The sequence below is a fragment of the Eutrigla gurnardus genome (assembly GCF_963514095.1).
Source record: "Eutrigla gurnardus genome assembly, chromosome: 19".
NCBI classification, from domain to species: domain Eukaryota; kingdom Metazoa; phylum Chordata; class Actinopteri; order Perciformes; family Triglidae; genus Eutrigla; species Eutrigla gurnardus.
Window position 1 is genome coordinate 3,551,201 of NC_139930.1, and position 116,079 is coordinate 3,667,279.

At 44.8% G+C, this 116,079-nt stretch overlaps 6 protein-coding genes across 15 annotated transcripts in view; 2 read left to right on the forward strand and 4 right to left on the reverse strand.

Annotated features, from left to right (window-relative positions):
- dync2i2 (dynein 2 intermediate chain 2) overlaps window positions 1-3,706 on the forward strand; it is an 8,439-nt gene extending 4,733 nt beyond the window's left edge. The window contains exons 5-9 of the mRNA XM_084035990.1: window positions 1-28; window positions 927-1,088; window positions 2,140-2,372; window positions 2,528-2,685; window positions 3,429-3,706. The exon at window positions 1-28 is cut by the window's left edge and continues 82 nt beyond it. Coding sequence (XP_083892116.1) covers window positions 1-28; window positions 927-1,088; window positions 2,140-2,372; window positions 2,528-2,685; window positions 3,429-3,667 — 820 coding nt within the window. The 3' untranslated portion in view covers window positions 3,668-3,706. The remainder of the gene's footprint in view (window positions 29-926; window positions 1,089-2,139; window positions 2,373-2,527; window positions 2,686-3,428) is intronic.
- Window positions 3,707-3,728: 22 nt separating this feature from the next.
- sptan1 (spectrin alpha, non-erythrocytic 1) lies at window positions 3,729-39,547 on the reverse strand. Of its 10 annotated transcripts, XM_084035946.1 has the most exons (57): window positions 39,415-39,547; window positions 29,642-29,881; window positions 28,818-28,943; window positions 28,305-28,445; window positions 27,136-27,416; window positions 26,897-27,041; window positions 26,647-26,801; window positions 25,837-25,972; window positions 25,613-25,714; window positions 25,396-25,533; window positions 25,012-25,122; window positions 24,811-24,888; window positions 24,545-24,700; window positions 24,249-24,453; window positions 22,684-22,865; window positions 22,353-22,596; window positions 22,000-22,122; window positions 21,670-21,887; window positions 21,398-21,490; window positions 21,120-21,254; window positions 20,824-20,972; window positions 20,159-20,215; window positions 18,678-18,876; window positions 18,005-18,109; window positions 17,878-17,913; window positions 17,727-17,762; window positions 17,169-17,216; window positions 16,444-16,535; window positions 15,324-15,468; window positions 15,051-15,232; window positions 14,867-14,966; window positions 14,572-14,769; window positions 14,351-14,497; window positions 14,162-14,265; window positions 13,873-14,035; window positions 13,527-13,541; window positions 11,694-11,825; window positions 11,155-11,292; window positions 10,971-11,075; window positions 10,663-10,871; window positions 10,321-10,441; window positions 9,601-9,722; window positions 9,386-9,518; window positions 9,191-9,289; window positions 8,888-9,047; window positions 8,271-8,347; window positions 7,984-8,193; window positions 7,431-7,727; window positions 7,160-7,272; window positions 6,390-6,407; window positions 6,152-6,214; window positions 5,540-5,594; window positions 5,256-5,452; window positions 5,024-5,077; window positions 4,792-4,938; window positions 4,251-4,398; window positions 3,729-4,166 (listed from the first exon to the last, which is right to left on the reverse strand). In XM_084035946.1, the coding sequence occupies exons 2-57, from the start codon at window positions 29,876-29,878 to the stop codon at window positions 4,041-4,043; spliced, it is 7,506 nt and encodes a 2,501-aa protein (XP_083892072.1). In that variant the 5' UTR covers window positions 29,879-29,881; window positions 39,415-39,547; the 3' UTR covers window positions 3,729-4,040. The 10 variants fall into 10 exon arrangements, with proteins under 10 accessions (XP_083892072.1, XP_083892075.1, XP_083892074.1 ...); XM_084035949.1 differs by lacking the exon at window positions 17,169-17,216; XM_084035948.1 differs by lacking the exon at window positions 13,527-13,541.
- Window positions 39,548-41,085: 1,538 nt separating this feature from the next.
- odf2a (outer dense fiber of sperm tails 2a) lies at window positions 41,086-49,484 on the reverse strand. The gene is made up of 19 exons (XM_084035769.1): window positions 49,343-49,484; window positions 48,690-48,806; window positions 48,372-48,485; window positions 48,040-48,237; window positions 47,653-47,945; window positions 46,916-47,054; window positions 46,616-46,741; window positions 46,432-46,506; window positions 46,274-46,345; window positions 46,070-46,186; window positions 45,482-45,667; window positions 44,498-44,607; window positions 44,232-44,367; window positions 43,973-44,083; window positions 43,182-43,445; window positions 42,567-42,667; window positions 42,262-42,424; window positions 42,001-42,126; window positions 41,086-41,872 (listed from the first exon to the last, which is right to left on the reverse strand). The coding sequence occupies exons 1-19, from the start codon at window positions 49,343-49,345 to the stop codon at window positions 41,702-41,704; spliced, it is 2,622 nt and encodes an 873-aa protein (XP_083891895.1). The 5' UTR covers window positions 49,346-49,484; the 3' UTR covers window positions 41,086-41,701.
- A 4,928-nt stretch (window positions 49,485-54,412) lies between these two features.
- scai (suppressor of cancer cell invasion) lies at window positions 54,413-82,500 on the reverse strand. The gene is made up of 17 exons (XM_084035974.1): window positions 82,113-82,500; window positions 78,974-79,098; window positions 78,046-78,141; window positions 77,654-77,740; window positions 76,536-76,634; window positions 75,886-75,982; window positions 75,086-75,184; window positions 71,952-72,104; window positions 70,340-70,441; window positions 69,621-69,722; window positions 69,137-69,215; window positions 68,136-68,235; window positions 67,829-67,910; window positions 66,801-66,873; window positions 65,119-65,292; window positions 63,086-63,186; window positions 54,413-60,931 (listed from the first exon to the last, which is right to left on the reverse strand). The coding sequence occupies exons 2-17, from the start codon at window positions 79,078-79,080 to the stop codon at window positions 60,785-60,787; spliced, it is 1,698 nt and encodes a 565-aa protein (XP_083892100.1). The 5' UTR covers window positions 79,081-79,098; window positions 82,113-82,500; the 3' UTR covers window positions 54,413-60,784.
- A 1,002-nt stretch (window positions 82,501-83,502) lies between these two features.
- ppp6c (protein phosphatase 6, catalytic subunit) lies at window positions 83,503-89,065 on the reverse strand. Its single transcript, XM_084034783.1, has 7 exons — window positions 88,876-89,065; window positions 87,516-87,611; window positions 87,142-87,207; window positions 85,772-85,913; window positions 85,613-85,692; window positions 84,231-84,440; window positions 83,503-84,135 (listed from the first exon to the last, which is right to left on the reverse strand). The coding sequence occupies exons 1-7, from the start codon at window positions 88,948-88,950 to the stop codon at window positions 83,887-83,889; spliced, it is 918 nt and encodes a 305-aa protein (XP_083890909.1). The 5' UTR covers window positions 88,951-89,065; the 3' UTR covers window positions 83,503-83,886.
- Window positions 89,066-96,180: 7,115 nt separating this feature from the next.
- On the forward strand, window positions 96,181-115,586 carry LOC311030320 (stromelysin-3-like). The gene is made up of 8 exons (XM_084035991.1): window positions 96,181-96,308; window positions 103,540-103,814; window positions 110,663-110,806; window positions 111,529-111,662; window positions 111,785-111,999; window positions 112,822-113,026; window positions 115,061-115,318; window positions 115,431-115,586. Exons 1-8 carry the CDS (start codon window positions 96,195-96,197, stop codon window positions 115,544-115,546), a joined length of 1,461 nt encoding a protein of 486 aa, XP_083892117.1. The 5' UTR covers window positions 96,181-96,194; the 3' UTR covers window positions 115,547-115,586.
- The last annotated feature ends 493 nt before the right edge of the window (window positions 115,587-116,079 follow it).

Below are 116,079 nucleotides of genomic sequence, written 5' to 3' on the forward strand. Positions count from 1 at the left end.
AGACAGCCACCGAGAGCCAGTTTACCAGGTGAGTTCTGTTGGAACGCCGCTATCCTCCAATCAGTTCGGTCCACTGCTGACAGGACTCTGGTAGCCCAGACCTGTTTGATGCCAGGAGACCGGTAGCCCAGACCCGTTTGATGCCAGGAGACCTGTAGCCCAGACCCGTTTGATGCCAGGAGACCGGTAGCCCAGACCCGTTTGATGCCAGGAGACCTGTAGCCCAGACCTGTTTGATGCCAGGAGACCGGTAGCCCAGACCCGTTTGATGCCAGGAGACCTGTAGTCCAGACCCGTTTGATGCCAGGAGACCGGTAGCCCAGACCTGTTTGATGCCAGGAGACCTGTAGCCCAGACCCGTTTGATGCCAGGAGACCGGTAGCCCAGACCCGTTTGTTGCCAGGAGACCGGTAGCCCAGACCTGTTTGATGCCAGGAGACCTGTAGCCCAGACCCGTTTGATGCCAGGAGACCTGTAGCCCAGACCCGTTTGATGCCAGGAGACCTGTAGCCCAGACCCGTTTGATGCCAGGAGACCGGTAGCCCAGACCCGTTTGATGCCAGGAGACCGGTAGCCCAGACCTGTTTGATGCCAGGAGACCTGTAGCCCAGACCCGTTTGATGCCAGGAGACCGGTTTGGTGTTCTGCTCTTTGTTCTCAGAGGCTTGAGAGTTTAGACAGAATAAAACTACTGGCATTGCTATGAACCTTCATGAGTCTCATGTTGTTGCTGGTGTGTGTGTGTGTGTGTGTGTGTGTGTGTGTGTGTGTGTGTGTGTGTGTGTGTGTGTGTGTGTGTGTGTCGTGTGTGTGTGTGTGTGTGTGTGTGTGTGTGTGTGTGTGTGTGTGTGTGTGTGTGTGTGTGTCTGTGTGTGTGTGTGTGTGTGTGTGTGTGTGTGTGTGTGTGTGTGTGTGTGTGTGTGTAGGTTGCCTGGGTGCCCCTGCAGAAGAAAGGAGAGTTGGGGGTGCTGAGTGCTGGTTCAGGAGGGCGGGTGCTGCTGTGGACGGTGGACCCGGACCAGGCCTACTTGGTCCTGACTGCTGCCTACGCTTTAGTCCCCCAGCAGGTTCCTCATGGCAGCTTCAAGGTGAGATTCAGGAAGAGGAAGAACACTGAATCCAAACTGAGCTCTTCATCCTGTTCCTCCCTCCTCTCCCTCCCAGGCAGCAACCTCCGGTTCTAAACAGTGAAGCTAAACCTGAAGGTCCTTAAACTGTCATTCTCTCTGCTGGCCACCAGGGGGCGACTCCTCTCTGGTTGTATAGAAGTCTATGAGAAAATGGTCCTACTTTTCTCTTGATGTATTATCTCAGTAAACATTGTAAACATGAGTTTATGGTCTCAATCTCTAGTTTCAAGTCTTCTTCAATCCAGCATGACGTTCATTTAGTACATTATGGTCCATTTAGAGTCCACCAGACCAGAAAGCAGGGGATGCTTTAGGGGGCGGGGCTTACCTGCTGATTGACAGGTCGCTATCAATGCAGTCAGACTAGACTTGCAGTCAGATACTAGATCTTATTCTAATAAGATGACACTTAGCTGTAAAGTTGAATTATGAAGCTAACTTTGTTAGCAGCTTCACACCAGAACCCACATGGATCCAGATCCAACCGTCGCTCCTCCACAGTCCAAATATGGTCACTTCCTTCACCGTTTCCAGAAATCCAAGATGGCGACGGTCAAAAAGCTGAACTCAAGGTTTCAAAACTGTAGTCCACAAGCAAACGGTGACGTCACCATGACGACGTCCACTTCTTTAGTCTGTGCTCCCTCCCTCTCTCTAAAAGGCAAAGGATTAAACTAAATAATAATAAGTGATTTATTCATATCTATAAATCTGCAGGGAGCATTCAGGATCCGTCACTTAGCAGAAACACCAGTCTGCGGTGCGACACGCGGTCAGAAACAACACCGGACAGATTGGTTCCTAGTTACAGTCCGGTGAGGTACTTACAGTGCATTTTGGATCCTCCATACTTAATTGCGACAGAATCACGTCATGCTTGATGTTTTCCTGCCAGCTGTATCGAAAGCTCACACAAGTCCTGAGAAAATAACCAAACATTTTCTATCATTTTCTAATGGCGTCTGGTGTGCTGCAGGGTGATGACCATGGAGTTTTGTGTTGCCCATAGGCCCGAGGCAGCAGCTCTGTGGGGGTCACCTCCCTGGCTGTGTCTCCCTGGGACTCCGACACCTTCTTGGTGGGCTCTGAGGGCGGCCTGCTGCTCAGATGCTCCTTCTCCTCCCAGACGCTGGCTGCAGCGCCCTCCGAAGGCCAGAATGTGCAACTGAGAGCCCCAGTGGTCTTCCTGTTTCGGCAATGCAGCGGCCCCGTCCACTCCATACACTGCTCCCCTTTCCACAGGTCTCTCTCTCTCTCTCTCTCTCTCACACACACACACACACACACACACACACACACACACACACACACACACACACACACACACACACACACACACACACACACACACACACAATCAGCAGCTTCTTACAGGTGCTTCGTGTTGTCGTCTGCAGGAACCTGTTTGTGAGTGCCGGGACCGAGGGTCTGGTCCACCTCCACTCTCTGCTGCAGGCCGAGCCTCTGCTCTCCCTCAGGGTTTCAGACTCCTACGTGTTTCAGGTGCAGTGGTCTCCAACCAGACCGCTGGTGTTTGCAGCAGCTACTGGACAAGGTACAGCACGAAAACGGTGTGAGTCTGTGGGTTTGAAGCTGGGTTAGAGGTCAGACTGGTTCTTTGTGATAAAATAGATTGGAGCCATGAACCAGCCTCACACACACTCTGAACTAGTGGTGTAACAACCAGCCAAAGTATCTGGATTCTAAAACGATACCAAGGCCAAAATCTAAAATGTCAGGAAAAGTGATGGATAATGACAGAACATGGAAAGTTATTTTCTGTGATTTAAAAATTAAATTGTATTCATTTAAAAATGTCCATGTATTCAGTACTCTGATGTCTCTATACTTGAGTTTGTGATTTCTCCGATAGTAAATATCACATTAAACAGTGTTTAGACTTTTCTTGTAGAACAGCACCCCCACCGGTCATCACTAACTGTTCAGGCGGAGAGTGGTACTGCAGCAGGGAGACAGGCGTCCAGAACTAAAATTAAATAATAAATCCAGATGAAATGAGTCATTTTATCAGAACATCTGGTTGCTAATTAGAACCTGTTGTTTTCCTGGTTTTATGAATGGAGTTTTGCTTATCCAGAACCAGTTCAGAGCGATTCCTGTCCTGCTTTAATCTTCTAGCTTCATGTGTTGACTCTGTCCTTCTTGTTAACTATGCTAGCTAAATCCACGACCTGGACTTAATGTTCAAACCGTCCTGTGGTGGATCTGTTCAGTCCTCTAGCAACAGTACTTGAAGGTATCGGACAGATGTGTCCTTAATGAGTGTTTCCCTCTCAGGTGAGGTCCAGATCTTCGACCTGGGCCGCCGATCCCTGAGGCCAGCAGCCACCATCGAGCAGGGAGGTGAAGATCAGGCTGCAACTTGTCTGGCCTTCAACCAGCAGAACCCCCACCTGTTGGCGGTGGGGAGGACGGATGGGACGGTGAGCATCTGGCAGCTGAGCCACGATTTGACGGAGCAGAGCCCCAGAGAGAGCAGCCAGCTGGAGCAGATAGCCAATCAGGAGGCAGAATGAGACGGATGGACACTGCTGCATGGGACTCATTCATGTCAAGTGTGAAATAAAACAGTAGACGTTTCCAGTTCCAACCAGTAGCGTTTATTAAAGCACACTGCAGATGTTAAGGTGTCATTAACAACATTATTGTCACTATTAGGTTCTTTAATTCATTGAAAGCACAAGCTAAAACGATCACAGTCAAATGTCGACAGAGCCACTCTGCTATCACGAGAAGCACAAAGAGTTAAAGGTAGAGCGAGATAAATAGATAGCACATGAAGTGGTGATTAGTGAGTATTCCTAGTGCCACAATCATGCAGTTTCAGCTGCGTGTTCGTGTGGAAGTGTGTGGGAAACGCATCCCGATTGGTCCCTGGGGGGCGAGGGATCAGTTGACGAAGAGCGAGCGGGTGAATTCAACGAAGTCGAAGGCTGTCGGCAGCTCGCGGCCCTTGCTGTCCAGATAGGGCTTCATGTGCGAGAGGCAGTAGTCCGCCTGCTCCCTGGTCAGGTTCTGAAAGGGAGAAGGGGACCGTTAGACCTGCGTGAGACTGGGACCTCAGACCCGAGTCCAGAGTGAAACCTGAAGCCATCTGACCTGGTAGAGCTCTTCTTTAGTCACGTAGGGTTTGTTCTCCGTGCTGAGAGCTCGGAAGGCGCTCTCTATCTCCTCGCTGGACTTGACGTTCTCCGTCTCACGGCTGATCATGAACGCCATGTACTCCTGCAGGGACACGTTGCCGTCTCTGCACACACACACACCTCATTGTTAGACAGCAAACAAGTGTGGTGAAGAGTGACCTCCAAACCATATTGTTAGAAACATCCATGTCCTCCCTCTACGGGTTGAAACCAGGCTGCTGATATTGGATCTGGCGTCTGTGCTAACAGCTTCATGAGCAACATCCCTTAGTGACATCACTGACCAACGGTGCAACTACATCACTGACTTACTCAGCCACGGAGCCACTTATACGGCCTCTGGTCCAGACAAAAACAATGGAGTCCAGCTCCACGTTCATACTTTCTTTTTACGTTTTAGAGGCATTTTTGGGACGTCAGACAAAACTCCTACATTAAGTTTCACATTATACGCCATACAACCCATGTCACGTTCATTTCCTGGACATGTGACAGACCTGTTGGGATCCACCGTGTCCAGTATGGCCTCAAACTCAGGATCAGGTTCTCCTTCTTCCACCATGGGCAGGTCGTAGCCGAGCGAGCGAAGACACGACTTGAACTCTTGGTGGTTCAGACGGCCAGACTTCTCCTTGTCGAAATGCCTGCAAATAAACATGTGGAGATGAGGATGAACTTCAGAGCGGACGCAGAAACCGGTCATGACGACGTCAAGTCGAAGCCACTCACTTGAACATCATGCTGAACTCCTTCAGAGCCTCCTCTGTCACTCCAGTGGTGTTCCTGCAAGAGGAAGGAACATGAGCTCACAGCAGCAGCAGCTGGTTTTTACTTTTGAAACATTGTGACCGGAAGTGTTTACATGTCAGACTCGGTGACATTTGGATTTCTGAAGGCATCGTCTGTTTTCCTGCCTCAACTACAGTGCTGTGAATGTGAATGTGTGTGTGCTGCTGGGTACCTGGCCTGGATCTGCTGCTCCAGGTTGTGCTGCATCCTCATTCCCAGCTGGTCCAGCTGGTCCCACTGCTGGGCCAGGCCCACTGTGCTGTGCTCTGTGTATTTGTTGTCCAAGATGAGTGCTTCCTCCATCGCTGCACCCAGGTCTTCAATCTTCTTCAGCTGGCTGCGCATGGCCCGGATCTCCTGGTGCTTCCGCTACAATACACCATCAACATGTCATCAACATGTCATCCACACCTCAGCTAACGGCTCACGCTCTGAGTGACACCGAGTGATATTTACCTTGGTGGCCTCCAGCTGGGACTCCAGGGTTCCAGATTCCTCCACCATGCACGACCTGATGCCAACACAGACGGATGTTAGAAAGGAAGCAGCACGGTCTGAACCACACTGCTCTCCCTCTGACACACGGTTGGTATGACCCGGTGCTCCCAGAGGAAACTACAACTGTCTTTAAGCCAGTGGAGCTGCGTTCATGCCCAAACATCTAGTGGTGACCCAAACCATGCGAGTCCTACTGCACTCAGGACTGGAAACTGCAGCACACTTCTGTTGGTGCACCCTGAAACCTGGTTGTGGTCCACCATGAGGTTTTGATCCACAGCAGTAGTGAGTATCCCTATGGAACATCTTCCAACGATGCCAGCCCATAATGTGTAATACCACTAAAGCTTACACGGTGTGTTTATGAACACTGGAAGCCAATTCTTTGCAGTTTCCATCCCTGAAGTACACAACGTAACCAAGGTGACAACTAGCCAGTCTCTGGTTGGTGTGGTGCGTTTGAGGGTCTCTGTTAGTACAGCAGGAAGGTAGAGGAGGTCACACAGCCCTGAAGGCACCGCGTGGGTCAGACAAAGCAACAGGAAACAGCAAGGCTGCAAAGAGGTTGACCTTCCACAGAGGTCATCAGAGACTTGGTACTGATAGACACAGATAACCCGTCGATACGCTATGCTAGTCAGAGAGAGGACGGAGGAGCAGGGATTAAACGTCAGACAAGAAGCAGGAAATAATACATGTACATGGAGGAGGTTTAAGACTGAGCCCCGAAGCCACTTCTGCCATCAAAGATTTACTTTCCACACTCAGCACTCATGACACAAACAAATAAGAGAAAAGTGATATTAACCCGTCCAGAAGATAAGTTCTGATCAGGAGCCGGCGAGGAAGCATCGAGGAGGAGAGAAACAAAAACACGTTAGCATGTGACAGACAACAGTGGAAACACAGCAAGCTGCTAGAAAGCATCATTTATATATAATATATGTATATATTTAACAGTCACATCTCCTACAACTCCTTAGCTGCTGGATCCAAAGAAAACTCCCATGATTCTCATGACCTAATCCAGTAGGAGTGATCATCTCGGTCGGCCTGCCATGCTTCCATGATGAACTCAATGAGTTTTACTGAGACGACTTCTCATGCCTGGACCCTGCAGCCAAACCACAGACTGGATTTACCAGACTGCAGAGGCTCCATCTGTAGACCCGTGGTGGTCCCAGACCAGCTCCAAGACCGTGGTTTTTTTTAAATGTATTTTTATAAAATCGGCAAATAATATAAAATGTTCAGTGAATGTGACCTCTGATCTATACAAGCAGTGAGTTTGTCTATACATTTTTTATTTTAACCTAGCCTCTCTAGCTTCAGCTTCAAAAGCGCCTCAAGTTACTTTAAAAACATTTAGGGTGAACATTCCTGTATTTTGCAGGTTATATATTGCAGAAATAAAAATACATAAAATATATATAATAAATAAAAATGTTGCAATGTGAGTTTTGTTCCCATATGGTGCAGCCCTACTGAGTGCTGCTGTGATTGGCTGGGGGTCCAGCAGTGTGAAGGCATCGTCATGCTGAATGCTGACTGTGAATGTGTGGAGCAGCACGTCTCTACCTGGTCTCCTGCAGCCATTGGTGGAAAGCATTTGCGTGCTGTGCAAACTCTTGACGCAGCTTGTCGTTCTCCTCCTGCCTCCTCTGCTCCTTCTGCAGCTCCAGCTCTCGCTCCTACGCTCACATTTACAGGAGGGAAGAGAACGCAGAAACCAGGAAGTTAACGCCTCTGGAAATATAAATAGCACAAATAAAGGTGGAGGAGAAACTGAAAGGAATATGAGCAGGTTCTCTCCATCTGTGGAAGCATGTGTAATCTTTAATGTGGAGACCTTGATGATCTTCTGCAGGTTCCCCCAGGTCTCCTCCAGGGCCTCCATGGTGAACCAGGTGTAGGGGTTGGACACCACCTGGTAGCTCTTGATCTGCTGGTCCAGCTCGGCCAGCTGGTTGAAGTCGGTCTGAGCTGAGCTCAGTGAGGAGCGGAAGGCCTCGTGGGCTTCACGCAGCGCCCGGATCTCCTCCAGAGAGTTGCACCGGACCGGGTCCGTCAGATCCTCCTCTGCATTCTCAAACCAGCTGTTGAAGGCCGACGCCTTCTTGGCAAACGTCAGGAACAAGTCCTCAACCTGTGGAAACGCCATGATGCTTAAACCAAGTTGTGTTGACGCGATACCAAAACTGTGACTTTGATGCCACATCCTGCCTAAATATCTGGGTTATCATTGCCCCGCTGGCACACACCAACTTTCCTTAGCAACGCCACTTTCAGTGTATCAGGCGCTGTTTAACGGCTGGATGTCACGTTACTTTCTTGTATCGCTAGTAACACTAATATGAGCTTAGTTGTGCTTTGTCTAGAAAAATCTCGTCTGGCCTCCTGACCTTTCTGAAGTGCTCTTGAGCTTCCAGCAGCTTCTTCTTGCGAGCGGCTGAGTTGTACAGCAGCTGGTTCCAGCGCTTTATCAAGGCAGCGTGCCGAGCTTCGATGGCTTTTGATTGGACGTGCTTGGCGGCCAGCAGCTGGTCCTTCAGAGCTGTGATGTTGGTGATGCCCTCCTGCTGGAAGGCCTGGAGACCAGCATCAAACGTCTCCTGCAGACAGAAGCGGTGGCGTGAATGGAAAGAGGTGTGGAGGAACATGTAGAATGCCGTTTGGATGGATGGAGTACCTGCTTGGTGAGCAGAGTTTGGACCGAGGACAGGTCTCTGCCATAGTCATCCGTCTTCAGGCTGTTCTCTTTCTCACCTGAACACAAACATCACAGTCGGACATGATGGACATCAAACCAGACCTTTAGGTCAGGCTACCCACACAATTAGTTAGGTTGAGACCACTAAACTACATAGTTAGGTTGAGACCACTAAACTACATAGTTAGGTTGAGACCACTAAACCACTTGGTTCTCGTGGATCACTACCATCAGTGTCCGGGTTAAAGTCCTGTGTTTTCTGACCCGACCACCAGACCTCCCTACGTGGAGTTCTAGGACTCTTTGAAACTAATTTGTGATAGGTCAAGCGAAAGGTAACACAGAATGTAGTTTAGTTGTGAGGGAGGGTCATGTTTAGGAGACCAGGTGGATGCTATTTACTGTATACCATTAAATTAGCTTCTTCCAGCACAAAACAATCTAAATCCACAAAGTGACAGTTTGCTAGTGGCCGTTTTCAATTAACTTTTTTTTACTGCTGGACGAGACTCATCCCAATGTTCTGCGATTCATGTGACCACTGAAGACCACAAGGACCTTTCCTTTTTAAGAAGGAAGACTCCATCAAGTCTTACCGATCCAGGACTCCACCACATCGGCCTTCCAGTTGAACTGCAGGAAGGCAGAGTTTTCATCCAGCTTGGCCTTCCTCTGAGCTGCTGCCCTCTCCAGGTCAGACACTTTGGCTCGCAGAGCCGAAATCTTGGCACTGATGTTGTCTATGTGATGGTTGTTCTGTTGGAAACACACAACATATGTAAAAAAAAAAAAAAAAAAAAACATCCATCTGAACATCCAGCTACATTGACTTCAATACGAATGTCCCTTCTACTCCTTTGTATTTCTATGGTATTTCCTCTTGATGCTTCAGTCAGTACCTTCTTGATGAGCTCCTCCCCGTTGGTGCACACATCGTTGACTCTGTCCCTGTGAACAGTGAAGTCAGTCTCAAATGCTTCATGCTTCTTCAGCAGGCCCTGTGAAAAAGAAAGGTTTCATTGGCATTGAGTCAACTCATCATTTAATACAGTTAAAAAACACATTTAATGTTAAATAACAAAAGAGGAAAGCACCTGCACAGCAGCCAGTGTATCTCCATAGTCCTCGCTGCCCACAAGATTCAACTTCTCATTAATCCAGGCTTCTTCCTCTTCCACGTTCGCCACAAACTGCTGGTACTCCAGCGACTCCTCCAGCCTCTGTCCCCTTGGAGCCAAAACACACATTACACACCGTTTCTATCTGCATGGACGCGGTGGGTCCTCCAGAACAGGGACAGCAGACTTACCTTGCTCCAGATAAGTCTTTGAGTTCCTTCCAGTGGTCTACAAACTGAGCCAGCCTCTGCTGGATCTCCTCCTGACCGATGGTGTTGTCATCAGACAGCTTCTTCCCAGTGTCCAGCACCGACTGGGAACACACACAAAGATATATTCAACACACACACACCCACACACACCGGTGTTTGGGTTCAACCGGTGACCGTGTTACCTGGTGACCGTGTTACCTGGTGACTCTCAGCTCCTGGAACACCAACAGAACATGTAGGAGTCCTCGTAGAAGCCTTCAGTTAGCTTAAATAGTAGTTCTAGTTCTAGTTTAAATCCATATGTGTTTATCATCTACACCAACCGTTTACTGAAGTTACTACCAGCTGAAAGTCACCAGGTAACACGGTCACTGGTTCCACTGGAACACCATCCTGGTCTGAATGCTGGAGAACTTGAGTCTGTCTGAATATGGATGGTGAGGTACGAACACGTAACAAGCAGACCGTTGATGAAGGATGAAGAGGTGGGAAGTACAAATATACTATATTCTACTCCTCACATTTTGAAAACAGGCTTGGTACTTCAGAAATATTACTATTTTATTATTAATATGACGTGAGATTCAGGTTGCCTTAGTCGAAATGTCCGTCATAGGGATACTTTGAGCACATTTTTGTCCTTCAAAGTGATACTTTTGACTAAATAGCAGAATCTCACCACGTGGATGAGCCTCTTACCTGAATGGCCGGCTCGTGTGCTCCCAGCTCCGCCTCCAGCCTCTTATGTTTCTTCCTCAGATTCTGTACTCCCGTTAAATCACGTCCATAGTCCTCCGAACTCACAAGCAACTTCTTTTCCCTGTGTGGTGATGAGATGCGTGCACGTTTTATTTTGGTCGGCATACAGACTTCCTGTGTTTAGAAGTGTCATCTTTCCGTTTCCTCTGCCTGCTAGCTGTTAGCAAACCAGCAGGCTAACTGTGCTTATGCAGTCACATTCATCAAAGACGCATCATTTTATCTGCCTAGACATCAGAGGCATGGATCCCTGATAACATGCTCCCAGCGGGAGTCTCTTACTTGATCCAAGACTCTTCATCATCCAGGTCCCTGAAGAACTGATGCAGGCGGTGGGACTCGTTGAGTTTGGCGCGGCGGCCAGCAGCCATGCTCTTGATCTTAGCGAAGCGGCCGTTGACAGCGTCGCGCTTGTCCTTCACCTGCGAGGTGTCGAAGGCGTTGCTGGACATCAGGCTGTCAGCCTGGCCGTTCAGATCCTTCAGACGATCCTGCAGGGGGGAGGGAGGTGGGCTTGTAACTCTGGATCTATGTAATGAGGTCTTTTGGGTTGTGAGACTGAAGCACATTTGTAATAATGAGCTACACACCTCGTGGGCAGAAATATCAGCCTCCAGCAGCTGGTGTTTCTTCAGCAGGTTGTTGACCGAGGCCAGATCTTTGCCATAATCCTCAGAGGCAAGGAGAGCTTCCACCTGAGAAACAAACGTGCATCAGACCGTCATCTCCTGTACATTGGTGTGTCAAAGAGATTTTACACGCGCAGATTCTCACCTCAGACAGCCAGAAGTCAAAGTCCTTGATGCCGGTGTTGAAATTCTGCTGCTTGTTGGCTTCTTTGAGTTTCTGGCTCTTTTCTGCAGATTTGTTGACGAGGAACTGCCACTGTTCATCCAGAGCGCCGAGGCGTGCCTGAGGAGCACACGGGTCATGTTTCAACCTATCCTCACTTCTTCACTCCACTGCTGCATTCAAGATCACGTTCCCTCACTTCACTTGGAGATTCTAATGAATCTAATGGGGATTTTTCTGACCAGTAACGTTAATCAGCTCCAGCTTAAATGTTCTAGAGATATCAGTACAACGTAGGATTGGGGCCATTTTATATTCATAATAAAATTATACAATTATGGATTATTTAGTTAAGATATTTAGTGAAAAATCTTAAAGTTTAGATTGAATTCAAATTCCAAAAACTGGATATGCCCTTCCATGAAAATTCACAGGAATTCTATCCTATGATGTCTTGCTCTTTGCCTGTTAATCTAATGTTGTGTTCATGTAGATTTGATGGGAGGGTTTGCTTATTGTACCTTGACTGCGTCCTCGCTGCCGGCACAGGCTCCTCTCTGAATCAGGGTGTTGCCGGTATCGATGACCCCACGGATCCGGTCTGCGTTGGCGTGCAGCTCGGCCTCAAACGCCTGATGTTTCTGATGCTTACTCTGACAGCACACACAGGCAGGGGGGGGGCATGAGAATCACCAGGTGGACAAAAAACATGCCAGAACTCTACTTAAATCGAGATGCACACTTAACAACTAGCACTGCTTCCATACTTACATTCGGACCAAGAGCTGAAATACAGTTTGAGTGACAAACCTTTATGTGAAGCGTTAGGAGGCCGACGCCAAACAACCGTCATGTCGGCTTCATAACGCTTCTAAAGCGGTCATGAATATGGAATATGAGAAGTGACATCACACAGGACAGACGACGTGTCGGACATCAACAGACACACATGACAAACTAGTGAAGAACACAACACGGCAGTGTAGACGACAACATCTGCAACGCAGCTAACTCTGAAAACCTACTGAAGGAAGAGTCGCTTCAAAGTTGCTTCATGTTTGTAATATTTCTACATTTCCATGATCTTCTCAGCTGGCCTACAGGACTCTGAGTCAATACTGGGTGTTTCTCAATGTCAAGGGAGGATCCTTCAACAGCATAATTCCAAGGACGCTATGTCATCGAATCCCACCCAAGGACTCTTCCAAGTCCAGGATGAAGAACTGAGTCCTTCTTTCACAGGAGTTGGAAGGATGCGTGTGTGTGTAATCTCCTCCTTCCTAAAACACACCACAATCCTCTGTGTACGACGCATCTCCTGAATTAATGCAAGTTAATTCTCATTTAGTTATTTCACCACAGCCGACAGCAACATCTGTTTCTGAACATATCTGAGGTGAGAAAAAGCCAATCATGTGACTGAATCTTCACTCATATCAGATCTACGAGGCCTCCATGCAGAGTTTGTGAGAACTTTACGCTGCACACAAACAAACCAGCTGAATGTTCGGCACACCAAGGGAAATAATTAGTTGCACTTTTTGGTCCCACTCAGGAGCCCTGAATCGGCTTGAGTCTGGTTGCCTTGAGTTTTAAACTTTCATAAATCATAATAATTGTACAAATCTGTTGATTTTATTTATTTGAAATAGGTATATATGCAAAATCAATACTACTAGAAACTATAATGTACTGAATTCCCAGGAGGGACCGATCCTACCAAGGCGGGACCCGTCCTACCAAGGCGGGACCGGTCCTACCAAGGAGGGACAGGTCCCACCAAGGAGGGACAGGTCCCACCAAGGAGGGACCCCTGACATTGAGAACCACCCACTGTCTTTTAAAACATCATACACAGAGCCCACAACTGCTATTCCAAAATCTACAATTTGTCCGCGTGCCACCAGCGCCATACTCTCAGCCTGCTGTGCTAGACATCAGGAAGGACTCGTCGTAGTTTCATTTCCAGATCCAGTTTGAAGAGTTTGACTGTGGAGTCAAGACCTGAAGCAAGTTTAAAGAGAACCCCTCAGGGACTGAAAACACAAAGGGAAGCCACACCCGACAACAAGGAGACTTCGATGACAAAACAAACCTTGGATGAAATACAAAAATGGAAAACGAATCAAGCCATGTCTTTTTAAATGAACAAAATGAAAAAGATGAAAAAGAAGCTGGCACTCAACAGTGCTGCAGGGGGACAAACTCAAGATGGACGGAGAGCTTGTTCTACATCACGTCTACACACACACCCACACACACACACATACACACATACACATACAGCAAGGACATGGACACATGGAGGACAACCTGCTTGGTTGTTAGTCAGCTGACAAACTACTCAAACTTACCAGCAGCTTGGACAGCTATAAAAAAAAATAAGACAGTGGGAGAAAATTCAGTCTCACTTCAGACAGGACGCAGGGAGGGAGTTGACACAGTTAAAGAGCATGGTCAATAAAACAAGACAAACAGTTTAGCCTCTTTAAGTTAGCTACTGGCTCACTTCCCTGCCCTAGAATCACTTACCACCCGGAGAAGCAGCATCTCCTGGTTTGATTTGGAGGTTTCTTTAAAAAAAGCTTTTTTGTCACCAAATTCATCCTGAAGGGATCATGCTCTCCTCTCAGACTAGCTGTGTACACTACTATAACCTCCTGTGAGTTGGGCCTGTGCTAGTAGAAGCCAAATGTCTACCTGGATGTTGGTAGGGTCCTTGTAAGACTCATCAGTTGCGGTCTGCAGCTTCTCACTGATCCAAGCCTCAATCTCGTCCACATCCCTGCTGAACTGCTGCAAAGTCTGGGATTCACCCAGCTTGGATCGCTTTTCGATCATCTGGGCCTTCAGCCGGCGCCACCTTTAAAACATGTTGACTCGGTCATTGACAGACAGGCAGGCCATCCAATTTTTTTTATCCATTCTCTCGTTTTTGATTGAGTTGAAGTGTTTGTGAAGAGAACGTCACTCTTTTCCTCTCAGTTACCTGTCCAGGACTTCATTGCGGCGGTTGAAGATCTCAGGTTTGGCGTAATGGTCAGCTCCAACCAGCTGGTCAGCAAAGGACTGCAGAGCAGCGATCTTCTCCTCCTGTACAGCAACATTAAATCATTAACAAAACACCACTCCTGATCAATTTGAAAAGCTTTCCCCGAGGACAAAACATCTCACTAACCTGCACGTTAATGGCCTTGTCAAAGTCCTCATGTTTCTTGATGAGGGCCTCCACGCTGTCCAGGGAGTCACCCTTGTCGTCACTAGCAAGGAAGGCTTCCCGAGCGGCCATCCAGTTCTCCGCCTGCTCACAGTCCCTGTTGAAGAGCTGCAGCAGGACAACAGTCAGTCAGCGGAGGAACCAAGACAGTGTCATGTCATGGCTCAACTCTCCAACCATACCTGGAGCTCGAGGCACTGGTCCAACATCATGCGGCGTTGCACCCAGGCCTTCTCCAGATCAGCACGCTCCCGGTCTAGAGCTTCCAGTTTCTGCTGGATCTCAGGACTAGCATAGTGGCCTCGCACCAGCAGCTGCTGACCGAACTGCTCAAAGGCCTGGAAGGTTCCGGCACGAGCGTCGATCTCTGTGCGGTGCTCCTGGAACAGGGACAGTAAGATGTTGCTGTGTAAAATGGCCAAGGACCTGCACAGACATCTGCAGTGTTGTACAGGTCAGAAGGAAGAAGGTGGATACCTGGTGTCTTTCTAGAAGGGCCTCGGCTCCGGTCACGTCTTTGGCAAGCTCCTCTGAGGACACCAGCCCTCGTATGCCGTTAATCCAGGACATCAGATCTCTGTGCACAGATGAAGAGTTAGCGCTAAAAAAGTACCGCCCACATTAAAGGCATCTCCCACCAAACGCGCTGCTCTCTCCTCACCTGAAGTCAGACAGGAAGCGCTGAAGGTCGTGGGAGTTGCCAAGCTTGTCTTTGCGCTGGTCAGCGCGTCCCACCAGGCTGCTCCAGGCCGTGTTCAGCTCGGTGCATTTCTCCTGGATGTCATCCACGGCCTCAGGGTGGGACTGGATCAGACGCTCCGCTGTCTCCCCGAGAGAGTTCACCTGGGTGGGGGGGTAGGAACAGTGAGCATGAGCCTCAAGGGAAGGACTACGTTTTCAGCCACAATGTCGTACAGATGAAAGACAAGCGGACCTTATCGCCCAGGGCAGCCAGGTCTCTCTCAAAGCCTTCATGTTTCCGCTGCAGAGCTTGGACGCTGGCCAAGTCGTGACCGTAGTTGTCAGTGTTGAGGGCCTGGTTCTTCTCCTCGATCCACTCTTTAGTTTCATCAGCATCCCTGAGGAAGGAAGGCAGCAAAGGCTTTAAGAAGGTACATCTACTTCTCTGGTTTAGACTCCATCAGCTTATTCTACCCCGGCAGCTGTGTCGGCTCAGATCAGGGCCGTAACGTTTTATATGGTGTAGTGTATCAGAGAAGAGGACAACCGACGGCAACATCCACACAGTCTGGCAGGTTTCACCTGTCACTTTGACCAATAGGAGCGCAGATGGATCTCTTAACAACTGTAAATCAGAGATTGAGGAATGATGTGGATGTGAAATGGAGGAATCATTTTGGTTACTATGGCAACAACAGCCTCTTTAATGTTCCTTGAGGGACGATCTTGACAGAGTGAAGAAAGAAAACAGCTGGGGAGATATACCAGAGGTACTCCATTAACCTGGTGAGCAGTGATGACATCACACACGGGGTGAAAGACGAGCAGCCGTGATTGGTCGGGGACCAACATACCGACACACATCTCATCTAGTCTGAACCAGACCCGTAGAGTACAGTTTATTATTCCTATAAGCACCACGATGCTGGTCACTCGTCGCTGGTTTGATAGAAATTGGGTTTATTATTAATATGTTACTTCTCAAAAAGAAGAAATAACACATTCTTCCTCTTACAAATGAAAAGTTGAATTCATAAACAAAAACACAGATTCTTTCCAAGTCACTCAGTGGTTTTGCTGCTCCAGCTTTAAGTGGTCTGGTCTGACCAGCAGCTTTACAGAGACGTCGCTGTGTCACCGACATCACGTTGGTTCTACTTGTACTCATGCTCTCAAAGCCACAACTAGAATGTCTTTGACACAAAATGATTATTCAAAAAGTACATTTGAACTGGTTGTTCTTGATTGACCGTTTGTACCCGGCGTCACTCAGGTCCATCCTGCTTCCCCAGCTCTGAGTTGGCTCTGGTCACATTACAGTTGACAGCGAGGTAAAAAGACAAACTCAAGCTTCCAAAGCTGTAGGTTAGTACCTGTGGAAGCGCTGCACCTCGTGGGCGCTGCCTAGCATGTTGCTCCGTTCTTCAGCCAGCTGCTGCAGAGACCGCCAGCGATTATTCAGCTCCTACATGCAGAATGATCGACGTTAAACACTTGTTTAAACAGACAGAGCTGGACAAGCACAGACCGGGATGGACAGACACAGACCGGGAAGACAAGCACAGACAGGGATGGACAGACACAGACCGGGATGGACAGACACAGACCGGGAAGACAAGCACAGACAGGGGTGGACAGACAGACAGGGATGGACAAGCACAGACAGGGATGGACAGACACAGACAGGGCTGGACAAGCACAGACAGGGATGGACAGACACAGACAGGGCTGGACAAGCACAGACAGGGATGGACAGACACAGACAGGGCTGGACAAGCACAGACAGGGATGGACAGACACAGACTGGTGCAGGATTGGATGCATGTTAAAAACATTGCATACACACAAGTCGGGCTCTACAAAAAGATGCTGAAGACATAGCTTGCACAGCACGGCATCATTAATTCATACAACAAAATGGATGATAACAAATGTCATGGGATGAGACCAAACAAAAGAGAACACTCAGGTCAGATTTCAGGGGACAGGAAGAGACAGAAACCATGGCGACGGGGTAAGCTTTCTGATCACAATGCAGGACAGGAGAAGTAGGGGAGGAGAGATTCACAATGAGGCCGGAGTGGACACGTTATCTTACCTTGATAGTATTAAAGTTAGCCGTTGTTTGAACAGCCAAGCGTATATTCTAGAGTCAAAGGTGAAGAAAACGTGGCAGAAAGGAGGAGGACAAAAACAGAAACACACCACACCAGTCAAGAGTGCTATGGAAACTCCCATGGTTGCTCTTCTGCAACACTGCAACCATGGCTAGACCAGAACCAGCCCCAAACACTGAACGTTGATGAGTCAAACTGAATTAATGAGACATCTTGAGACGTCTTTCCAATGAAAGGGATCATCAAAAAGGCACCCGAGCCTTTTTGATGATCCCTTTCATTTCAATGTCTCATCATGTTCTATGAGACGGAGAACATTCAGCCCCATGCCTCCAGTAAAAGGTCTGTGGACACCATTGGAGTAGATTTTAGCAGTGACACACCAGTACCACACATCAAACCAATGCTGACCAGTCATGCAGTTACAGTATCAGACCAAGACTGACAGGCTCGCACATCTTTGCAGTAGAAATACAGAAAACATCTCAATGTTTGAATGTATTTTCTGGAGACAGATTTAACAGTTAGAGGAAGCGTACCTTCCATGGAGATGCAGACTTGGAGTCAGCTTCATCCTGTTCAATGAAATGTATGCATCAAAACACACTCGGGTCTTATTCCTTGTTGTGATATTTGAAATGGTTCTTAAATATGAAGGAAAATGTATGTGAATACAGAAATGATCCGAACCTTGCCGGGAGCAGCACCAAGCAGCTCTTGCTGCTGCTGCATAGAAATGAAACAGGATGTCCATTAAAGGGCAGGTAAAACATGGGAGGTGGATGAAGTGATGTGAAGTGAGGGGAGTACAACCTACCTGAGCTTGAACCATTGGGGCCTCCTCCGCCATGAGGCCTTCAGACTCCAGCTCAGATGCCACTTTGTTGATGTCCCTCAGGCGAGACTCGTTGGCCTTTAGATCCTGGACCGATCACAAGGACCACATCGTTCACGTTTGTGAGACATGGTATGTACAAAACACACACACACACACACACACACACGATACGATGGTTTTAGGATACTTGAGTCCTGATATGATCTTATTGCAAATTTAAGTGTTTTGCAATGTGTTTCAATAACATATTTTGATGGATTACCTTTTTTAAACAGCAAACTATGCAGTTTTCAACATCGTTTTACGTTTTATCGAATAAGATATGTTTTATCTCACACATCTGACAAAACTTCATCCTTGTTTTGACCATTTTCTTACTAATCCTGCTGAAAAAAAACAGCATAGCCCCATCTAGTGGACTGAAGAAGCAATTATTAAAGTTACTAAAATGTTTCACTTATATTTACAGTATTTACAGTTTATATAATAAAAGATTGATACTTTGTGTCCGTGTATCGATACAATATTACAGCGCTGAATATGGCGATGCTACGCTGTATGGATTTGTTCCCCCACACTACTTTCTCTCATGGAACAGCCGCTCTGGGAAAGAAAACGAGCGAACCCTGACGTTTCAACACATGGATCTTACCTTCTGGAAGTCGTCAAACTTCTTCTGCAAGACCTCGACCTGCTCCAGGTCAGAGCCCATCTCCTCATTAGTGAGGGCGCTCTCCTTCTCATTGATCCACTGCTGCAGCTCGTTGGCCTCGCGGAACAACATGAACTTCTTGCAACTCTTCTCCAGCATGTCTTTGCGTTTCTCTCCGAGCTCCAACAGAGTCCCGTACCTGGAAACCCACAGAATTTCATCAAATCATTTCATGCGTCTTTAAACGTGGTTCCAGCTTCTCCAACGTGAGAGCTTCTTTGGACGGTTGCTATTTGATGATATGTGGCTCTAGAACGAAGCCTCCGACAGGTTTTACACAACATGACTTGAAACGGAATGAACCAACGATGTGAGCAGAAAAGCGCAACCGGGAAAACTAGCGTGTGTTTGAAGCTTTCCACTATTCAGCTCAGCAGGTAATTAACTACTTGATCACATTATATTTATGCAGCGCAATAATTGTTCATAGCAACCTTTAGCAACACTGGGAAAAGAAAACCTCCAGAGCTTTTACAAGTCGGGACAAAGTAAAGACATAGAGCTCAAACAAAGAGCCGAGCACTGGGCTGCTGCATGTACAGAGGACTAAACCTGCCATTATAATAATTAAATAAGTAAAATAAGAAGAAATGCAGAAATACATAAAAATAAATAAATGTAAAAAAGACACTAATCAATAGGAAATGATAAAATATAAAAATAAATGAATAAATAAAAATAAGTAACAAGTCAAATAAATATATTTTATTTATTTGTATGTTCATTTTTATTTATTTAATTTCACATAATCCTGCACATTTAATTGATAAGTGAGACTTTTCTTTCTTTATCGTGTTATTTATTTACTTATTTAATGAATTATGTTTAGTCCTTGATGTACATGTAGTCGGAAATAAATTCCATTTTGGGCGGGGTCTCTTGCTTATTTATTTATGCATTTATTAATACATTTTTAATCTTAATTTATAATCTATTCCCGTGACCTCAAATGATTTAGGTAAAAGCAAATAAGAAGATGGAGCAGGTAGACTTCTAAAGTATGCAATGCAATTTACTTAATAAATAAATAAATATTTTCATATTTATTTCAGGATTCATTTCATAGGCATATTTCACTTTAATATTGGCTAAAACGGCGTTCCATACCGCGGAGCCCAGAAGATTTCAATGAAGGTTTTTGATTATTTTTAGAATTTCTCTGACTTGCACCTTGAGCAATGAGGTCGCCTGTACAATATGCGCAGCGCAGAATGGCTTATGACATGGCAGAACTACCATTCATAGGCGAGCCTGGGATGAGAAGGATGTGAAAGGATCTTCTATTCAGTAGAGGAACAGAAGATGGTGAAGTAGACACAGTGTCACACAACAGGAGGGTTTGGGAGGGATGTGAAGCTGCAATGAGATCTAGTGGCATCACGATCACAAGAACAGGCAGAGGGACGCTGGTTCCTACTCACAGCTCTTCCACCTGCTTCATGCGCACAGAAACGCTGCAGGCCTCCTTGGTGACAAGCCTGCTCAGTGGCAAGGCAACGCACAGCGGACAAGATTACGGTGTTAAACACAGCGAGAGGACAGCAGAGGAGACAAGAGAGAGAAGCCAGGGGCAACGCAATTAGTTGGAAAGATGTGAGACCATATTTGATGAAAGAAGAGGTTAAAAGGACCGTACCAGTGTTACTACATGTCCATCCACAACATGGCCACCTAGCTTACACCTTTACCATACCATATTCAATATACGTTCCTGGAAATGTTATCCCATTGCTTGCTGGTCCAATCAGAGAACTGTTGGCCAATGGGATGCAGCCAAGGGAACATGAGCTCCTTGTGCAGGAAGTGAAAAGAGAGTGTGCTTGTTATTGAGGTCGGCGTACGCCGGAATGAGACTCTCTTGGACTTGGTATTAGCGGCTAGCTCCACCGGGGCCACTTACGTAAACTGGGAGCAGCCGTACAGGGGAGACCTGTGCTAATGGAGTCAGAACTAGACTGGTATGGTCCTTTAAGATCCAAAGAAAAAGACACTTAAGACAAATTGCTAAAAAAATCCAGAGGGAAAGGAGAAATTAGTTAGTAACCTACATTCCACTGCAAAATGTATGAGGTTGTGGGATTCTTACTGATTCTCAATCTGGTCTTGGCGCAGTGCAATGCTGCCGTGTTCATCCAGCAGGTTTTCCCTGGATGAGGACTGGGTCGGGTCCAGCTTCTTCACATAAGCAGCAGGAACAAAGCCTTGGCGATCGTTCACCTCCACCTTCCACCAATCCTGCAGTGGGGAGGAGCAGTGATGTTCATGACATAGTTTGTGGCAGAAATCATGCAAATGCTTGCTGCATCGGAATGACTCAAAGTACCTCTATGACATTCATTTATGTTGGATATTTCTATAGATATGCTGGCAGTCAACGTCTACCTTGTTGGTGCTGTTGAGCAGCGTGAGGATGTCCCCCTTCTTCATGGTAACTTCCCGGGGACTCTTCTCCTGGTAGTCGTACAGGGCCAGGACCAGCTCCTTCCCGGTCTCATCGTCAGTTGGGGCCACTTGTTGCTGCTCAGGAAAACAAATATATGGAGGCACTGATTTGAGCTCTGCTTAAACTGAAGAAAGTTTGATTATCTAAGAAATCCCACGGTCTAGCAATCAGAGGGCACATGTGTAGTCTTTAGGTGTGAAGAGGGATCAGGTCTTACCCTGCAGGACTGGGCCTGTTCCTTCAGAGCCTGGATGCTGCTGCCGTAGGCACTCAGGTCAGACATCAGGGCCTCATGCTTCTTCAGCAAAGCCTGTGGAAGATAAACTGTTCAGCACCACTGCATTTGGGACAAAAGGATAGAAGCTTCTGCAATAAATGTACCGTGATCAGTTACGGACTTAAAAGTGCCATCAATGAACGACCTCAATTCAAAACAGCTGAAAAATGTGTATAAAAATGCAGATATTTTGCAAAAACCCCTTCATGTACCTCAGCGGAGTCCTCGTCTTTGCCGTAGTCTGGGCTCCCCACGATGGGCTCCTTCTCCCTCATCCAGGACTCAGCCTCGTTGGCATCAGCAAAGTACTGCTGGGCTTGCAGAGAGTCCTCCAGGTCCTGTCTCCTCTGGGACGCCTTAGACTTCAGTGTGTCCCAGCGTCCATGTAGTTCAGCCAGCTTCACTTTCACTTCCTCACCAGCAAAGTGTCCTGGGACCCCCGACATGAATGATCACAAATTAATGATGGGACGAGACTTCACTTGTGACAAAAGGTGCCAATCAACTCAAAGAAGACCCTAAACAAGGCTTGAAAAGTTTACCTTCCTCCACCATGGCCTCTCCTTTCTGGGAAACAGCTTTGATGCGAGGCTCGTGACCAGTGATCTCAGCCTGCAGAGCCTGGTGTTTCTTCAGCAGGTTTTGGACACCGATCAGGTCTTTGCCTGAGGAAAACACAAAGAAAGACAAGTTATCTTCCGATTGCTTCTGACAAAGGACTGGTTTCTGTACTTGTCCTGCTAGATCTTAGTGCTGCGATCAACACCATTATCCATGAGATCCTAATATGTAGACTGGATAAATGAATTGCCATCAAATGTTTAAAGTGTCCTGAGATAAGTTCTGTTGTGATATGACTCTATTCATAGAATTGAATCTAGCTGCTAAGTTTTACCTCTGTTAGTAGAGGCAGCAATGGGCTCTTTCTCTCGGATCCAGGTCTCCTCATCCTCCACGTCTCTGAACAGCTGCTGGAGCCTCAGAGAGTCTGACAGTTTCTGCTTGCGTGCAGCCATGGGCTCCCGCAGACCTTCATAACGCGCCACTAGAGCCTCCTGCTTCTTGCGGATGTTGTCAGCATCAAAGTGTCCAGCCTCTTGGAACTGGCGAGCCTGGATTGTTATGCCATCAATGCGATCCTGAGAGAGAAGAATTCACGCATTTGGGAGTGAACGATAAAGTAATTATCAGGTGTGCTTCCATGATGCATGTCCAGCATTGGGTACCTGGTGTGCAGCCACATCGGCCTCCAGCAGTGCATGTTTCTTCTGCAGGTTCTGGACACTGGTCAGGTCTTTCCCGTAGTCGTCTGAAGCCAGGTGGCCCTCAACCTCATACAGCCACAGCTCAATATCCTCTACGTTCCTGTTGAACTGCTGCTGCTGGTTGGCCTCACGGAGCTTGATGCCTTAAATGTCATAGAAGAAATGACATTTACAATCAAAACGTAATTAGCCCATCAATGGGGTGCTGCAGGGATCCGTTCTTGGCCCATTGTACATTAAACATATAATTCTTCCTAATGAGTACTCTATTTATTTGCAGATTAAAAGATTTCATATGACCCAGGTCCTGACTGCTCTTCTTTCTTTAGATGCCTTTCCATTTATTCATGATGCATGTTTAATATTTAACCCAAAACTATTGTTCAGTCAACTATAATGTCTGCACTTGGTTTTCATGCAGCAACATCATCAACTTATCAGTTACATCCTGTCTAACACTGTATTAATCTTCATCACTTCTACAGTTGGGTTGATTTCCAGTTTTGCCAGCAAGCTAAATCCAATTTGATTTCATGCAAAATGCCTGAATTTGCAATGATGACACATTCTGACATGTTAACCAGTAGCCTTTGCTGACGCCGTCACAGTGCCAAATCCAACTTTTATTGCATTAGTAATACGCAATGTGACACCGTGATGAACTCAATACGTTTATAAACCGTCTAACAGAGCTACATGTGACAGGCCATGTGCAAAGTACTGCTGATCCGAGGTCAGCAACATGAAGAGATTTAGTTTCAGAAGAGGTAAGAGGAGGCAGCACATTGTGTTTGTTTACACGTTGTGTTCAGGGTGACAGGACGAGATGACACATTGCACGTGACGCACATTAGTGCACAACTTTTAGGACCTACTGATGACATCACTGGCACCGCCTGGTGCATATTTGTGATTAAGCTTCAACTTGCCTGGAGCTCTGGGCTGACTTCACTCTCTGGTTCTTCCTATTATTATTATTTAGTGTTTTGCTGAATATCAGACAGATTTTTGACACCAGTCCGACCTCTATGTCACTAGGCTGTATTAACCTCCTTATTGACAAGAAGAAAATAATCATCTCATCATATTTATCAATAAAAATCTAGTGTTAAAGTATCCAAACTCACATCTGATCTCTCATAAAAAGCTTCTAATTACACTACTGTTGTATTAATTGTTTGCCAGATTTCGTATGTGTTGTTCTGGTATGCTGGTTGTGTGGTTGTTTGGTGCTTAGTGAAAGATAATTTAATAAAGTTGCCTATCACAAACTGACACAGTAGTACTGGCATATTTGATTAAACACGTCACATTTGACAATATTAATGTCGGATTGAATCAAATGTATTCATACACAGTAGCACCTATATGTCATATACTGCTCACTTTGCGCTTTTTTTGCAATTCTGGTTGCTAAGTGCATTCCGTTGTCTCTGTACTTGTACACAATGACAGTACAGTTGAATCTGATCTAAACCTCCATTATCTCCAGATGACTTCAGTTTAATGCTTCCCCCAGCCAGTACCTTTAAGCTCAGTGGCCTCCAGCAGTTTCTTCCACTGGGAGCTGACCTCCTCCATGCGACCAGCCACCTCAGTGGAGGCGTAATGCTTCCCATCCAGCAGCTCCTGGCCAGACTTCTGCAGAGCGTCGATGCGGCTCTGATTAGCCGACAGCTCGGCCTCAAACGCCTGGTGTTTCTGCACCTTGCCCTGCAGGTTGGAGGGGTCCTGTTGTCCAGAGAGCAGAGACACACGGGTTGGAGAATGGAAAGAAAAAACACATATATGCACAACAATATCTCCACCCCCGATTAATCACCTTGTATGCCTCATCCGTGGCAGTCTTCATCTTCTCGTTGATCCAGCTCTTGAGCTCATCAGAGTCCCTGAAGAACTGCTGGAGGTGGAAAGAGTCCTCCAAGCCAGCGCGACGAGACTGAGCACGCTCATGCAGGGCATTGCGGCGACTGAGCAGCTACAAATGTGCAGAGGAGGGAGAGAACAATGCCATGAGCATCCAATGCTCATATTTGAGCTGGTTTATTCATTTGATTTGAGGGAAGTTGAGGAACTAGCAGTACTTACAGCATCTCTGCGGGTCGCCACGTCCTCTTTGGCATAGTGGTTGTTCTGGATTAGCTTGGTAGCAAACTCATCCAGGGCCTGGAGATGTACAAGACAGAGTTCAAAGTGGATCCTATATCATGACAACAGCGTAAACCTGGTGATTGTACAGTGCAATGTGGGACATGATGTTGTATAGGTGGAACAGGTGGAGTATCTCACAGTGATCTTCTCTTCCTGGGCACTAAGGGACTTCTCAAAGTCCTCGTGTTTCTTCAGCAGAGCCTCTACGCTGTCCAGGGAGTCCCCGAGGTCTTCATTCAGGAGGAAAGCCTGTAGGACAACAACGTGGCACATCACATCATCTAGACTAGAGGCCGAAACATTATCAAACAGATCATCAAACGATAGCGGCTCCACCGGAAGTTGTCGTTAATCGACAGTGACGAGACACGGGACAGTTGGTTGTGTCCTGAGGACTTGGAGCACTTATTCAGCGACAGCCTCAACTGTACACACAAGGCAGGAAATCCCTGCTGACGCCAGTCACAAACACTCTGAGGGATGGTGCAGCGGAGCAGTCAAACAGCTGGTGGGTCTGCTTACCTCTTGTTTGCTCATCCAGTTGTCAACCTGCTCAGTGTCTCTGTAGAAGAGCTGCAGGTCCATGCACTGCTCGTACTGCTGCCTGCGGACTTCCCACAGCTCCAGCAGACACTCCTTCTCCTCAGCAAGGATGCCAAGCTACACACAGCACAGGGAGTCATTACCAACATGGTAGAGATGGGTGTGATGTCACAGAGAAGAAAGAAAGGAGTCCTACCTTCTCCTTGACCTCCTCAGAGGCGTAGTGTCCGGTATTGAGCAGGGCCTGGCCAGCTTCATCAGTGGATCGGAAACTGTCCTCATGGGCATCGATCTCTCCCTGGGAAACAAACACAACCGTGTGTGAACATGTGAAATAAATGGTGCCCTTTACAAGAACAGAGCTCCAATTGTGATCAAATCCCAGGACCCTGTGACCTGGTGTACCATCAGACATGTTACCTTGTGCTCCTGGTGGCGGTCTAGCAGAGCCTCAGCTCCAGCCACATCATTGGCCAGTTCGTCAGCATTAATGAGGGCTTTCATCTCCGTCACCCAGCTGGTCAGATCCCTGAAGTCAGCAGTGAAACGCTGCAGCCTGGAAGAGGATCGTCACAAGAGGGCAGAGTGAGCACACTTCAGTAGGGCAGCACCTCATCCCATAGTCTATCCAGTACTTTATTGATTCTTCTTTTATAATTCCTGATTAATAACATTTTTATTTACTTTTAATTAATACATTTCAAAACTTATCTGATTAATATTTCACTATTTTATTAAATTGTATCTAAAAACAAATGTAACAAGATAATAGAGCCTTTTTGTCAGGATTAGCGTGGCACAGATTTTATTTAATCACTGTCACAGCAACTCTCTCTCTCTCAACTGGAGAATCAGTATTTGACTGAAGGACTTCAAACTTAGTTAAGATAATCACTGGTATCTCTGTGTCAGCACAGAGAAATAACTGAAATCATTTACAGATTGTTGGGCTCGTTTATGTCATTTTGTCACTTACTGGTTACGTTTATGAAAGAAAATAGAAAACCGTCTAAATACTTCCACAGTTTAGAGGATCATGGCTAACGTTTTATATCCACACATTGTCTGAAACGTCTGTGTGTACATGAATAAGAATAGCAGGGTGTTAGTGAGCGTGTGGGAACAACACAACAGTGAGTATAGTTGAACAATACACCACATTACTCCATTATACTGGTATCTGTATTGCTATTTCCAAATGTCATGGCCGAGCCGTGTGTGGTGTTTTACCGATAGGAGTCGTTCAGGCGAGCGTGGCGCTCGGCGGCCAGAGTGCGAATCTGTTCCCAGTTGGTGATGAGTTCGTCCTTCTTCAGATGGATTTGAGAGGCGTTTTGTGGATGTGTCTCCTGCAGGCGCTCGGCATCGCCACCCAGCGTGTTGACCTGGGGGACAGAAGACAGAAGGGCAACTTTATAGACGTGTTGAACCTCATGGCTGTGCTGTACGTGCGTAGACATCCTGTGAAGCGTCTCCGTGCCTTGTCTTCCAGGGCGGCCAGGTCTCTCTCCAGACCCTCGTGTTTGCGAAGCAGAGCCTGCACGCTGGCCAGGTCGCGACCAAAGTCATCAGAGGCCATGAGCTGCTCCTTCTCTTTGATCCAACTGATGGTCTCATCAACATCCCTGTTGGTGGAATCAGACACACACACAAACGTTTGTATTCACTTACAATAAACAATAAATAAATAAAGAGCAACGGTTGTCCCATGTCGTTCACCTGTTGAAGCGCTGCACCTCAGCAGCCCCAAACAGCTTGCCCTGCCTCTGCTGGGCCAGGCCCTTCAGACGCTGCCAGGCTGCGTTCACCTCCTCCTGCTTGCGAACTATGAGCTCAGCCTCAGGATGGGCTTCCTGGATCAGCTTGGCTGCCAGCTGGTTCACCTCGTTCACACGTTCCTCGTGGGCGGCCAGGTCAGTCTGGAACTCCTCAAACTTCTTCTGCAGGAGCTCCACGTGCTCCAGGTCCTGGCCCAGCTCCTCGGAGGAGGCCATGGCTTCCTATGCACGGGAGTGGATTAACAACATTGAGACAGACATCACACTTAGGTCAAATGACTGATAAACGCTATAGTAATGAGCCCAGTAATAATTGCCTTTCATGTCCACAGTGGGAATAAGGTTGTTTCTAATCATCGGTCAACTTGTCATTTAAGCAGTCCTGATGTTCACACCACATATGAAAACAACTGTGTCTGTGGTTCCCCAGAGGTCTAGATAGTAGCTCACATTAGTCCAGAGACCAGACCAGACTATGTGGAGAAACCAGAGACTGTCTGTGGTCCAAACAACAAGGTCTCTGCTGTATTTATGTCTAGATGACCTTATTTGGAGTGTTGATGGAGCAGCTAAACAGCTAAATAGTTTATTTTGGGTTCATCTACATGGATTTTGCTAGATCCAGTGAATCCAGCTTGTAACTTTACAACATGTATATAGTAGCAAAAGTGGTGGTTTCAGCCCTGATGGAGAAAACCTTGTTGGGGTCTACGTGGAGGGAAGCCCCGCCTCCTCTCTGGTACATCCAGTATGAGTGAAGCGAATAAACAAATGATCTAATGTAATGAAAGCCCAAACTTGGCTTCATGTTTGGTGTGAACACGCCGTTGCATCTCCCTCCTGTCGCCTCAACACTGGTTTTAATGCTCCATTCAGATTAATTCGTACCATTAGCCTGAGGACATTTTTTTTAGCTTTCAACTCTACTTCCATTTCCTTTAAACAGCGCCTCTTTCTTTTTTTATACTTTTATTGGAGCAGTAAAAATGCTTGATGAAAACTAAAAGACTGAAAGCTCCTATGAATGCCCCTTAACACAAAAAATATATGAAATATTTGCTCACTCCGGTAGTAATATTATTTGTGAACATTTTCCAACGAGTATCTGACCTTGTCACTGATCCAGTCCAGGGCATCTTCACACTCACGCAGGTACTGGACCAGTTTCTGGGCCTGCAGGAGACGCGTGCCCTTCTCCTTGGTCCTCAGAAGCAGAAGGTCCCAGAGGCGGTGCAGCTCCTCAAGACGAGTCTAGAGCACAGAAGGAAAGGGGGGGATTTTTAAAATGTTAAAAATGTGTAAAAAGGATCAACATGAGCACTATTCCTTTGGGACACGACCCATATGAAAAACCTAGGTAAATTAATAAAGAAATGTTGGTCCACTTCCCACCAACAGAAGGACAGGAAAGGACAGCAAAGAGCCAGATGTGGAAGAGTCTTCACAGCACTCAAAGAGTCACAGCAGCTCAACACCTACTTGTATATATTCTCCCATATTGACACTTGTAACTACGGGTCTTTGTTGTGTCCGGTAAGGCGTGTAGGACTGAATCACATGGCACAGGTTTACTCAAGAAAGATGCAGATTACAGTGAGCACAATTCATCGCTGGGTGTCTTACTCGGATGGTCTCGGAGGAGAAGTGGCCCTCGCTGATCATAACGTTTCCAGTCTCGTCCAGTTTGATTATCGCCCCGGCGTTGGCCTGGACTTCAGCTTCAAACGCCAGGTGTTTCTGAAGCTTCCCCTGTAGACAAGAAGGGAAGGAGGGGGGGAGAGAAAGGGAAGAACGGAGGGAGGAAGGATGGGAGGTAGGGAGGAAAGAAGAAAGGGAAGAACAGAGGGAGGAAGGATGGGAGGGAGGGAGGAAAGAAGAAAGGGAAGAACGGAGGGAGGAAGGATGGGAGGTAGGGAGGAAAGAAGAAAGGGAAGAACAGAGGGAGGAAGGGAGCGAGGAACGAAGGAAGGAGGGAAGGAAGGAAGGACGGATGGACAAAGGAAGGAAGGGAGGAAGGAGGGAGAAAATAAATAAATACACTTTAAAGATGCTGTCAGCCATTTCTCTATAGAATTTGTCTTTCACAATGGCCTTCAACAAAAGAGTGTTTCATGTCATTTAAAACATGTAATTTAGACAGAAAAGGCAAATGCCCATTTAAATAAATAATAACAATTACCAATAACCAAAAAAGCTCTATTGTACTGCACTCTATTACGTTATGGAGCTATTTACACAACACTGTCCTGCAAGTATTTCAGAATAAAAGTCTTGTATTAACAAATGAAGGGACTCTGTCCACAGAAAGACGCGAGAGGGCTTTTATTTAGAAACAGTGACATGTTCTACAGATGTAGACATTAAAACTGTAGTAATGTTGCTGCAACATACTGTCAAAAGTTATGCTCTGGGACCAAGAGAGAACGATAAAGACCAGCGAGACAAACCTGCAGGTTGGAGGGGTCCTTGTAGTTCTCATCAGAGGCAATCTGAAGCTTTTCCTGGATCCACTTCTCCAACTCGTCGGCATCGCGGCGGAAGAACTGAAAGCGGTAAGAGTCCTCCAGCTTCGTCCGGCGCATAATCGACAGGTCTTTGAAGCGCCGGTAGCGGTCCAGCACCTGCTGGCGGCGCTCCTGGATGTCTTCAGCTGTCTCCAGCACTTTGGCCCCTGCGGTGTCCATTTTCTGTGAAACACACCATAACAGGACTCATGAGTACATTCTAACATACACCACAGCATTACATTGTTAGTAGAAAACATAAAAAAACTATATTTTATAACCTTTTACCTACTCGGGGCACCGACATGTCACAAGCCAGTATATAAAGTAATAGACATTTCAATCAGTAAGTGCACGCTGATCGTTACCCGACGACTTCGGTTCTTTATAGGTGGTCTCTAGAAAGGTGGTCTCTATGAAGGCCGATCAGAAAACACACTGTTTCTGAATTGACGGTGGGACGTTTTGTACTTTTTCATCATATTGCATTATTAATATTAACTTGACTACAACAAGTAAATAAATACATTAAAATAAGCCACTTACTGTCCTAATATTTATTAATTTGGCCAACAACCCTTGCAAAAACTAAGGGCGACGACCATTTTCTGAATCTAGTGCAGAGTGTTTTATTGACTATGATCCCAGCAGTGGAGAAAACCTTTTCTGCTCTAACTGAGCTCCCGGATGCTCAAGCAGTGCCATGCCAGCTGGGCAAACTTTGTGTCCCCGTTGCCATGGCTGCGCCCTCCTCGTCTTCATCCTGCTGTTGGTCTCGTTCCAAATGAATCAGCTGATGGAAACGTGGGTGGAGGTTGCTAGCAGCATTAAGCATCATGAGTGGTTATCTCTGTGTGTGCACTGCCTCGGCTATTTCGGATTGTGATTCGGAAAACTTTATTGTCAATCAGACTTGTGAAAAGCATTCGTTTATGCTGGAGGCCAAGGCGAGGAGGGCGAGATGTGCTAACGTTAGACAACACGTTCATAAAAAAAACACACATTTGAATATTAATTTCAGCATTCCTTAAGTATTTCTTTTTTACTATTCAACTTGTATTCGATTCCTGAAATTCATTCGTACATCCCAAGCAGCCACAAACCGAAGCAGTGAGGAGTCAGATAATATAATATTTAACTTATAATATCACCAAAATGAAAAGGTTATCTTTTAACAGAAACTTGGCTTGAATCTATGAGGCAGGATGTAAAAAACAGGACCCCCCCCCCCCCCCCCCCCCCATCCTGTCTCAAGCTGAGCAACCAAGGGTCCAGCAGCTGAAATAGTCAAATGCCAAAGGGGGGTGGGGACGGAAATTCCACATGCATGTGAACAGTGTCGAGGCTTCGCTACACAATGAAATGGCTGCAGTCAGACAGTCTGGGCCCTCGGTCAGTGTAGTCTCAAACTGTGGCCAATGTGTGGCCAGCAACCTTGTTGAACCACGATCTTGAACGGGCATTCATTCTGGCTTCATTTCTAGGAAGTGGGCAACCAACAGAGCATGGGAAGCACAGTCTGAACAGCTGGGATAGAAACCATCCACAAAGCCTAAATAAAGCAATCAGCAGTGAAACAAATCAAGAGGCTGCCACAGCTTCCTGTGGTTATCTGGCTGCTTGTACCAGTGAGAAGTGAGAAGTGTTGAGAATTCATCATCCGTTTCTCAGCCAGACTCTACCCAACAACAGGCAACACAAAGATTATTGATCCGCCCAACAGAACCAAGGTCAGCCAGCACAATGACTGAGTGCATTGTGAGGGTGGGGGCTGTGTGTGGACTAGATGAATGCGTTTGTGCTGATGTTGCAGATCGTGGCTCCGTCTCCTGGTCCATGTCTACACTCAATGGAAGGATTAGTGCAGTCAGCAGTGAGCTTTTTAACCGGAGCCAGAGGCAGCATCAGCTTTCCAGACCAGCAAGCATCCCAGTGAGCCCACACCAACACACATCAATATGGTATCACTGAATACACCGTAAGCCGAGGGCCCTATGAAGTCCCTTTTCATTTTTAAAGAGGAGAGACGCTGGATGAAGCAGTGTGCCTGTTAATTACACTAAAACACAGTAGAGACACTCGGCAGTGTTTTTTATTTTCTTTGGCTGAGGTGTGCTGACAAACGCTTATGTTTTGGAAAACCCAGATTTTTATGAATTGTATCCAGATTTTGACAAATTCAACTAAATTATGCATTTTAAAGTTGATTTTTCATTGTCAAATTTGGTGATTCTGCGTTTTCCCATTAGTGGCGCCAACTCACTGCCAGGAAAGTGATGGTCTAGAATGTCAGGCAGCACCCCTCCCCCATCTCAACATGTCCCAGTTCACAGAGAGCTTAAATCAGCTCAGGGATTAACAGAGACACATCATTCTACACAGTGACGTCAGCAAAAGCACTTTGGATTTTGTAGTTGCAAAATACTAAATGTTTGCTGACGCTGCTTTAGGATTTTATGAAATGTCACAAAGTCGCAATTCCACAAGTGTGTGAGGGCTTTTACTTCGACAGGACAGTGAAGAAACATGGACGAAGCTCCAGAGTCTTTGGCCGACACGCAGCCGAGGAGAGATTTAACAAAGCAACGTCGTTAGATCGATTTTACACTTTAAAAAACAAAATTCACTATTAACTATTCTCATATAAATCGCCTTTTCTTACGGGACGATTTAAAAAATCGACAAAAACACGTCACCACGGAGATAAAAACGGAGCAGCCAAATGGCCAGCGGCAGTAGGCCAGCAGACCCTGCACACAAGCCTGACTGACATTTGTTGTGCATCGTTTCTGGAATGTGACTCATGATGTATAGAGTATAATTCAACTTTTGTTTAAGAATCGCAATACAAATCGGCACCAAAGTATCGTGATAAAGTTGAATCCAAAACAAAAGCATATCGTCCCACCCCTATTAAAGGCAGAGTAGGTCATTTGGAAAAACCAGAGCCTTTGAACGCATCACTGAACTGAAATAGTCCCGCCCCCTTCGTTCAGACGGCTGTTCAAATGAGAATGCATTTGTTGATACACGTTTGAGTCCTTTCTCTACAGGGGTTGTATAAAAGCAATAAAGTATGACCATTAATATGAGATATGATTTGATAGTTATGATTCCTCCTACCATTGTTGGTGGGTTTTAGTGAATAGTGCAACGAACAAGACGCTGAGTGTAAATTCCTGTGTGTGTGCTGGTAGCTGGCAGGCCGTCAGCGGAGGCCCACCCTAAATACAGCCCTGACACTGCTGATAGCACTTCCTTCCATGTTGGGTGAGCTGATAAAGCCTTCGCCGGTCTTCGCCTCACTGCTCATGTGCGGTGGTTTTCTTTACCCACTCAGTACTGCTGGTTGCATTTATCCAACCCCAGCTTTCTTCATCTTCATCTGATACAGGCAGGTTTCAAAATGAATACTGGGTGGGAACTTGGAATCATGCCAGTCACATGTGATTTCCAAAGTCATCACCCTTCCAAAGTCTAATTTCACAGGCAGAAGAAAAATACCATGCAAAGTTCCTGCCACGGTTAGCACAGCCTCTGGTTTGGCAAGATGCAGCAAAGGTGTCCGTTAGGAGCACAATATTAAGACACAAATATCCTTTATTTTATATGGATGGTACCAGTACAAAAGGAGAAGCTTTAACAATTACTCAAGCAACTGGAGTATATATTAATAAATGACTTGACTCAGACTTCCTCCCACTCAAAGCCAGCATACAGCTTGAAACGTTGCCCTGCTAACCCAGCTAGCTCATAGCTGAAACAACAGCCGCCTGCAAGGATAAAAGAAGGGCAATGGTATAGTATTCATAATATACTATTAAAATGACTGCATAAATACGGTAACATTAACTTGATTATTCATAAAAGGCCTCATACAAGGTCTATATGTATGGAGGATAGGAAAACAGAGTTTGGGACTTATAACTTCTTTTAAATTCAAAAAGCTCATTACATTGTTATTGCTCACTCAGTATTCTCTTGAATACAAGTCTTTCCTGGAAGAAGACTGTCAAAGATGTGGATGTCGTCATGGTGACGTCAACCATGGATTTGTGCACAGTTGTAAAGCTTTGAGTTCGGCATTTTGGCCGTCGCCATTTTGGATTTTTTTTCAACCAGTGAAGAAAGTGACCATATTTGGACTTTGGAGGAGTGACGGGAGGATCTGATAAACACACAGCAGAGCAGCCATGTTATTGGATCTGAACTGGGCTGAACAATATATCATTATCCTTCCTATATCTAGGTATGAGCATGAGCAATATTAACATTAGGGATGCACTGATACCAGCATGGACTATCGGTCCGATACTGTGCACATGTACTTGTAATCATAAAGGTGCTCTGATACTACCACGCCGATACTTTACGGTAGCGGCATCAAGTAGGCGGCGAAGCAGGAGCAACGTCAGCCGTTACGTGATTCACAGCTGTAACGGTGTCTGACGTTCTCTGTTGCTAATGTCAGGCTAACTGCTACATTCTCAGCTGGAGTGCCGTGCAGCACTAATCTGGAACCATGGGGATTCTGGTGTGAAGTAGGGATGTAGAAATGAAATTCAGAAATTGAATATAATTTGAAAAATCAATACTAATCGAATGCTGAAATTAAAAAAATTGAACGAGACCAACAGCAGGATGTATGTGAGAAAGTGAAAGTAGAGCTGATGAGAGCTGTGATAGAGGAGGGCGTAGCCATGGCAACAGGGACACAACGCCCCCAGGAGAACGGCAACATGGTTGTTATACTTCTGTTAAAGTTGCCAATTTGAGGTTATTGATTTTGTGCCTAAGCTTAATTATTACTTAGCAAGAAAGCTGCCTCGTATTTATATTTATTGGTAATGTTTTTGGAATGCCCTCTAGTGGACAGGAAGTAAAACAACCACATTGCAGATAATGGCATTTGCAATGTATAAGCCTGTCTAATGTTGTTAATATTAATAGGCTGAATTTGAGCATTAAAAATGTGAATAGAATTTGAATAATGAAAAAATATGGAATTAAATTCAAATAGTGTTATTGAGGAAATTAACAACTATCGTGAAGCTGCTCACAACTGAATTAGTAGCATGGTAGCGACCTGTCAATCAGCAGGTAGCCCCGCCCCTAAAGCATCCCCTGCTTTCTGGTCTGCTGGACTCTAAATGGACCATAATGTACTAAATGAACATCATGCTGGATTGAAGAAGACTTGAAACTAAAGATTGAGACCATAAACTCATGTTTACAATGTTTACTGAGAGAATAAATCAAGAGAGAAGTAGGACCATTTTCTCATAGACTTCTATACAATCAGAGGAGTTGCCCCCTGATGGCCAGCAGGGAGAATGCAGTTTCAAGGACCTTCAGTGTTCAGAACTGGAGGTGGTCTCCTGGTAGAAACAAAAATCTAAACACATAACTAAATGCTGCACTGATTCCAAGTACAGAAAAGTAAAGTAAACTTGGGCGTTATGGTTACCATGAAACATTAGACCCCGCCTGAGAGATTACACCATGTTTCCAATAGGTTCATAGATTGCATTGACCTCCCCAAGTCATCATCATCAGAGGAGATGAAGTCACTCAGTTAGCAACTCCGTTACTATGGTGACCCATCTGTTATGGATAGGGGTCATATGACGCCATGCTGGAAGGATGGAAGCTAAAGGGGAGGCTTGTGAGACGTCCCTGCTGAGGAACAGAGGGCGAGGACGGATATCATAGCAAAAAACGTCTTTGCCTTAAACTTTGTACCCTTGGCTTTACAGCATGCCTGACCAGAGAATGACTTACTCACTAAATTACTGAGGCATGAGATTATCAAGTAGTCAAATCTGAAGAGTTTTAGCAAGTCATGATGTACACGTTCACAACTTCTAACAGCTAAACGAGCCACAGTTAGTCAGCAATCCTTAAGCAAGCAACTGCAAGCATTCACCCCATATCCGAAATACACTTAAATAAAAGCAATCTATCTAGGATATAGAAAACAACATTAATGGACCAGTAGCCCGAGCAAACACAAGCTCCTAATGAAAAGCAGGTATCATATGTCAATGTTTTCTGAAGCACTGAAAGCTGGCAGATTTGGAAATGCGTGACAGATAGCTTAGTCTATTCTAATTTAAACGTAAGATTACACTTTCATGCAAATAATATCGCAATAACAAAAGACATGCAGCAAAAACCAACTAATGTCTATTCACCAATAAGTCAGGATAGTCCTGGCTCAGAATAAATGAAGACATTCACATGCACAGGTCAGATCAGCAGCAACTTACCGAATACTCAGGACATTCAAATTCAATTAAACATTACATGTTCATACCGACGGACTGCTGGTTTGACAGGATAAAAGTCATAAACAAACCAAATCATACACACATGAGATTGTTCTAGTCTCGCTCCTCAGATGCTCTGGTGCCCTGGTTGACCAGAAGGCTTCGTCTGTGACTAAGTCACAGTGTGCAGCGTTGTGTACATCTGTAGGACACTCCTTAACAGCCTGGTAGCGATTGAAGAAGCAAAGTCTCCTCTAGTCCGCAGCAGACAGACGCATTGCATCTGCAGTGACGAGCAAAGCCAAGATGTAGCCCAGCCCATGCGTCTCTCTGCTCCCTAACCCTGCTCCTCCCTTCACTTCTCCCTTCACTCAGCAAAACATCACCACCGGCCGGCACTTCTCTAGAACCTTCTTTCCTACACAAACTACAAGACCAGCAACCAAACACACTGTGAGACAAACAGGGATGTTTCCTGGAGTTTAGGTTTGGTAAAGCTTGGTATGCTGTCAATCTGTGTATAACATGGATCAGTAAGCAGCAGTAGGTGGTCACAATGAGATGCTTTCACAGGAAGCATTATGTTCCATCAGTCAACGCATTCAAGAATCACTGAACATTTGAAACACATGACTCTCCCATTCTCAACATGTCAGTAGTTCATAGTGCGATAGACTCTTCAACATCTGACGTCATAATAAATATTCATGTCGTCATCGTTAGTGTGGTTCTGTCGCAGCCATCCAGACCAGTCAGAATCCATATTCTAACACTTCTCCAGCATTCAGACCTGGATGGTGTTCCAGTGGAACCAGTGACCGTGTTACCTGGTGACTTTCAGCTGGTAGTAACCTCAGTAAACGGCTGGTGTAGATGATAAACACAGATGGATTTAAACTAGATTGAAGGCTCATACGAGGACTCCTACATGTTCTGTTGGTGTTTCAGCAGCTGAGAGCCAGAGCTTTCTACTGTGGGGTTGTCCTGCTTTTGGCAGCTTTCCCTCATCAAATTCTCACAGAACTTCATCTGGATTTATCATCGTTTAGTGGGTTAGTGTTCTGGAAGCCTCTGTCTCCCTGCTGCAGTACCACTCTCCACCTGAACTGTTACTGATGGGCGGGTAAGGGCGCTGTTTTACCAAAAACATTGTATTAAAAGCTGTTTATTGTGATATCTGTTTGCAAGGGAGGGGTGCAGGCCTGCACCCACTGCTGAAAAGGATCCTGAAGGAAACACTGGAGGGTATTTGTTATTTGGGTCAAGGTCACCCTGGAGTTACAATGAAAAAGCCATTCAGCTTTAGAAGGAGTTTGGAGATGAGAAATATGTAGGGTTTTATTCACTGTAGCAATCTAAGCTGCATCTAAATGCTGCATGCTGTCAATATACTCAACAGGAACAACTAGCCCCACCTCCTTGAATGGTCCTCCAACAACATTACATGCATCGTACTGAATGTACACACACACACACACACACACACACAGACACACACACAGACACGTTCCTTTGAAGAAAAGGAATATAGAAGCTCTAATGCTGCCTCAGTCAGTTGTAACATTGAGAACAAGAAATCAAGTGATGATTGTGGAAAAAAACCCAATCAAAGCAAGGTAGCATGGAGGGACATAGAATCTGCCCTGGGGATATCTGGGAAGTATTTTAGGCAGCTGTCCCATTTTTCCATGTTTCTGTACTACAGTAACATACTGTCAGGCTCCAGTGCTAACTTAGATTCTGCTCATACAATTTCAAGTCCAATGAAAGTAAAAACTGTCCTGATTATACTTTGTCAAACTTAGAAAAGGCTGGTTAATTATTGTCTGGATCAATAATAAAAAGTGTTCGGCTACTGGTTTCATATTAAAAAAAAATGTTTTACTTATATATATAAATATTACAGTTTTTATCATATCAATCACAGGCTAGCTGTGGATTAATCACAATTATTTATCATGTGTAAGTAATACTGATACCAAATACTGATAGGAGTACTTAATAATAATAATACCATTACAGTTCATTAACATTAACTTTGAAAACATCCAACTTTGTGTTTTCCTGATACAGAGCAGAGTTTGCAGTAGGGATATTAATACTTCATGTTTACCTGCTGTCAGTTACACAATTAAAAGAAATATTAAATATAAAAAAGCTCAGAGACTCAGAGGAGCAGCTTGTCACTGAAAGGAGAATATTGCTGGTCCACCTTAAACATCAGCCCACCTTAAGTGTTCTGGAGCAGCCAGATAGCACCATCTCTCTCCCTCCCCTCCCCCCAGTATTTACAAGCTAAGGATCTCTTTAATGTTTTCATGGTTCAAAATGTGACTTGCAATACCAACTGTGCTCCTTTCACTCCCGTGGAGGTGGTAGACTGCTGCTTCCTATTCAAATGCCTTTAACAATAGCTATGCAGAGAACTTGGCACCACCGTGTCACAGCCAGTTGCCTGGACAGATCCAGAGGTGGGAAATAGCGTCTTGTGTTGGCCCAGCTGTCATGTCCACAACCCTGCTTATGCAAACTATAAGGAAACTTTATGTAAAGTATATTCTGTCAGGGTCTACTGGAAATACCAGTCTGTCCATAGGCTGAGTCCACTCCTTAAGTTGCTGATTACTGGCGACAAATTAGTCAAAACTGTCTCACAAGTCGTCCATGCGTAAGAGAATATTCAGTTTCAATGATTAAACATGGCAGTAGAGCAGTAGAGTAGAGCCTGACAGCCGGGATCATATGTCCCAACGGCTCCGCCCATGGCCGGCTCCCCTCCGCCCATGGCCGGCTCCCCTCCGCCCATGGCCGGCTCCCCTCCGCCCATGGCCGGTTATCAGTCCAGTGCCATTTCATTCATTGTTTAAAATCCCACAAAGAGCAAACTGTTACTGAATACCTACTTCAATTAATTTCGCTGAATGTGATTTTGTTTGTGCAAATGTACGTCGTGAACTAACTAGCGGACTAACGTTAGCTAGCAAGCAACGCTAGCCTCCCCGGCCAAACCCCCGGGGATACGTTACCTCTAATAGTTATGTGCTAGCTGACATTTATGGACATTTTATTGTGTAATCAACTATTTATGTGAATGTACCGCAGGTTGGTGGGTGTCAAACTGGAGTCCTTTGGTCGGGCGGCTAACGTTAATATTTAGCTAACCTTAGATACACGTTAGCAATCAGCTAACCTCAGCTAACCTGAGACAACAGCGAAGACACCGACGGCTTGAGCGGTACGCTAGTAAACCGTTATTTGAACTCCAGTACTGTAAAAAGCATTCAACAAAATGAATGTTTGCTGCTAACTAGCGTTAGCCATCGAGCTAGCGAACCCGTAGCAGTAAATTTAATTAACACAGTAGGGCGACGAAGACAGCAGGAGTCCGTCGTCCAACCCGAACATCTGTTATTAACATTTAATCAGGACTAGAAGTGGCATCCGTACCTCGGTGTTGTAGAAAGAGCTGACGAAGTGGTGCTTGTCCGGGCGATCGACGGTGAAGGATGCGAGACTGCTGCTCCCTGGGTGGCTGCTTGTCTTTTGCAAACCAAATGTGACGTAATTCTCTGCAGCCGCCCGGAAAACCACGAAAAATACCGGAAAGACCCGAAGCTCTCAGACCGTAAAACGCTCAATACAAACGTCGTTACCTTGGTTTATTCTAGAGATGGATGGATGGATGGATGGATGGATGGATGGACAGACAGACAGACAGACAGACACACATGCTGATAGACTCAGTGCAGGGCTTTTCATGTTATTCTGAGACCTTGTGCTCCCTGCAGGCCCGACTACATTAACAAAGAATGTACTGGAACTCCACCACTAAGCAGTTGGATAACCAGCATCTTTCTTCCGTCAGCTGACTACCACGAGGATTTATCAGACAACACATCATCTGTTCATCAGCTCCTACACATTGATACATTATTCGTCCTGCCTCATTTCCACCTCAACTGCTCTCTCCGAATGTTGAGTTAAATGTCCATTTAGTAGTTAAGGAGACACTTCAGCTTGCTATCTTTGATACTAACTATTCATTGTCAAGTTGACTTTCACTTTACTTGGATGCCCACAGGCCCACAGACATCATCAGTGATCTTCCACAGTTTTTAAACATTTTGTTGCTTTATTGATTCCTTGAGTTATCCTGAGTGGATATCAATTATTCAGTGATGAAATACACTCAATGAAAAAGCAACAACTATTGATTCCACTAATGAAGAACGGTAAACTGTAAACCCAGAATAATTGTTTTTAACCAGCCAAAGGACAGCGATAGCACCAATGTTTCCAACTCTCTCCAATCAGAGCACAAATACACTTCAGCTCAGTATGTGCCACATAATGGCTAATCAATAGTTTTAGTATATAGCAGCGCAAAAACAGTATGTGGTCTGTTAATTCTGGTAATAAACATCTTACCTACATCATGACGAGCAAAGGTTGGAAATAAACATACTGTGAAGCCTTTTTGTTTTTGGCAGACTTCGATATACAATCATATATCTAAAGAAAACATCTAATCTGAAAAGCTCCAAGGCGTCAAAAAACTAGCCGGTGAAAATCAGTCGGAAAATAAACAACAAAATTCAGTCTTGAAGATCAAACAAAAACATGCTGAACTCACAGAAAATATATAGAAAATAATATTAATGTCTACAAAACGTCTTCAAGACCAAACAGCTTTCCATTTGAGTCCCAGCAGCTTTGTTTAATCAGGCGTCACAACTGATTGTTGCATAGCAGTGGAGTCAACACGACACCCTCATAGAGACGGATCAACAACATGGAACAGGAAGGAAGGAGCTGGTGGGTGAAACCAGACTCGTCACCACGCATCATCCATGTGAACAGAGTCCAGCTCCTCTCTTCCCACCAGAGTCCTGAGGTCCACACGTCAAGGTCAGCTTGATCCTGATGAATCCACGATGGACCAGGTCTCTGTAAAGATGCGGGATCAACAGTCACTGACAAAAGTCTTCTTTCATTCATCTCATTTTTCTGTGACTAGACATCAGACAGGTCCTAGCTGGGTTAGCGTAGCTTCATCTCCCATCATCTCTTCAGTTCTGCACCCGATCCATCTGGTGTTTGGTCTGTAGGTCTGATGGGTCTGATGGGTCTGATGGGACTGATGGGACTGGTAGGTCTGTAGGTCTGGTAGGTCTGTAGGTCTGTCTGGGTGATCGTCTCAAGGTCTGGTGCTCCAGATCCAACTAATTTCCTTCTACCACGTTGAGGAGCCTCTTCTGTCATATGACATCAGGTCTAGTGTCCCAGGTCTAGTGTCCCAGATCTAGTGTCCCAGGTCTAGTGTCCCAGGTGTAGTGTCCGGGGTCTAGTTCCCCACGTCTAGTGTCCCACATAGACCATGAAGGAAGCGTACTGTGATGGATGGACCCTGAGTTGGGACACAACTATTGTCTACCGATTCAGTTCTAAAGAAACCTCCCTGAGACCAGATACCAGTACCAGCCAACAGATGCTGCTAGTCTTCAGCCAGCTGGTTCAAAACGGTGTGAAACAAACAACCAGACAACTAACAATCATGTCGTCTTCACACGGCCAACACTTCTTAAAGAAACAGCTCTGACAGACGGGCTGTCAGATGGGGGAGGGGCCACGCAGCGAGCTGTCAGATGGGGGAGGGGCCACGCAGCGAGCTGTTAGATGGGGGAGGGGCCACGCAGCGAGCTGTTAGATGGGGGAGGGGCCACGCAACGAGCTGTCAGATGGGGGAGGGGCCACGCAGCGAGCTGTCGAGGGCCAAGTCCCCAAAAACATTGGCGTAGGAGGCTTTGAGGAACTGAATATAGATCTGCAGGCTTCGGTTGGTGCTGTCTGACTGCTCCAGGCGATCCTTCATGTCCTGAAGCCTGCTCTGGTAGCGCCGCTCCACCTGAGTATCATACACACACACACCTGAGCATCACACACACACACCTGAGTATCATACACACACACACACCTGAGAGACCCACGATTCAGCTGGGACACATTTGAGTCAAGAATGAAGAGAGGCCTCACCTCCTCTTTGCCGCGTTGCAGTTGGTTGATTTCTGAGGTAGTCCTGCTCAGTTGAGTCTCGAGGTCCAGTATCTTGGACTGGGTGGAGCGTTCTTTAGTGGCAGCAAGTCCTCTGGTCTCTGACATCTGGAGATAAATATGACACAGTGGACGTGATTACTAGGACAGAGGGTCACACTAGTCAAAGACACTGCGTCTGTCTATGTGTGTGAATACAGAGGTGAGTGAACGGCGTGAGGAGGTGTTCCTGGATGTTCAGACCTGCTGCTGGGCCTCCACCAGAGCCTCCTCCAGCCGTCGGCTCAGAACAGAACATTCCCGTTTGGATTCTTCCAGGCGGAGCTGGTTGCTGTGGATGGTATCTTCCCGTTTAGCAAGGACCGTCAGAAGTTCGGCATTTTGACTGCCGGCATCCTCCAGCTTTCTGGAAGAGGACACATGAGAAGGGACAGAATGAACCGTTGACCAGGACACCAACTCATATCATTTTACTAGCCAAGAGTTCATCACCCATCCCAGGTCCTGTAAACCCCAGAGCTCCCAAAACCAAACGGAGGGAAGCAAACCTTTCCATGGTGTCAGCACGCTGCTGCAGCTGCCGGTTGTCCTCCAGCAGCACCTTGTTCTTCTGTCTCAGGAGCTCCACCTGGCTGCCCTGGGTCTCCACCTAACACCACAAGTCCTCATCATTACTTGTTTGTCAGCCAGATTACACAGTTAATTTATGACAACAGAACAAGTCCAATAGAAACATATACAAAAAATAAAATAATACATATAAAGTGTATAAGAAGTCATACTAACACCAGTGTAAAATAGAAGAAACATATTTAGTAAAATAGGATTTCCTACATTTGAATGCCAGCTGACATTTATTGCCTCAACAACACATTTGGTGGAGATTAATAGCCCTGTGTTGTGGTTCCTCTGGCGATTTCAACGCCCAAAAATTCCCATAAATCCTTGGGGTTTCTTTCACTTATTATCCACAACTAACTATGTTTATCAAAATCATTCAGGATGTTTTCATCCCGAGCTGATTTGTTAGAGATGACGGAGCATAACGTCATATGGAGGCCAGTGTTTAGATTTAGCGGATCATCTTATGGATGCTGTTCTGGAACCTGGGTTGTGAACGCTGATTCTGATCCTGAGTGATGTATGCAGGGAGCGGTGGTGACCTGCATGCGGAGACCGGTCAGGGTGGTGCTCAGCTCCAGGCCAAGCCTCTCCTGGTGCCGCTCCTTGTCCTGGGCCTCCTGCAGCTGCAGGGTGGTGCGTTGTAAGGCTTCGGGGAGAGGCTCCAGCGCCGCCAGCCGCTCCAGGAGATCTCTGCGCACCTCCTCCATTTCCCGCTCCACCTCCCTGCGCACCGCCTGCACCTCCTGCTCCGCCGCAGCCAGCCTACCGCGGTACTCGTCTGCTTCGGCCCGGGTCTTTCCAACCTGAGCAGTTTTGGTAAACAGACAGAAAAACATCTGTGAGTTTTCCTCAGTGAATACAAAGTACATTTAGTGGACGTCGTCATGGTGACGTCACCCGTTGGTTTGTGGACTACGGTTTTGAAGCCTGTAGTTCGGCATTTTGTCCGCCATCATGTTGGATTTTTGGCAACCAGTGAAGGAAGTGACCATATTTGGACTGTGGAGGAGCGACGGGTGGATCTGATGAACACGAGCAGCAGAGTAGCAACCTGACTGGATCTGGATCCATCTGGATTCATTACTTCCTGTTGAAATAATTCAACTTGCGTGAATAAACAAAGTGGTTCATCCGCAACCTTTAACCTCCTCCGCTGCTGCGTGGCCTTTACTGTGTAACCTTTTGTCTTATTGTATAGTGACGTGCACTAGACGTTGAACTTCCTACCTTCTTGGCCAGATCTCCGTCGTCATAGAGATTTGACCAAAATGGATCTATGTGGTTAAACAGAGGTGGAATGAAAAGCTGACAGAAGAGATGCTTCACAGACCTGGATCTTATAGCCGTCCAGCAAGCTTTCGTACTGCTGGATGGAGGTTTTGACCTGCTGGAGCTCTGACTGAGACATGGCCAGCTTCTCCTCCACTGCAGATGTTGTCGCCTGACAGGAACACATGATGCGTCAGTAGCTGTCATGTTAACAGGACAGTCAACCCTAATGTCATAGAAGTCAAGTCTACTGGAATGGAAACAAGGGCATTATGTATGACACATCAGTGAGGTCAGCGTTCCTTAAATGGGCGTCTCACCTTGAGTGTCTGGTTCTCCAGTCTGGCAGCGGTGCTCTCTGTGGTGCGTTCATGCAGGTGATCCAGCAGGGTGTCTCTCTCCGCCCGGCCTTTATCCACCGTGGCCTGCAGCTGCTCCGTCAGCTCCGCCACACGGCTGCATCACATAACACACCTGTCACACTTTCATTAGACGTTCCAGCTCTACTATGTGTCACCATGCAATCAACAGTGGATGCACGGTGTCGGATCTTCAGAACTACAGACGCTTCTACAGCTGGAGGCACCTGTTCAACAGTGACAGCTCCATCTCCCGTTGACTCTTGTCCTTTAATTCTTGGGCATGGCTACTCTGCCAGCTCTCTGCTGCTGACAGTGCATCAACCATCTGCTTCTCCTGGCAAAAACAGAGAAAAGGGCAGTAGAACGAGTCCAGAACAGGGATTCTGTGACTTGATTGGGTGTGTGTGATGGGGTTGGAGCGCTCTCTAAAAGGGGAACTGAATGAACCAATGCCATGAGGGATCACTGAATGAGTGTTCCTTCCATATGTGGCCACTAGGGGTGTAACGGTACATACATGTAGTGGTACCAGACCACTACATGTATGTTTGGTACTTGCTGGCTAAGGTCATGGCCAATGCAAATGAGAAGCCAGAGCTTGAAGACACAAACACAACACAAAAACCCACAAATGTGAACATCGCTGCAGCACTGGGACCATGAGGTCTCTGTACAGAATCTACAGGTATTAAGAAAGACCTCCTGGCTGTTCCAGGTCCAGGCTGGGTACATTGGGGGGCAGAGCCTTCTCTGGCTGCTCTGGGACCTGGTCCTACCATGTCTGCTGTGGGACCTGGTCCTACCATGGCTGCTCTGGGACCTGGTCCTACCATGGCTGCTCTGGGACCTGGTCCTACCATGTCTGCTGTGGGACCTGGTCCTACCATGGCTGCTCTGGGACCTGGTCCTACCATGGCTGCTCTGGGACCTGGTCCTACCATGTCTGCTGTGGGACCTGGTCCTACCATGGCTGCTCTGGGACCTGGTCCTACCATGGCTGCTCTGGGACCTGGTCCTACCATGGCTGCTCTGGGACCTGGTCCTACCATGGCTAATCTGGGACCTGGTCCTACCATGGCTGCTCTGGGACCTGGTCCTACCATGGCTACTCTGGGACCTGGTCCTACCATGTCTGCTGTGGGACCTGGTCCTACCATGTCTGCTCTGGGACCTGGTCCTACCATGTCTGCTGTGGGACCTGGTCCTACCATGTCCAGGAGCTGGGCGCTCAGCTGTCCTGCAGTGTCCTCGCTGCGCTCGGCTCGCTGTTTGTGGGCTCGCGTGGCTCGTTTCAGAGCCTCTCGGTCGGTGGCGGCCTGCTGTCTCAGCCTCACCAGCTGCTCCGTCAAACGCTCCACCTCAGCCTTCTGCTGGTTGGCTGCTCGCTCCAGGTTCTGGACCAATAGGAAGGACAGAGGTGAGGATTACGCCTCGGGTCACTGTTTTCCATTCACAACTCAAACTTCATTTACTGACTACATGAGTATTATACAGGCAGACAGGCAGGCAGACAGACAGACAGACAGGCAGACAGACAGACAGGCAGACAGACAGACAGGCAGGCAGGCAGACAGACAGGCAGACAGACAGGCAGACAGACAGACAGACAGGCAGGCAGACAGACAGGCAGGCAGGCAGACAGACAGGCAGACAGACAGGCAGGCAGACAGACAGGCAGGCAGACAGGCAGGCAGACAGACAGGCAGGCAGACAGACAGACAGACAGACAGACAGACAGACAGACAGACAGGCAGACAGGCAGGCAGACAGACAGGCAGACAGACAGACAGACAGACCTTTATTTGCACAGTGAGCCGGTTGTTCTCAGCCTCTTTGCCTCTAAGCTGTCCTTGTAAACGAGCTCTTGTTGACTCCAGACTCTTGGACAGATCAGCTGTGCTCTTTGCATTGTCCTGCATCCCCAAAAAGAGCACAATGACATCATCATCCTCATCATAACACTGTCAGTAAAGCATTGCCCTACATCCCACTGCAGCTACCTTTTCAGCATCTACCAGTCTGGACAGCTGAGTGACCTCTCGCTCCTTCTGCTGGAGCTCCACCACCAGATGCTGTGGGAGGAGACGGGAGGCCAGGTCACTTACAAGGAAGCACGGCTCTCATTCACTCTCACAGTAGAAACCCCAGACACACTCACAGCATTCTCTGCCTCGGTGTCAGCCAGTCTCTGGAGTAACGCGTCTCTCTGCCCCGACACTCCCGTCCACTCCATCTGCTCAGAAACAAGATGGCAGGCGGTCACTCTGCTTCACACACATCTGCTGTGATGAGGAGTCAGTCAGGCTCACACACTCTGTGTAAACAGTCCTTACAGCCAGTACCTGGGAGCCCGGCTGCTCTCGGAGGAGAAGACGCAGATTTCGGTTTGACGCCTCAAATGTCTCCAGTTTCTGTAGCAGCAGCTCCTTCTGACGGGCCAAGACCGCGGAGCCGGATCCAGGCGGCCTCTTCAGCAGCCAGAGAGACACGTTTAGAGGCTCGGATCACACAAGATCAACAGCACGTCTGGGCGTTGTCACAAACACATGGCTGTTCTCACAAAGGTGGTCTAAAATGCTGTGGTGTTGAACCAGCTACCCTCACGTGGACCGACAAGACCACAACGTGGACTTGATACTCACGCCGCCAGCAGCAGCAGCACACAGCGTGGAAACAGACTCTCGCAGGGCGGAGACCTGCTTGGCAGCTGCTGTCCCGTCCACCTCAGCCTCCGTCAGGCTCCGGTGCAGGGCGTCCGGCTGCACCCCGTCCCCGTCTCGTCTGCAGGGACAACAGGTTTGAGATAGTGTTAGAGATAGTTAAACCTGTACACTCAATGTGTCACAGAATGCATTAAGTGATTTGATGAATCATCTTTTGTGTCTAAACAGTAAGAAGGACAACAAACCTTCTATTTAGGACCAGGAGGTGGAGCAAGTGAGCTTCTTTAAGTAAGTCGGGCCTGTCAGACCAATCCGTTACCTTTACACATCACAGCAAACACTCTTCCTGCACCGCGTCACACACAGCATGCCGATCCCTGACTGAACCTGATTCAGGTCCTGGTGCTCCTTTCAATACAACTTCTATTGGGGTTTTTAAGTACATCTGTTTCACTTGACATTATGTGTGAAAGCGCCCTTTTAAATAACGGATTTTGCAAACGCACACTAAAAACAAATTTCTGCCTTTTATACGCACAAAGTAGACACCAAAGCCTTTTTTCTACTGGTCCCGTCATTGTGAGATGACTGTTAGATACGGGCAAAACCACTTCCACTAAACTCAGGGGCAGAAGTAGAAGAACAGAAGAAGAAGCAGCTTTTTGACTAGAAGTAACAGCAGCACTATGAAGGTGTGTAGTTATTGTAATATTTGCCTGTTGTAGTCGCCCTCGTCCAGCATCTTCTCCATGGACCGGCGTAATCGCGTGTTCTCCCGCTCACTTTCCTCCAGCTCCTTGGTCACCTCAGCCAGCTCCTCCTCCTGCTCCACGATCACCCGCTGGGAGACGCTCAGCTCCTCCTCCTGCTCCACTATCACCCGCTGGGAGACACTCAGCTCCTCCTCCTGCTCCACTATCACCCGCTGGGAGACACTCAGCTCCTCCTCCTGCTCCACGATCACCCGCTGGGAGACACTCAGCTGCTGCTGCTTCTTCCGCAGCTCCACCTGCACATGTACAGATGACACCATTTAATAATAGTCAGAATATAATGGGGACAAAATGACTGCTCAGGTCCAAGAGGAACCATGAGGAACTCACCTCATTCTTCAAAGAGCTGACTTCAGTTAGTAAGCAGTCAATCTTCTTCTCATACTGGCTGATTCTTCCGTGCAGCCCTTCTTCTTCTTCTTCTTCTTCTGATGGGCGGTCAGCTGATCGCAGCACAGACTGGGAATGTTCAGGTTCTGGTTCTGGTTCAGGGAGCGATGGCGTGATCTCAAGGTAGTGCGTTGGCCCCTTGGTGCAAATGACACGTTCATCAACACTAAAGGTTTGACTGGCTGAGCTCTTTCACAATGCTGAGAGAAAAACAATCTTTGAATAAATCTTAGAGGATGGGGTTCAGGTCTGGTGTGACTGAGATGTGTTACCTCCCACTTGTATGGAGCCCCCCGTGTAGAGCCCTTTCCTGGTGGTATCCATGGCACTCGAGTTTTGACCTTGGCTGTAGGACGGAGAGTTCCTCTGTCCACCTTGGTCTTCTCCTATAAAACACAGTGTCCAACTGCTGCATGAGAATCCATGAGAACAGGTGTCCTACGGCAGGAGTGACTGATTGTCGAGACGTCATTACATTTGATCAGGAAGTAAAAAGAAAGGATAAGCAGGAGGAGCTCCACGTCAGCTAGAAAAGGGTGAGAACAGTAAAAGCAAAGACGTGATTGCAAACATGGCTAGATCTGTCTGACCTGAGGCGTCCTGGCAGGACTCGTCCTCCGGCTCTTCACATGCACGTGGACCGGTGTGGCTTCGCTGATGTGCACGTGGACTGGAGGTGAACTCGACCGAGTCCTCATGGCTTTCCTCTGTGAAACGGAGAGATTTTAGTACCTCCAACCAATTTAACTGTTCATGTCAGAATCTACCATAGAAATTAGTGTTAAGCTGATGACTGAGTTCTGAGGGGGTAGGAGGGTTTCATGTGTGATTACATACCAAACTCAACAAAATATGTATTAATATGTTCAAAATATTATGGGCAAAATCAGTCAGAACGGTACAAATGTTTGGACATTGGGCATTTTGTATACTTTAAGGAAGGTTTAAGGACGTTTTTCACATTATATAATATAAGCAGCAAAACGTCGTTATCGTTTGGTAAATCACTCACAATGACACTGAATTCAACTGAGTTCCTGAAATCTACGCGAACAAAGCTATCATGTTGGAATATGACATGTTGTATGTAGCATCAGAAATACATTCCGGTTATTGAAGTTAGTCAAAAGGCAACGTTACTGTCACGGAAAGTGATACATTTGCCAGGCATTAGCATTAGCTTATTAGCCGACAGCAGCCTTGCTAGCGTCTGTTAGCAGCAATTACACACTCTCCGTCTTACCATGAGGAACCAACATATATCCGGCAAGACTTGGAAATGGGTTTCATTGGCAGAATAGTTTGTTTAGCGGGCAAAATAAACGGGTTAACATAAAAAGTCTGCTGACTGAAGGCTTGGATCAACCCAACAGGTTGTAGTAATGTCAACCTCTCTCTGGTTGGTCAGTTCAATGCACGTGACATCGTTCTCCAACAGTGATTGGGCCAAAGTCGACACTCTAACGTCCCTTAGCAACGATATCAACTCAACAAGCTGCGTTAGTATCAGAGATACTCAGTGTGCAAAGATCATGCACCCCCTTTTATACGTACGTCGTCAGCTATGACCTTCTAGAGTAGGCCGCGAACCAAGCGGTTTTTTCTAAATAACTGCACATGTACTTGTGCATTGTACTTGGGAATACTCACTACTAAAATACGTCATCATCTGAAACCTCAATCTTTACGTAAATGTAAGCCCCGTCTACAGCGTAGTGCTGTAGTACGTAAACGTCGCCACTGGAGGGCAGTAAACATTCTCATTTCACTCATGGCAACCAGAGGCTGCAGTCAAAAAACTAGGGGTGCAGTCGAATAGTAAAAAAATAAGGCCCTAACTCCTATTCCTTGACCTCTGGGGAAAACGTCTCGGGGTTAAGGAAAGGCGATAGGAGAACTCAAAAGGATTTAGGAAAAGACTCAGAGAATCCGACCGGACTTTCACTAAGCTACGTCATTATAACGCGGCCGCTGATGATTGACAGCTGATGATCGGCACCGGCGATTGACGTGCGTCTGCGCTGGAGAAACTACAATAATGGACTACAAAAAGCGCATCGTCCACTTCTCCACATGTTGGTTTTATAAGCAGCTGGTTCACTGACCAGCTTCAGGTCCAGCAGCTCCTCCTTCCTGTTTGACCGGTTGCTTTATTCACGTTTCGTTTGTGGTTTTAGTTTTGTTTTTGTCAAGTTTGTAACATGATTGAAATAAATAAAAATATCATTAAATTATTATCACTGTCCACACACATTTATCATCACTATTCCAATTACTATATGTCTGCATTAAAGTAATTGTTAAATATGTAAATAGGCATATCGTTTGTTTTCATGAACGGCCGAGGTGTGCGGTACTTTAAATGTTGCTCGCGCAAAGAATTGTGGGTCGGCGTGATCTCCTTTCCTTTCGTATAGGAAGGTCCGTTGCATCCTATGCTAAAGGAGCTCTGAAAGGAAGCATTGGAGCTCCTTTCCTTTGCATTTAGAGAATTCAAACAGCTCTTATCATGGCGGCCATTTGTTTACTTCCGGGTCACTTCTTCAGTTAGGAACCTTCCTAAGCAAAATAGACTATTCGACTGCAGCCTAGATCCTTACATACTGCGCCCGTTGATGATCCACACAGGTGTTTGAGAGAAACTACAATAATGGACTACAAAAAGCGCACAGTTCATCTTAAGTATGGACATTCAGGTCACAAATATGATTGAACTTCCATGTTGGAACTGACATTAAAAAAAGGAATCTATGCTTCCACTCACAAGAGTGTATATGATAAATTAAGTTATTGTGTGCGTTATGGAGAAGGGGTAAGATCTATGTCACTCCTTTTTGAAGGTTTTATTTGTTCACCTCATGAATATTGTTCATAATCAAGAATTTGTTATTTGACAGTTTGTTGTATTTACATTTCATTTGTTGTTTCAATGTTTTAAAAACATTTGTAACATGATTGAAATAAATAAAAATACCATTCAATTATTGGCACTGTCCACACACATTTATCAACAAATTCCAATTATATGTCTGTAAGAAAGTCATTGTTAAATATGCAAATAAGCATATCGTTAGTTTTCATGAACGACTGAGGTGTGTGGCACTTTAAATGTTGCTCTCGCAAAGAATTGTGGGTCGGCGTGATTTCCTTTCCTTTCGCACAATAGCTGACATAGAAAATGTTATACATGTTTGTCAAGTTGTAGAATTGTCATTCTTTGACAGTAATGTTGATTTTTGTACTGTTAGTACTACTACTACTTTTAATATTACTACTACTGTTAATACTACCACTTTTGGCAAGGGGTACAAGTAATCACAGGTTACAAGCCTAAGAATAATCTTAGTAGATAATGAGCTTGACATGGCTAATGAGCTAAATAACTTCTACTGTAGATTTGACACATATGATTTTAAAACAGAACAGTGTTTGGCTAGCATGGAAGTGAGAGGCTTGGTGGGTGCAGATATTGAAATTTCTATTGATGAGGTAAAAACTTTTTTCAGACGTATAAATCCACGTAAAGCTAGTGGGCCAGATGGTATTAGTAGTAGAACACTAAAAATGTGTGCAGATGAGCTGTCCTTAGACACTGGTGTGGTCCCCAGCATATGGAAAAAATAATTAATAGTGCCAGTGCCCAAGAACAACAGACCTAAAGAATTTAATGACCTGCGTCCAGTGGCACTCACTTCTACAGTAATGAAATGCTTTGAAAAAAATATTTTAAACCAGCTTCAGTCTGAGGTTTCACATCTTCTAGACCCTAGCCAATTCGCCTACCGTGCCAAGAGGGGGGTTGAAGATGCGCTTCTTACCCTGACCAGTAATGTTTATGAGCACCTTGAACATGCAAGGAGCCTGGTTAAGATTGTGTTTATTGATTTTAGTAGTGCCTTTAACACAATCCAACCTCATCTGATGGTGAGGAAATTATTACACCTTGGATTTATTTTATGGATTCATGATTTCTTGACAGACCGTAGTCAGCAAGTAAGATTTAACTCTCACATTTCCTCCCTTAAAAGCATTAACACTGGAGCACCGCAGGGATGTGTACTATCACCCATCCTCTACACATTATATACTAATGATTGCCAAGCATCCTCTTCAGCTCATAATTACTTTAAGTATGCTGATGACACAGCACTGGTTGGTTTTTTACATTCCGACATCTCATCTCTTGAAGGCTTTGAAAGGGAGGTTCAAGGTTTCATCAAATGGTGTACAGACAACTTTTTAATGGTCAATGTGAAGAAAACAAAAGAAATGTTGATAGATTTCAGTAAGAAAGGAATAACTGTCTCTCAATCCAAAATTAATGGTGAACAGATAGAGCGGGTCTCATCTTATAAATATTTAGGAATTGAAATTGACGAGCTGTGTTTTAATGAGTGTGAACAGACCAAGTGCCGGAAACTGCAACAGAGGATGTTCTTTCTTAGGAAACTAAGAGTGTTTAAATTAGATAGTGGCGTTCTCCAATTATTCTACAAAGCTCTTCTGCAGAATGTCTTGTCTTTTGGACTAATATGCACTTTTGGTAATATGCATGCACAGGATCACAAGAGATTGCAGCGCATTATCAAAACAGCCAGTAGGGTCATTTGAGTTGATCAGGTATCTGCAGCCCAGCTGTATAATGAACTTGTTTTAGGAAAGATGGAGCAAATTTGAGATGATCCTTCTGACAAACCTGTTCCTCAAGTTTGTCAGAAGTAGTAGGTCAAATGGCAGAATCCTGCAAAGAGTAATCAAGACCACTAGATACCACAAGTCATTTGTGCCTTCTGCAATCAGACTATACAGACCAAGAATATGCACTGCTGCACTTTAATTCACCCCTATGTAACTCAGGTACTACTATTTATTCTTTGTTTTATTCTATTTATCCTTCATGGTCTCTGTATCTCTGTTGTATATATATATATATATATATAATGTGGTGTCTACTGTTTTGTCTGTCTATCTGTCATCTGGTTTGTGATGTTTTGTGAGACGTGCAATTGACCACATGAATTTCCCCTGGGGGATAATAAAGTTTACCTTGACTTTGACCTTTAATATCCAATCCAATCTAACTTTATTTGTTACGCCCTTTACAACAACCACTGTTGACCAAAGTGCCTTACAGAGTAATAAGTTAAGGCTTCACAAAGACAAGAAAAACAGCTCAACAGGACAACATGCTTAGTTAGGTAAAATATAAAATAAGAAAAGATCAGATAAAGAGATAACAATTTAAGCCAAAAGATAAAAAGATAAGTTAATGTCTTTCTAAGTGTTATTACCACTAATAGCACTACTGTTAATACTACTACTACTACTGTAACTGACTGGACACACATATTACTACTACTGTTCATAATTCTACTACTGTTAATACAACGTCTACTCTACTACTACTACAAATCCAGATGCCCATGCTCCTGGTCTGCTCCAGATTGCTGAGTAAAGTCTGTTAAAGCAGGTTTTCTCTCCACTAGGTGGCGCTGTAAGTCTTGCTCCTGGTGATGTTAAGACTGAAATCAATTGACTCTGAAAATCATGTGTTCTAGTCCTGCTCTATGTGTAAAGTGTCCTGAGATAACTTGTTGTGATATGACTCTATAGAACTGAATTGAATAGCTAAATATTTAGTTGGTTGTAATTGGAGTCAGCCGCAGAGACTTTCTCCGTAGGACTCCTCCGTCATCACTGCCGTAAGTCCTGAACTGTTTCCCCGTGAGTTTGACCCTGAACATGCTGACTTGGGCATCGGAGATCGCTGTCATCATCCTCTGGCAGTTGGCGGAGTTGCTTTTGGGTCCAACCCGGCCCGTCACGTTTACTGTGATGACGGCCATGGTTAGCAGTTGTACTAGCATTGGTCAACACTCAACCATTAGCTCCACCCGAAACTCCTCACCAACATATTTAGTCACTCCAACACTTTGTGACATTTATTAGTACGTCTTACATCTTAGTATGTAACCAGTATTTGTAAATTGCAGACAATCAACGGGGAAATATCATAGTATGATGTACAGCCTGTCAGTCGGTCACCAGGGCAATCAGTCTGACAGGCTGCAGGTTTGAGTCGAGAGATGGATTTGATTTTGTGTGGCGTTTAATTGACATTAAATTAAGGTTGAAGTTGAGAAGTTTGGACTTTTAACAAAAGAAATGACATGTTTTGTTGTTGAAAACGAGTCGGCTTTAAAGCGTGATTGGACGTGTCTCTGTAACTTGCCTTTACAAACTAACTGTAACATGTTATCCTTCCCAGTCCCACAATAACAACACTCTGGTATTTGTATGAAGCCACATTTCTTTTTCTTTATTGGCTCCATCTGAAAACACAGAAAAAAACATCCGATACAATAATTGATCTCAATCATTGTTCGATGGTAAAGCAAGAACACACCAGTCTTTGGCACTTTCTATTCTAAACAAACATGCTGCTTACATGGAAAATCATCTGTGCATTTTTTTTTAAACTGAAGTTTTGAAAATACGTTTGACATTTTGACACGGACAGAAAATCATAACAAGCAAATCACACATGTTGCCATAAAGGAAGGCTGTACTCCTCTTTTAGATATTTGTAAGTATAAAAAGATAGAAATGACCCCGGTATGTCCGGGGGACAAACAGGATTGATTAGTCGGCAGTTCTTTGTGTTGTGTTACCAACATGCGCCTCCATGGACCTGGCTTTTGTGCTTGTCACAAACAAGTTGGTTTCTTGTGCTCTGGTACATTTCATACAGGTGATGCTTGTTTCTACAGATAAGACCCCTAAAATCCTCTCCTTTATTTTCTCTAACTGTCAAGTCTCCGCTTCTCTGCTTCTTCTGTGCTTTAGGAGAGAAACAGTGAATCTGTGGACCTGGTGTTTACTGATGGTTTTATGTAGCTGTCTCCTAACTTGTGTTCCCATACGACTAACCTTCACTCTGGACTTCTAGGACTCTCCAAGAGAAACATGATCCACCACAAAAAGGTGATTGACATGTAGTTTAGTTGAGTGGGAACATAACGTTTGGGGGACCAGGCTGGTAGCTGAGAAACGTCCTACTAGGAAATTTCATTGGAGCTGCTGAAGTTTGGAAAAAGAGACAACAAACCCCAATATGGGTTCAGGAATGCAAAGGGTATAGTTGGATATCAAACCAAAATGATGAGCCTAAAATCAGGGTGGAGCTTTTATCCAACGAGACTAAATCAGGGTCCAATAGAAGAATCAGGAGAAAGATGAACATGTGAAGACAGCGGCAGCAGAGGAGCCTTCTGTTACTTGGCTGGGTTTTATCCGTTTAGTGTCCACCTCACATACGGCTTTCTCATCCTGTACGAGTACAGGATGACCTCTGCATGATGCCTCACGGGCCTGCGTTGAGTCGTCATGAAATACAATCTGTTGGTTTCATGTTCAGGGACACGCATCGTCAAATTGAGAACATAAAATAAAAAAACAAGTATTTGTTTATGAGTGAATAGAAGCATATTCAGTCATATTCCTGTCTGTGCTACTGATTCCAGTAGTGCTACATAATTAATGAACTGGTCCCGTTGGAAATATGAAGCACAGAAAACATCACTCCAGCAAACGGTCCAACAGAAGCTAAAAGTTATCTCGTTTATTTGTTTCTTTTATATTGATAATCATGATCAGAGAAGAGTGTCACGTCACTGTTTGGGCATATTTTCCATTAAATGCTCATTTTGTGCCCACATATTTGATATTTTCATGGATTTTGAGAAACACAATTTACAATAACATGTTATAAGTTTTTGAAACTTAACGTACAAACTTGTCAACTTTCAATATTTGACAGTTTCAATGAAAACATTTCTTCACTTCTTCAGTCTGACTGATGTCAAAACATGTGAAATGTTCCTTTGTGAAGTAAACAAAGCAAAATCATGATTGGCGTACCGTTTTAGAGCACCGCAAGGATTTCTAATTCTTCCACATGTAAATGAACATGTTATTGCTGCTGATTCAATATTTTGGAAATCAGCCAACATGTTTGACACATTTCAGAAAGAGGCTGTTAAAAACAGATGAAAAGTTCCTGTAGGAAAATGTTTGAAATCACACAAGTTTGAGTCTTTGTAAAAAAGAAGGTGACCCATGTGAGGCTCTGGCATGAGGAACTCCGACATGGAAGGATTATTCTCACAGCACATCAACATGATCATAACAATATTCAAACTCCATAAAGTGCAAGCCTACAATATCTTAATCTTCATAACGGTCAACACAAGAGAACATGGATATCACAATGAAAATGTAGAAACATCTTGCTTTCCCAGACAAATGTAAAATGGAGAAAACAGGAGTTTCCCTGCTTCTCTTCAAGTCCTTGGAAAGTTGGAATGTAACATATTTAGAAAAATGGCCAAAGAATAAACTGGCCTCGTTAATATTTTGCTCCTCCTCACATGAACAGTGTGTAGCATTTAGGGGGATTTTTGGAGAAATGGACTATAATATTCATTATAATGTTTTCATGAGTGAATACTCATGGTTGTGTTTTGATCCACATAGTCCTACATGTTTCTACATGTTTTCACATTACCTGAAGGCCACCGTAGTACTCCGACGCGCTTGGAAAGGGAGGGGTGAGGGGAGGGGCTTCAGTTGCGTTTCAATCACCAACCTCACCACTAGATGCCACTAAATCCTACACACTGCTCCTCTCAGTTCAACTTCATATTTCATTACACATTTTATAGACTTACATAATACTGAACAAACACATCTGTGCCAAAACATTTTCTGTACACATACTTTGACAATGTCAATAAATATAATAAACACTAAAAAATAGTGTTCTTATCATTTCTGTTCATTCAAAAATCTTAATCCCAACCAGCTGGCTTGGCTACTTCCTGCATCATTTGAACATTTTGGTCAATGGCAGTTAACGTCAGCTGGGTTCAGCATCAGCATCACTACGGTGGCGTGTGCATCCTTCCCCTACTTGGTGTCAGAAATAAATCCCCAATGATAAACACTCTGACGTGAAAAACCTGCCTTCAGCTTCTTTCTACTTTGGTGTTTGTTGGGATGTTGATCAAAAAATATGAACCCGTCAAAGGCCTGCAGCCCAGCCTGAATGGTGCTGGACTAGATTCAGAGAGACTCTGTTCAGAAGTGGGGCTAAAACGTTTGGATATGTAGTCTGAAGATTTGGAGAGACCTTGCCTTGGCCAAAATGTTTAGGACTCTATTTTAAGGCAAATCTGCTTTTTTTCGGTTAATTCCCACAGTACCTGAAATACCCATCTGTGGGTCACGCAGGCTGACAGACTCTCTGCTAGCAGGACCAACATGATTATTACAATGGTGCCATATACTGATGACTAGACAGAAACATGCATCCTAAACAACCCCGGTGATGGTCAGTGGTCTGTGAAGAGTTTGTTCATTCTGGGAACTAAACTATAAAATCAATATATTGTTTACATGTTACTTTATCAACACTGATTTAGTCTAAAATGTAGAACGTTCCCAGTACCACTGAACTCAACAAGCACACCTTTTCTCCACTAAGCAGGTCTCTGGACTCAGCATGGGGGATTTGATTCTGGCACCAGTCTGACAGCATACTACTGACGTCTACTGAAGTGCTACTTTGTACTGCAGAATAAAACTCAAACGGAAACAAGACATGACGTGAATGAAGAAGCACTCATGTTAATTTAGAAGCTACGCTCAAGTGTTCTGAAGTCTCAGAATTCTTTGATTCACTGCCAAATTAACATCTTTGGATTGTTTGAGACGCGGCGGCCGGTAGCTACATTTCTGACAAAATTATCAACATCGGAAAAGAAAGTTTATGGCAGATCTTGAGAAATCACTGCTACAAAATCTTCCCATCACTCGGCCAGACCAGCCGAACCAAACACTATCAAAAAGGGACCAACAATGTCCTGGACCAGGTTCACACAGATACTCCTGGCAGCTCCAAAGGCCTGCGCTCATTTTGGACAATCAGCCCACATGTTCCTGCTGCTGCTGCCTACTTTCTCCCAGCTGATTAAATGGATCAAACCATCGATGAAACCGTTACAGTGTGGACAGCTGATCTACAGCTGATCTGGCAGAGTGGTGCTGAGAGAACAACCTCCTGCCCAACGTCAAGGAGCTGATTGGTGAGTTTAGAGACAAAGAGATGTGCATCCCCCCCGAGTGTCGGTGATATAGGTGACAAGAGGTGCCTGCGCAGCCAAAAGCTCTTCCCCCTGCTGCTGCCTGAAAAGAGATCCACAACTATCAGCTGACTTCAGGGCAGCTTCTTACTTCAGGCTGTGATGCTCCTAATTTCACCCTCCACCCATCAGAATATAATATAGATCTCCTTTTTTTGTCTGCATTTTCTTATGTAGCAACGATGGCGCTACAAACTGTATTTGCTTGTGCAGGAACCTTGTATGGAAAGTGCACCTTTGAGCACTTCTGTAAAAGGAACAGCTGGCTTCCTGGTTTAAGGCCATTAGCAGCATCAGTTAAGACAATACGATGCTTCCTGTGATCTACTTCAGTCCCAGTGATCCCATCCAACAGAACAACGACTTTCTGTTTTTCTTCCTTACATCTCAAGAGTTCTTGCTTTAACACGGTAACCACCAAACTTACAAGCTGCAGTTATTCTATTAACCACTAGCTCCAGGCTCCAAACAAGTCCCTACGCTGGGTGTCTGCACACACACACAGATGGGTGCTTCTCACAGGCTTGCCTTTAACTGCATCAGAAGGACCCTCAGGGCCACAGGGAAGCAAAACTTATATTTTGGGCTTTAAAATGTCTCTCAAAACAACAGGAAATCCCCCCACAAAGGTCAGTCTCGATTGCGTTCAACAGCAATGTTGGTTAGTACCTGTTCATCCCTGCTCAGCTCCACCCAGGCGGTCTCTTTCACTACATTTCATGTGTTCGTGGTGCCAGTAGGCCTCATTCAGACTGCAAGCCCGAAGCCGTTCATCAGATTTTTGCAATTTGGAGGATGTTTGAAATGTGATTCCAATCGAATATCTATAGATTTGTCTCAGTCTGGATTGTGGAAAGGCTGAGCAGAATCTCTGATGGTCCCAGCAGAATTCTTTTGAGGATGAGAAGCCGTGGACAGACTTTTACTTTCTGCTGCTGCTTCCTAACATCACACCGTAAACCGACCTCCGTTGTTGAGTGTGTCTGGTGTGACTGAGGAGTTCTGCAACACCATTTGACAGCTCAAGAGGATAAATGCTTCTGTGTTGGAAAGCCGCTACATCAGCATAGCTATGTAGTTAGACGCCTCCTTCATTACCAAGGCGACCCGTGCAGAAATGCTGGTGATGTCTGGATACACAAATCCAATGTGATAACGGTCTTATTCAAGGTACGTTCACACCAAACGCCATCGTGTTACCTGCACAATTTATATTATTATTCACGTCACTCTAGATGCTGAGGAGGCGGGGCTTCCCTCCATATAGACACCTCCCAGGTTTAAAATGCTTGTTTTCTGAATGGAGTCTGGTTGATGGGTGCTAGGCTATGCTAACATTGTAGCTGCTCCATCAACACCTTGTTGTTTGGACCACAGACAGTCTCTGGTTTCTCCACCCAGTCTGGTCTGGTCTGGTCTCTGGACTAATGTGAGCTACTATCGTAGATCTCTAGGGGACCAGAGAATACAATATGTTCCGTCTCGTTCTCTGACCTCATTTACCTCATTGATGTTGTGTCATTTGCGTAATTCGCGCCACCCATGCAAATGTGCGTGTATTTGCGTGGACTTTGTCGGCAGCGACGCCGTGTGAAAGGTTGGCTTTGCGTTTGGTGTGAACTCACCTGTAGAGACGTGACCTGCTTGTTGTCTGTGAACCAATGGTGGTGAACCAATGGTGGTGAACCATGTTACCTTCCATATTTCCTCTGCTATCAAACTACTTTGTCTCCTTTGTTGACACAACTACAAATGTACAGGCCCATGCAACACATGCACCGGCTCCGATTACTATCCAACTACATGCCACTTTCACATCTACAACCCTTTTTACATCCTTAAAGTTGGAGGTCATTCTCTGTGGATCAAACAACTAAATGGATACATTTCATTGCATTTTTGCATGCAAACACAGCACAGTGATATGGAAAAGCAATAACGGTCACTTTTAAAATGCACAAGGCTGAAACAACGGACAATAAAAGGTATTAGGCGGATTGCAGATAAATGTGTCGTTTTTTTTTCTGTGTTGCCGCTCAATTCCATCCGCTTTGCCTTCGTACGGATAAATAAAGTCACACCTGAAGCTGCCTTCCTTCTCTTTCCTTAAGGCTTACACAACCTTCACTCCAATAGACAATAATTCACATTATTAAAAAAAACAAAACACAAAACCGAGACTGCCAACAGTTGTGTGATGAGGCTGCGGTGTTGAACCACCCACTGTTTCCCTTACGTGATGCTTACATTCACAAGGCAAGCCACCCAAACTGAGGGATTTATACTAAACCATCTGCCTTATCTATGTGAACATTTTAATGTTGCACTAAATTTACTTCCACAAGTAACAGTAAAAATGCATGAAATGAACTTGTATGTGCTGAATCAGTTATTTCATTACCTGTAGAAAAGACAAGACATCTGTGAGGGCCTTGGCAGTTCAGTCTATGTACACATATGCCATTTAGCCCTGTGTGAAGATGTTAGTAGGCTTCCAGTGGATCGTCCCAGAACAGGCTCTGCACGTCCAGCATCGTCGCCAGCTCCAAAATATGTTTCTGTAGAAGGCTGCTCTCCACGGTGTCTTGTTTAGGGAGCTCAGGGTAGGACTCAGGGAAGCTTTGGGACTCCTGCAAGCACAACATCCATCAACTCTCACTCAAATATATACTGTATATGTAAAATATATATATATATATATATATATATATATATATATATATATATATATATATGATGGTATGTTACATGATGATGATGGTGTATGATGGTGTATGATGTACAATGGTGTATGATGTTATGGGCCCTAGTTTCGTAGACTAGGCGTAGTCAGTGCAAGTTTCGTGCACTGCGCAGGCTAGCGCAGGCACGCCTCCCGTCACTCCCACCCGCGCAAGTGGGAAAGAGGGAGGAGAAGAAGGCGTGAGTGGGAGAGGAGGCGTGGACTGGGATTGGGCGCGTTTCGGATCGCATGCATTTGCGCCGATGCATGCACGAGACTTGAGAGGATCCGCCGGAACTCGTCATAAACACGCCAAGTTCCCACTACGTCAAGTCGGACACAGGTGCACTTCACGGACTTTTTTTTATTTTTTTTTTATTTAAACTTTATTAATAATTGTATAGGCTACATAACAAAAACTATCGCGCCAGGGGAAACTTCACGGACTTTGCACAAAGAATATGGCCTGCCCAGTGGCGCTGGCTTTCTTCGTCGCTGACGAACTCGAGCCGAGGCATTTGAAGTCCCGTTGTTGACGGAGGCTGAAGGTACGTGTCCACAGGGGCGATTTTAAACGCGAGTGGACGCGCTTAAAACGAGAGGATGATTGACAGGCGCTCTCCTTTAAACAACACATTTTTGCGAGCGTTCGTGAGCGTTCCCGAGGCGGCGAGTCGAGCCCGGCGCCTCTGATTAGCATAAAGTAGATTCGACTACAACTTTAGGCAAATGAGGAGCGGCCAACTCGCGCGCCGTCTCTCGACATTCGCCGCAACGCTACCAGAATGCATTGCACAGCTTTTCACATAGACAATGAATGGGATGCGGGGAAACACCGCTGCCTGTGGACACGCACCTTGAGGAATTTTCTCACGTGGGAAATACCACGTGATAATTCTAACCAACTAGGGCAATGTTGAGGGGAGTGTCTTATGTCCGCACTTATTTCAGACCATCTGCAGAGAAAAGCATGCGAAGGGAGGTACCCTGGAGATACCGCAAGTTTTTAAAGTCATGTGACATGTCGCAAAGGGAAGTTATCACCAGCATTTGTGACGTTTTTTTCCCAGAATGCCTTGTTTTGCGAGGCAAATGCATGCGCATGCTTGATTCGAAACAAGCCTATTAACACAGCCGATTCAGATCTTCACCAATCAAATGAGCTCCTCTCCTCACCTTTAATGTGTTAGGGGAGGTTCAGTGCAAGTTCCGTCACTTGACAGCCCGATGACAGAAGCAGCGCCGCCGCTCCCACCACGCTCATCACGCGCTGTGCGTGCGTATAGTAATAATAATTATAATGCAGATATTATATCACTATAGAAATTGTAGGCACATTTTAGGCATGTATATAAACACCAGAACGGCGGGACACCTCGCGCGACGCTCAGACCAGCTGCAGCCCCAACTCCGGTTCCAGCTCGCGGCAAAGTTGCGCGTCTCTCCACGGACAACAGGCTGCCCGTGCGCGAGACCAGCGCACAAGCAGAACACGATCCCCAAAAGTGCTGTATTTTTTTCAGATTTTTTCAGGCATAGACAGATTTTATTAGCAGTGGACAGATATGAAAAACAGGAGAGAGAGAGAGAGGGAGGTGTGACATGCAGCAAAAGACCTTCGGACGGGATTCCAACCAGGGTCGGTGGCGTATGTGTACGTGTAACATACATGGCATGCGCTCTAACCACTCCGCCACCTGCGCGCCCCTAAATCACTGTTTTTCGGGTAGGGGGGGCTGAGAGAGATGTGAACTCGTTAGTTTGCATCACAGTTTCAGCTGTGTTAATTCAGTCAGGCTGAGTTTCCATTACGTGTGCGCTGGTTGAAACTTGCATTACGCCGGCTCCGCCACCCTGCGCCGCCCTGCCCTGCCCGCTGTCCGCCGCGCCGCCCTGCCCGCCGCGCCGCCCTGCGCCCTATATGATAGTGCATGATGGTGTATGGTGGTGTAAGACGGTGTATGATGGTGTATGATGATGTAAGACGGTGTAAGACGGTGTATGATGGTGTAAGACGGTGTATGAGTGCAGTAGACCTTGGTGATATGGGGGATACACTTACCCTGAAAAGTTTATGCAGTCTCAGTGCAGCCGAGCAGAACACAAAGCGGATCAGCAGAAGTCGTAGGAACTCGTCACCAAAGAATTGCAAAAAGGCTTGATCTGTGGAGACAATAGAGCATTAACGCTGAAACAAGTAGATAAGCATTGATGAGATGAAGAGAACATTGAATTGAGAACAGTTTGATAATCAATCAATTATGTAAATCAAGTCATTCAATCAAGCAAAGGTTTTCTGCTTCTCACATGTGGGACTCTTTTATATAACTGTCCATTATTATCTTTGGTTTTTAATTGCTGGTCTGACATACAGGGCTGCATGGTGGTGTAGCACTGTCGCCTCACAGCGAGAGGGTCCCGGGTTTGATTCCCGGTTTGGGTTCCTTCTGCATGTTTTCTGGGTTCTCCGGCTTCCTCCCACAGTGCAAGTTCATTTATGATTCTAAATTGCCCGTAAGTGTGAATTTGAGTGTGAATAGTTGTCTGTCTCTACATGTTGGCCCTGTGATGGACTGGTGACCTTGTCCAGGTATACCCTGCCTTCGCCCAATGACAGCTGGGATCGGCTCCAGCCTCCAGCAACCCTGAATACAAGATAAGCGGTAGACGATGGATGGCTGAGTCTGACATACAAGCCATCTTCAGCACGGGTTACCTTAGACTTTCATTTTGACAGACAGGGTTGTAACAATTCATTCACAAGTCATTTTATTCTTTCTATTTTTTTCACAATACGTCTCTCACGTGGCCAGATCTCGTTGCGCGAAGAACCAAAGGCTGGCCAAGCAAGACTAATGGCGAGACTTCACGCATCCACGAGAAAAGGCATATATTAAAAGATCGATCCTGGGATTTTATTAATCGATATCGGAACATTCAAATGAAGATCGATTTTAATCAGAAAATCGATTATTTGAACCCAGCCCTACTCTGATGTAGTATAACAAAATAAGAGAGTAAAATGTGGACACCTAAACATTTGATCGCTCTCATCTAAAGCAGTGTTAGTCAATAGCCCCTCATAGAGGGTATTTCGCCGTTATTCTGCCCCGTCGTCAGTCTAAACGCTCGCCAAGTTGGAAAGGTGTAACAGAATATTACGCCTCTGAGATGCCAACGGAGGTCGTCACAGAGCTGCATCAAAGGGCGAGATGAGTTGATACGGTATTCTATCTAAACGCCCCGAGTACTCGAGACGGAAAAGACGCAACGTAGTGAAGGCGCGTTACCTAGGCGACACGCCGCCGGCTGATTTAAGGAGCTCAAAGCGTAGATCCGAAGAAGATAAAATGCCAGTAGTTGCTTGTACGAGGCTGCCGTTATACGCATCGCTATGTTTATGATGCACAGCAACTTCGCTTGCGGTTGAAGAGTTGCGTAAATATGTGAGACGAGCAAAAGTTCACCTTTCGTAGTTGTTTTGAGCCATGGAACTAATCGGATTTCTGAAGCTCATTGAATACGTCACACAGCGAGTCCATAGACGAGACATCGGCCGCGCCGTGGGATGCCTCACTCATTCCGCAAAGGAGGGGTGCTATCTAAACGCAGACACCATTACAGCTTTACGCTCCAGTTCGCTGCCTATTTTGACTCGCCTTTCCACCATTACGGCGGAACCGTCCGTCTAAAAGGGGCTAATGATTTAATATCAGATAATCATAATGATTTATTCTGTCTGAGTGAAACCTTGCTGCATGATGATGACTATGTCAGTTTAAAAGAAGCGAGTCCTCCCGGTCCTATTAATACTCATATCCCGAGGCAGCAGACATGGACGAGGAGTTGCAGCCATCTTTGAGTCAAGCTGAAACCAAAAGATGGTTTGAGAGAGGGGAGTTAAAGAAACCACGTTAGTCAACCTGAAACAACCATCTCCCAACAGAGGAGCTGCTTTATCAGCCACATACAGTACAGACCTCGGATCAGTTCCTGGACAAACCAACAACCACCCTCACTCCGAAGGGGCGGCTATGGCTCAGAGGTAGAGCATGTATGACATGTATGACATGACATGAATGGGAGATGTGCTACCTATGGTCCGTGAGCGAGTTATCATCTGCCCAATGTCACGGTAGACTTTACGGAGAAATTCTTGAGCTCTTTCCCACAGGCCTCGCTGCACGCTGCTCAGGCCGCACACAGAGGAGAACGCCAAGAGAGGGCTGTAGAGGAAGAGGGTGAAGAGGCTCCCACGCTGAGACTGATCTGAACAGGTGAGCAGAGACACAAACAGGTAAGAATTCGACACACGGGCGGGTAAGAACTCGACACACGGGCGGGTAAGAACTTGACACACGGACGGGTAAGAACTTGACACATGGACGGGTATGAACTAGACACACGGACGGGTAAGAACTCGACACACGGGCGGGTAAGAACTCGACACGGGTGGGTAAGAACTCGACACACGGGCGGGTAAGAACTCGACACGGGCGGGTAAGAACTCGACACGGGCGGGTAAGAACTCAACACACGGACGGGTAAGAACTCGACACATGGACGGGTAAGAACTCGACACATGGACGGGTAAGAACTCAACACACGGACGGGAAAGAACTAGACACAAGGACGGGAAAGAACTAGACACAAGGACGGGAAAGAACTAGACACAAGGACGGGAAAGAACTCGACACACGGCACACAATACTGGGGAAGAAGCAGCCTCGCTCACTTTAACAATGACATCAAACGTCCACCTCAAACATGCAAGTTCATCATAAAATACATACATACTGGAAAGATTTAATATTTAATTATATTCTGTAAAAGTGACAGCTATAAATAACTGTGTAATCTAAAAGCATTTGTCTGTTGATATTCTATTCTGTTCTTATTGTCTACGAACCCATGAAAAGATCTAAACTAGCACGTACGTATCAACGCCTGATACATTTTCTTCCTTTGAGTTATAGCGCTCCATTAAAACACGTCAGTGAGATCCACTGTTGCGCTGGCTGACAGTGTTAAAAACTGATACCCCATTTCCTTAGCAACGCTACTTTCAGTTTGACAGTTTGAGTAAGAGTTGGTGTGTGCCAGCGGGGCAATGATGTGTGAGAAGCTCTGCTAGAGGACTGAACAGTCTACCAGAGGACGGTTTGAACTCTGCATCAGTTGGAACATTAAGTCCAGGTCATGGATTTAGTTAGCATAGCTAACTAGAAGGAGGGAGTCAACACATGAAGTTAAAAGAAGATTAAAGCAGGACAAGAACCGCTCTGAACTGGTTCTGGATCAGCAGAACTGCGTTCAGAAAACCAGGGAAACAACAACGTGGCTGTAATTAGTGACCAGATGTTCTGATAAAAGTAGACTCAGCATCTTTTCTGAATCTGTCCAAGCATCTCCTGTAATCCATCAACACATAATCCACCAGAGACCACGTGGTGGTCTGGTTTTATCAGGTTTCTCAGGAACCTGAAGTGGACTCAAAAGGAAAAGAGTGAAGTTCTCTTCACAAACACCACTTCAACTCAACCAGAGCATTCTACACTCACTGTGGGGTCTTCCTGATTTAGCAGCTTTCCCTCATCAACTTCTCACAAAACTTCATTTGGATTTATTATCATTTAGTGTCTTTTTGTTCTGGAAGCCTCTCCGCCTGAAAAGCTACTGTTCATATTGGTCTGTTCATGGGATTTGTCAACAGCAAGGAAAAAGAATAAAGAATATCACCAGACATCTAATTAACTGCTGCCCTGAGTGACACACACCTTGCACACTCTTGGGATACACTGTAGGTGAAAGGAGGCACACCAGAGGCTGGCCAAACAGATTTGTGAAATGCTATGAGGGTAAACAAAAGTGAGAAAAAGTAATATTAGTTACAATACAGAACATTCAGTGTGATCCCAGCATATAGAAAATGCATAACAAAGTCAACTAGTCAAAATAGTTGAGGAAACGGGAAGGGGATGAATTAATATGAATTTTATTGAAAGGTTGAATAAAACAATGGTGCTTTTTGAAAAGCTGGCTCTTAACTGCATTACTGTGATCTGTATGAAGAAGGTGAAGTAGTAAGAATAGTTGGAAACTTGGAAATTGGTTAGATTTGCAAGAATGCCCTTGAATATTTGAATACTACTACTACTGTTAATATTAGTACTACTACTGCCAATATTACTACTACTGTTAATATTACTACTATTGTTAATGTTATTACTATTGTTAATACTTCTTCTACTGTTTATACATGTCCCTGATGTTCCACCTGTCCCTGATGTTGCAACTGCCCCTGACTTTTCACCCCCTCAAACAAACGTGTGTGTGTGTATATATATATATATATATATATATACACACACACACACACACGTTTCCAAACCCATATACCCACACCCATATATATATATATATATATATATATATATATATATATATATACACACACACACACACACACGTTTCCAAACCCATATACCCACACCCATATATATATATATATATATATATATATACACACACACACACACACGTTTCCAAACCCATATACCCACACCCATATATATATATATATATATATATATATATATATATATACACACACACACACACACACGTTTCCAAACCCATATACCCACACCCATATATATATATATATATATATATATATATATATATATATATATATATATATATATATATATATATATATATATATATATATATATATATATATATGTGTGTGTGTGTGTGTGTGTGTGTGTGTAATATTCAGCTGATTAACATATTTTCATACCTTGTATGCTGTGCTGTTTGAAGAATCCACAATGACAAAAAGTGGTTTCCGGGTAAAAGGGAACAAGTCCCCTGGATGAAGGCTGCAACATTTAAAACAAGTAAATAAATGTTAGTGTACGTTTAGATATGAAGCTCGTTATTAACATAGAAGCTGGCCAGCAGTTTAAGCTAACTGACTTCCCTCCTGGGTTAGCTCTGTGGACACAGGATGCTTTCTTCTCTTACACATTTTAACACACTTAAAAATGAATTGCTTTTCCCAAAATATGAAATGACAATAATATATTAGACAACTCAATAATCACCAGTGCATTTCTTTCTGGGCCTGGCTCCTTTTCTGCACCGTCTCTCCATTCACCACATCTCGGTTTGTATTTGTGAGAACGCCTCCAAAATCATATGGGCCTACAGGAAAAGATAAAGCTGCATTGTTCAACTTGAAAAGACACCATTGATTACAACTTATACATCAGAAATGGCAATGCGACTCTCCACTACATTGGCTTGTAGGACTGGATGTGGATGCATTAGTAGGTGCACCACATTTATAAAGAGCGTTGACATATTTTACTGGTGTCAGAAAGTGAGCGCCGTCACATGTGGGAATATGGATCATTTGGAGCTGTCTGACATTAATAGGCTAACTAATATTAATGTGGGGAGTTTCCTGAGCGGACCCAACTACATAGACTCAGTTACAGATCTACATCCGGTGGAAAAACCCAGAATCTATTATTGGGATTCAATAAGTAGCACGTTCAGCGATTAATAAATAATTATTAACATCAATAGAATGATTAATACAAATTAATAATGATGGGGAACCACCCTGGGATCAGGGATAAATAACTAAAACGTTAATCTTGTCTAGTTCACTCAGGATGCCAGTATGTATTAACTTTACACTCATGGGATGTACAGTGAAGGATACAGTCTGACCTCCGACCCTCACAACCAGCTGCTATCACAATGGTCACACAGCAATAACCACAGACAGCAGTCTTTAAAGAAAATAACACAGTTTGATTCTTTAGCATTATCAGTGATTAATAACATCACAATCAATAAACCAATATTTTAGGAGTAGGCTACTCAAATATCATACAGGCCAAGCGTGTGTGTGAAATAAAGTATATATATCTCTATCCATCCGTCCATCCATCCATCTCTAAACTTATGATTCCATTTGTTTGAGCTATGTATGGATATTGCCCCTTTAACGGGTGCAAGTATAAATATAAATATTAATATCTGTAAATAATCATTCATAAGCCCCTACAACTGTGTAGACTATTTTGCATTTTACCTTCGTAATCAGAGTGCCCGGTTGGGAAGACTCCAGTAGCCGACAGGTAGACAAGCAGAACGCTGTTGGCAGGCAACTCCTGAAAATCAGGGCAATGAGGGGGAAAACAGATTAAGTACCAAAGTTATGCAGTTATGTTAGATGCAATAAGAAGTACTTTTAATGCTGACATGAAATTATTAGATCCAAACTGAAACTAAATGATGGGTAGGGGGTGCAGGAGAAAACCTAACCAAATATGGGTGCAGACTGTGAAAATCTCCCCCGGTCAGTAAGTTGTGTTAAAAAGTAAGTAAAACAAGAAAACATTGGCAGGTGGAAAGGTGAGACTCTGAATAGCAACAAAAGTCACAAACCAAACCTGAATCCTCGAGGACAACAGAAACTGTACCGTGTTTTACAATTTTGCATGTTTAAATAATAGATCGCAAAAAATTCATGTTAAATCGGTCATCATTTTTTAATAATGAAAGTGAACACTGACCTTGAAAGAGGCAGACAAGAAAGTAAAAAGCTGGCTGAATGTCGGCTTGTACAGCAAATACTTGTGAGGGTTTTCTCTTTTAGCTGGCTTCTCATTGGGTTCCTGTGAGAAAAAATATTTCAGATCATCAGTGTTCATATTTCACTTCCAGTTTACTTCATATACAGCAGGGTGACCAGTCTTCTAGGAGGCAATCATGTGTGTTTAGTAGACATGGGAGGGGAACCATGCCAGACGTACAGAAATATGTAAACATTGATTTAATCCAGACAATCACGTGGCAAAACTGAACAAACCAAAACATTACATTAGTTAAGCATTGAATATATTTAAAATCATCGTTTCATCCCAGTCTAGTTCTGACCCCCTTTAAAAAAGGACCATCCCAGTCTAGTTCTGACCCCCTTTAAAAAAGGACCATCCCAGTCTAGTTCTGATCCCCATAATAAAAAAGGACCATCCCAGTCTAGTTCTGACCCCCATTAAAAAGGACCATCCCAGTCTAGTTCTGACCCCCTTTAAAGGACCATCCCAGTCTAGTTGTAACTCCTCTCCATCAGCAGAGGTTCCTCCTCTTCATCAGTGTATATTTTAGTACATCATAATGACTGTTGCTTCAGTTGGAATTTTTTAGACTCATTTCATTTGAGAAAAAAAATAGGAAGAGTTTTGTATCCAAAACCCCTCACAAGTACGCCATCTTCAGACATGACACTCACCAGCGTTCCTTGTTTGGAGGTCTGTGTTGCCAGGTTTACTGGTTCCCTCTCCAAAGCTTGAAGCATGCGGAACATATCGATGGTTAACTCACTGAACTTCACCTAAAAAAAAGGAAGAAAACAACGCTGACTTTCCCTCAACCATTTAGAGATTTGTGGGGAATTAGTAGCTTAGGTATTGTGGTTTTACAGATGCTGCAAATATCAGGTTTGTCCACATTTGCACAGTTAAAATAACAAGGTGCTACTTTCCAAATATGAAACATTTAATAGTTTAGTTATTCTGTCAAGACATATACCCAAATACCCAGAACACTGCTCACATGCTTCACTTTCACAACCGCCCTTAACCAATAGTTAAGGGCCAACTGGAGAAGATGATACTTCATGACCCCGAGTGAAGTCTGATGCTGTTCAGGGACATGACAGTCGCTGGGAGACACAACACCTTCTAGCACAGGTGATGTGAAAGTGTCAGGTGTGTTGAAGACACAACTAGCATGAGGACTCGGAGGCAGCTGATGGAATGTGAGAAATTCTCTAATGAACTGTAGAAGCTAATGGTCAACCTGTGAATCATCAAATTCCTGTTGGCCAACTTCTCAGTGATCGGCACCCATGATGGATTCTACATCCTCCTAATACAGTGAACATTAAGTCTTGGGTTTTATAGTTGATATCATCAATTCCTAAACGACGATAATGATGTGTTTACACCAAACTCCTAGCACATTTTTCGCGTGGTGCCATCGCTTTTAAAATCAATGCAAAGACAGGAAGAGATGCGCCGGGCAACTCAAATGTGTCACATGAGCACATGAGTCAATTTCTGAGCAAGAAATTTCTATTTCCTTAAGCCTCTCAGTGTTGAGATCATCGTCCTGACGTTGCTAAATCCTAAATGGAGGAACCAAATGTCTACTGGGTCTGTGGCCGCCCAGAGGTCTAAGATAGTAGCTCACATTAGTCCAGAGACCAGACCAGATTATCTGGAGAAACCAGAGACTGTCTGTGGTCCCCCATAGATCTATATAGTAGCTCACATTAGTCCAGAGACCAGACCAGACCAGACTATGTGGAGAAACCAGAGACTGTTTATGGTCCCCCAGATATCTAGATAGTAGCTCACATTAGTCCAGAGACCAGACCAGACTATGTGGAGAAACCAGAGACTGCTTATGGTCCCCCAGGAAAAAGACTGATTTTAACACCAGATCAGGTTACCAACTAGAAAGCATACTTGATCCACTGTGGCAGGAACAGGAACAGACACAAGAAGAAGATAGTTCACAATCTGTTCATGTTTTAAGCTATTTGTTTCTAACATGTATAATGTGTTTAGAAAGACACCTTTTTTGACTTTACCTGGACTTTAACCTTCTGTGGAGCAGTACATGGCATGCATCATGAATCTATTAGGACATGCATATGTATCAAAAAGTGGTCTACACAATAGTCACACATTGTCCATACAGCAGTGAAACCATAAATCAAAGGCAACTAACTTCTATGTTGGAATGTTGAGTTTGAGAGCAAACAACACGTTTTAATAAGACTGTGTTGATGTGTATGAAGTGTTAGGAACTTTGAAATAGAATTAGTGGGTTAAAACCTGGTTGTTACAGTTGCCGATGATTAGTGCATCTGCAAGGACGAGCTGCCCGACCACCATGCCTTGTTCCAGCGGAGGCACACTTCCCTCCTGCAGCCGGTTGCTGATGACAACAACAGAATTGTTGTCGTTCAGAATGACCACTGGATCGGCCTGTTTGACAAGGGGAGAGAGACAACAGTGAGCTGGGGACTTGAAATTAAACCATCAGAACATTATATCTCATATCGATATCATTAAATCTGGTGAATCCATGTTATTGACTAATTCTCTGCTCATTCCCAGAATGTTACCAGTGCACATGAAGACATAAGTTGTTCACTTTTACTCAATTCAGGGGCTGCTAGCTAGCTTGCTTGCTAATTCCATGCTACAGCAACAGATGATAAAAAAGCACCATATGAACTGCTGGACTGGTCTTCATAACTTTAACATGGAGCTTGAGTTCACTGATTTGAACTCATCATTCATGATGGACCTTTACATTAGCTAATTCTAAACACTAGTGCTGCTCGCTAATGCTAAACGCTAGCATGCTGTCTTTTGTTATGGTTATCGTTAGCTACATGCTATAAAGGTGTTTTATAGCGACACAATACAGTTTAAACTCTTATAACCATTTCATGCATTTCACTAATGCTGTGGTGGCAGGGAGGGGAAGGGTGACGGCTGATGATTAAAGCTGTTTGCACCTCACCCCAGATCAGCTAACAGCAAAATGCAAGGTCAATAGCCATTTCAATCAGCAGAGGGCAGTTGCTATGTGTATTTATAACTAAATTCAAATATTTTGCACTGAAATGTTAAGCTTTGGACCCGATTCAACCAACAACACTATAAATAACAGATACATTGGATTCAGCTGAAAGAGATGGATTGTGGGTTTACTTACTCTTTAATATCAGTAGCTTTGTGTTTTTTGCTTTTTTATAAGCTACATCAAGAATTCAGTGGACCTCAGGACAATTAATCAAACTACTGTAAATCCTCTAATATAGCAGGGCTCCAGACTAACTTTTTGCATTGGTTGCACTGGTGCGCCTAACTTTTTTTTTTAGGTGCACCAGCACAAAATTTAGGTGCACCCACATTTTTCATCGCGTCGCCTTTAACGCCAAAAAGTCACCTTTTTATCGCTCTCCTTTTACATAATGACACCCCCTTATGGCCTAGGTTAACTGCAGCACCATCAGCACCCAGAGGAACCCTTTTCTCCAGCCAATCTGCACACTGATGCCCCAGCGCAGCAAATGCTTGCTTTGTGGCACAATAAAAAGATCATACAGGTCACTAGCCTATAGATTGCAAATGGAAAACTGTTTATGTGATCTTAGCCTAGCCTAATTATATTTTTACTTAGGCTATTCATTTTTAATAATAATATTAGGAATAGGCTACTATACAATTTCCTATTCATGATCTCTCATGCTGTAATGTGGGCCTTCAAACACTGTGCGTGTCCGTGCTCCACCTCGACATGTCCAATTAACATGTTGACCGGCCTCCCTTTCCGCAAAATGCAGCAGTAGACAATAACGCACTCCTTCGTAGAGACGTCTGTGTCACCGTCGATCATGAATGACGTGTACGTGGCGTTTCCAACCTCCGCAGCTGTCTTGTTCTTTAGTGTGTCGGCATTTTTTTCATCAGAATAATTTCGGACTTAAATTTAGTGAACGGCAACTCCTCCTTTGCAATATTGTATGCGACGTTGAATTTTATAATAATTTCAGATTCCTCAGCGGACCTGATTGATACAGCCTGACGCTGAAATGCAGCTGGATGAGAGGCCACTTTATTAACACACTTATCACGGCATGTAGTATGCTTTTTGGACATATTGCGCTTTTTCAACATCTCGATGCGAAATGTTGTTGACTCTTCCACAAACGCACTATTACTGGCCAAATTCTGAACGCACTCCCGACAATAAATGCAGTGCATTGAGTCCCTTTCTTCATCGTAGCCTACATCAGCCAGGGAAATTGCTTCAACCAGTCCTGTCTGAAGGCATATTTTTGGGCTTTTTAATTAGTCTCGGGGCGAGGCTTTCTGCCTCTCTTCATTTTCAAAGAAAATCGAAGCGCTCAGCGTCGAAGCGCTCAGAGTACCTGCTCTGCTCGCTCGCATTTTCGAACTGACACAATTTACAGCAGTGAAAAGGACCACAGCCAATCAGAGGCAAGGACCCGCCCGAGCTCTGTCTCTTATTGGTTTAGACCACGATACCGTCAGGAGAACATAAAGAGATGATGATTTTTTTTTTCACCCGAGCAGCGTGAAAATGGTCGCACTCTGGAGCCCTGTATAGGTTGGGGCCTTTATTTACTAGGCCCTTATTGGAAGGAGGCCAGAATTAGAGACAGGCTTCTATTTCTATTTGAGCAAAATGGACTACCAGTAGAATGAATAAAAAAAACAGATTTTGTGTCTATTTGAACCTATAAAATACTAGGTGCTCCGCAGCTGCCATATTACGGTAAACAACGTTTACCGCTTGCCAGTATTGCATGCATCGTGGGCTGCCACTAGGAGGATGATTGACAGGCGCTCTCCTTCATACAATCACGTGCACACTTCATGGCTGCACCTGATTGGACGATCGCTTTCACAGCTGTCCTGTCTGCTCCTGGATTTCAAACCGACCAACATGGCGGCTCGGTTGGAAACTTTCTCTTATTTTACGACAATAATTCACCGAAACGTGTTTCTTAAAACATTTTAATGCGAGAAATAAGCCATGCAGTTGCTGAATCTGTCTTTATATTAGATCGACAAAGGTCAATTTAAAAGATTTTCGAGAGCTTGCGGGAGGCGGCGGCGCACCGACTCTGCATGCATTGCAGGGCTTCTTAAATTCCGTAAATCCTCTAATATAGCTTCAGCCAAAATCGCGAAGTCATTGCAGGCTGACAATGAATGGGAAGCGTGGAAATAACGCTGCCTGTGGACACTTGCCCCGGCCTCCATTAGAGACCGGCCATTATTTAACTCCGCCGACAGCGAGACCGGCCAATGTTAGAGACCGGCCGGTAATAGAATACAGGCCAGTATTAGAGGATTTATGGTAATATGCAACATGCATTATGGATAATCACAATAGACAAGAGTGAAAGATTTGGTGAGTTAGTTACCTCTACGAAAGCTGCCACTTCCTGTAGAACCAGGTTCCATTCCAATTGGTCCTCTGTGTTGAATCGCTGTGTGTAATCTTCGATTTCCTCAGATAACTCCTGCACGTAGCAGACAGGCATGAGGTTTCATGAAGGTCATGCACATTTAAAAATATACTTTTTCACTCTGCTGCAAAAGTCTGGCTTATGCTGCATGAATAAAATAAGGTCTCATACAGATTTCATGAGAAGGCTAACTTGCTCCAGTATTCTGAAAGAGGAAAGTGGAGCTGCAACCATAGATTTGGTTTGTAAAGCCAGTGTGTTTGATGTCTCACTATGGGATACACTCTAACCAACGTTAGCTTTAGACAACTGAACCAACGTTAGCTTTAGACAACTGAACCAACGTTAGCTTTAGACAACTGAACCAACGTTAGCTTTAGACAAATGAACCAACGTTAGCTTTAGACAACTGAACCAATCTTAGGTTTAAACAACTGAACCAACGTTGGCTTTAGATGACACAATTGTATATATATATATATATATATATATAGCAAAGACACAAATTTGTGCCGGGTGGCCCCCAGGCTGTATATAGAAGGTTCTGACTGAAGAAATCATTAGCTTTATATAATATTGCAATGGTTTTAGAAGTGACGTCTGGACGTTTGGTTTGAACATCATTTATGATCAACTGTCACATATAAAGCATCAGTATAAATACTCTTTAAGTGTGCAGGAGATATCGTCATGCTTTTCAGAAAAGCAGGGTTGGCTCACTCAGCATGCTGTAGTTAGAAAACTTGCTTCCATACCTTCACCAAAACTTTGACCAGGTCCATCTTGTTCAGCAGTAAACAGACAACGATGTAGCGAGCATAGTAGCGTAACTTCTTCACTACTAATTCTGGCCTGATAAAAGATACGAGAAAATAAATCCACATTACAGAACTGGCTCATTTAAAACCTTGTTCATTATGGCTGATGATGACATGAAAGCTTCACATTTAACTGAACATTGAAAATACATCAATCAGCACTGTTGCTCGAAATACTCACCAAATGTGGATTTATCCACTACGGAAAATAGTCCCAAACTAATGCAATATTTCCTCCTGTTTGCTAAAAACTTGAGGGACCAGATGTTGAGGAAATTACTTTTCAAACCTTTATATTCATAACATGTTTTTAAAGAATTACATCTTCGACAGGAACCACTAACTTTGTCACAAAGTATTGAAAGATGGTCTTTACGTGGGATTGTTTGACAAAAATATAGAATATAGCCAACCCTATCCTTTAAAACTAGAACATGCTGCACATTTCCACAGTCTATGAAAAAAAGAACATGTTTTATAATCAGCAGAAAACAAAAGAAATCCTTAAAAAAGTAAACACACCTGAACATACCAAGCACAGAATTGAAATTGCAACTCTGAACCTTGAAACAGATTCTGGAACTGACCTGTCCTCTTTGTTGACCTGAAAGTAGTAGGAGCGCTGACGGATGGCTGAGTAGAAGGAAAAGGCCTCGTTCAGGTAACTGGTCTCTGAGGTACGAAGGCTATCGATCAAGATGAGAAAGTAGAAGGTTCATTAATATCACATTTCAATACATTCATACCATCTCAATATAATACAGTAGCAGAGAGGATATTTATTATTCACCACATCCTGTTGACGATGTTCACTCATAAAGCTAGCTAGACACCTAGCTAGCCTGAAAACTAGCTAACTAGCTACTATGCTAACAAGATACCTAGCTAACTAGATACCTAGCTACCTAGATACTTAGCTAACGAGATACCTAGCTAACAAGATACCTAGCTAACTAGATACCTAGCTAACTATCCTGACATCCATCTCCAGAGCTGTGTCCATCAATTTACAGCCCATTAGTCACCATATCAAGTAACAACAACCACCATTTTCTATGGTACTTGTCACATGACCTCTGAGACCAGTTCATGTCTGTTCTCCTCCAACATTTTGTGATCAGAAAAAGCATCTAATACTTTGAATAAACTGAAACAGTTTATGAGTCAATATACAGAAGGAAATTCGAAATGGCAGCAAAACAACCTGGGATCACTTTGTCACATTTTGTTAAGAAATATGCAGATAAGACACATGTTTTTGCTGTGAAAAATAATAAGCTTAAAGATTATCATAAATCAGGTCTCCCTACATAAATACATACATTTTTACAATGTCCTCTTCTCCAACATGATAGTGAGCAAGACGTTTGCCAATTTTAAAATGTAATTTAGCATTTTTTAGTTCTAAATTTATAAAAGCAAACATTATATGTGTAATTCATGGTACAAGTCTAATGGTATCAAAGAGTCTCTTGCCATTGACCCTCATTCTGAAATAAGGTCCCTAAGGGAATTTCTCTATAGCTTTTGAATCATTGTTTTAATTTAATATAACTTACAGTAATTAGAGGTGATTAGAAAATAAATCAGTAAATGACACTATCTCTCACACACACACACACACGCGCGCGCGTGTGTGTGTGTGTGTGTGTGTGTGTGTGTGTGTGTGAGTGTGTGAGTGTGTGTGTGTGTGTGTGTGACTTACTAGTAGTGGTAGTAAAGCTGTCCAATTTTGGATGCAACTTCCCCAATCTGCCATCTCTTCAAGCCATACCGACTGTCCAGGACCTGCCTGTCAGTAAATTAAAACATAGAATACTGAGCACGAGACAATGACATCATTCAACAGAACATGTGACACTGACAGTCATTGCCTATTACATGTTAGAACTTGTCAAATTTGGCTCCATTTACATTCATTTGCATCATATTTCCTTGGGAATACGGGGACCACTAACAAAACGACCAGTGCTGTATTGTTTGTAAATCTCTAATATTTGTCCTCATTCTGATGAGTCCAAACACCATGAAACATGAAACACAGCACTATTTAGCCACCTATTCATAATCAGAATACTAGGCAGAGATGGAAATAACCTGTGCTGCTGCTGAAACTTCCACAGCTTTGTGTAGACGTCAAAGGTCCGTCCAAAGTAAGACTGCCACTGCTTGTGTCCATACTGAGGAAGGTCTCTGCAGCAAAGAGGAGACAAGACACATCCATGACATCTGAAAATGCTCTCAGGAAAACAGCTGTTAGTAATCATGTGATCCTGAATTTAATGCATTGTGGGATGTTTAGGGAAGAGTCCCATCCCTAGTTCACGTATTCCCATTTCATTTCCAAGTGTGTAAGCTCACTGCTCATCCAATGTCAACTTGTCACAGGCAGCCAATCAAATGGCGCAGGTTTTTTTTTTTAAATCAGGATGAACTAGATCTTATTTCTTCACGTCTGATGGCCTGGTTGATGATGTCACACCTCCACTAACACAGGATCATCAGCGGTTGATGATGTCAGATGTGTGTATATATATATACACACACACACACACACACACACACACACACACACACACACACACACACACACACACACACACACACACACACACACACACACACACACACACACACACACACACACACACACACACACACACACACACACACACACACACACACACACACACACACACACACACACACACACACGGAATGAATACATAAGGATCAACTTATAGTGAGAGTGATAAGATTCTGCATCGTCCCATCCTTACTACATCTTGTACTGCACATTCCAATGTGAAATGTGATACTCCCGAGTATCCTGCTGTGGATTCTTTACATAATATAATAACCAATTATTTTTGCACAGTGCACCCTTCAGTACTCAAATGTGCCATTAGATTCTTCTTAAGAACGCTTGGTGAATGAGGCCCAATGAACATAATTTGCTACAAGTTAATGCTTGATTACAAAATGCAGTCCAGCAAACAGGAGAACACAGCGAGTAAAAACTGACCTGAGTCCATTGAAGAGTTGTTTGGACTTGTCCAGGAGATAACAGAAGTCAGTCACAGTCTTCCTTTCGCCTAATGGAATATCATCCTCAGTCTCAGCTCCAGTCATGACACTCACTTTTCACACCTGGTGACAAACAGCAATGAATAAACACAGTCGAGAGACGGGGAGAGGTGCTTCATTCAGAAAAACCGGTCAGTTTGAAATGCTTCCAAATATAGGAACCGGTGGACCACAGCAGCCTACTGTTGTTATCAATTAGACATGGGACGATATGAAAATCTCACAATTGTCCTGACAAAATAATTTACATTCAGGATATCAACCAGATAATCATCAAAATATGTTTAAAGCTCAGAAAATGGCACTAAAGCATCCTGGTATCACTTTACATTTTGTTAACAATTACAAATGTTTTCATTTTGACATCTTATCAGTTCAGTGGAAAATGAATAAATAATCTGTCAAATGGAGCCGATCCCAGCTGACATTGGGTGAAGGCAGGGTTCACCTGGACAGGTAACCAGTCTATCACAGGGCTGAAATGTAGAGACAGACAAGTAACCAGTCTATCACAGGGCTGAAATGTAGAGACAGACAAGTAACCAGTCTATCACAGGGCTGAAATGTAGAGACAGACAAGTAACCAGTCTATCACAGGGAGACATGTAGAGACAGACAGGTAACCAGTCTATCACAGGGCTGACATGTAGAGACAGACAGGTAACCAGTCTATCACAGGGAGACATGTAGAGACAGACAGGTAACCAGTCTATCACAGGGAGACATGTAGAGACAGACAAGTAACCAGTCTATCACAGGGAGACATGTAGAGACAGACAGGTAACCAGTCTATCACAGGGCTGACATGTAGAGACAGACAGGTAACCAGTCTATCACAGGGCTGACATGTAGAGACAGACAGGTAACCAGTCTATCACAGGGAGACATGTAGAGACAGACAGGTAACCAGTCTATCACAGGGAGACATGTAGAGACAGACAGGTAACCAGTCTATCACAGGGAGACATGTAGAGACAGACAGGTAACCAGTCTATCACAGGGCTGACATGTAGAGACAGACAGGTAACCAGTCTATCACAGGGCCGACATGTAGAGACAGACAGGTAACCAGTCTATCACAGGGCTGACATGTAGAGACAGACAGGTAACCATTTTATCACAGGGAGACATGTAGAGACAGACAGGTAACCAGTCTATCACAGGGCTGACATGTAGAGACAGACAGGTAACCAGTCTATCACAGGGAGCCATGTAGAGACAGACAGGTAACCAGTCTATCACAGGGCTGACATGTAGAGACAGACAGGTAACCAGTCTATCACAGGGCTGACATGTAGAGACAGACAGGTAACCAGTCTATCACAGGGCTGACATGTAGAGACAGACAGGTAACCAGTCTATCACAGGGCTGACATGTAGAGACAGACAGGTAACCAGTCTATCACAGGGCTGACATGTAGAGACAGACAGGTAACCAGTCTATCACAGAGAGACATGTAGAGACAGACAGGTAACCAGTCTATCACAGGGCTGACATGTAGAGACAGACAGGTAACCAGTCTATCACAGGGCTGACATGTAGAGACAGACAGGTCCATCCTGCATGTCTTTGGACTGTGGGAGGAAGCCGGAGAACCCGGAGAGAACCCACACTTACATGGGGAGAACATGCAAACTCCACACAGAAGGAACCCGACCTGGGAATCGAACCCGGGACGACCGTGCTACCCACTACACCACCGTGCAGCCCTGGTTCCAATGTGAACTAATGAATTGTTAACACATCAAGCTAACAAGAGATAATTTCAAATTAAGCTGATCTGCACATTGATCCACTAAACACCGTTGATGGTGCAGATATGTGAGTGTCTTGTTGCCCTACTTAAATAAGAACAGAGATAAGAAAGGATGGAGGAAACGCGTCACATGGGCACCTTTTTTAGGTTGACTTGTCCCAGATTCACTCTCACAGTGGCTGCAGTTTGCTAAGATGACGAACAATCAGGTCAAGACAGAATGCAGGCAGGTCACCATGTTCAGCTAATGCTGTGCCTAATTATTTTATTGGCTGCCAATGAAAACGTCATTCTGCCATGGAGACGGCTGTCTGGGGGGTTAGGGGAATGCATGGGCGTCACTTTGGAACGTGGTGGGGGAATACACTAGAAACGTAGGCCTGTAGACACAGGATTCCCACTGACAGGCTACAGACCGTCATCACAACCTTCAGGACAACATCAATCAGCACCTGGATCCTCCATCATACAGCAGAACATAACAGGATGGCAACAAACCCGCCGGAGCAGTGCTTGCTTTTCTATTTTCTATCCAAAGTTTATTAAATGTGTCACATGTCCACATTGCACCACTTTGGTCCTCAGCAATACACCAAAGTGTTAAGAGATGAGCTGTTCTCTCGAAATTATTTTAGAATAAAAAGGTGTATTACATATCTATGTGCATGCTATTCTTCAGAACATTTTCAACAAATGATACTTTTAAACAGAGGTGTGGACATGTCCCCCGTGTAAATGACACCTGTGCATGTGTGCTACATGTGAGTCAGAGGAAGGCTGCTGTACGTCTCTAAACCGTCAGCGTACGGGTCCTGAACGCCTCACGCGTCTCTAACACACCGGGATGTCATGCTGAAGTCCGGCTACAGGATCCGTCTTTAGACGTCCGGCAGGTCTCGTTCGGGTTTTGAGTAAGACACCACGATGACTGGGAAAGCCCCCAGCGTTATAATGAAGAAGCCCTCTGACTGAGATCTCCGGAGAGCATGTCACTGCAAGCATCCATGAAACATCACGAAGAGTCGATCAGCTGTTGGATCGTTTCTCAGTGATCAGCTTGATCTAGTACCCGTAGTACTACCCGCTACTAGCTAGGTAACTAGCTAGGTAACTAGGTAATTAGCTAACTAACTAGCTAGGTAACTAGCTACTAATGGCACTGATCTTAATTGGGCCGTCAGCTCCTACCTAGCAGAACAGTTGCTCCTGATCTAACGGTATTACGGTAGCCTTTTAACATTCACGTCGCCACTAAGTGGACATGAAGACCTGCAGCTCACAGAGAGACGCGGCTGCGGCCGCTTGTGTCATTGTCCTCACCTCGCCAGCCGGCTGAAGAACAGGAGGGACGTTACCACAGCGATGCTGCTCACAGATCAATGCGCCTTCCTTGGCATCTCACGGTGAGTACGTGACACCGGACGGCCAACGAACCGGGTCCCAACGAGCAGTGTCCTAAAGAGCAGCGTCCCAAAGAGCCGCGTCCCAAAGAGCCGTGTCCTAAAGAGCCGTGTCCTAACGAGCAGCGTCCCAAAGAGCAGCGTCCCAAAGAAGCGTGTCCCAAAGAACCGTGTCCCAAAGAGCAGTGTCCTAACGAGCAGTGTCCTAACGAGTCGTGTCCCCGCAGCGCGGACGTTACTGCTGTCGGTGGAAGCCGGGATGCTCCTGTGTGAGAGGACGTGGTCCTGTGACAGGTTAGGGAGGCAGGAGGAGGCGGGAGGCTGGGCGAGGACAACCGCTGGCTCAGAGCGACTATAGCTAGCTACTTCCGGGTCAACATTTTCAAAATAGTAGCCCGCTCACAAAAATCCCGGCGTTAAAGTCCCAGTGAAACGGAAGTTTGAGCGTCTTTGGCTTCCGTTAGGGTGGCGATGCTACAACCCGTGTTATCGAATTGATACCGCTGCCTTCACTCGCTTTCTGTCTCTGGACCCACAGATTGGTCCATTTGGGAGACGTGCCTTCTGGTTGTGTCGTGGTTTGGCACAATATAATAATATTAAGACCTGCAAAATGTAATTTGCTGCATTGCAGCTAATGTTGCAATAATATTTTCACAGCTATCCGGCGGTGGTAGAAGAACCCACGAATAGAAAAGGGTCTTTAATGATGATGATCATGATGACCATTCATCACACAGGACAATTCTTAATGATGCGCACTTATTTGGTGAAGATACTCTGAGCTCAACCATAAACAAGAAACAGAACAGAAACAAGGAGCTTCTTACACATAATGTGTCAGTTAGCTGTACTGTTTGAAGAAAGCAACACTGGATTCAGGATTCTCTCCATTATTTGTTAAAAAGATGAGTATATTAAATAGTACGAGAGGTAGAAACATGCAAACTGGGCAGCTGTCGCTCAGAGGAAGAGCAAGTCATCTTCCAATCTGAAGATGGTTTGATTCCAGTCAGCATGGCGAAGTATCCTTAGGCAAGATACTGAACCCTGGATTGACCCCAAAGGCTGAACCATCAGTGTGAATGAGTTAGATTAGATCCTGATGGTGTGAATGAACCCAGACATAGAAATGCAGGTATATAATATCAGATATATCTTTTCTATATAAAGTTTGCATTTGTAGTTAAGAGGGACAAAAAAAAATATTTAATTCAGAAAATATTTTTTCTCAAGTCAATGCATTACTTTAGTTTAAGAGCCACGTTGCTGCAGCTATCATGAGAAAGTGTGAGTTTCATACAGGACCGTTATTCCCAACACTTTATTCCAGAAGTGCAGAAAGGAGAAACATAGTCCAATCTCTCCAAAGGCAACCACGACATCAAACTGCTATAATGATAAATAAAATATATATCACTTTATTTATTATTGGCAGTTACCACCAGTTTAAATGTTTTATTTGCTTCAGTGGGGTACAGAACATCAAAATTAAACCATTCAACAGTTTCTTAGCATAAAATTCTAAAGAAATTTAAAGAGGTATCATCTTCTCATTGGGGCTCAGAGGAAGTGTTTTTCCTTTATGACAGAAGTGGGTGGAGCTTTGGAAGAAACCCGTTGCTACTGGAGACGCCGTCGACCTGAATGGGATGTTATCGGGCTGAGGGAGGAGACACGCGTGGCTCTCGTCATTAGAGGAAGTATGGGGTGGTGGTTCGGGGAGGGATGACGCGCTCCGAGTCGGGGACGGCGCGGAACAGCTTGGGCTCTCGTCTGTTGACATCCTTGAAGACCATGATGGACGCGATGTTTCCACAGCGGTAGCAGTAGTTGGGCGCCGACCACACGGTCACAAGCTTCTCATCGAACATGAACTTGTAGCCTTCGTGAACCAGCTGATGTGCACGGCAGATGAGCTTCAGGTTGTTGATGTGCACAAACTAAAACAGAATATGAGCATCACTTTCAACCAACCGGCATGGCAAGCGTTTCAGTTTCCTATTGATCCATTTCAACTGTTGGCGACACAACGTACCTCATTAGTGACCTTGGAGCCGAACAGCCAGCCTGCACCTCGGGGACTGATGGCCCACGTGTCCACATCCTCTGGGTCTGACCACACCAGATCACAGAAGGCCCCCTTGTGGGGAATCTCCTGGTTGCGTTCGATGGTGCGGATCTGGTCCAAGGTCTTTATGTCGGGTGAAAGACCACCATGGACACACAGGACCTGCTCATCTATCAACTGGGATTAGAGAATAAAATATGGCATTAGCAGATCAGGCAGTTGTGAGAATATCACCGTAAATATGACCCCAGTCCTCAACTCGATCAGGTTTTAATCTGATGCTCTAAATTACAGACTAACTTCAGAGAGCTGCTATATTAGATTAGATTATTATAGCGATCTATTTCTGTATGAACGGGCAATTTAAAATGGAAAAACGCAAAATAGCATCTTCTATTCTATTGAACTATGAGTCAATGTGGTCACCCATGTTACTGATCAGCAACATGGATGAATGATGCTTTTATGATAAGTCGTGTAGCTTAACCTGGCTTCCCTTCCTCTACAATGTTTTACGGCTGTGCCAAATACCCATTCAGAAATCCATCCATCCATTTTCTACCGCTTATCCTGTATTCAGGGTCGCGGGGGGGCTGGAGCCGATCCCAGCTGTCATTGGGCGAAGGCAGGGTACACCCTGGACAGGTAACCAGTCTCACATGTAGAGACAGACAGGTAACCAGTCTATCACAGGGCTGTAGAGACAGACAACCATTCACGCTCACATTCACACTTACGGGCAATTTAGAGTCATCAATGAACCTAACCCCATCCTGCATGTCTTTGGACTGTGGGAGGAAGCCGGAGAACCCGGAGAGAACCCACGCTTACATGGGGAGAACATGCAAACTCTACACAGAAGGAACCCGGGCCGACCCGGGAATCAAACCCGGGACCCTCTCGCTGTGAGGCGACAGTGCTACCCACTACACCACTGTGCAACCCCATTCAGAAATCAATAATCATTATTTGGTGCCTCTGCAAGGTTTCCATTATTTTTATGCAATAAATACAAACGTTTATTAAGTCATCCTCTCCTTGTGTTCAATTTGTTTTAAGACTTGAGTAACACAGATAATCATTGACCGCCTGCTGCTCCTCTGACCGAAGCTGCCTGCCAACATGCTGTCGTCAGAAGGAACCAAAGGACCTGGAACAACCCTGGGGAAACCCTACTTCCTGTAGACCATTCAATAAAGCCTCCAGATTTATGACAAGTCTTTATGACATTCATGTCTGATGATTATGTGTATTCCCTGTTGAGTTTCCAAACATCAGCGCTCATGAATACAATGCCACGTGGAACCTAGGTTACAACAGTGTTGAGGAACCAATGAGAAAGAACTTACAGCCGCCACGGTCAGCATGTCAAACACTTTCGTGCAATATCGCCAGGCATTTGCATTTCCATATTTTGTTTGGCACTCATCTGAAAACAAGCAAAACATAAATGAGCACATGGTTGGACGTGTGCATGTAGAACAGTGAGCGTGAGCACGGCGACCTACCATAAAAGCCGTACACTTGTGTTATTTGTCTGCTCTCATGGTTTCCACGTAGAAGCGTGATGCGATCCGGCCACTTTGCTTTTAAAGCTAGCAGATGTGTAAATGTCTCCAAGCTATAATATCCTCTGTCGACGAAGTCGCCCTGGAGGGAAACAGGACGCATCACATATTGCTACTCATTACAGAGTAATAGCAGGCTAACATTAACATGGCAAACATGAGAGTGCCTAACCTTTAGTATGATGCTAAAATGGTTTAAATTAATTTCCCCTCATCCAGCTTCACCCAACACACCATAGTAACAATGCGGTAGATAAATTGTAGAATTTTGCAGATGTATTAAAAAGGAAAAAGTATTCAGAGTCTTTCCTCGGGACGTAGTCGGAGCACCTTTGGCAGCATCAAGTCTTCTTGGCGATGACTCGACACGCTGCCCACCCATCGACCGGAGATTTCCTGCCATTCTTCTCTGCTGATCCCCTCCAGCTCTGTCAGGTGCGATGGGGTCCGTCGGTGGACTGACATTCTGGTCTCTCCAGAGATGTGGGATCGGGTTCAGTTCAGGACTCTGGCTGGGTCACTCAAGGACATTCAGTCCTTCCTAAGCCAGTCCTGCGTTGTCATGGCAGTGAGGGATGTTGTCCTGTTGGAAGGTGAACCTTATGCCCAGTCTGAGGTCCTGAGTGCTCTGGACCCGGTCCGTACTCTGCTCCGTTCAGCTTCCCCTCCACCCTGACCAGCCCCCCAAAGCCTGATGCTGCCCCCACCGCACTGCATCGAGCGCTGCCTGGTTTCCTCCAGACACGCCGCGGAGAATTGAGGCCAAACAGTTGAATTTTGGTTTCATTAAACCAGATCAGTCTGAGGGTCCTTTCCACCCGCCCACTCTGCCATAAAGGCCAGATTGGTGTGGTGTTGTGGTGATGGTTGTCCTTCTGGAGCTCTCTCTACACGGGGCCACCTCCCTTACCAATGCCCTTCTTCCTTGATTGCTCGGTTTGGCCGGGCGGCCTTGCCACAGTCCTGTCAAGGAGCTCTACAGCCTGGTTTCTACTCAGTTAGGATGGTCAGCTGTGAGACCTGATGGACAGATGTGGGTCTTTCCAGATCAGGTCCCAGCAGCTTAATTTACCACAGCTGGACTCCAATCATCATTATGGTGTATTGAGTGTAGATTGATGAGGGGGTGAAATTAATTTAACCAATGTTAGCATAAAGGCTGCAACATAACAGAATGTGAATACTTTGTGAATGAACCGTAATTGTATGAATATGTATCTTCATTACAAGGGAATCGTGTATGACACAAAACACGATTGATGTAAATGAGAATATAAGAAGAACCAAACAAAGAAAACTTACTCGCTTACCATGAAAATGTAATTTGTGTCTGGAACTTGGCCTCCAGTTCTGAAGAGCTCACAAAGATCATAAAACTAGATGGGAACATTAAAGAAATTACTCCTGGTTAATTAAAAAAAACAGTAATGAATAAACCAACACTTTCAGCATTTTATCTGGACCCTTGTTTTGTAGATAAGGCTGACTGAAAGTAGGACTGAGACACTTATCAATAACTGTCCTGTGAAAATGACTTATTTTCCCATCTATTACATTCGGACTTTGCTTGCCACTTATGACTTATCATTATTACAATTTTCAAAATAATAATATAATAGTAGAATCATCCATAATTTTGAAAGAAACAAGAATTGTGTAAGAAGTGATATGAACATCTCCCTACCTGACCGTGAATATCTCCACACACAGTAACAGGAGTAGAGACGGGCTGAACGTTGGACTCTTCCAGCAGTAAATCACAGACATAATCACATAATCTCTGAAAAGTAAAACATGACAATAGTTAGTGGTGGCCATCGTTCAGAACAGGACGCTGCACCGGGGTGAGAGAGGAGTGGAAGAAAGAAAAACTAAAGTAAAGTGAAAACGCACACAGAAGAAGAAGTGTTCGGTCAGAACAACCTAACAAGTACATTGGACTTGGAAAGGAGGAGATACATTAAAGGTTAAAGGGCAGACTCCCTAAGTCTGAGCTGTAACTCTCCTAATACACTTTATGTATGTAATAAAGCTGTGATCAGAAGGGAAACAGGAGAGGGTTTGGTAAAAAAAGATCTGTTCCTGTTCCTAGAATCACATATCATGCGTCTCCTTTATTAAGTCTGTTTGTATTTACTTTCTGCCCATCAATCTTATTTCATTGAATTAGTTATTTCCTTTAAGTTTGATATGGTTCTAAAAATACAGTCCTGTGTCTTTTATATTATCAGTTACTTAATATTGTTTTGATTACTTTGCGTAACTGGAAATGAGCATCGACAAACTATTTGCTAACATTTTGGCAAAATAACAAAATATGTATTTGAGAGAGAAAAACCTGCCATCCTGAAGTCAAAGTGCTCCACAGATCATTTCCCTAATATTTCTAACAATGTTCTTTGAAGGCTACGACCGACAGTGAAGGCAGCCTGAGATCAGTGTTACCTTCCTCACAGAGATACTACAGACATGTGAAGGCAGCCTGAGATCAGTGCTATCCCCCTGAGATAGAGAGTGTGTCCTGGTGGGGGTGCGGGTCTGGACTTGGCTGTGGTCTGACAGTGGGATCAGTGGGTATAGGGTCTGACTACTAGCTGGGATGCTGGAGAGGAGGCTGGTTATCAGACTGAGTTGAGTCGCTCCGGCGTCAACAACTAACAGTAACACTACTGTGCTGTAGCCAGCCGGTCCCATGCTGGGTCACGGTCCACCGAGCTGCTGACAGGACCGCGGCCGAACCTGGCGCTGTTCTGGTGCCCGAGTTTGGCACCGATCCTAAGGCTTAGCCGTTAGCTAGTAGCATTAGCCGCTACAGCGTCCGCGGTGACTTCCCTGTCCTGGTTCCTTCAGATAGTTGGCTGCCGACCGCGTTCATCGGTGGTAAATGTGATCAAAATAACCAGAAGCCTCCGAGGAACAACTAACGCTAACTAGCGGCTCCATTTTAGCATCACTGGTTGAAAAAACATCGTCGAGTCACCCCCTTTGCTTCCACGGACGTTAACAAATCTTAGCTTCCGTTCATTTCAGCTTCTATAACTCACCTTTAGATCATTTTCCGGCAGGTATTTGCAGTGTCTTGCTATTTCAACGTACTTGTCAAGGTCTAAAGGCGCCATTTTCACAACACTTATACCAGTAGATTGCTAAAGTAGTTAGCCAGCTAGCTAGTTTCCTTTCTTCTTCCTCTTCACCGCTCCTTCATTTTCAACTTTCTTCCCTGCTGTCAAGGTACGTCACATCCTGTTAGAACCTTCAGAATAAAATATTCAATGTATTTATCGCAATTGATGTTTTTGGAGAGAATGAAGAAGATGCCAGTAGCTGTTTCTTAAACCTCTATTTGGAATGGATCCTTAAACTGACACGAGAAAAGAGTTCTAAAACTAGTGACGGAGCATGCCACACTGTTTAAGTGCAATACCGAAACCTTTTATTTCTATTTGACCGATAATTATACTTTTTTTTAAAAATGGGCTTTAATAACACATTTCTTGCAAAAGCAATTCACATTACATCAAATAACATTGGTGGGAAATAAAATAAAAACATCCAAAATACAGATTTCGAATTTTTTTTCATGATATATAAGAGATACTGTATGTAAGAGATAATAAAATAGACATTTGGTTTATGCCTTTATCCTGTGTTCAGATTTCCATTGTTGCTGCATATTTAATTAAATAATGACTCAGAAAGTGATTGATCTGAAGTGTCTGGCCTTGAAATGAGATAGTGGTGATGATGCTCCATGGTGATTCCAGGTCTTATCCAACTACACACCTGGGGGGAAGCCCTGTTTCATGCTGAAGTAGTGGAGAATCTACTAGAAAAGACCCAAAGCCCCCAACAGGGTGCATGGCCCTCACTCTCAGACCACACTGATCGGGAGCCCAGTTCAGATGGTGAGACCACAGCTACCTGCCAAGAAGCTCCCCAAACTGAGCCATCATCCCCTACAGAAGACCAATACACTGAGGTTTTCACAGAATACCCCCTGGTCACCCCGGCCAAGCCTAGCAGACCCGGCAGCTTTGCCACCACGCAGAGGGAAGATCCCACTTTGACCCAAGCACTCCCAAGCAGGATGTGCAGGTCATTGAGGGAAAGATTCAACCAGGTGTGAGTAAAACCTCTTATCCTCATTTAAATAATGTATAAAGAAGGGTTTGCTATATAGGGGTGTTAAAATGCAGGCAGAATGGGTTAACCAGCTTCTATCCCAAAAAGTATGTTCCTAATGTTCTTTTCTTGGTTCACTTACACTTACTCGGCATACATCTTGGGGTAGAGAAGACCCTGCTGATAGTCTTGGCAAGGTTCTACTGGCCAGGTGTGAGGTGAGCCATCCAGGAATACTGTTGGCACTGTGCTGTTGGCTTAATGGACCCAAGCCACCCTACCAGAGTCTCGTCATCCCCCTGCCTATCATTGGAACCCCTTTTGAATGCTTGGCCCTGGACATAGTGGGATCCTTGCCAAAAACCAGCCAAGCATGAGCATGAGTCCGACGGAGAATCCGCATGTGTGGATTCGCGGAGCCGCCCGCTGCCCTGTGTTGGTCTGCGGTCCAAGGGCTTTTCACCCAGCTCTGAGGGCACGAGGACTATTCGTCGGTGTTCATGTGTCTATTTACCGGAGGGAATCCCCGCAACGCGTCCGAGGGTTTATGGTTCTCCGGACGGAGCAGTGGTCCGGGTTCGCGGTGCGTAATTGTGGTTTTGCGTGGCCGTGGGCTGCCCGGTGTTTGCGTGAGGTCCAAGCGCTTTTCACCCAGGTCTGAGGGCATGAGTCCCGACAAATCGTCCCGGTTCGATTGCCTATTTACGGGCAGTATTTTGGGCGGCGCGTCTTAGAGTTTTGAGTCCGACGGAGCAAAGTAAAGTTCCGCTGCTGCTGAGAAACTAGTTCCTCAAAAAATGGATGATTCATGCGATGCGAGGTTAGTTTTGTTTCAAATATTATTCTATCAACACAGATATGTACATCGACAGTCTAGTGTTTTAATTGATTTGCCTCGGGTGCACTGTGGAGTGGGCAAGACTGTTTTTAATGCCTGTCTAGCTAAGAACCGTTGACTTGCGCTAGCCATAGCATAAGCGAACTCGGCAACTAGAAGAACTGAATGAAATTTCTTGAAAACGTCTCCAGACGTCTCAAACACACCGGCTCACTTGGAAAATAGGTCTTATGTCCAAAATTCCGAACTATCCCTTTAAGTACCCACGTACATCTGTCTACCATCCCCAGAGGGATGGCCTAGTGGAGAGATTCAACAGGACCCTGAGCATGTTGCATAAGGTGACAGAAGTTGATGTTAAAAATTGGGACCTGCTTTTGCCACATGTGCTCTTTGCCATCAGGGAAGTGCCCCACAGCTCCACAGGCTTCTTGTCATTTGAACTGCTGTATGGTCGCAGACCACGTGGAGTCCTGGACCTGGCCAAGGAAGCCTGGGAGAACCAACCATCTATCCACAAGTCAGTATTTGACCACATGGCTAACATGCAACAACAAATGGCACATGTCTGGCCTATAGTGCAGGCTCACATGGAAGGGTCCCAAAATGTCCAGGCCCAGATCTACAAGAGAATTCCAGCCAGGGGAGAAAGTGTTAGTCCGCGTCCACTCCAACGAATGTAAGTTATTGGCCCGATGGCATGGACCATACGAAGTAGTCAAGTGCAAAGGTCCGGTGAATTACAACACCGCACAGCCGAACAACTGTAAAAGAAGAGGTGAGGAAAATGCCGGAATTGGGAGTGATTAAGGGAATCCTACAGCGCCTGGTCGAATCCAATTGTCCTGGTACCGAAGCCTGAGGTTCTGCAATGATTTTCGGAAGCTGAATGAAATATCCAAGTTTGTGCATACCCTATACCCAGAGTGGATGAGCTGGTAGAGAGGTTGGGCCCACCAAGATTCATCAGCACCCTTGAGCCCTTAAGTAAGGGTTACTGGCAGGTATCGCTTACTGAACAGGTCAAAGAAAAGACAGCATTCTCAACACTAGAGGGGCTGTATCAATACAGAGTCCTACCATCCGATGTCCACGGGACTCCAGCAACATTTCAACGACTGATGGAATGACTTCTGCTACCTCACAAGAACTATGCAGCAGCTTGTTTGGATGACATAGTAATTCACAGCCAGGACTTGACCTCCCAAGGAGACAGCTGGAAGCAGTGCTCATGGCCCTGAGAGAAGCAGGTTTGGTGGCCACCCCAACAAAGTACCATCTGGGACTGGAGGAGGTTGAATACCTGGGGCACACTATTGGCAGAGGGACAGTCAGACCTCAGAAGAAGAAACTGGAGAGCACCCGCTGTTGGCCGTGACCAACCACCAAGAGGCAAGTAAAAACAGTTTTGGGGTTAATGGGGTACAGACAGTTTGTACGAAATGATGCTTCCTTGGCAGCCCCTCTCCATGATCTGACCCAAAACAGACAACCACACCTGGTGAAATTGACCGAAGAGATGGACCAGGTCTTGCAAGCTCCGAGAGTCACAATGTGATGAACTTGTCATGGTGGGCCCGACTTCACAAAACCATTCATCCTACAAACTGATGCCTCAAGTTTGCGAGCAGTCCTTTCACAGGAGGTAAATGATGAAGAACACCCAGTGACATTTACCAGCAGTGAGTTCCTGAAACATGAAAATAATTATGCAGTAGTAGAAAAAGAGTGTCTGGCTATCATATGGGCAATGTCAAAGCTCAAGTACTATGTACTAGGCAGGAAATTCACGTTGGTGACTGATCATGCACCCCTTAGATGGATGGCGACTCATAAGGAACGCAATTCCCGAGTCACACATTGGTTTCTGGAATAACAGATATTTGTTTTTAAAGTGATGGTTCGGAGTAAAATGCACCCTAGGTCATTTCCACCATGACATCCAGCCAAATACCCCCTCGGAAGTATTTTTAGCGATGGTCAACATTGGTCAAGATAGGGCTTTCAGCCGAATGGCTTAGTACTAGCTCGAACGGTACATTTTGTATATCTTGTAAATTACCCCACTAATAATGCATGGAATGTTACCAAACTTCTGCAGTAGTACACATAGGGTCTGTACTCACAAAACGAGGCATTTGAAAGTTTGTAAGTACACCAGGAGTTTATTTAAAAGAACACTTGCCTGATAGCTTCTATCCTCAGCTGCTAATGCTACCGCAGCGTAGACTCCACTTTCGTGTTTACCCAGCCGATGCCGTAACGCGAGTTTCACATGAGAGTATGAAAAAGTTTAGCTGAATTTTCATAAATGCTTTTACTATCAGGTCAACACATTTTTATAAATGCTTGTATTATCAGGTCAACACATTTTTTTCATACTCTCGCGTGAAACTCACGTGATGGCATCGGCTGGGTAAACACGGAAGTGGTGTCTACGCTGCGGTAGCGTTAGCAGCCGAGGATAGAAGCTATCAGGCAAGTGTTCTTTTAAATAAACTGCCTCGTTTTGTGAGTACAGACCCTATGTGTACTACTGCAGAAGTTTGGTAACATTCCATGCATTATTAGTGGGGTAATTTACGAGATATATACACTGTACCATCGCACCAGTACTAAACATTCGGCTGATAGCCCTATCTTGACCAATGCTGACCATCGCTAAAAATTCTTCCGAAGAAGTATTTGGCTGGATGTCATGGTGGAAATTACCTAGGGTGCATTTTACTCCAAACCATCACTTTAAGATAGAACATTGTCCAGGGAAGCAGCATGGCAATGCAGATCCCCTGTACCGGAGAGACAAGTGGGTCCACACCCCCTGCCACGGCATGGAGCTGGGGAGGGGGATATGTGGTGGGCCTGCCTGCCTAACCACTGGAGTGAGGTGTAGGAAGAGGCAGCACCCACTGAGAAAGGGCTACCAGCTGGGACTGATTGTCAATCATGAGTACATCCACCTAGAGCTGGGGCTGGAAACCTGGAGGAGTCCAGCTGAAGACCATCTCCAATCAAGGTGCATTGGATAGAAAGCATGAGAAGATTCACTCTGCAGGAGTCATAGTGTGGTGGGCCGCTCTCAAAACAGTAGGCGCGTTTCCAATGCCTCGCATAACCAGGCATTCTGGGATAAAAACATCAGAAATGCTGGTGATAACTTCCCTTTGCGACATGTCACATGGCTTTAAAAACCCACGGGATCTCCAGGGTACCTCCCTCCGCATGCTTTTCTGTGCAGATGGTCTCAAATAAGTGCGGACATAAGACACTCCCCTCAACGTTGCCCTAGTTGGTTAGAATTACCACGTGAGAAAATTCCTCACCTTTGCTCCTCAGCCTCCATCAACAAGGGGAGTTCCAATGCCTCGAATTCGTCCGCCACGAAGAAAGCCAGCGCCACTGGGCAGGCCATATTCTTTGTGCAAAGTCCGTGAAGTGCACCTGTGTCCGACTTGATGTGGTGGGAACTTGACGTGTTTATGACGAGTTCCGGCAGATCCTCTCAAGTCTTGTGCATGCATAGGCGCAAATGCATGCGATCCAAAACGCAGCCAATATTAAGTGATCCTGAAGCTTTACTTAGCTTGACTGGTGCATTTGGCTGTGGTGATAACTGCTCTCTGATTTTGTGTGCTTTCAGCTCCAGTAAATGAAATTAAATGAAAGATAATAATTCCAATGCTTTTTATGCACTCTGGTACTTTCATTAATGTAGATTATTTAATCATTGGAAAAAAGAAAGGAGGTTGTTGACTTAACTATACCCAGATGTTGCATGAGTGAAGGTGTAAGGAATGTTTAGGTTAGGAGGAAGATGAGAAGAGGCCTAGAAATTAAGCTTACCTGAGGACCTGAGACATTAATTAGTGATGTCTCTCTTTGTGTGTGCGTTAAACACCAGCCATAGGTAGTTAAGCCCATATAAGCAAATAACTAAGTATCATTTTGCCACCGACATGGCTGAGCAAAACATGATCTTATAAGTACAAAATATAGCTTTAGGATGGAGCGCCTGGCAACCTCTCTCTACCATTGGAGAGGAAGAGGATTTACTAAGGTGACAGGATGTCTTAGTACTTCTTCCACCACTGTATGTTACCTTTGGATTTCTTTCACTCGCCCGTCTTCAGATAGATTTCATGTCATGATCAGTTGAGTTGAGTAGTTGCGTTCACTGTTGTTGTTTCGGAGCCACGCCACGCCATGACGTAACGTAACACACGGAGGTTTGTAAAATCAAACCAAACGGTACCTACAATCACAATGACGATGTAGCCTGGTTGGTATTATAAACCACCAGACTACATCACTTCTCACCGCTCCCTCTCTTTTGGAAAATACAAAAGTAGATTTGTTTCCCTTTTTTTGGTGCGTGTGAGTCACTCAGAGTTGATCGTCACAGAGTTGATTCAGAGACTTGGATTTGTTATATTTGGGGCTACACTGAAACATTCGGAGCCTAAGTCCCGGTAAATCTGTCTCGTCATGTCAGTCGAAGAGTGAACCGTGAAGTACTGGTACTGCGTCGGCTACCAGGAAAGCCCACTTTGAGAACTGAATGGATTTACATCTACTAGGTGGCCTACTGTAATTGAAGTCCCAGTGAAACTGAAACCAGGGCTTCTGTACTGTAAACATTCCCCACTGAAACAGAGGACTGTGGTTCCACACAAACACCTCCCTTGTTGCTAAAAGTTTCAGTTTGCTTGATGGTCATCATGAAATTATTGGTTGAAATTGCTCCATCCTACTTCAGTACATGTCATTTTGTTTTACAGGAAGGATATGTATATATATATGACTGGATTTTAATCAAAAATTCTAAGAATTTAAAGTATTTTTTGGCATATATTATTAAAGCTGAATCAGCGTTTTAAGAGTCTCTATCTGATGCATTGTGATGTGTTTCTGAGTGAAATAGGACAGGAGGCGGGACATAAAGTTGGGAGGAATTAAATTTGATGGTTGAAAAGATGATCTCACAACCAAACTCTGATCTTTGATGGTTGTTATGATTTTATTGGTTGGTTCTAGCTGATATTGTACATGTCATAGTTTGTTTTACAGGAAAAAAGTGATCGGATTTTTATATAAAAATAGATTTTCATATATTGTTAAATCGGTGAACAATGTCACTTAGTGACCTGGACATAAAAGGGTAACAAATTCATTTTTCATTTCATCATCAACATTAAGTCAAATATTGAGGAAGTCTACATTATACTTACATTTCATTCCAGTGGTGCAGACTGCTGTTTACTGCAACTCATGAGTCGCCTTTGGAGTGAAAGGGGTTAAATGACGTGTGCTGAAGTCGAGCTCGTAACAAGTGTGATTTGAAGAGGACAAAGAAATCCTCCTCCAGCTCAGCTCTCACTCTGACTGGATTCCCCGTGTGACAAGATGAGGCGGACTGGAACTGTGGTGTTCTGTGGCATCTTGCCTTTGCAGCTCTTCCTCTGCGTTCATTGTGTTCCGGTACACGAGCGGCCCGTCAGCAGGTCCAAGCAGCTCCAGGTGAGTCCAACACAGACTTGGAGGTGGAGAGGGAACTGGGTGCATGGAGCAGGGTGGGAAACCAGAGGATGCTGTGTGATGGAGGCTAAGACAAAGAATGAGTGAATGTTTTTCATGTCAGTAAAGCACACAGTTGTATTCAAAGAGGTCCAAACTGCGGCAGGGTTCCTGCCAGGCAGCATGCCAGCTCTTAGCTCCAACACATGTGACTGCTTTTGTTCTTTGACACTTGAGCTGCTGGCAACTCAACTATCATGATTAACCTGGAAAACTCATAATCAACTCATCTGTGGATGAGTGTGGATGAGAAAGGACTTTTTCTTTTGCAATCAAACTTTCCTTTTGTTGCCGCATTATGAATTGTAGTGCAAAAACATGCATTTCCATGGACTACTACTGTTGATACTATTGCTTCTGTTAATACCACCACTACTGTTAATGCTACTACTACTACCATACTACCAACACCAAATGCAGTTGGAACCAAAAGGCCTGGGCTGCACGAGATTTCTGCCTAAAAGCCTATTAAGGCAGTTTTTTCTCGCCACTGTCGCTGTAACGCTTGCCCCTGGGTGATGTTGGGACATTGAAATTGTGTTGACTCTTAAAATTTTGAGCGTATTCTAGTCCTGCTCAATGTGTTAAGTGTCCTGAGATGACTTCTGTTGTGATTTGACATTATAAATAAAATTGAATTGAATTGAATTTCAAACCTGGTGCTGCTTGATGGATACCTGTCAACAGCTGGAGAGAGAGAGAGAGAGAGAGAGAGAGAGAGAGAGAGAGAGAGAGAGAGAGAGAGAGAGAGAGAGAGAGAGAGGGAGAGGGAGAGGGGAGAGGGAGTCAGATTAAGCAGGTAGAGGCAAGTCGTCTGGTGGTAAAAAGCTCTGCTTGTTTGCTGACTCGGGGGGAAAGAGAGACCACAGCAGAGAGCTACTTAGACTGAGTCAGGTAAACAGATGCCCTGCAGCCACCGAGGTATTGTTTGTGCATCATCTGCAGAAAACTACCAGCCCAGCTGGGGTTCTGAACAGTGAAGGTCCTTAAAGCTGAATTCTCCCTGCTGGCCACCAGGGGGTGACTCCTCTATGATTGTATAGAAGACTATGAGAAAATTACCCTGGTGCTAAGCTTCGGAAGCCGCTGTGGTGCGGCAGCAAAATAGTTCACCCAACGGTGAAGCCTGTCTATACTTAGCTCACTGGACTCATTCAAAACAGACCATTTGCTAGCTGTTTGTAGCTCTAAACCAATATCAGGAAGCCTGTGTGAAGTGGAACGGATCGGTACGTCGGTCAAGTCAATGTCACTGGAGCATGCCGCTGCCAGAGTTGCTAGTTCTGAGGTTGCTGCTTTTGTTTCTCAGTAGGCACGTTTCCAGTCACGCATGTGCATGCATTTGCCTCGCATAACCAGGCATTCTGGGATAAAAACGTCAGAAATGCTGGTGATAACTTCCCTTTGCGACATGTCACATGGCTTTAAAAACTCATAGGATCTCCAGGGTACCTCCCGGCATGCTTTTCTGTGCAGATGGTCTCAAATAAGTGCGGACATAAGACACTCCCCTCAAAGTTGCCCTAGTTGGTTAGAATTACCACGTGAGAAAATTCCTCACCTTTGCTCCTCAGCCTCCATCAACAAGGGGAGTTCCAATGCCTCGAATTCGTCTGCCACGAAGAAAGCCAGCGCCACTGGGCAGGCCATATTCTTTGTGCAAAGTCCGTGAAGTGCACCTGTGTCCGACTTGACATGGTGGGAACCTGACGTGTTTATGACGAGTTCCGGCGGATCCTCTCAAGTCTTGTGCATGCATAGGCGCAAATGCATGCGATAGGCTGCGTTTCGGATCGCATGCATTTGCGCCCTTATCATGCTACTGAAGAGGTTTGGTGCTATTTTGAGCAATATTAGTGGTTAAAATATGCCGTTGTGGATGCGTTAGGCTCATCGCCCCAATCTAATCAGTGTTAGCGCTATGGGGCTGTTAGCGTCTTTCGAGGCTTTCTCGATACATGGGCAAATGCGCATATCATTTGTTTTCATGAACGGCCGAGGTGTGCAGCACTTTAAATGTTGCCCTCGCAAAGAATTGTGGGTCGGCGTAATCTCCTTTCCTTTGGTATAGCAAGGTCCATTGCATCCTATGCTAAAGGAGCTCTGAAAGGAAGCATTGGAGCTCCTTTCCTTTGCATTTAGAGAATTTGAACGGCTCTTATCATGGCGGTTTACTTCCGGGTCACTTCTTCAGTTAGAAACCTTCCCAAGCAAAATAGACTATTCAAATGCACCCCGGGTGTTGATTCCGAGCCTTCACTTCCTGTTATTTAGACTAAAGTCAAACAGACCAGAAAACAGGGAGTGCTTTAGGGGCGGGGCTACCTGCTGATTGACTACTATCACTACCAATGCAGACTTTTACACTTAGCTGTAAAGTTGACCTTGAATTATGAAGCTAACTTTGTTAGCAGCTTCACACCAGAATCCAGAAGGATGCAGATCCAGTAAGGTTGCTGGTCGGGGTGCCGAGGAGACTGATGTTTTGTTGCCTAAACATAACCAGGTACTTTTGTTGTCTCAACATAACTATACTTTTGTGGCACGTTTTAATCACGCATTTCAAACTTTAAAAAAAATGAGACGTTCACTCTGGAAAAAAAGCTGTTTGTGCAGTTAAGTTGTGTGGGAAGGAAACGTAGTAGGAGACGTTCAGGATATAAAGCCGATACTCAAATATCTGCATGACAATGGGGCTGATCTGATCAATTCAATTGTATGTCTATATACATACACTGGGATTTAAATTCCTGTTTAAGTTTTGAACATTGAAGTTCATTATAAATTCTTAAAATGTTTAATATGGTTTTATTTTAATTAATATTGTAGTTGTTGGTGTACAACGTATTATTTGACTAATACATTCTAGGTCAGTAAGTTAAGACATGCATACAGCTTATGCATGGGACTGAAAACATCCAAGAAATAAATCTATGACAGGGGTTGTTAACTGAAGAGGTTTAGTGAGAGATGTTTACAGTTTGGTCTTCTCCGTTTTTCTAATTGCAAGTGGTAAAGTGAGTCATTCCCAGTGCAGCAGCCAGACAGCCGAGCGACTGAACCGGGGCTTTCCAGACATCTGCTCACTGTGTGATGCAGCTTTCAGAATACATTTGTCTGTGTTGGTGTGTGGAGCACATTTCTTTCATGTGTGAACACGTGCATGTTCATACCTGCATGTCCACATTGTGGTTTCATGTTTGTAACAGATGTAAGTGATGCCACCTTCAGATATTAGATCAAATAACAATGCTCCCCTATCATGGCTCACCACTGAAGCTCAGGCTCGTCAGTTTGGATGAGATACAACCGCAGTGTCCTGTGATGACACGTAGCTCCATCTCCAAGATACCATACACAAAGCTTTGTTTCAACAGTGTATGACTGTTTCTACTTTCTGCCTTAGTTCTATCACTCATCATGAGCTGCCTGTCAGCTCAGTGAGCCTGTGGCCTCAGTCTGGTTGAAGGAGTTTAAACCTCCACAATCAGTCCAGTATGTTGTACTGCTAATCTTAAAAACTGGCATGAGCTTATAGCCAATCAATTGTTTCATTCATCTTTCAAGGAAAAATGCCACAGATTCACTCTCATCTGGGATATTTTGCTGCTTTTCTTTGCCATAGATAACTGAATATTTTTGGGTTTAGGTAGATAAATAGCAGTAAGGGATATTCCGGTTCAAATCATTGTAACAGGATGGTCAGCCATTTTTATGTGTACCGTTGCCATAGCGACCGTTGTAGAGCATATAGCTACCTAACTAGCAGACAGCTGGCTTGTTAGCTTGCTAGCTAATTCGGCCATTCTTTAATGCTACACTGGTCACAGGAAATGAGGCGAATGTTTTTTGTCAAACATTGTAGCACGTTAAAAAAATAACTATGACCTCACGTTGTGTCAATCATGTTTGCACACAGACTCCATAACTTTTCTACATTTTTTGCATCAGTCAAAAAGAGTGTTTACTAGCTAACTAGCCAGACATCCGTCTCCAGAGCTGTGTCTCTCTTCCTGGTGAGCTGTGACATCACTTTACAGCCACTTTTCTTTTGTGTACTCAAGGTGCACCACATTCATTATTCTATTTCTATGATTTCTGACTGTTACTTAAACAAGCAAAAAGTATGTATATTTTTCACTATCATCTCACATTTTCTAGACTAAAGGCTGGAGGAAATAATAATAATGAACAATATCGAATGAGGTTTGGTTTCAGGTTTTATGTCCCTGCTGACATCAAACTTACTTTTTTTTTGCTCCAGAGCCACCGATGACATAACAAGTGGAAACAGTTGTATAAGCCAATGCAGCTGGGAGAAGTGGTACTAACCCTGAATAGGTATACGAGTAAAGAATCCATATACATTATGTGTATGGATAAATCCATATATGTTATCAGACGTAAACTGTATACTGACTGCTGTGGGATAACACTTGTCATTTTAAAGGTGGGCTATTAATTACTGATCTGAAAGCATAAATCATTCGTCTCCACTCCTGACAGCATAATGAATGGCTGGATTTGGCTCTGATGGCACGCCTAAATTCATTCCAGAGACGCTGTTGTTTTCGAGACTGACTCGGGACCAGTGAGGCTTTTGGTTGTCAAGTATTTGAAAAGATTTCAAGCCATAATCCTTTAGCATTAAAACAGATAGATCTGCACAACAAATAACTGCTGTTTTAAGGATTTATTTGCATTAACGTTTGCCACAAGGATTAAATCATAATCCATCTATTTAAGATGACAACTCTGAATTTTTGGAAAGTCTGAGGAAGACCCTCATGCTGTGCATCACCAACAGTGGAGCTAAACAGTTCACGTCAGCTGCAGAACTCACTCCAGACAACACAACTCTTCACACACGTCTCCAACAGGCTCAGTGCAGCCAAACACTGAACCATCGTCATGGAGACACACACACTGTCACTCAGAACACACTGAGAGGAAAAACACTACCATCAAACGGCAATACACAAGTCAATATTTTCTTTAAAGAAAAGAGTGAAATTCTTTCACATGGAAATGTTTGTTTTATAACATTCCATTATTGTAAAAATATATTTTACAATAAAAACTGTTATAAAACTGTATATATCTGTGTACATATTCTATAATTGCAATATAGAAATTACTTCCTGTAATGTTTTAATTTACTGTAAGGATGCAACTTGCATGGTCTAGAAGTGTGACCCTTATTTCATCGGAGGTTACAGCTCTCTATCTTCTTCTAGGTCTTCCTCCACCAACCTGTCTCCCTGCAACTCTTCTCCTTCCAGCAACCTGTCTCCCTGCCACTCTTCTCCCTCCACCAACCTGTCTCCTTGCCACTCTTCTCGGGCACAAGATGGAAGTTATTGTACTTGGGCCAAATCTCCTCTGAAACTCGCTGTCTAAAGATATAGCTACTATTGATGGGATTGCCGTTGCCCCAAATACTACTGTAAAAAACCTTGGAGTCATCTTTGACCAGGACCGGTCCTTTAACTCACATATTAAACAAACTACAAGGACAGCCTACTGTCACCTGCGTAACATTACTAAAATCAGACCTTTGCTGTCTCGAAAAGGCAGACTAGCTTCACAAGAAAAAGAGCATATCATTAGGTTAGTGAGGTTGTGGTGTAGATGCATTCATTAATACCAAAATATGAAACCGAGTATGACATGACTTGACAAAAAAGATGAAGTAGTGATTGCACTCAACTTCAGCCATCAGGAATAAAAAGTTTAATATTAAATTAATACTTCACCGGTGTAAACATGAACATGTATTGAAAGTGGGTCATATATGTAGTCGAAATGTAAAATTAACTTCAAATTGGCCGAGAAAAAGCAGACAGTGACTTTTTGGCACATGTATAAAGATGGAAGACAACAACTCCCACAATGCACAGCTCCGCAGGTCACTCCCACTGATCTGTCCCCCGTCCCCAGCCCCCAGTTTGCACCCACACTGCTCCGAGACCAATCCGCCAGAATGCCACTATACGTCATTCCGTCATAATACGACACACGCATGGCTTTATGTTGTTTACCAGCACGGCGCGACCAGTGGCAGCACAAAAGAGACATTGATATTAAAAAGACTAATAAAACAGATTTATACAAAAAAAAAAAGTTGGTTAACTTTTCAACTAAAGGTACTGAATTCTCATCCACCTCAAGGTGTAACTGTAAGTCTTTGTAGCTTGAGCACTTGGCGTGGAAGTAAGTATGCACACAGACTATTCTCAGTGGACACAGTGGTTTATTTTACCTGGAAAAAACAAGAAAAACTGAGGGAGGCAACGAGGGCAAAAAACAGCATTCAAAAGGAAACAGGAAAATTAAAACAAAGCAAAACACGTACTACAAACCAAAACCAAAAGGACACAGGAAGGCTGGACACAGGAATACAAGTACAATACCAAGGAACCAGGGTAGTGCAACATGACAGGGTTACCTTATGTACCTCTGTTCTCCATTTTGCCAAACAAACAGAGTGCACTGCAGTTTCTTCCTTATACACTTTGGTTCTCTGTGCATATGTGGGTCCCACCTCGTCATCTTGGGGAAACCATGCTTTTTCTTGCCATTCCTTGGTTATCTTTCTTATTTTTTTCTTCTTTCTTTCTGTTTTATACATCAACATGCAGCACTCTCTCCAAGGTCACTGGGTATTTTGGGATGGGAGCGTCATCTCACACGCACATGCTTTTTATTTCTCTGGGGAAAGGGGTCTGGGCATCCCTATCTCTCATAGTTTAATTCTGACCTGCACCCAATCTACTGTCTGCTGCAAGTCTAAAACTGTCATAACCTTTTCACAAAAGCAGTTTCCTCAGGCTTCTACCCACATGGGTTGGGTGGAGGAACTATGACCTTGTTTGGGATAGTGTTACACAGCGTCAGACAGCATTAAGAGCATTTGAACAATTATCTCTGCTATCCACCTCTTCGATTCTGCTATCCTCCCTCTCCTCCTCTTTGGACACCCTCTGTCCCTGCCATTCCAGACCAGCGCAATCCCCCTACACAGCAGAGAAAGGACATTGTTGAAGCTGATGATATACACGATGGTATCATCAGCATAATATTGACATTGCAGTGCTCATTTGGAAAATAAACATGTCTTATTATTTATCACAGGCAATAAAGGCCCTGCTTCTGACTGTGCCTTTGTTCGAAGGTATGGCCTCACAGCAGCAGTCCTGTTGGTCTGAAGAAGAGGGGAAAACAGGAACAGGACTTACTAAAAAAAGAGTACCCTTTGAAGTCTGTACTGGCATCCAGAAACGACACCGAGTTCTGGAAGCGTCCTCGTTGTGGAGTCCCAGACTATCCCACCTTAATGCAGGTTGACCTGTTGTACTATAACCTGAAGGGAGGCCTGAGCAGACAGCAGCGCAGGAAGCGGTTTGCACTGTTTGGAGGGCGCTGGCAGAAGACGGACCTCACTTACAAGTAGGAAATACAAATATTCTGCTTCTAAGTACATTGGTTTGTTCAATTGTTTACTGCTGCTTTTGTCATAGTATTTTAATCCTGAATGTTTTTTATGTTGTGCTGGATGTAAAAAGACTCAAGCAGAGATGGCTGGTCCATAGAAAGGCAATTAACGCCCCTTCTGGTGTTCCCTAGCTAGCTGGCTAGCAGGAAGAGAAAGAAGGAGAGAGACCTGTTGTTAGTGTGATTACATTACATCCTGGTACCAAACACACAGAGAGACCTGTTAGAGTGAGTAATGTTACATCCTGGTACCCAACATACAGAGACCTCCTGGAGGTTGTGATACTGAGCCGGAACACCGGTGAGGTCAATAGGCCTGGACGGAGGTGGTGTATGTGAGACGGTGGCTGGAATAGCTGAGTGAAGACAGTGAGAGTGACAAAAAGGGCTCCAGTTGGTTATGGCAGAGGACGACCAGTCGATGTGGGGATTGTGTAGGATCAACCAGGGGAGACCTAACACTAGGGGGGTGGTAGGTGAGGAAATAATAAAAAAGGAGATGGATTCACGGTGGTTACCGGAGAGGAGCAGTGACAGGGGAACAGTGGGGTGAGTGACGCGCCCTAGCAGCCTCCCGTCGAGGGCCACTACGTCCTTAGCTGAAGGTAAGTGTTCTGAGGGAAGGTTAAACTGGGAGACAAGGCCAGAGACAATAAAATTGTCATCAGCACCAGAATCCACGAAGACTTGCAGAGAGACTGAAACTTGACACCAAGACACAGTACCTTTGAGCTGGAGGCGACGAGGTGAGGAAGAGGGGACGGAGGTATAGCTCACCAGTGCCCCTCCTGTGGCTGGTGAGCCGGATCTTTTGGCAGGTTCGGACAAAGGGCGAGATGGCCGGCCTGGCCACAGTAACTGCACAGCCCAAGACATCGTCGTTGAAGGCGTTCGACCTGGGAGAGTCTCGTCCTACCCAGCTGCATGGGTTCCTCGGCGCTGGAGGGCGATGGCACCGTGGATGAATAGCCAACGGGGGCTGGTGGGTCAGGAAGAGGAGGAGAAGGTGCAGGTGGCCGGACAGACCAGGAACGAGAGGGAGGATAAGGGGAACTAGGTCTGGCTGCTCTTTCCCTGCGTCTCTCACGGAGGCGGTTGTCCAAGCGAGTGGCTAGGGATATTAGCTCGTCTAGAGAAGATGTTTCGTCCCTAGCCGCTAGCTCATCCTTAATCTCCTCACTCAAACCCCTGCGAAAAGCCCCCTGCAGAGCTATCTCATCTCACCCACTCTCAGCTGAAAATTGATCGAGTAATGGGAGACTTTGCTGGAACCCTGCTGTAAGGTAAGGAGCCAGCTACTGGCCTCCCTGCCCTTTAAAGGGTGATCGAAAATTTTCCTCATCTCAGCTGTAAATATAGGGAAAGAATTACACAGTTGGGAGTTGCTGACTGAAACAGCCAAAGCCCAGACGGAAGCCTTATCTGATAACAGACTCATAACGAACGCAACTTTAGCTCTATCAGTAGCGTAGGTTAAGGTTTGCTGATCGAATACTAAGGAGCACTGGTGAAAAAACTGGCTACAGGTCCCTAAAACTCCTGAGTACCTGGCGGGCTTGAGGGCCTCCTCGTGTTTCCCCATAAGGACTCCTTGGCTCACCAGAGCTCGTCGGAGCGCTGATGTCTCTGCCGGGTCCATCTTGGCCAGATAATTCTGTTACGACTTAAGATGGGTTGGACCCGGAAGCAGAGAAGAGTAGGCGCCTTTAGGACCAGAACAAAGTTTATTTTACAAAAAGGTGTTTCCAAAAACAAATGATAAGAGGCCGGCACGGCAGCGGGGTAACTCCGGGGCGAACGAAAATACACAGGCGCAGAGGCGAACAACTCAGGATCCCAGGAGACGAGGCAGCAGGGAAAACAGAACTGAAAAGATAAGAGAAAAAGGTGCGTATCAAAATTCACGATAGGACAGTACAGATATTGACTGAGTGCGTACTAAGTAGTCAGCTCTACCGACGAGACGGAATTATCTAGCACCGGAGTAGTGTGTGGACCAGAGGCTTTATGGAAGGTGGTGATGAGATGAGTGAATGCAGGTGTGCCTCGTCAGCCCCTCCTGCCCCGCCCTGCAGAGGGGTAAAAAGGAGGCGGAGAAAACAGAGCAGCAAAAACTGATACTGATAATATATTATAAGGTTTTATTATAAGGTTTTATTACTCCTCCCTGAGCTGTATTTGATTTCAAAATCAAAAGATGCAAGCTGGGCTTCCCAACGCTGTTCAATGGCACCAAGTTTAGCTGAGGACACTTGATTTAGCAGATTATTGTCAAGACAATACACTTATAACCAAGCAGATACTCCCGGATTTTTTTTGTCATAGCCCACTTCATGGAGCTGTAGTTGACCATGTTGTGCTCAGTGGGCCTCAGACCTCTGCTGGCATAAGCTATGGGCCTCATCTTACCAACCTGCTCTTGGGACAGAACAGCTCCCAGACCACCATAGTTTGCATCCACCTCCAGGATGAAAGGGAGGGAAAAGCCGGCATAGGCAAGCACAGGGGAAGAGACACGCTTAGTTTTAAGTGGCTTAAAGCTCTGATGACACTCCTCAGACCAGTTTTCAGCAACCACACATTCACATTTTAAGCTCCTCTTAGGATGGGTGCCCCCCACGTCAGGCACAAGAGGGACGAACAATTTGGCGAAACCCTCAACAAGATGGCAGTAGTAGCTTGCAAATCCAAGGAAGGACCACAACTCTGAGATGATAGCAGGGGGCTGCCAATTGACCACAAGTGGAGACACCCTGGTCAGAAATCACAAGCCCCATGCAGTGCACTTCCTGCTGGAAGAAGGCACACTCTCTCAGCTTCACGTTTGGATGTTATCGCTGAAAATGCCTCAGCAACCTCTCCAAATGTTGCTTGATGGTGGAAGAGAAGTTGGGAGCATGGCAAAGTCCAAAGGACAGGCGATTCCGCTCAAAAACGCCAAAGGGAGTGCAGAATGGGTTTTTGGGCCAGTCGGCCTCAGCAACCTCATTGCACCCAAGATCCATGATTGAAAACCATGGGTTGAAAACCAGCGGGCATTTGTCAGTCAATCCAGGGATTCCTCAATGCGTGGCAGATGGAACGCATCTTTCCTGGTCTTCATATTCAATTGCCTAGTCAAAACACATGCGGAGACCGCTGTCTTTCTTTGTGCTTCACAGAATGGGGGAAGCATTAGGGCTGCTGCTTTCCCTAATTACCTGACCCTCTAGCAGTTGATTGATATGATCCTTGGCCAGCTCATATTGGGACGGTGGAATATGCCTGTAGCGTTGCCTCAAAGGAACATCGTCCAAGAGAGGGATGTCATGGGCCATCAGGTTGGTGCAGCCCAGGTCCCCATCATGAGCAGAAAAGCAGCAGGTAAGGATGGCACCCCAGTGACTCCCACTGGTAAGTCAAACACGCTGACCCCATTTTAGGTGCCCATAACGGTATGGGGATAGAGGAACACATCAGTGGAACCCACATTCACATATGGGATGTAGGCAGTACCAGTTCCACCTGCACCAATGCAGGCGAAGGAAGCAGCCCGGCAGGGAGGCCAGAGTCCAAAAGCTGGAACAACACAATGTGGCATGTGCATGTGGCAGCGACAAACTTCGTCATGCTACAAAGTTTTCTGCCGGTCATCAGAGTGCTCTCGCTCTGACTTTAGCAATCGCTATCGTTTGCAGAGATTTCTCCGGCAGCGCCACCATGATGGCGCCTGCAGCTGGATGTACGGCGGTCAGAACCAGCGCCTGCTAGTGCTTTTTTCAGGCGCACTCTGGCCCACCATGGGCATCGCCACCATATATTGAGGGGGGCGCCAGCAATACGGGCGGACTGGCCATCGGTCAGATTTCAATTTCAGATGTCGGATACAATAGGCTGCACGGTGGTGTAGTGGGTAGCACTGTCGCCTCACAGCGAGAGGGTCCCGGGTTCAATGATAGCTGGGATCGGCTCCAGCCCCCCGCGACCCTAAATACAGGATAAGCGGTAGAAAATGGATGGATGGATGTCGGATACAATCATGGACGTATTAAAGCCGGTGACGGCACGGCCCTCCGCCATAACACTGCCATTTAATGCATCCGCAGACAGCGTTAAACAGCGGAGCTCTGGCCCGGCAGTAAGACTCGGCCAGTTCAATACTGTCAATTAGAGGGGGCGATGTGAACGGCCCCTCCCAACTTGGACTGTTCCACTTTTTCTTCAATCTGATTGGCTCAGCCTGACCCTCGGCTGGGTCACTTACTTCCCTTTGAAGTACAGAGAAAATGATAAAATGTTGAAAAAAAAGAAAAAAGTGGTGGAAATGACACAACTCTGAGGCCAGATACTGGTCTCAGAGTTGGTTGGTTGGTTATTTAAACTGTGTACATCGCAGCAGGGCAGTGTGGGTAAACCCAGCAGCACACACACAGTTTACCGTGTGTTTATTGTGTGGAGAGTCCCCTAATGATGTCAGTAGTGTTTGCTAGGGGTAAAGAGGTTCATGTTACATCCTGTCTGTCATGTCTGAGTTTGTCCACACTGCTGAACAATAAGAAAGAGACCATTGTCTCAGCATATCACAAGATTAACACTATGACTGCCGTGTATGCATACATACTCACTTTGTTCATTTTTAGTACGGTATGTTGCATGATGTTTCAGTGCACCTTTCTATATCTGCAGCAAACTGGTGTGAGACCAATGATTACCATTTGTTGATGATTCTTCCTGTGCATTATGAGATATGATAAGATAATCCTTTATTTATCACATGACAGGGACATTTACAGTGTTAAGAGGATAGAGCAACAACAAGAAGGACACTACACAGACATTAATCGGTAACAGCAAAGATAAATATCTTAGCAGGAACAAAACTAATTATGAAAAATATAACTGTGGACAGACTGAGTGGTGGAGTTCAAAATGAAAAGGAAGATGAAATAGGATATATGCATGGTGATATTGCACAGAATAGCGATATTACAAAGTGGTTTACATTGATAATGTTATTACACATTATGGTGCAAAATAACAGTCTTATTTGTTGGTTTGACTTCTGCAAAATGGTAACCATTCAGAGCAACTATATAGGTTGAGACAACTAAACTACATATTAGGTTGAGACAATTAAACTTCATAGTTAGGTTGAGATAATTAAACTACATATTAGGTTGAGACAACTAAACTACATAGTTAGGTTGAGATGACTAAACTACATAGTTAGGTTGAGACGACCAAACTGCATAGTTAGGTTGAGATAACAAAGCGACAGTTAGGTTGAGACGATTAAACTACATAGTTTGATTTAGGGAACTACTTGATCACCAAAGAAAAGATTCCAGCATTCACTGCACTTCCCATAAATCCTATTAATAAAACATTGCACACATACATTTGACAGCTTTGGACTTGTTAGGGCCCGAGCACCGACAACATCGGGACCAGCACGGCCCTATTGTATTTTGTATGTGTTACTCTTTCACAAGTTCAACGTGGTTAACGGAGGCCTCGGCATTAAAAAAAACTTGCAACTCAAAATTGGTGCACATGCGGCCTTCATATTCGGCCACAAAAAGTGGCTTGCTAACGCAACCTAGTGCCATCCAGGCCCAGCCTCGCCACACCGTAACTCTGATTGACATGAAATTTTGCACACGTGCAGATGAGTGTCCTCAAAAACAATTAGCATAACTACATAACCTTTGGGCCAATCATCACAAATCTAATCACCTATGTTGACATTGCTACAGGAAACATAGTGAGTAAGTTGTATCAAAATCGACCAATCTGGGGTGCTAAAATAAATTACCAAAAATTGGCATTTTTTGCCACTTCTGGCCAATTTCAGGGGTTGTGCTTTATCGATTTTGGACTACACCGTTCATCTGATTAATACCAAAGTTGGTTATCTGGTTCTAAAGGCCATCAAAAGCTGCCCAGAATAACAAAGGGTGTTGCCAGGGCCATTTTAAACCTTCGCCAAAAACATCAAATCTGTTATAACTTCTTCTCTGATCTGCTCCAAAGTTTTCATAGTTGATAAGAGTCCCACCCTGACCTCGTCTGCACTGCAAAATTGACTCACAGTCAGAGCGCCACCTAGTGGCGACAAGAAATGTCACTGATTTTGTGGCTTTTTCTGAGTAAAAGCCCCCACTTTAGGTTGGGCGTGCATGCATGACATATACAAAAAGCCTCTTGGACCCACTGCCTAAAGTCAACAGGAAGTCGGCAAAAAATGTTTTGAACCACCTGCTTAGTTCAGTAATTCCTCTCATTTCAGCCTGCAAAGAGGACAAACAGGGGGGGGAAGGGAGCTGTCAGAGAGCTGTCAGGGAGGCATGGAGATGGACGTGACCCCGTCACTGTAAAATGCAGTTCCAATATGGTTTACATCAGATCAACAGTCATGAAACTTTCCACACCTGCTAATGACTTTATACATTGTCTGATCTGCTCCACACTTCAGATGCACCTCAGAGAGATGTCAGAGAGATAGATGGGTTTGAATGTTAATCACTTGTGTCTTAGCTTAAGCCACAAGGAGGCGGCCGCAGCACAGATAGGCGGCTGCAACACTGCTAGGCAACCACAGGTACCCCACGACCGCATATGAGGGAGGGCCCGTCTCATCACTGCTTGCAGTTTTAATTAGGGATTGTATTTGATGGTTGTCACTATCAGGTCATTGCATCATGTCACATTTTGGTTCAGTCATTCGATGTTTATAATTAAAAAGGATCCAAATACATTTTTTCATAAATGCTCTCTAATATAGCACGTTATTGTGTGTGTGTGTGTGTGTGTGTGTCCAACAGGATCGTGCGTTTCCCCTGGCAGATGAGTGAGGGTAAAGTGCGTCATGTTTTCCAGGAGGCGTTCGGCGTGTGGAGTGCAGTGACTCCTCTGACATTCAGAGAGGTCACTACTGACAAAGCTGACATCATCATTGACTTCAGCAGGTAAGAAAAAGACACAACACACACAATCCCAATCATAATATTATTAATCTCTTCATAAGAGATAGAAGAAAGAGCAAAGGCACCATGACATGGTAGACTTCACAGAATAAACGTATAAAAAAAAAAAAAGTTTTGTTGAGCCAAGGATTATACAGTATGTCCAAGGCATCATAGCGTCAAATGTAAAATGCTCAGTGGATTTCACCAAGCTTTCACCAAGCTTCACCACTGGATCTAGCAAGGCACACATCAGAATAAACTATTTAGCTGTGATTAAATAAACAGGAATGATTTAGTACTTGTTTGGCAGGTTGTTTAAATAGCATGACTCCAGCTACACGTTTATCAACTCAGATTCGTCCAGTTGATAGTTTGAGTCAAAGGATGGAGAAACACTGTTGGCTTCTGCTCATAGCTCTGGGTTGCAGCATTGTAGAAGTTCTTAGGGACTGTTTGTTATTTATTTTAAGCCCCCCCCCCAGACTAAAAACTGTTGGGTGACCCACCTCGCAACAAAGGATATTAAGACATAACCCCCCCCCCCCCCCCCATCTTTCCTCTGGTGGTCCATTCCATAAATACCGAACGGTCCTTTACACAGGAGGCAAATAGTGCAATTTAAATAATTTTTCTTTTAGATTCTCCCACCAGGATTTCCAACATACTTAGCATACAGAACTACTTTTGAAGGTGTGATATTACAGATGAGATTGCTTGTGTAGGTATTGGCATGGGGACAGCTTACCATTCGATGGTCCTGGAGGAATCCTCGCCCATGCCTTCTTCCCCAGGACACACCGAGAGGGCGAGGTCCATTTTGACTATGACGAGAACTGGACAGTGGGTAACGGTGTGGGTGAGTATATTTGAAATACTGGGGAGCTTGTTTCTTTGTTCAAGACCCTAGTTTCATTCATGTTCCTCATTGGTTCCACTTGAGATTCAACAACTGTGTTGCATGTCCCTGTCCCTGTTTAGGCACTGATCTCTTACAGGTTGCAGCTCATGAGTTCGGCCATGTCCTTGGCCTGCAGCACTCCCTGGAGCCCGATGCTGTGATGTGTCCTTTCTACAGTGACTCCTACCCTCTGCAGCTCAGCGAGGATGACAAGAGGGGCATCCAGTATCTGTATGGTCCCCCTCTGCCTTCACCGCCCGACATGACGGAGACCAATGAGATTGACATTGGAATGGTGAGACACGTGGGAATGGTGGTTTGGCCCATCGGGATAATAGACGTTACCCACTTATCTGACCTCGGTTTGGCCTTGGCAGTCATCAAAGGAAGTGGCTCACGTAGGCTTCGAATGACACATCCTCTGAAGGATACAGCCTCTGAATTGGGACACATGTATTCAATTAAATTCAAAGAACATTATTTGTCCCGGGGGGTAAGTAAGGGCACACAGAGTAGCTGTACAAGAATAACTGTATAAGAATAAAATGGCAACACAAAAGAAAACAGAATTAGTGCTAATCTTCAGTGCAAATAAGCCATGAGCAGCAGCATGATAAAGCGCGTGTTAATAGTGAGGTCTGTGTCCATCATGAGGTAGCACTAGGGAATGTCAGGACTCTCTCCATGAAGGAGTAGAAGATGATGAGGATGTTCTTGTTGATTTTACAACAGGATATATAGAGACATGACCTGTCTCATTTTTCTGACCTTGATATTTTGACCTCTGTATTTCTTTGGTTAGTTGGTTAACATACTGTTCTGGTTCTGTGGTTTTATTTAATGTATCTTTTTATTTAACATATGTTTTCATTTTTTCACATTCCAGTGTCTGAGCATTAAAAGTCTATTGCTCTTTTAAAGGGTGTACTTGCATTATTATACTATATTATCATTATATCAATTGCATAAACTGGTCTTATAATGTAATTACTTCTGGGGAAATATATCGACCTATAAAAGTATGAGGCCTAATGGACCTCAAAGCTACATGCTCTGTATTTCATCTTGTATTGAATCTGCAGACACAAACATCTGCTGTTTATGTCGTTGTGCTCAGCCGGATGCCTGCAGAACAAACTTTGATGCCGTGTCCATGATCAGGGGAGAGCTGTTCTTCTTCAAGTCCCGATATGTTTGGCGTATCCGTGGTGGGCAGCTACAAGCTGGCTATCCAGCCTTGGCTTCGCGCCACTGGAGAGGCATCCCGGACCACATCGACGCTGCATATGAAGACAAGTCTGGCAACATCTGGTTCTTCCAAGGTTGGTCGTAATACACAAGCAAGAACATGTATGTGTGCTCACTGCTGAAAAGGTTGAAATACAACAAATACAGTTGATAGACTCATAGTTCACACAGCATTTGAAATGCATTTGCCTTTTCTATTTAACAAGAGGTGAAAATTGAGCTGGAAATGTCTTGAATACATCAGTTGAAGTCTTGGAGTAGAATATGTATGAGTGGTGTCAGCTGTGGGACTTAGCAGAGCTGAAGAAGTGTATTTTAAGAGTTTAAAGAGACAGTGTGTAGGAATTACTCGCATCTAGTGGTATTTTTGTATTGTATTTTGCATTCAAACAAATAGTGCTCTCTAGCGCATTGCTTTGTTGCAACTACGGTAGCCGTTATGTACCAAGAAGCTCTGACATGTCGTCCAACACCACTTCACCAGTATTCTTTCAGGTGATGAGGTTGATATTTCAAACGTGTGTTAGCATGTAGATGTAATTACTCCTCCAGCAAGATAGCGATTTATGCCTTTTTTTTATTGGTTTATGTCATAGCCTGTAGCATCAGCTAACAACTAGACCCACAACATACACAAACAAATGTTACTAAAGTGCTCTTATTGCTCTACAACACTGACTTTAAAAGGCCAGAGGTCGTGTCCGGGACGTCCACCACAGGTAGATAACATACATCGGTAAAAGTCGCTCTCCGGGGGCTCCAGGGGGGACAGCAGGACGTGGACACACCGTTGTCCGGGATGGCTGCATCACGGGCGGATAAAACACTCTGTTAAAGTCTCTGTCCGCCCCTGGGGAGAGCCGGTCCAGAAGCGCCTCTCAATGATGTAATCTCCTTTCATTCACGCTGGCTCTGAACAAAATAGTTTTCAAAATGGCGGAACAACATGGAAGCCTCCTTAGGACTTACCCCTCCAATGTAAATACAGATAAGAAATGATTCACTTGCAAGGTTAAATCAGATTATTGGCAGAGATAATTATACAGTTATGAGGACATGAATGAAGATATTGATTTTAGCCAAGAAATAACTTAAAATGTTACACACTGTCCCTTAATTACTGAAAGTAGTTCAACAATAAGAAATTAAAGCAGTGAGGTGGAAGTGGAGCAGCAGTTAGTTTAAAGGTGTAATGTGTAATAAATCTGTTCTGGGTTTGTACCTCACGGTTGAATGGACTTATTGGAAGTCCAGCCATTATCAACCGCTTATCCTGATCAGGGTGGCGACATTAGGTGAAGGCAGGTTCACCTGGACAGGTAACCAGACTATCACAGGGCCGACACATAGATACAAAACCACTCACATTCATATTATGACATTTAGAGTCCCCACGAACCCATGGTCGGTCGGAAGCAAAACAAATTAGGGGCTAAGTCAGCTAGTTAGCTAGCAAGAGGAGCTAACGGCTGTGTTGTGCTGGTGACCTCCGGGTCCTGATTCGCCCGCTTCGTCTTACCATTAGTTTGTGGGAGGTAACCTGAAGACAGGCAGGAAGACGCCCCCAACGCCTGGCAAAAGGCCTTCCATAATTTGGAGGAAAACGGTGGACCTCCGTCCGAGACAATGTCTTGTGGAATGCCTTGCAATCTCAAAACATGCTGGATGAGCAGAGTTGCAGTCTGGAGAGCAGAAATAAATTTAGGCAGGGGAACGGAGTCTACAGCCTTGGAAAACCTGTCAACAACAGTTAAAATGGTTGTGTTAGCTTCTGATGGACGTGGGAATGGGACCTTGGAATCATGCCCACACTGAAGAACTACAGATCTGGCACAGGGAGACACCAACAGCCGGTCCGGGGCACCTTTTGGGAGCTGGAAGATTCTCCCCTGTCCAACCACATTTGAGGGATCATTAATAATAGAATGCTGTTGCTCCCTAAACAATGACAAGGCTCAGTTGGAGACCGAAACATATGGACGCCAGACTCTTGTTGACCTCGAAATGGCCATCAATGATTATCATGTGTCAGTTTGAGGATTTACAACTGACTTATTTTTGAAAAGATCAAAATTGTGGTTTTTATTTATATTTTCTGACCATGACAGGTGACAACTACTGGGTGTTTGATGCTGAGAGGAAGATTACAGGACCAGATTCGGTGCGGCAGCTGGGTCTTCCTGTTGCAGATATCCAAGCAGCTTTGAAGTGGGAAGAGGACCACTTCGAGAAAGTCTACATCTTTAAGTCTGCCTCTTACTGGCCCTTCAATCCTCAGAAGAATCGAGTCGATGATGTCCATCCTCACAGCATAATCACATGGGGAGTGCCTGGCCATATGGATGCAGCCTTTCGGGACCGATATGGTGAGGATTGAGATTAGAGAAAGGCTACAATGTAACTTCACATTGGTTTTCTTTGCCTCTGGCCTAATGACAGGTCCTCAGTTGACTGTTGCCTTCTCTCGCCCTCTGACAGGCTATGCCAATTTCCTGAGTGGCCTGCAATATTGGAAGTTTGACCCTGTGGCTTTGAAGGTACTAGAAGGCTATCCCCGCAGCGTCGGCATGGATTTCTTTGGCTGTTCTGTCTAAATAAGTCCATACACATACAACTGCTAAACTTGTGAAGGGCAATGGATGGATTTTTTAGCTTTTTTCAGATGACTCAAAACCCATATAAATACCTTCAACTCTTGCCAACGTCACTGCCAGCTGCAACTACATTTTTTAACAAGGCATTTAAAAAATACTTTGGATACACTTTACAATAAAGGACACACAATTTTGACCAGGGAACAAAGAAGGAACTCACTGCTAGGGAACTACTAGTAAATGAGTATTGACAAAGCATTAATGGTGCAGTTGGACTTGAGACCGCTCCATCCTTCTACAGTCTGGAAGCTGGTGTTGGTCTGAAGGGGGCTCTAGTCATTCTGCTCCTGTCTATCTGATACAGCCTTTTCTGTTGTTGTTGGAGATTCCCCATCTTCTTCCTCAAGACTCAGGCCCAATGGCCCCCCTCATGGACTTTGATGCACCTTCCTGTTAAGTCCCTGAGGGTTCAGGTCTGTCCCACTGTCATATGATAAAATAGCAACAAGCAAAAATTACTAATTTCTGTTGCG

Bases quoted from the DNA above. Each gene is read 5' to 3' on its own strand.
- sptan1 (XM_084035946.1), bottom strand. From the start codon at position 29,878: ATGGACACCGCAGGGGCCAAAGTGCTGGAGACAGCTGAAGACATCCAG. The intron at 27,042-27,135 runs GTGAACGACATG...TTCCACCAACAG, and splicing joins GAGGTGCAGCGCTTCAACAG to GGATGTTGATGAGACCATCA. The intron at 10,872-10,970 runs GTGTGTAGCTCA...TCCCCCCTGCAG, and splicing joins CTGATATTTCTGCCCACGAG to GATCGTCTGAAGGATCTGAA.
- odf2a (XM_084035769.1), bottom strand. The intron at 46,742-46,915 runs GTGAGTATCAAG...TGGCTGCTGAAG, and splicing joins GTGCTGCTGCTGCTGGCGGC to AGGCCGCCTGGATCCGGCTC. The intron at 45,668-46,069 runs GTCTGTCTGTCT...CTATTGGTCCAG, and splicing joins GGCTCACTGTGCAAATAAAG to AACCTGGAGCGAGCAGCCAA.
- scai (XM_084035974.1), bottom strand. From the start codon at position 79,080: ATGACTGGAGCTGAGACTGAGGATGATATTCCATTAGGCGAAAGGAAG. The intron at 78,142-78,973 runs GTCAGTTTTTAC...TCTTTGCTGCAG, and splicing joins CAACTCTTCAATGGACTCAG to AGACCTTCCTCAGTATGGAC. The intron at 76,635-77,653 runs GTAAGTCACACA...CTTGATCGATAG, and splicing joins CAGCTTTACTACCACTACTA to CCTTCGTACCTCAGAGACCA.
- ppp6c (XM_084034783.1), bottom strand. From the start codon at position 88,950: ATGGCGCCTTTAGACCTTGACAAGTACGTTGAAATAGCAAGACACTGC. The intron at 87,612-88,875 runs GTGAGTTATAGA...TTTACTTTTCAG, and splicing joins TGCCGGAAAATGATCTAAAG to AGATTATGTGATTATGTCTG. The intron at 85,914-87,141 runs GTAAGCGAGTAA...GTTTCCCTCCAG, and splicing joins ACACAAATTACATTTTCATG to GGCGACTTCGTCGACAGAGG.
- LOC311030320 (XM_084035991.1), top strand. From the start codon at position 96,195: ATGAGGCGGACTGGAACTGTGGTGTTCTGTGGCATCTTGCCTTTGCAG. The intron at 110,807-111,528 runs GTAAGAAAAAGA...TTGCTTGTGTAG, and splicing joins ATCATCATTGACTTCAGCAG to GTATTGGCATGGGGACAGCT. The intron at 111,663-111,784 runs GTGAGTATATTT...GTCCCTGTTTAG, and splicing joins GACAGTGGGTAACGGTGTGG to GCACTGATCTCTTACAGGTT.